The following is a 144,179-nucleotide window of genomic DNA, read 5'->3' on the forward strand; positions in this document are numbered from 1 at the left end:
AAGGGTTAGACGTAAACGAAAAGCCAGAAATCAGCTGGCTTTGATACCATGTCAAATTTTCTATTATCGTATTTCTTTCATACTTTCTTTACAAAGATATTGTACAAATATATAAGGAGATTAGCAACCCTATTCTTGGCTATACATAGATATTGTACAATCAATCAATGAGTTGTACAATCACGAATATAATCTTTCTGACTTTCTCTTAATTGACAACTCATTGATTGATTTGATAACTCAAGCCAGCAACATCCATTCCATCAAACAATTGCCACAAGGAGTACTCGAGTTAAAAATCAGCCCGGTTCAAAACTCAGGTGAGCCACACCACATGGAATAGTGGGAATGGGAGGCATAGAAACTTTCCAGGTTTTTTATAGGTCATTTAACTCTTTCGACGAGTGATCCCCACAATGATAAAGGGACATATCGAAAATCAGCCTGATAAAAAACTCAGGTGGGCCACATGAAGTGAATTTATAAATTTTAGTCCTGATTTTACATCAGTCCTAAGCTGGGACTCACCTAAGATTTTGATCCATATGATTTTTTGTTATGTACGATGAAAATTAATGATGTGTATTAGTAGATGGACAGAGTAGAGATGTTAATTACAAATACTTCACTGTGGGTCCCATAGAGATTGGGTGTTCTTGATGCTCAGATATATTTTTAGATCGGACTGCTGGACATTTTATGTAACCACCTAGTTTTCTTGTATAAGTGTAATCTGCCTGGTCTAGTGGACCAATATTAGTTCTTGATGCAAGGAGTTTTTAACGGTGTGCACTAATCGATAAATGGCCTGGATCTTTTACATGGATGTCATTCAATTGGGTTCGCTGCTGACCTGATCATATAAAGAAAAAATGTCATAGCATCTGTTGATGATCATTTTACTCTGTGTCATGTACCAGAAAATAACTTATGGAACAACACATGATTTTTTGTCTTTAAAAATATTTATAAAAAAAAAAAAAAAAAAAACACTCAATAATGGCTGTTATTTACAGGATTTTAAAATATATATATATATATATATTTTAAATAACAACGGTCTGTTGTAGACTGTAATATCAGCTATTTCATAAAATGGTTGTGATTCCGTGTATTAGATGTTTTTTTTTTTTTTTTTTTAAATGAAATTTTAATTAATTAATTATTTTTATTTTAAGGGGGGCTTTAACTGCAAAATTCCTCAAGAATCAACATTTTAACGAATAATGCCTCCAGGGTAAAAATTGCAGGGATGTGCTTTTTGAGGAGGGAAATTACAAAAATTCCCTCCCCAAGTTTAGGATTATTTATTTATTTATTTTTTTTTTAAATAGTGGAAGTGGAGACTTGTGAGGCCCATGTGGCATGTGTATAATGTCCAAGCCATCCAACATATGCACCCCACCGTGATGATCATACGAACCAAAAATAGGCAAGTCAAATAATCACATGAGCTACAATTGAATTTAGATGTTTTGAATAGTGTTCATTATCTTTTATGTATTGGCTCACTTTATAATTGGATCTCCAATTTTTTTGTTCGCCTAATAACATGAGGTCCTGTGTTCGAGTCCATGCCTTGGTGGTAGACTCTGAAGAGTTTCAACATGATGTCTTGGGTTTGAGTTCGAGTTCCCATTGGTGGCGAACGGTGCCTGGGTGTGTAATATACTTTCCAAGCATCGTAAATATTTTTATTAACACAAGGCAAATTCATTTATGAGCCTTGAGACCATGTTGATTGAGAAAGATTACGTAAATGTGGGTAATGGGTCTTTAATCATGCATCAGCGGTAGACTCACAAGAGTTTCAACACGAGATCATATGTTCAAGTACCTGTTGTGGTCGATAACTACTATAGTGTGAGTGCATGAGTGCGTGTAGGGTGTGAGTGCCTGTGTAAAAAACAAAAAATAGAAGTGGGTAATTTCTAAATGAGAATGATATAGTTATTTTAGAAAGATAAACTATGGTTGTGTTAGAAGTACTTGTACATCGATTATTTTTGTTCCAAGACATGTAGAATTTCAATCCATGCAAAGAGTAGCCAAACCATTTCATGGTCACCTATATGAAAATCAGGCCAGGAGGCTCATTTGGTGGGCCATACTAATATACCAAGTCATGACATTGGCTATTTACTGTTTTTAATACTGTGTTGACTAATTGCCCTGATGGATTGCATTTGCATTTGGATGCAGATGATGCAGCGCCAGCCACCGATGAGGCATCACTTCTCATCTCTATCATCCATGACTAACATTAGGGGTTGGAGAGACATCTATGCTTGTGGTCAGACATGAAAGTCGCATGGATGTCCTTTTCTTTTCCTGTGTATTTGATTTTCTTGGATTTTCGCTCAGTTTGTAATGGATAGAATACTAATTACTTGCCATGCTAATGATGAATAGGGTGCGAGATTAGCCTTCAATTGCAAGATGTAGGGAGGAAAATATTTGATTTTTCTTGAACTTTTACCATGTTAGTGATTGAGGGAATATCCTCACATCGGCAACTTTAGATGCATATATAGAATATTGTTGCGTTGATCTTGTGGATGTAAGAATTCTATAAGGTGTGCCTTATTGATCAATGGTTTGGATTGCCCTAAGGGTTGGATAGTGTGATTAGGGGTGCCAGTGGACCCCACTTAGTTGTTATTCATCTAAAATGGTGTAAGGTGTGGTGCACTACAACCATGTCACACACACGGTGTTCTAGTTAGAATAGGATTACCAAATTCATGTTGAGCCTTAGGGAGAGGAGTTTCGATGGGTTCCATACTCCTCAACCCTCTAAGCTATATAAACGGAGTTGGGTCCCCAAGCCTATATACGACAGAAGCTTTTATATTCCCATCCCAGTTCTTTCCAAGAGTGTAAGGTACGGAAGACTACGGCATCAAGCTTACAATGATGATGTCCTAATCAGGTACGCTATGTATCTAGCTTATTTGATCTCGATACTCGATGCATAGCATGATCCTTTGCAATTCCGCATATAGTTTATAGTAGAATACTCAAAAGTAATTATTTTATTAACATATGGGCTCATGTGCCAATGTTATATGCTCATGTGAACCATAGTTCAAAAACACAAAATCCCTACTTGACTCAATATCTAACTAGGTTGGGTTGACTTGAAGACTCCAATCAACTCAAGATTTAATAAGCTAAGAAGTATTCAAAGTAATTAATGGATGCGTCTCTCTTGTCTTCCATTTATATAAGTTGCTAAGGAACCACTTCTTTTTATAACCGTTCATTGCTTCACTCTCATTTTATTTGAACAATAGTCTCTCTCACTTCCTCTCTACCAGTGTAGCAAATATAGTTGGGATTGTGAAAATCTCATGACAATATACATCAAGAAATACACTAAATAATATTATTGTGATATTTTGAAAATCTAGAGAGATTTTAAAACACTAGATTTTCAAAATATCACAGTTTTATCGTGATATTATTCTGAAATTATCACGACTCAGAAAACTTTAAAAAAAAAAAAAAAAGAAAAAAAAAAACACTCGAAATTTTGGTATCTAATTATTTATTTAAGTTTTAAATTTATTTATTAATTGAGTATAAATATTTTTAAATATTTTTATTTTTGACAAGATATTTCCGACACCATCCCTGGAACGAGATTTATTTCTGTGTTCTCTACACACCTTAGGTCCCACGACTCAGGGTGGAATAGGCCCGTTTTGGGCCGAGCTAGAGTAGGTCCGGCCTGAGCCACATTATAGTAGGTCCTGATCCGAATCCGATCAGATCCGGCACCGAGTATAGGCCATCGGAGTCGAACCGATCAGATGCATGGTTGGTCTGACCCGAACCGCCGAACCGAGTCAATCTTGATCAAATTTTTTAACGGTGAAAATCATTATCCTCGTTGCTATTTTCGGTGTGGTTCATTTGAGCTTCAGATATGATTCATTTTTTTACCAAATGCCCTAAAATGATTATGAAAAATAGATAAATGGTATAGATATAATAAATACATTATTGTGAGCCCATCTTAAACTCATTTGAGTCGTTCGCACAACTCATAGCTCGGGTGAGGCTTTTAAAAGCTACAGCTGTAAAACAGCTGTGATTGTGAACGGCGTTAGTGGCGAGCACGTTTTAAGGTGGGTTTGATCACGATGCATGTGTTATATCATGGTGCATGTGTTATATCAAAACTGTCCATCCATTTGGCGAGCATGTTTTAAGGCTTGGGACGAAAAATAAAATAGATCTAACTATTAGGTGGGCCACACTGAAAAAAGAAGTGAAGAATGAACGTTTATCATTGAAACCCTTTTTGGGGTCACGGTCTGACGGAAGTTCTGAATGATTTCAAATTTATTTTTCCTCTTAATTGAGGTCTTTGTGATCTCATGAACAGATTGGATGGAAAATAAACGTTATGATGGGCCCTACAAATTGTTTAGAGGTGAAAATCATTCTCAGTCGCTATTTGTGGTGTGGTCCAGGTGATCTTTGGATATGATCCATTTTTTTGGATAATGCTGTAAATTGATATGTAAATATGTATGAACGGTGTAGATATAATAAATACATCACCATGGGCCATATAACTTTGATCTCCTTTGAACCGTTTGTGCAACTCGCAGCTCGAGGAGCATCCTCTTAGCACGACACGTGCCTATGCTAGTGCGTAAGGCAGCTACATAGCTACTGTGTGTGTGGTACACCCGCAAATCCTTTTACTAATGTACACAGTAACTCTATTGGGGCCCACCTTGAATGCATTTGATTTATCCACGCCGTTCATTCATTTTTGTAGATCATTTTAATGGTTGAACCCAAAATTGATGTGAATGGATCAGTTTTCGGGTCGGGTCGGGTCGAATCAGGGTCAATCCGAACTATTTTTAAATATTTTTATTTTTGACAAGATATTTCCGACGCCATCCCTGGAACGAGATTTATTTCTGTGTTCTCTACACACCTTAGGTCCCACGACTCAGGGTGGAATAGGCCTGTTTTGGGCCGAGCTAGAGCAGGTCCGGCCTCACCCACATTATAGTAGGTCCAAGGTCTGACCAGCATTATAAGAGGCCCAAGGTGACATGGCATGGGCTTCACATAAGGCCTAAAACAAAGCCTGATTTTATTTTGTTTTCATGACATGGGCTGCACATAGAAGGCCTAATACCAAGCCTGGTATTTTGTTATTTTATTTTATTTTATATTGGACCTAATCTTGAGGGGGGACTGCGCATAAAATAAAAGTCATATAAATCGTCATTCGTCGCACATCATCACACTTCCTTCTTTCAAGTATGTCTCTCTAATTTCTTCTTCTTCTTCCCACCCCCACCCCCCTTTTGTTTAACCCTTTCCATTTTCATTTGATCTAACAGGTCCAAACCTAAGACCTCTAATGAGGGCAAAGTCAAGCTCTGTAAATTTCATGATGGTGCCCTAAACATCAGAAGTCAAGTCACCAATATGCCTTTGCATTAAACAGTGCATTACTTGATAATGGGCCATCCACCCAGCCATTGGAAAATCCAATAGATGTCCAAAACAACTCTTCCTAAACATTTCTTTTCTAGTAGAATTGTTGTCAAAATCTTCTAACATGTATTCCTTCAAAAATTAAATGGAACACTTCAGATAGACTGCAACCTTCTCGTAATCCAAGTATGTGGTCCTTCTTTGTTGGTTTTGACATGTATTCCAATATGGGTTGAGATTATTATCCAATAAGGGTAGAGGTTGCCATCCAATAATAGTCGAGGTTGACAGTGGGACAATAAGGGTTGAGCTTATCATCCATTAAGGGTCGAGGTTGTCATCCACTGAAGGTTGAGGTTGACATCCACTTGGTTAAGGGTCGAGGTTGTCATCCACTGAGAGTTGAGGTTGTCATCCAGTAAGGTCGAGGCTGTCATCCACTGAGGGTTGAGGTTGTTGTTCACTAAGGGTCGAGGTCGAGGTTGACAGTGGACATTAAGGTTGTGGCTATCATCCAATAAGGGTCGGGATTGTCACACCGATAGAGGTGTACATGAGTCGAACTGAGTCGAGGTTGGCATAACTCGACTCAGCTTGGCCACTTGCTGACCCCAGCTCGAACTCGGCTCTGCTCAATCCTCGAGCCTGACTGGCTAGCTCGGCTTGGTTCGTTCAGTAGCTCGGGCCAGTTCGATCCGAGTTCGCCTATGCAGCATTTTCACAAACACATAGGCTGCACTTTCAAAATCTCACTGCATGTAAAACAAAGTAGTGGTTTTACAGGTATTTCATTAAACACCTTGTAACGAACATAAAAATCAAGAAAAAAAGGGGTATTTGTTTCATATACTTACCTTCCTTGCCACCAGCCACACTTCAATGAGTCATTTCATCAAACACTTAGAGAGCAACAACAATATTAAAGTAACCGAGTCATTGAACCGGTCCAATCCGAGTTCGATTCGAGTTGGGTTCGATCCGATCCGAGTCGAGTTGAGTTGAATCAAGCTTTTTCGAGTCAAGTTGAATTGAGCTTTTTCGAGTTGAGTCAAGAAAGCTAACCGAGCTAACTCTGCTCGTGTACAGCCCTACACACTAATAATCGACCATTACTAGATGCTAACCTTGACCATTATTGTATACCAACTTCGGTCGTGACAAATATTGATAACATGACCATTATTGTATGTCAACATCGACTGTGCCAAATATCGTCAACCTCGACCATATTAAATATTGACAACTTCGATCGTGTCAAATATTGACAACCTCGACTATTGATAACCTCAACCGTGCTAAATATCGACAACTTCAACTGTTATTGTATGCCAACCTCGATCTGAAGAAAATGTTGACAACCTTGAACGTTGTTATATGTCAACATCGATCGTGCCAACTATTGATAATCCACAATAGAAAAAAAAAGGATCAAATATTGTCCACATACCTTCATTTGTCATTTCAACAATTTTTTGATTGCAAAAGAAGGCGTTTTATGGAAAGTAGAAGAAGCCGAAGCTGGAAAGATAATGACAGAGATAATCATGGTGAAATAATAGAGCCAAAAGGGGCAGAGGTGGTTCCCAGAGAATAAACTTCGAAAGGGAGTAGTAGGGTTGAGGTTGGGATTCGAAATGGGGCTCTGCGGTCATTTTTAGTGTTGTGAACTCTTTTCCGTACAACGTCTTTGTCCCATCATCGGCTTTTGGTCAAATTCGCTCTGTTCATTCTCTTCGAAAATTTGAAGAAGGTAAATGTCCAAAGAATAACCAAATCTTTAGATCTGATGACCCACAACACAACAAGATAGTAGGTATTGTTCCAGCAAACCGTTAATCTCTTCTTTTTTTTCTCACTATACGCCACTAATAGCTCGAAATAGTGTGAAGTTCACACATTTTTATGAAAATCATAAGCCATGAATATTATCAATGGATTAGATCTACCTTTTGATAGACCCCATGATCAAACGGATTGGATCAACCTTTTTTTATGGGCATCGGGAATTGTAATAGTCGAAGTTTCTCACTCATGCAAGTTTTTGTTGTACCTATATGTGGAATGGTACAAAGTCAGCTCTGTGGGGCCCACAGTAATGTTTATATGTCATCTAACCTATTCATAATATCATAGATACATGAATGAAGGGAAATCACAAATATCATATTTATTGAAAAGATCTATGGCCCACATAGTAGTTTTCAATGGTTGCGTGCAACTCATACTATTTATTATGGTGTAATCCACTTCATCTACAAGTAAACTTTAATTTTTAGGTTATATATTATGATGAACTCGTACAACTGATGAACTGTGTAGATTGAAAACTTATATCACAATAGGCCCACAACCAAGTACATTACCACGAGCACAAGATTTACAATCGCCATCCTCTCTTCATTCATCATTATCTTTTCTAGCGTGCAATGGCAACTTGGTCTGAAAAACTTTTCAAGGCCTGTCAAAACTTCCCTTCAATTTCGAAAATTCAACCATACCACAATGCTAGTACAGTCAAAATCCCTTTGAGAAGTCACATACCTTGCATACAATTCATTTAAACTAAACCGTCCAAATTATAGGTATCAATTTAGATGTGTCATGTCCCAAATTTTTTTTAATTTGGTTATCTAACAATTAGATCACTGGACATTAATTTGACTTTTTAAAATGAAAGATATCTAATGTCTTCATTTCAGAAAAAAAGGTGTCCACGGTCTTCCTATCTGTTTTGTAGTACTAACTTAGCAATAGTGGGTTCTGCCGTGTACTCGGTTTTATTTGAGTTAATGCATGCTAATCTTACAATTTCTAAGTACCTGCATCTCAAGTGTCATAGCCAGCTAGAGTATCAAGTAACTCCCCTACTCAATATCCTCGGTTGAGAAATATCCCTTTTTATCATTTTATAAGCAACTCGTTTTTTTTTTTTTTTTTTTTACCATTAAAAAAAAAAAAAAAGAATTTCGTAAAAGAGGGAGCCACACGGGAGATGTGGTCCATACTGGCACGTGTGAACCAAGAAAGTGTCAAGACAATTGCAAGGATCAAGATTAAAGGGGCAAGTCATGAGACGTGCAAATGCAAGCATAACAGTAAGATCCGGGCCGTTCATCCATGTGATGGTGCCCGTGGGTTTACCATATGTTCTTATCACCATCTCAGCAAGATATCAGAAGGAAGTAAATTTAAATTTTAAAGAAAATATTTAATACTTTGGCAGAGAATGATGATTGATACTACAGCTAGTACGAAACTGTGTACATGTAGCATAGATGTAAAGAACAAATCAAACATTCCACTGATCATAAACCAAAACTTGTATTGATTTGATTAACAACGTAGGCCATTAATGGGCATTTAGTGGATGGTCAAAATGAAAGAAGGAAATATCTGTAGTCCTAAAGTTCAGCAAATGTCCATCAACAAGGTTGTAGCGCTCTCAGCGGCCTCTACCTTGAAGATGCAAATAACCAAGTATAAGCCAGTCGCAGATGGGAAAATCATCAGACTTTACACTCAATTGAAGAAAATTGGTAAAAAGATCAAAAGATACATAACCATGTAACCACTGATATAACAAACAACAAATTCCGGGGAAGGATATGAATTTTCAATATATCAGAATATAAATGATTAGATTCTTAGCACTCATTGTGAGTTTTGGCTCAAAAGTTGTGAATAATCAATGGTATCCCGATGAGGAAATCATTATGCTAGTCTCCAATCAAAGAAACAATCATGAAAACATTGCATCTTTTTTGTTTTTTGAAGACATAGGGTGTCCCCACCCCTTTGAGGCGGGACTATTCCCTACAGATACACGCAATCACCCACAACCATGTGTTTCGGGTAATGTTGAGGAGGGGAGTTGAACCCAATCCTGTAGGGAGAAACCCTCCCTGTGAAAACATTGCATCTTTACAACAGAATCAAAGAAACTAAACCTATAATGACAGATATACCAACTCAATTCATCAAATTCCGGTCAAGAAAATGAATTTTCCATTGAGCAGAAGATACAAGGATTAGATTTTTAGTGATCATGGTGACTTCAGGCTGGAAAATATGAATAACCAACAGTGTTCATACTGGAAAAATCATGAAAGATTGCAACTCTACGACAGAATCATAGAACATAACCTTTATGAGAAACATAACAAACCAAACCACAATACCACAATGAAGAAATTGAATTTCCATCGATGCATCATAACAGACGGAACACACATGTATTCCATATGAGCATGCCATCCAACTTCAATGGACCCCCCACAAAAAAATAAAAATAATAAAAAAATAATAATAATAATAAAATGAAATCGAAGTAATTGCTATTATTTACAACCTAGTCATGCATGTGTTCTACATTTTGTTTACACGAAAGCTTTTGAGAGCACTTCTTAGATGCACATGCTTTTGGAAACAACACATACCCAACAATAAAAAGCCAACGAGGAATGCTAATTACAGACACCCAACTTCGTATGCCTACAACATGTGCAACATACGGTCCCAACTTAGCACACATGTGGAATATCTAGGACATTCATAAGGTGGAGCCTACAATGACTTTTCCCAATCCCAGAACTCCGTCTGGTAAATTTATCAGGTGGACCACACATGCACAAAGAAATAGGTTGTTGGAAAAATAATAACACAACTTTCTTCATTTAACATGCAGTATTGATCACCTAATCAAGCAAAGTGTCCAGTGTTGTGGATCTTTAGATGATCCAAACCATACATGTGATGTGCAGTCTTGCATGGAAGATAACTCAAAAATCTCCCCCATTTGAGGGCGCCGTCCATCCGATTTGACCCTTGTTAAATCTGGGCCATTGACTATAATTGCCCGTTTGGAAGCAACAAATTGGATGGCTAGGATTATGAGTTGGTACATATTGTCAAAAGATCCCATCTTCGATACCAAAAGGTGGGCCCAACTGTAACATGGACAGTCTGTTTTCACTCACATGGATGTTACAATACTATTTACAATTTTCTTTTTGAAAATCCAATCTTGTGTTCAGCAATAGTCTATTTATGATCTTCCATGAGTGTACAAGTTACTAAAATACAATAGTCTTAATAAAAGACACCTTTTTACGGAAATTTCGAATTTTCACACGAACGTGATTAAAAGGAGGAAAACAATGGGGAAGCAAGCAACTAAAATGACTTAAAAGCTCTCTACATGTTTATTCTAGAAGTGCATTTATGAATTTTCACAGGGGTTGGAGAAAATAGAAAACTACAAACAAGAAGCAATATGAAGAGAGGCAATGGACTTTTAAGGCGTACAGATTTCAGCATCCTCTATATCTAAATAACAAGTTTATGCTAATACCAGCTAAAGCCTAGAAAGCATTTCCAGTTTTCACAAGCACTTAAGTTAGATTGTATAGGAATTTCAATACAGCCCACAGTACTCTTATCATTTGCCCTTTTCTTTTCCAAAAAAAAAAAAGGTATGAAACCATAGAGTTGTGGACACCACATCATCTAAGCAGGATGCCATTTTAACCAAAATGATGACTGCCACATGTCAAAATGATATGCTGAGATATCTGCAGACTTAGTTTTCCATGTATCACCTGGTTTCCAGTATTTACTTTCATAGAGAAATAAGACAATATAAAACAAATAGCGTATGGCGCACTCTGGTGATGGCATGGGCAACATGTGAATCCCATGTACGTTAGCATACATGTCGAGAATAATTATGATATCTCCTACACCGATCAATACATCTTAACGCCATGCGGCTGCAAAACAGAAGAACAAAGATCCCAAGCAGGAGAGGTTGGATCAGCACTAACAGCAACAAGTTCTCAGAAGACCCTGTTAGAATTGCAGATGTCTGAATTATCAGTTACAACCTATTTATTTTTGGGATTTTTTACAAATAAATAATTACGATATATTATTGAAATAGTACATTTTATCATTTTAAGTACTTGTATGGAACTGTAGGCAAATCTGACTCCCAACTCTCAAAACCCATTTTGTCCAGCAACATACTTGTTTACATCCAAGTTACATAGATCCGTAGCACATGAATAAAAGGACCCATCTCACAAATTATAAATTATATAGGCCATGGTTCTAAATCTTGGTGAGTCGACTGGAAACTCAGCTGAGTCGACTTGACTTGACAATATTTCGAGTTGTCTTGGAAACTCGCTGACGGGCGTGACTGGATCAGGACTTGACAAGACTTATTGAGTGGACTTGAAAAATCAGTCGACTTGATAAAACTTGGCGTGGCTTGGACAAAAACACTTGTCCTTATTCAAAATAAACAAGGGCAACAAGATTCAAACAGGGGACCTCAGCAGTGAAAGCAAGAACCTGCTAGTGCTACCAGTGTGCCATAACTGCAGTAAGTGTTTTGTTTTTTAATTTATTTTACCAACTTCCAACAATTTTAACTTTTCACCTCAGCATCAAATACTTTATATTTGATTATTAAAATATGTGTCAAGTATAGACTCAGTCGAGTCTTCGAGGTGACCTGCCTGGCTAGACATCAATTTGAGTCGAGTTTTTGATATATAATATAGACATGAACAGAATGCTTTAAAAATAAAAAAGGAAGATGGCATGTTCAACACAACTATGAAGAGAAACATCTTAATTTCGCTTTTATTCTTATATATTAGTAATATTAATTTAGTTACCATGTATTGTAGTTATGAAGATAAATCATTTTATTCGCCATGTATTTATAAACTAGCAAATAACAAGTTTCGAAATCTACTTGCGGAAAGACAAGAGTACAGCTTTAGGCTAGTAAATATCAAGTGTCAATAGTGAGTGTAGATAACAACAATGATGACGACGACGACATTAATTGCCCTTAAAAAAATATATAATAATAATATTATCATTCTCATTGTCATTACCATTACTCCTACTACTATTAGGGCCTGTTTGATTTTCCATGATACAGGTAAATCTTGGTAAATAAGTAATTATTACATTTTTACCTGGTTTGAAAATGTGAGAGTAATTCCACCTCGAAAATCGATACAAAAGTGTTGACTTAAATCTGTGGACCCCATCGTAATGTATATGATATATCCACACCGTCCATCTATTTTATTAGAATATTTTGGCGCATGAGCCGAAAAATGAGGCAGATCCAACACTCAAATGGCCCACATAAAAGGAAACGGTGACCTTAATTTGTCCACCGTTGAAATTTGTTTCCTTCAATGGGCCCACGTTGAGGTTTTTTCATCATCTAACCCGTTCATAGGGTCACACAGACATGGATAAGGGGAAAACACAAATATCAGCTTGATTCTAAACTTTTAATGGTCCCAAGAAGTTTTTAATGGTAGGCGTCTGATTCCTGTTGTTTCCTGTGGTGTGGTCCACTTGAACTTTGGATCTGCCTCATTTTTGTGTTCATGCTCCAAAATCAGCTGGCATAACAAATGAGTGGTGCGGATAAGTCATATACATCATGATGGGCCCCACATTGATTTTGTAAATTTCTCGATTTAAGTGTTAAAAAAACAAGTTGTCACATCTACATTGGAAAAGATGTGGTAATTACATAGGTAAATAATTATTACCCATTTACATGGTAATTACAGTTGAGCCGAAAAATCAAACAGGCCCTTATTTTCAATGTATATATGTACGTCTGTCTACCAAATACCAACAACAGCTTCCTTGATATGCACGATCCCCATGTCTAATACCCCCGTACATGTACATGTACAAATTATTTACATGGATTGTAGCTTATCTCAGTCTTTGCTTAAATAGTTGCTTACAAAACCTAGAAGAGATGAGAAGGCTGCTTGCTGGTGTATGATTCTGAGTTCTACTCTCACAACATTTGCAATGTCGCGAGTGTGCAAGATCTTGGCTATTTATCAGGGGTTCCCCACTGTGCATGTACCATCGCCCAAAAGCAATGCCAGTCCACTCATCAGTGGACGGTTAAAGGGAATTGACCAGAGTCCAATTTTGACATGTATATGTTGCTCATCTGATGGCAACATGACCTGGGTTTAGGGTCATAGATGAAACACGGGCTGCATGATGAACAGCTTAAATCTCATATGAATGTGTCACAATGGCACTTTTGGTCAACCCTAAATGGCAACCCAAAAACGTCCAAAAAAGCTAGGAAGAAACCAAAGAAATCAACACACCCAAAGTAAAGAACAAATTCAAAGACATTGACAGCATGAAAAATCTGAATTGGGTTATTGAGAAAGCAATCTGGAAAGATCCAAAGATCAAACTACACAGTTTAGAATCATTGTATGGCATGCTTGATGAATGATATGTATTTTAACTGATACTGTACTGTGTTTGCTTCCCATTTCAGACACTAGGCCAACCCACAAGAAGCAGCCCACTTCTGTTAGCTATGATCTTTGATATTTATCTGTGGTATTTGCTGATGGTGTTTTTACCTTTCCTAACAACAAGAATGTACGATTGATTTCCTTCTTTCGAGAAAATGGAATGAATTACACTGATTATTTCTGTGCAGATTATAGTTCCGTTTCATGTGGCAGAAAGTGATTCATCATCCTTCTTTGAGAACAGCCAACGGAAGAACTCAGACAACTTACAGGCAACAGAACGGGGATTTGGTGATTCTGACTTGGGTGGTTCAGTCTTCGAGTTGCAGAGCAACTTGTAGTCTTGCTCCAAATGAGGATTAACGATTTTTTCCTATAGCAGATGAAAAGACAGGATAAGCAATGTCTGTCACTCACAAGGAATCAACATCATCATCTAAGTCTTAACCAATTAATTGGGGTCAGCAACATGAATCCTGTTCTTCCATTCCACTCTATCAAGGGCTCGAGGAATCATATGATCCTCAGCTAATGGTATGTACAATCTCCTCAGACTGAAGGTCCGTACAAGTGGGTCCAAGTTTCCAGACTGTCAACCAGGGATGAGAGAATGCACTGAAAATTCTCATATTGGAATACCCTAGCTGTATATTTGCAGGACACATGAATTTGTGGGCCACCATTTGAAAGGTAATGATTGTGCAATCTTGGATCTTTTTGGGGAATCCCCCTATCGACAGTGGGCCGATGATCATGGCCTGGATCACAAACTCATGGGCCACTTGCACATAATCCCAGCCGAAGGACCCTGCATTTCCATGAGCTGAGGATCATACAATTCCTCCTACATAAAAAGTCATTAACCAGTAACAGGAATCGTACCTTGAAAACGTCAAATGGGCAGAAGTCGGTATTACCGCAACCCTGGCCACAGAATAGATTCACAACATCAAAATCTAAGCTGTGAATAGAAGTCTATAAATACGAAGTTCACAAAATTTGCATGAAAAGCAATTTCGCTAGTTGCTGTTCAACTAGCATATCCAGAGGAACCATAAGATCTTCAACCTGAAGTTTTGCACATTATACTAAGGTTCCAATTGAGACAAGTGGGGCCAAAGGTTTGGCAATCCACATGATTGGTATGCTGGGTGGATAATATGCGAAAAATCTCCCAGACTGGAAGATCCTTGCCACTAATAGTTGGACTTCTTTTAGTTGTCTATGGAAGATCGTTGTATTTCTCTTCTTCATTATCATTTACAGGCAAAAAATCAAAAGACTATGATTGTCCTATATGGCAACTTTTGGGGCATGGTACATCCACGGTAGGACACAACAGACCAACGGTGTTTGGATTACTTAACTACACCACTTTGTACAAAAAACCAACCTGAAAATATTGAGGATAGCGTTTGGTCAAAGTACCCATAATAACTCATCACAACCAAGTCTCACATGGGCATCTGTAGGGTGAAACAACCCATGCACTACAACACTATCGTCTTCTATATTGAGAACTTATTTTGTGTGTGTGTGTGTGTGTGTGTGTATGATAGAGAGAGAGTAATGCTCCCCTACGAACCGTTGCGTAGGGGAGCTATATGTGCACGGCAGGAAAAAGTGTTTAACTCCCAATCTGCACCCCAAGCAGTCCTTTCCAACTTGCCGCAGATTTCCTACCAAAGGTATTTGTGCGCAGGGAAGCTAAGTGGAGCCCGCCATGATGTTTGTGAGAAATCTACCCCATCCATCCATTTTTCAAGCTCATTTTACGACATGCGACCAAAAGTGAGGAGGACCCAAAACTTAAATAGGCCACACTTGAGGAAAGAGTGGGGAAAGAAATGCCTACCGTTGAAACCTTCCTGAGCTACACCTTGATGTTTATATGCCATCCAAACTGTTTATAAGGTCATTCCAACTGGATGAATTGAAAACACAAAAAACTTAGCCTGGTACAAAACTTTTGTGGCCATATGAATGTTTCAACAGAGGTCATTCAATCCCCATTGTTTCCTCTCATGTAGCCCACCTCAATTTTGGATCCACCTTAGTTTTGGCCACGTCCTAAAATGAGCTCGCAAAATGGGTAGACGGAGTGGATTTATCACAAATATCACTGTGGGATCCACCTAACTTCCCTTTGTAACGCAAGCCTTTTGTAGGAAATCTGGTTTAGATGGAAGCGGATTGCACAAATTGGGTACTACCCCAACCAAGACTAGCTAGAGACGGGCAGTCCTGTTTGGGGCTTTATGGCTCCCACCATGATATAAGTGTTTAATCCAATCCATCCATCCATCCATTTCGAAAGACCATTTTTGGGCTTGAACCCAAAAAAGAGATGGGTAGAAGGTTTGACTGGACCACAGCATAGGAAACAGTGGTGACAATGAACCCCCCACCGTTGAAACCTTCACAAGGTCCACTATGATGTTTATTTGACATCCAACCTGTTCAAAAGGTCACATGAAACTGGATGAAAGGAAAACACAAATATCAGCTTGATCCAAAACTTTTGTGGCCTCAAAGAGGTTTTCAGTGGTAGGCATTCAATCCCCACTGTTCCCGTGATGTGGTTCATTGGATCATTCAATTAGTCTTATCTTTTAGATCATGCCTAAAATGATGTCTCAAATGGATGGACGGTGTGGATAAAACCTATCATCATGGTGGGCCCCACGAAGCCCCTGAAGGGACCGTCCGTGTCTAGCTAGGTCCCAATAGGGATAATACCCAATACGCGCCGGATTGCATGGTGTGCCACACCACCGACTTCGGTGGTGTGTTGACGTCGTCAAGTTTTGTGGGCCCACCATGATGTGTGTTATATCCAAGCCATTCATCCATTTGGCGAGATCATTTTAGGGCATGAGCCCAAAAATTTGGTAGATCCAAAGCTCAAGTGGACCATACCACATAAAGTTGAGGGATAAAGATCATACCACATAAAGCACGGGGATAATGGTGATCACCATTGAAACCATCCTAGGGCCCTGTTTATTTGCAATCCAACTTATTCAAAAGGTCACAGGGACCTTGATTAAGGGGGAAAAAATATCACTTTGATCCAAAGCTTTCATGCCTCCAAGAAGATTTCAATCGTAGGCGTTCAATCCACACTGCCTTCTGTGGTGTTGTCCACTTGAGCTTTGGATTGGCCTCCTTTTTTGGCTCATGCCCTAAAATGATCTCTCCAAATGGACGGTTTGGATATAACACATACATCATGGTGGGACCCACGTAACTTGGTGACGTCAACCCACCAAAGGTGGGCATGTGCGTATGTACGTCCCCTACGCTACGATTCCTAGGGGAGCATTACTCTCTCTCTCTCTCTCTCTCTCTCTCTCTCTCTCTCTATATATATATATATATATATATATATATATATATATATATATATATATAAAACTAAAAACTAAAATCTAAAATTAAAAAAAAAACCTACCCTACCCAACCGTCTGTCCCTTTCTTACCCTTTCTCTCTCCCTTACCCAACCCACCATGCCCAAGCTCCTCTCTCTCTCTCTCTCTCTCTCTCTCTCAACACCCACAACAAGGTACCTATATGAGACTATCTAATATTATTATTATTATTATTATATATATTTTGAATATTTGATTTAGGGGTTGGGTCGGGTGCAGGTTTGGTCAATTGGGTCGGGTGGCTAGGTTAAGGTGGGAGCAGGCTCGACTCGACTCGAGGTAAGCTCACCTCAACTCGATCCACTAGCTCGCCTCGAAAGGTTTGGCAAACAAGCCAAGTTCTAATGTCAAGCTCGTGCTTGATGAGAGCATGGATGAGTCAAGCCAAGCTTGGCCCACCTCGACTTGACTAGATTCGATGTACCGCCCTATCAGCGGGCTTGTCTGGCATTGCCCATTCTAGGATAAACTGTTCATAAATTCTCCATAATTGGTAGCATGCAATCATTGTGCTAAGGTGCAATGTGGGGCTTAACGGTGTTGGTATTCAAGTCATGTTAGTAATCATATATCCATGGGTTCTATGCTATTTTCTATGTCCACTACTCGAGCATCACCTTTCATTTGTGGATGCTTCCATGCTTAGCAGTTTACCTGTTAACTACCCTTCCATGATCATATTTCACTTATTCACCCTTTGGGGCATGCATGTAATACTTGGGACAGGGGACAATATTGGATGGGGCCATGTTAGCATGGAAGTGGTGTGAAAGTGAGCCTATGTTGTGTCTGGTTCCAAGAGCCTAGGTAAAAGAAGAAGGTTGATGTCTGACGTGCAATTGATTGCAGAACTTTTGCCAATCTAGGAGTAAGGCTAAGATGACTATATATATATATATATATAATGGGAAATGGTACTATGAGGTTAAGCTGTGTGGGCCCCACCGTAATGTGTATCGAACATCCGCACCGTGCATTTGGTGGGTCCCCTCTAGGTTATGGCATATGCCAAAAATCAGATGTATCCAAAACTCAAGTGGGCCACATCATCTAAAATTGTGTGAAGTCATGCCTAAAGCCTCTAATAGCACTTGTTGGGAACCACCTGAGTTTTGGATATGGCTGAAACTTGGTGTGACTCCTCATCCAAGTGGGACACACACAATAGATGGTTTGGATGACTGAATCACATCTCAGTGCGCCCTATAAACGATCACGAGGTTTTCAATGGTTAGATATCCACTCTCAACTATTGTCTATGCTGAGGCCCACCTAAGTCATGGATTGGTCTGATTTTTATGCCTGTGGCCCACCATGGAAGAGTGCATTTGATTGATGGAGCGGATGTCTAACATAGATCACAGTGGGGTCCGCAGAGATTAACCTCATGGTAAGCTTTCCATGAGGTTGACCTCATGGTACCTTCCCACGAGATCGAGCTCTATGGGGCCCGTCGTGATCTATGTTGGACATCCACACAATACATTTGGTGGGTCCACACCACCTATATCCATGGGAAATCATGACCAAAACATCTAAAAACACCTGGTGGGGCCCACCTAAGTTTTGGAGTGGCCTGAAATTTGGTGTGACACACTCACTAGGCCCTCATCCAAGTGGGACACACTCAACGGATGGGTTGGATGTCTAAACCACATCTCACTAGGCCCTATATACAATTAGGAAGGTTTCAATGGGCAGGCATCCACTCAACTGTTGTTTGTGGTGTGGCCCACCTAACTCATGGATTGGCCTAATTTTTAGGCCCATGCCTCACCATGGAAGGGTGCATCTAATTAACGGGATGAATGTCCGTCACACATCACAGTGGGGCCCACAGAGCTCCTTTCACCTCATGAGGTCTACCTCATAGTACCTTTTATATATATATATATATATATATATATAGAGAGAGAGAGAGAGAGAGAGAGAGAGAGAGAGAGAGAGTAATGCATATACACAACTAGCTGGACGTCCAATTACTTGGTGTGTGGGGCCCACCATGGTGTTTAGCATGGTTGTCCCACCATGAAAATGGGATGCTCCAAAAATCAGGTCGTTCCATCTATTAGGTGGGGCACATCATAGAAAACTATGAACAACCACTCAAAAAATCTATATTCATGGGGGATACATCTAATGGTTGGATCGATCTAATGTTTAGGGCATCCTGTTTTCATGGTGGGACAACCATGCTAGACCGACAAGATGTTATACAAGCACCATGGTGGGCCCCACATGTCAACTAGTTGCGTGTGAGCAACTCACACACACAGTGTGTGTGTGTGTGTGTGTGTGTGTGTGTGTGTGTGTGTATAGAGAGAGAGAGAGAGAGAGAGAGATTGTACTAAAGAGTTATTGAGTAAAGACTAAGGCATGAGTCGAATGTATCAGAAAATCAGTTTGTTTTCATTCCAGAGAGGTCCACATCTAAGGTTATTTTCCTACTTAAATAGTTGATGGAGAAATATCGGGAGAGGAGGAAAGATCTCCACATGGTCTTTATTGACTTAGAGAAAGGTAGAAAGCTTACGATAGTGTCCCTAGAGAGTTAATTTGATGAGTGCTAGGAGAGAAATGAGTTGCAAGAGGATATATGGACATGATTAAGGATATGAATGAGGGAGTAGTAACAAATGTCCAGACCACTAGTGGAGAGACAAGTGAGTACCTAATTATTGTAGCCTTGCACTAGGGGGTCAACATTGAACCCAAACCTTTTCACATTAGTTATGGACGAGTTAACGAGGCATTTGCAAGAAGAGATCCCCAATGTATGTTGTCTGCAAATGATATAGTTTTGATTAACAGGACATGGGAGGGTGTAAACAGGAAACTAGATTTATGGAGAGGTGATTTAGAATTCATAGGATTTAAAATTAGTCAGACTAAAACAAAGTATATGGAGAGCTTTTAGTAACAATAGGAGTGGGAATGAAGAATTAGCAAAGATTTCTAACTAAGAAGTTTCCCAAAATTATCACTTTTAATAACTTGGGTTGATAATTCATGAGATAATTGTGACATTTAAAAAGTTTGGGGATGTTAGTGAAACCCCACATATGCACACTGACACACAAACAAAAAATCAATGAAACAGATTATAATTCCCAATGTATGACTTGAAATGTCCATCAAACCAATTGATAAGATAAAGTCAAGCGACTAATCATAAAACTTCTCTCAATTAAGGTATCCCGTATCGGCCGATACGTAACGGTAATGGCAATGGCTGTTACGCGATGCGGGGCTATAATGGGGCACCCCCCAATTTTGTAGCTGTAACGGCCGTTACGGGGCATAACGGCCGTTATTGCCCTGTAACGGTAAAAAAAACGGCCTTTTTTTTTTCTTTTTCTTTTTTTCTTTTTTAAAGTGAAAAAACGGTCTGTTTTTTCACTTTAAAAAAATAAAAAAAATTCTTTCTTCCAAACTCTTCCTAAATCATTTTATTGCTATTTTTGACCACTCTTAGCTTGATATTACAGATAAAAACAACTTATATTAAGGATTTTCTTGATTCGAAGCTCCATGGGCCATTTTCCAGATATTCCTCAAAAATAGGTATTTATATTTTTTATTTAATATTTTGTTGTTTGAATGGGAAAATATGATGTGTTAATCATAATAAAAGATATTAATATCCATTTTACAGATTGTTGTTGTTATTTTATATTTTTTTATAATTTTTTTCTATTTAAGCACTATTTTTTGCCCTTTTTTTTTTAAAAATTCGAAAAATCATTTTTTATTGAATGTTTTGTTGTTTTAATAGTAGAATATGATGTGTTAATCATAGTAGAACATGTTATGTCCATTTTACAAATTGTTGTTGTCATTTTATATTTTTTTCTATTTACGCACTATTTTTGGCCTTTTAAAAAAAAAAAATCAAAAAATCATTTTTTATTCAATGTTTTGTTGTTTTAATGGTAGAATATGATGTGTTAATCATAGTAGAACATGTTAATGTGCATTTTACAGATTTTTGTTTTCATTTTATATTTTTTTATAATTTTTTCTATTTACACACTATTTTTTGCCTTTTGTTTTTAATTCGAAAAATCATTTTTTATTGAATGTTTTGTTGTTTTAATGGTAGAATATGATGTGTTAATCATAGTAGAACATGTTAATGTCCATTTTACAAATTTTTGTTGTCATGTTATATTTTTTTATAATTTTTTTCTATTTACGCACTATTTTCGGCCCTTTTTTTTTCAAAATTCGAAAAATCATTTTTTATTCAATGTTTTGTTGTTATAATGGTAGAATATGATGTGTTAATCATAGTAGAATATATTAATGTGCATTTTATAGATTTTTGTTGTCATTTTATATTTTTTTATAATTTTTTCTATTTATGCACTATTTTTGGCCCTTTTAAAAAAAAAAATCGAAAATCATTTTTTATTCAATGTTTTGTTGTTTTAATGGTAGAATATGATGTGTTAATCATAATAGAAGATGTTAATGTCCATTTTACAGATTTTTGTTGTCATTCTATATTTTTTTTATAATTTTTTCTATTTGCGCACTATTTTCGGCCTCTTTTTTTTTTTTTTTTTTTAAAATTCGAAAAATCATTTTTTATTGAATGTTTTACTGTTTTAATTATAGAATATGATGTGTTAATCATAATAGAACATGTTAATGTCCATCTTACAGATTATTGTTGTCATTTTATATTTTTTTCTATTTATGCACTATTTTCGACCCTTTTTTTTAAAAAAAATTCGAAAAGTCATTTTTTATTGAATGTTTTGTTGTTTTAATAGTAGAATATGATGTGTTAATCATAGTATAAAATGTTAATGGCCACTTTACATATTGTTGTTGTAATTTTATATTTTTTATAATTTTTATTCTTATTGTGATTTTATATTTATGTTTATATTTTCTTATATTGGACAGCTTTTAGAGCTTCTTAGGATTTAGAACATAAAATCATCTCTATTGATTAGATTTTGAAAACTATATATAAATTTAGAAAAACGAGTAGACTCACAATCTCACATAAACATAGGTCATATCTAATCTATATCTAGTATCTATCTATGGAAATGTCGGGGTCTGGCCAACAAGTGAGGATATTGGATGGCAACATTGTCAGAGGGTTGGTGGTACTAGGCACCAAATGAAGTGCAACTATTGTGATAGACTAGTAACTGGTAGAATTACTCGTCTCAAACAATATTTGACACATCGAAAGGGTTAAGTTGCAGGATGTACTAGAGTACCGAAAGAGATAATGATTTTAATGCAAGTCAATCTGGATGAGTCGAATGGTAAACATGCTGCTAGACAAAAGAAGAAAGATGAGATTTTGGATGTAGCTCGACAGGTGTTTGGTCCTGAATATATGGGCGTTCGTGATGAAGATATTATTAATTCTAATGAAGATTCAGATCGGGAATTAACTATAGTTAGGAGAGAGAACTTATGTCTAGCTCGTGAAGAGGAAGAACGTCGCCGCATGGTTGGTGCGAGTGGGTCAATACGTGATACAAGGGGGGCAGTGGGAGTGGGAGTGGGAGTACAGCTGGGAGTGCAACTACTTCTACGGGGGGGAGGGGATAGGTTTAATGGATTACGACGTGTGTTTGAGAGCCGACGACAGACATCTTCACGTGATGCCCCTATACATTTGGATGAAGAAGTAAATGAGCCTAGGAGACCCTCTGTTGATCCAATCCTGTTTTGGAAAGAATCAACTAAACAAAAGAAGATAAAACAAATGTGGAGTAGAACTTCTGTTGAAAAGCTAGGTAGGGCAGTAGTAAAGTTATTTATACACGCCAACGTACCTTTTAACGTGGCCAATTCTCCACATTGGCAGGTGGTAATTGATGTAACAGCAGAAGCAGGTGAAGGAATTAAAGCTCCCACGGCTAAGGAGATTAGGGGGAAATGGACAGATGCACAATATGCGGATGTGAAAGAATACGTGGCTACCTTTAAACCTGTATGGCAAGCCCGAGGATGCATGATCATGTGTGATGGTTGGACTGGCCCAACTAGAAGCAGCATGATCAACTTCATAGTGTATTGCCACTTAAGAACTATATACCACAAGTCAATTGATGCCTCTGAGGTAACAAAATATTCTAATTATATTACTGGACTAATGGATAAAGTTGTGGAAGAGATTGGAGAGGAGAATGTAATGCAGATTATGACAGATAATGAAGCATCATATAAGCTTGTAGGACATAAGTTGATGAAAAAGAGACCACATCTTTTTTGGTCACCATGTGCTGCCCATTGTATTGATCTTATATTGGAAGATATTGGGAAGCAGAAAAATGTTAAGGAAATGGTCGAAAGGGCAAGAGAAGTGACGACGTTTATAAACAACCATAATCAAGTAGTCAACAATGAAGAAGTTCACGAAAGGACGAGAGTTGTTGACGCCTGCGGCGACTAGATTCGCAACAAACTTTATAGCATTAGAGAGTTTATACCAGCATAGGGGAGAGTTGAGTGAGATGTTCGCTTCCCGAGATTGGCTCAACACAAAACATGGGCAGAAGACATCAGGGACACCGGTTGAAGTTGCGAACACCATATGGGACAATAAATATTAGAAGAGGGTCAAGTCGATCCTAAAGGTGACAGAACCACTAATGAAGGTACTCCGTCTTGTTAAAACCGACGAAGGACCTCCCATAGGCTTCCTATACGATGCCATGAATAAAGCAAAGCTGGCAATTTAACGTGATTGTATAAGCTGAGATTCTTATTGGAGGATGATCGACAAGAGATGGACAAGACAACTCCATCACGATCTTCATGCAGCAGGTTACTACCTAAATCCTAGGTACAGATATGCCCAATCATTTGTTGTGGATGATGAAGTTCGTGTCGGGCTAAAGAATGTGATAAAGAGATTAGAGCCTGACTTAGATATGCAAATAAAGACGTTGAATGAATTAGATACATTTGGAAATCGTCTGGGTAGCTTTGAAGATGCTCTTGCACAGCATGCAGTATCTAGGTTGCAACTGGCCGAATGGTGGATTAATTTCGGAGAGAGTACGAAGGCTCTCCAAAAAATTACAGCAAAAGTTTTGAGCCAGACAACTTCTTTTAGCTACGAAAGGAATTCGAGTTGTTTTGCGCTTATTCATTCAAAGAATAGGAATAGATTGCAGACTAGGACATTGGATAGACTTGTCTCCATGCACTACAATATAAAGCTAAGAATGCGACGACATTATAGGAGCATTACAGCCGCCAATGACACAGACTACTGTCCAATAAACTTGGACAATATTTATGATGAGGATGACCCGCTTCTACCTTGGTTGGAAACAAGGAGAAAACACTGAAGAGGATAGTGAAGAATTAGAAATTGATGACCCAGTAAGAGGGGTAGCTTTTATGCCAAGTACGGCTCAAGATCAACAAAAGAGTACGAGCAGTGGTAGCGTGACCGTGTCGGATGATGGTGATGATGACCCCCCTGCCCCTGGTGCTGCCACTTCTGGTGTTGTTTAGCACACTATACAGCCGTTTACAGATCGTGATGCCGATGAACATCGATAAGGTAGTACACGAGGTCAGACTTATGAGTGTACGAAGTCATGATACAGCCAGTATGAGGAGGTAGGTCTAGTGGTGCACCGGGTCCGGGAGGTCCGGAACATCAGCAGGCTCATAGTCCTAGTCATTATGATGGATATTCTTATGACCAATTGGATTATGATTATAGTTATACTAATCCTGTTCCATCACATTCCTCCCGATCCATATCCATATGATTATAGATATCCAGATCCAAATCCAAGTTACTCGTCACAGCAGACGCACTCTCAATCTCAAGATTTTCAACAGCCTGAGTACGGGCACCAGTATGGCTATTCGACGGGCACTGGTGGATATCCTTACTCGGGTCGGAGTCGTTGCCTAGTTAGGATCAGTCATCCTCTGGTTTCGTTGATCTAGTATTTCCTTCTGGCACTGGATATTATGGATATGGAGCACCTTCACCTATTGGACAGCCTCAGCCTGATGATGACGATGACGATGACGATGATGTGGACGTCGAGCAACCACAAAAAAACATATTTTCATTTTGGTGGTGACTTGTGATTGTAAGTATATATTTGTATTAAGGTAAGTATTTGTAGCAAACAGCTCACAACAGTATTATTGCAAGTAGCCAAGCACACACTTGACACTTCCGCTGACAACCAATCAAGTAATCCTTAATCAAGTTACAGGGTAGTATATCAGACACTACTTTTTTTTTTTTTTTTTTTTTTTTTAATATTCTTTACTTGAGGATGACAGGTCACAGGACAGGAATCACACTATCACAGTCACGTGCACAGGTATGTTCGAGAAATTCCTCAAAAATAATTGCAAACAGCTACACATGAAAGATATTTTCATATTACATTCATTCTAATATATCTATCATTGATAGTGGATAGTTAGAAAATTATATATATGAGTTTTGCAGTCAAATCTAGGTTGTCTGATTCATAAATTCATCAGACAGTCCGATCCAACTTCTCACTAAAGAGTGGACATTTACACCACCATAAACATGTTCCAATTTATAAATGAATGCATATTCAGAATGCTTAGAATATTCTGGATTTAATCCATATTTTTTCATATTTTTTTGGCAAAAAAAAAAAGCACCGTTACGGGCCGTTATGCCCCCGTATCGCCGTTACACCCTTGTATCCGTATCGGTATCGGAGGGCACCGTTACACCAACTGATACCGATACGGGATACCTTGCTCCCAATCCACCACTTAAAAGACAGTCCCAAATTTTTTGAATGGTAAGATGATAACCCCACATATCTGAAACAGTACCAATGGGAATGAAGTGAGGCCTGTTAAGTAGGCAAGATGAATCAAGTGGAACTCTTGCCAAATAAATTCTTTTGGACCAGGTCAGAAGCTTAAAATCAAAACCAGTTTAGTAAATATGTCTGGCTTGAGTTTGAAATCTTGGCCCATCTTTTGAACAGGCTGGGTGTTCAAATATTTGTACTGTTTAGTAAACAGATTGAGCCCATGTGAACCCTGAACCATCTTAAACCCTACCCTTCACCAGCCCTATCCAAGAATTAGAGAGTTGGATTGGAGTTGCCGTAGGCCAAGATCCCAATACTTGGAGATTGTGCTGTATGGTTAGAGCAGTGTACTTGAAACATAGAAGAAATATTCAAAGGTAGCCCTATAATAAAGCGAGGCTAAGGACAAAGCTTACTGGAATGGGAACAGGAGCTTCATTGTGCAGAACTTGAACAAAATACTTGCTTCTATCAGCTCCTGATGAGACACTTTTAGAATTGTTGCCAGGACAGTTGTACAACACTAGCATGTTATTCCCAGCAAATGGTGCAAGTATGTTTCCCCTCCAGTTTCTTTCCTTAGGAGGCTTTGGAGGCAGCTCCAAGGGTTGGTCTCTTCGTATTTGTTCGAACTCTGAAACATTCGTTCAGTGGCACTTAAAGAGGATGAAAGAGTACAGAAAGTAATAACATGAAAGGGTTTTTTTCATCACGGAATTAGAAGATCAAAGATAAATGTACTGAAGACTTGTAATCAGACTCGTTCATTTGGACTCGCTCCATGTTGCCCACATGTGCCAACTAAACATGTGCAAAATTCAGGCTGTTCAACAGGCAGGCCAATAGCATGTCCATTGGCCCAAAAATGAGGCATGTTTGGTAGGCAGCACGTGTACAGAAAATGGACAGCAAAAAAAGAAAAGAAAAAAGAAAAAAGAAAAGAAAAGAAAATAGCCAATAGTTAGATGTGTAACATTGAAGTGTGATCAGCTTGATGGCTTTGATTTTTGGGCCACAGCTAACAGGAAGTGGGATGGCCTAATGAACAGATCCAGCACAAAATTGGCATGTGTTGGGGCAAGAACAAATGCAAATTCCATTCACACATCTCCATGTGAGTAATGATAACATGAGAGAAGAATATCGAACATAGAGAACTCACCGGATCTGTCGAGAAAGAGACCAAGCAGACAAGTGAATGGTACAACAGTCTCCGCATGTGCAAATCGAAGCCTCGCCTTTTCGGAAGTGCCAGGGTTATGTTGTTCTGAAAGGATACATGAAAAAATCAAGAGTGCGAACTTCACAGTAAAATTTGAGACGCCATTGACACGAGACTTCTTTTTTTATGAAAGGTGCCCTTGACACAATACATTGCTACACTTGTATAACCTTAATGATGAATATATATCCAACAAGTCATCTTGACTAATTTTTCTTAGGTCTTTTATTTTGTGTGCCACGAGTGACATTTGCAAGATGATGAAATATTGCTTCCCAAATGACTTGCTTGGTCTGTTCATTTCTAGAGTGGGTTGACTGTCTGTGAGCCATCTTGCCCAGATGAGCCTTGCGGAGAGGTGATTGTGCTTTATAAGCTTCAATGTAGCCTCATGATTTCCATATGCATCCCTGGACCCATTGCTTGGTGATTGCTCAACTGTTTAAATCACGTGGTCACCATCAGGCATGTTGCAGTAGTTCCATATCGACACCTAATCACAGCAGATGGTCACAATGCCACATCTAAAGACCATATATTTCAACCATTTAGGGAAGGGGAAAAAATCCATTGGGATTTATGGAATATCAATGTCTATCTTCAAGATGTGATTGTTCCCTATCCATTCAAGGAATTGCAACTTTATCAAAGCCCTTTCGCACACATAAATTCATCAATTTGAGGACAAGACAATTAATTAATTCTCTAGTAACTTCTATTGGATGACGAAAAGCATGACAATGTTCTTAATCATCAAACATCAAATTTGAAGTTTAAAAAGCAAAGGATGTGAGGCTAGAAGCAACGGGGCATGGGGTTGAGAATGAGACTTAATACAGTAGAGGTTTGCAAATCCCACACACGTGTAACCCAGTACAACTACACAGCAGTAGACATGCCCTGATGCCACATGTGCAAAATCCGAGCTGTCCATCAGGTGGCTCCCACCATGGAGATGCCCTGGGCCAAAAATCAGGATGGCACACTCATCATGTGGGCTACAGAGTATTTAACAGATAGAAATTTATAGCTTTTTTTTTTCAAATACAATGGGCAACTATAACCATAGAAACAAATGCACTGCTAAAAGAAACTTCATTTAGCCGTTCCTTTGTTTTATACACTGTGACTGACCTGATGAGTGGACCAGCCAAATTTTTGGGCCAGGGAATCTGCATGGTGAAGCCACTAGATGACAGATTAGATTTGGAACATGTGTGCCATCTTTGCACACATGGCTTGTGGATGTGCATGGGTATACACCTGTAGGATCAACAAACCTCGACAATGTAAACTGATAATTCATGTTACCTTCTTTAGCCACAATAGCCTGCTCCATGGACTGAACTACATCTTTGAGCAACGGTATTCCCATCAGATAATTTATTGATTTACCATATCCCTTTAATATGAACCCCTCCAAATCATCTGTCCACTCAAGCAACTCAACCTAAACGTGCAAACGCATTCAACAAGTTAAAAAATCATTTCAACATGCAAATAATAAATCATGATGACTTCTCTTCAATTCTGCATTAGTTACTGAACCAGCATTATTGTAAGAAGAAACACAAACTCAACCCAAAGTTAAATATTTAAAATGATGGATCCTATGCAGTGATTAGGAATACATGAATATTTAGGCCCTTTTTTTTTTGGAAAGGTTACACTAACAAGGATTGAACCCTGATCACTCACACACAACTACACTGTCTCTACCAGCTCATCTAATGAGCAGGAGACTATTTAGGCTGCATTTGGGTGTGCAAAGAATTGAATTGCAAATTTGCAATAGTTTGATGAAGCAGAAATGACTATAGCAACAAATCTTGTTCTCAGCTTGGAAATTTCTCGGTATATTTTTAAACTTTTGAGGTTTTTCCCAGGACATTATGGAAAATCTCGCCCAAAATAGAAATATTTAAAACATGTTTATTGTAAATTATTAAATAAGTTTAAATTTTTAAATATACGTTTATATAATAAATTCCTTAATGTTTTACTAGTTTTTCAGTTAATATTGAAATAATGTTGTGATAAAAATGTGAAATTTTAGAATCTGCTGAGATTTTGAAAATCTTGCTATAGTGTATTTCTCACGATATCATCACGAGATTTTCAAAATTTCAGCAATATTTGTCATGCTGGAAATGACCACACTACAGTTGTTTTCCTTACCATTCACGTTGAGGGGCTAGCTCCAAATTGCAATTGTATTACTTTCAAGAGGGACTTGAAAGAAATGCAACCGCAATTTGTGCGCTACGCATTCTGAAGCAAGGTAATTACAATTTGGCCATTTCCACTTTATTGAACTGATTATTGTAATTAAATTCAGTGGTGCATCCAAACACGGGCAAGTGTAAAGATACAAAGACAAACTCGGGTGTGGCTTCTTTTCCACCATGTGATGAATTTGGAAGGAATAGAATTTCACTAACATATCTTAGAAATTTATGATAGATATCAAAGATCTAATATCATGCATGTTAGTGGAACAATCACTAGGCAATTGTCGCAAATTTCCTTGGGGGTAGTTTTCATGGCAACAATAAAGGGAATGTGAGAGAAGCTAATGCAGGGGCATTTTCACACCAGGCTCGAGTGGGGTGGCCTGTGTACAGTGGGGGCACACTGGGGGTGGGCGGCCCATGTGAGGCAAGACCCATGAAGTGGGGCCCGCGAGAGGGGTTTGGCCAAGGACCTGACCAGGGCGTAAGATAAAGGGATTGATTTTCCATGCTCTATTAGTTTGAGCTTTTAGAGCAAGTGGTTAGTTGTCTTGCGTCAAAAGTGGTATTTGAGCGGGAGGTATCGTGTTCAAGACTCCTCGTCAGGGGTAATTAATGCGAGGGCATTTTCACACCCGGCTCAAGTGAGGTGGCCTATGTGAAGCGGGGGCACACTCGGGGTGGGCGGCTTGTGTGAGGCGGGTGGCCTGTGTGAGGTGAGACTCATGTGAAGTGGGCCCATGTGAATAGGGCCCACGAGGAGGGTTCGACCTAGGGTCTAACCAGGGCTTGAGATAAAGGAATTGATTCACCACACTCTATCGGTTTGAGCTTTTAGAGCAAGTGGTTAGTTGTCCTGCCTTAAAAGCAACTCTATTTTTTATTGTTCGTGTAAGGCATCTATACTGTCAAAATTGCAGAAGATGTCGGTAAAGGTGTAGGATATTTCATTAAGTTGGTATTGAAGGATTCCTCCTTCCCTCAATTGATGGTTGTATGTGGATGGACCAATCAAATCATCTAATTGGCTTCTCAATCATGAATTGAAATTTAAACCCTCATCAATTTTCAAGTGTTCAAGCCCAGTCAAAGAACCAAATCCAGTTAACTAATCAGTTGGCATAGAGTAGAGATAGACATGATGTGCGTATATAGTCACTCATATGGGAAAGGGACACACAAATCCCCCAAGATATGCATACGAAAAGGGGTATTTAAAATTTTAAGTGCTATTCAAATTTTTGTTTTATGGTTTTTCATGTTCTTCAAATGAATGGTTGTTAATATCATTGCATGGTTACTAATATCGTTGATATTATCAGTATCCCTAGGTCGGCAATATCGAAACTGCTGGAACTTGGAAGTATAAAAATTTCCAAACATATTTTGGAAGAATCCCTTATAAAAGTTCCCTGGTATCAGCAATACGAGTGATAATATCCTTGATACCAGTTAAACATCCATAAATAGGCAAAAATTGATAGAAAGTTGGGGAATTTTTCAAAAACCAAAAAAAAAAAAAAAATCTCCATTTTTTGCTTTTTTTAAAAAAGAATTTTATTCCTTAGATGATTTCGATCACTATTGGTTTTTATTGAATAAAATTTTTGATTTTTGGGAGAAATCTCAACTTGAAAGTTGAAACTAAGACAGGTTGGAACTCAAAGGTGACAAAAAAAGCCTATTGAAGCGTCATCTTTTTCAAATGCCAGCATGGATTTTAATGGAAAACCACGTCTATTGATTCTCATGCACTGACATTGATTTCTGCCAAAAAATAGCATTCAAGTAAAAAATGGGGGAAAATGAGAAAATCTAAAATCTTAATTTTTCCATTTTTATATTGGAAAATATATTCTTCACTATTAATTAATGTGAAATTTTTATAAATTCATGAGCGTTGGTCAATTAATTAAGTGGCTACAAATTTTGTATATTTATTTTATATTGATTTTTTCGACAACACATGTTTAGGCCTCTATAAAATGGGAACTTATTATGTATAGTTGGTTTTACAATATTTTGGTTCCTACATGTGTAAACTTGTGTCTTTTACATCCCCTGAAGTTCCAGTGAAAACAGAGAGAGAGAGAGAGAGAGAGAGAGAGAGAGAGAGAGAGAGAGAGAGAGAGCATCTTCAAATCAAGAACTATAAAATGTGCATACCTCAAAACGAGTGAAAAGGGCACAAGCTCTGTCGGTTATGTCCAGTAAAGACACTTCCTGTGGAATAAAAGAGCAAATGACTTGGAGCAAAAGACTGGTAAACACAGGGAAAACAAAAAGAGCATGAGTAACTTGGAAATAAAGAGTATCAAAAAAAGGCAGCTCGGGGTACAGAGTAAGTGATTCATTCACAAAGGAAATTTTCAGTTCCTGATATATCAGGACATGCAAAGGCTCTGATGTGCCCATCTCTTTCTAGTAGGCCCCTGGTTCAGTGATCAGGACTGTCGATCATGCGTGCACTGCTGTATGGGTGATACCACAAAAATCTCCCAAATTGAAAGATCCTAATTGCTCAGTCAGTAGTCTACAAATAGATTGTTAAGAAAAAAAATACAGAAATAGTTGGAAAAAGGCGAAAGAGTGGATAGCTTGAGTCCTCTAGTCTAAAACATGTTTTGGGGCACCCTCCCCATCTATGTGGGAAATACCAGATTAACAGTCTGCATCACCAGATCCTGGGCCTCACCTTTTAATTTTAATCTATTTTTATTTTTTATTTTTACTTTTATGTTTTTTGAAGGGTGAAAAATCATGCCCCCAATTGCAAGAATGGATGTGTCAATACTCTACTAACATCCTGTTGCACGGGACCCAAGAATTCCTTTTTGTAAACAAGCACGGAATATGAAGAGGAGAGGAATTATAGGGTGTTTCTCCTCAGCAAACATACATCTTTCTGATGCACAGGACACCCTAAATTTGGAACCCATGGCTAAGTGATCCAAAAAACTGTCGATCTGATCAATTTCAATGTGGATAAGGGATGCCCTGAGAATCCAACAAATTGGAAGATTACAAGCTTCACATAGGAGGCAGACAAATAGATAGTCAAAAGAAAAGGTACAGAAATGGTCCACACTCCATGGAAAAGATACCAAATACTGTAGAAGGCTTGGGATTGTCCAATCCAGTATATAGGGTACTTCCTAGGCATCCCTTATCCCCGATACAGGACATCACTGAATGAATGGTTTGGATTAGTGGACCATGGGCTCCACATGTAGGGAGTTCCGTGGTCAGCAGCAAACTATAGATTCACTGATGAGCAGGACCCTATAATTCCACAAGAATCAGGGTGGAGACTTACCTGCTTACATAGAAACCAAAGGGAAGCAACATCTTGTCTTGTGAAGTTCAGATGGTAGCGTGTGGCCAATGCAGAGGAAATCTCATCCAAAGTAGGTTCTTTAAGCTTGTCAACAGCAGGTTCCTGACTTTCCCTAAATTCCTGCAACAGGAGCAACAAGAATTAAATATAAAAATAAAAATAAATCCTCTGCAGAATTTGATCAGGACCAAGGCCTTAGCAAAACCAGAGTTCCATAACTACATACTCCATGAAATTGCAAGCTATGATGATATGTTATACGAGTAACAAGGTTGCCCTTTCAGGCTCTTTCTATCAGGGATTCAGGGTGAATACTGATCTTTCAATTATTATTTTTATCTGAAAGGACTTGTAATCCAAAAAAATAGATCATTTGGCTTCTCCAACACGTCCCAAGTGGGAACAGAGAGTCAGAGACAATGTTGAAAGGGCAACCATTTTCAATTATGATATGAATAGAGAAATCCTATCCGAATCAATATAAGCCATCCCAATCCAAATGGGCCCACAGTCAACATACTAAGATTATGGACATTTTAAGTATTTGTTCATGTAGTACATTTGTAAATATTTTTTAAATATTTGTTCGTGTAGGACATTTCTGGGTAGAGCATATTAGTGTATGGGATGTGAAACTTCCACGTTTCTTTTCTATCCTACCCAAATCCATGCAGGCAATTCTAGACACAGCTTTCATGCTAAATATCAATGTCTCAGATGTAGGTATGAACTGATTTTGAATTGTGCAGGGACTAACAGCACTCTGTTTCTATCAATGGGACTGAGAATGGACCAGACCACAGCATTTGGCTTCTATGCCTGGCTCATTATGGCCTGGGATCAGACCTATATTTTAGGCCTGAACCTCAGGCACGGCCTAAATCTTAGGCCCAAAAGATTAACATGCAGGAGCGGCCTAAATCTTAGGCCCAAAAGATTAATGGGTCGAGACTGAACCCAGGTTTGTAAACTTTTTTTTTTTTTTGAGGCCAGGCCCGAGCAAGCTCCATAATCATTTACACCCAGGCCTGGTCCAATGCCTGGGCATGGGCTTGAATATAAGGCTTCAATAAATAAACAAATCACCAAGCCTGAGTTTCAGGTCCTGATAAATAAAGGGGACATGCTATTGCATTTGAAACTGTATTTAGTGTATCAAAAGTGTTTATTAGAAAATTTATAGAATACTCGTGCAGGACACTGAATAATACAGCAAGTGCATGACATCAGACAGCCACCCTCAAATTCTGGCATAAATGCCAATCATGCCTAGCTTATCCAAGATACTATGCAACTTCTTGTTTCCAATTAGGAAACCTATGTATGCATAGATGTACATAACCACAAGGCTAAGCATCCCTTTTGTGCGGAATTTGGTTACCAAGAAAGGTAAGAAGTGAGATTTGTGGCAGGGCTGGGTAAATACGGTTACACCCGAATCCATCGATGCTCTTCTTCAAGCATGGGGTGGTAGCAAAGGCAAGGTGGTTTGGACACTAGTGTTGCTAGCATTTTTGTGGTCTTTGTGGGGGAGAGAGGAACAGTGGGATCTTTTGGGATATCCACGTGTTAGTGGTGGAGGTCTTTCAGATAGCCAAATTTCTTGTGAAAGAGTGGGTTGGTTGTATTTTCGCCTCTAGCGATAGGGAGTGGCTAGAAGATGCTGGGTTGTTGTAACTTTGTCACCTGTTGGTGTTCTCTTATAAAAGTTACATTATCTTTCAGGAAGGAAAAAGAAAAAAAAAAAAAGAGGGGGGAAAAAAAAAGGGGAAAAAAGGGAAAAAAGAAGGCTGCTCATGCAGACTGAAATAATCCAGGTATGCCAAAACAGTTACGTAATGGCAATTACGTAATGGTGACAGTGGTAACCATTAGGCTATACAAGGCCGAACGGCCATAACAGCCATTACAGAAAAAAGGCCTGTAACGGGTTGTAATGGGGCCGATACATAATTTTTCAGAAAAAAAAAAGGTCGTGATGACCGTTACGGCCCCTATCGTAACAATAACAGCGGTGCCAGTTACCTCCATCATTATACCTCACAAAAAATTTGATTCTGAACCTTCTTTACTGGATTTAGCATGGATGCTCAGCTTCCAATGGATATGTCTTGTGATAATGAATCAGTTATAGAAATATCCATGACTTTGGTTTTCAATAAGAGAACAAATGTTGAAACTAATTGTTGTTTTGCACTTTTAAAAAGTTTTAGGGCGAGATAAACCGCTTTTTTGAATTCGCAAGTTCTTGTTATCAAAGCAATATTTATCAATCACACGATATTATGAGGCTGACTTTCAAGAGATATAGATGATAGAAAATCCATAACAAGATTCATTCTAGGTGGAGAAGCCATATCTATACAATGGAGGCAGAATACATCAATTGTAGTATAGAGGCCACTAAAGCCATTTAGATCAGAGGTTTTCTAGCAGATTTGAAACTAGAGATAATCCCTGATCCCGCAATACATATTTTTTACAACAACGAAGCTGCAACAACTTGATGCATGACAACTAACAACTTGCTCTAAAAGCTCAAACTGATAGAGAATGGCAAATCAATCCCTTTATCTCATAACCCAGGCCCCACAGCCCATGGGTTAGGTCATCAGCCGAACCCCCCTCGTGGGCCCCACTTCACATGGGCCCACATCACATGGGTCTCACCTCACACGAGCCGCCCACCCCGAGTGTGTCCCTGCCTCACACAGGCCACCCCAATCGAGCCCGGTGTGAAAATGCTCCTGCATTAATCACTCATGTTAAGGAGTCTCGAACACGAGACCTCCTGCTTTGATACCATTTGACGCAGGACAACTAACCACTTGCTCTAAAAGCTCGAACTAATAGAGCGTGGCGAATCAATCCCTTTATCTCATAGCCCAGGCCCCACATCCCATGGGTTAGGTCCTCGACCGAACCCCCTCGTGAGCCTCACTTCACATGGGCTCACATCACATGGGTCTCGCCTCATACGGGCCTCCCACCCTAAGTGTGCCCCTACCTCACACAAGCCACCCCACTCGAGCTCGGTGTGAAAATGACCCTGCATTACAACTAGTATTAAGAATGGTATCGTAGGCTTAAATGAAAAACACATTGAGCTACACTACATTTATGTATGTGAGACTTTACAAACCCTTTAAATAAGGTAGCAATTATTGAAGATATTAGGAGACATGTATTCTCTATGGGTCTAAGAAATGTTTGACCATATATCGGGCTAATTGGCCAGGTAGGGAATGTTGGACATGATGGATCAATTAGGCAAATAGCTTGATCATCAAATCACAACCATGGGTGATGGGTAAAATAATATCATAACATAGGGTAAAAAGATATTAATGAAATGCAAATAATACAAGTAATCAATGATTGATATGCTACCATATCAGGCTGTATATGCCCTTTATTTGGGTGTATCAATATTTATGGATAAAGACAACCGTTTTTGAAGGATAATATGATAATTTTATTGAAAGGCTGCAAGACAAAAGGTCAAGCAGAAAAGAATACAAGGATAAACACAACCATTGTGATCTGTGAAATTCTAATTAGTTTAACCAAGTTAAGGGAGTTTTGAGTCATGGGTGAGACTTGGGTCCATTGTATTGAATTGCAATATATACAACTAATTAGTGGGATATGGGGCTGTGAATTTTCTGTTATTTGGTATTGCTTTCTTCTTCTTCTTCTTCTTTTGAAAGGTAACACTACCAGGGATTGAACCCTGGACACTACCAGGTATTTGGTATTGCCAACGAAGGGTTAAATAAGACACATCCAACAGAAAAAGTAACCTATGGTTGGACAACTCCATGAGAGCAAAAACCTAACTCTTTCCTCTTGCAAGACATTGTTGTCAGACGGGAAATCATTTTCAACACCGTTTATGGCTCCAGGTAGACAATGGTATCATTATATACCCATGGTTGCTGATGATGTTCAAGATGAATCCCGCATTCAGTAGCAATGTCCTACAATAGTAGCAACTAGGGGGAGTACAAAAGAGGCACGAATCAAGGGTATTGTTTTTCTTAGGATTTTCCAAGCATAGGGCTTTTTTCACAATTGGTTGAGGCTTATTTAAGCTTTGTTGGCACAGCCCATAACATTAATTGTGCCCCCCATATTCTCTAATCAGTTGCACAGTTTTACAATAACCAATATGATAGGACCATGTGTCACCCATAACTCATCCTCCCTCAGCTTGATCAAATGAGAGCAGCTAATTAGGATTCTGGTTACTACATGGCTGTTTACTCCATAGTTCTATGTGTGCCCAAATCAAGGGATCCATTCACTCTGATTAGTAGCATCTCAATCCTCGGTTCATTGTTTCATGTGCAGCCCATTAATATGCTTTTATCCTATGGTTTGATGTTATTTAACCATTACCCATGGTTGTGATTTGATGGTCAAGGGCTACTTGACCACTCGATCCTTCATGTCCAACAATTACGTCAGCCCACAACCAGCCCTTTAACTAAACTTGGCATTACCCAAAGAATCCCAAAGCGGTTAAGCGTCACAGCAAGACCTTCCATGCGAACTTGCAGTGCATCAAAAGATGGGGAACTATTTGTTATTGCTTGTAGCATAGGACACAGGTTAGGGAGAGTTACGTCTCTGTTCTTTAAATGATTGAAAGAGAGAATCTTGTGGAGTGTTGTCTTCCAGCAAAAGGCATTGACTTTTAGGACCTGTTTGGATTGTAGGAAAAGAAAAGAAAACTGTAATGATTATCTAATGATGATTTCCAAAGTTTTCCCATGAGCATGGATTCCCATGAATGCCATTTTATAAGTCTTTGTTTGGATAACAAGCGAAAATCCAAATAAAGCTCTCACAAAAGCCACCTCGTATTTCGTGCATGAGATTTTGACTATAATGTTTGGGTAATGAATTCATTTTCCCAGCCAGTTTCCTTTGCTATCTAAACATGACGAATGTCCTATCAAGAGAAAAGCCATCCATTTCATTTTCTTTTCTTTTCTCACCATCCGAACAAGCACGAGCAAAACAAACTCTAGAGACATCAGAGAAGATTTGATCAGAGGATCTCCAAACATGGTAAAATGTCCCATCATAAGAAAAGTCATCCATTTTCTTTTTTGTTTTCTTTTCTCATCATTCAAACAGGCCCTTAGTGGAACATGAGCAAACCAAACTCTAGAGGCTGGAGAGGATTTTACTTAAGGATCTCCCCCAATCACCTCAAAGAATGACCAAACCAAAATGACGCCATTTGAAGTGGCTTCCTGAACCCTTTTGTCTTCTTCGGAAATTATTATTGCTGCAGCTGCTGTTGTTGTTTTGAATGGTTCATAGCATTCCCTTTATGCTTCTGTAATAAATAAAAATATGGAATCTAGGGTTATAAAGTTTAGAGAAGAAACAATAACCATCAAGATTATTGGATAGAACCTTCAAAAAAAATTACTGGAGAGATTCAAAGAAGCAGGATGGCACACCAGAACTAGGGGTCGCAATGGGTCAGGTATGGGTCAGTGCAAGACCAACCCTGACCTATTTACTAAACAGGACCAGAATCCAGACCCTAGCCCAAAAATGACCCTAAATGAGATAGCCAGGCCTGACCCATGACCAGACTCTTAAGCCCAAGCAAGCATGCAGTTACTCTACACTAGTTCATAAATTGTCTATTAGGGCGGGTTAGGTTGGTGTAAGGTCGACCCAAGCCTGACCCATTTATTTAAATCGGCTACCTTTTCTGATCCAAGGCTGAATTAAAACTTGAAAAGCTCAGTCTGAGCATGGTTTTTAAGAGGATTGGATTCGTTGGCCTGCATGTCAGTGTGAGTCATTGCCAGCCCTAAGGAACCATGCCAGTTAAGGAGTAGAGCAGAAGCTAAGCATAGCCTCATTTTGTAGAGATTTACAGTCAAGGTCCAAATCCTCCCAAATGACTGAACACTGTAGTGATCCAAGTAAAATGAATCAAAAGTCAGCTTTCTAACCATCTACAATTGTTTTCAACCTTTTCGGTGTCATTTGGATGAAAGTGAGTTCAATTGAGAAGGTTTATGAAGAGAAAATGACCAAAATCAATGATGTTTCGTAATGAAGCACCCTCAAATTGCAATGACATGTCTTTCAATTCCAACTTGAAAGTGACATAATAGCAAATTTGGACCCTGGACCCTTAATATGTTCAGGAAATTGCAATTGGCTATTTCCACTTTCTTAGACTGACAATTGCAGTTCAATCCACATCCAAACACACACTTAACTATCAACAGCTGAATGACATTTTATCATATGGTATGTGAATCTAAATATCTAATAAAATACCAACATATCAACTACAGACTGTCTACATCAGCTTTATGTATATAGTTCCAATTATCTACAAGACTTGTCATTTATCAGAAACAGAACTCGATGATGTTGGCATTCAAAGTATTACAAAACTCGAAGAGCATGTAATTTAAACAGTTGTGTCTCATTAAAATCATACAGGCAAAAAGCTGAGGACTGCATTCATACCTTGTACATAATGCAAGTGTCGTAAAATCTCAGATGTATATCACTTGCACGGCTCTCACTGGTCACAGCAAAAGCACGATGCTTCCCTGGTCCAAGACCTCCCTTACCAGAAAATAGGCCCATGCCAAATGCAATCGCACTGGCTGATGCTCGGGGAACCTGTAGAATACAGCACGTAAGATCTAAATACTAGAAGGAAAATAGGTTTTTTTTTTTCAGACAAGGCTGCATACATGGCAGCCTCCTCCACCCTTCTTACCATTTTTTTTTTCCTCAGATCTTCATTTAACCTTTAATGTAGAAAGACTATATTGAGTTACATTTTGCCTGGACGTGTGATCCAGTGGATTACTTAAGCAAAGGTAAAACACCATAGATGTGTGTGGCTAACCATGTTGTCAGCATGACATCCACGCCGCCCATTAGGTGAGCCCTCTCATGTTCACCTTATAGCACAAATATCAACCCAATCAAAAACTCATGAGAGCTACACCACAGGAATAACATGAAATCAGCACTAAAATCTCCGGGTTTTGAGCCAGCTTTGACCATTGGATCATGCAGACCTTTTGTGTGTGTGTGTGTGTGTGTGTGTGTGTTTATCTTGATAAATCTAACCAAATGAATGGGTTGGATGGAACATAAACACCATGTTGAGCACCACAAACAAACACATGGTCACCCTGTAGGTTTTGGGTCCCGACATAACCTCTCCTCTCTTTCCCATTCCTACAACGAGAAGATCCTGCGAAAGCCTTTTGCAGGAAGTTCCTATGCTAGGATGCTAGGTGGGGCCCACCGTGATGTTTGTGAGAAATACATACCGTCCATCCGTTTGAGAGCTCATTTTAGGACATTCGACCAAAAATAAGGTGGATCCAAAACTCAAGTGGGCTGCACGAGAGGAAGCAGTGGGGATTCAATGATCACCATTTGAAAATTTTGTATGGACATAAAACTTTCATATCAGGCTAAGTTTTTAGTGTTTTCACTTCATCCCAGTGGGAATGACCTTATAAACAGTTTGGATGTCATATAAACATCAAGGTAGATCCCAGGTTTCAATGGTAGGAAACTCTTTACCCAGTTTTCCCTCTGGTATGGCTGCCTTGAGTTTTGGATCTACCTGATTTTTTGTGTCGTGTCCTAAAATGAGCTCTCAAAATGGATGGACGGTGTGGATTTGTCAAAAACATCACGGTGGACCCCACCAAGCATCCCAGTGCAGGAACTTCCTGCGAAAGGCTTTTCACAGGAAATCCGCGTACGCTATGTGACCCACTTATCAGAATTATTCATGTTGTGAACTCTTATGCCATATGGGATACTTTAAGAATGTTATGTGAAACAGATGTTTATCACCATCACTAGCAAACAAGCAATCTAAGAAGAAGAAACGAAAAGAAAAGAAGATTCTCAATGGCTCACATTCAACTCTAAAAATCAACAGATGACATTCTATTACAAGATTTTATTTTATTTTTAAAGGATAGGTGCAGAGACTCAATGGAAGCTATTCTAACAAATGGAGTTGACTACAATGGTAGAGGAATCGAATCCTTCTATCAAAAAGTACTGAAAGGATGACCCTGTATACGTACATATACATACTGAAATATCAAACGATTAATCACGACTCCAATCCGTATTTTTGTATATGAAAATTTTCAGAATTCTGGTGAATCAATTCCAAGCTGAAGGAAGAATCGAATATTTAGTGATCAAATCATTTACTCCCGAGTCTGATAGATCTTTTGAACAACTGATTAATTGGACGAGAATAAAGATAAAAGAGTCCCATTCTACATGTCAATACAGACCACAATGAAATTTCTAGCAAGAGGAAAATCTGTCGACTTTAGAAATCGCGAGGGTTCAAGTCCCTCTATCCCCAATACATTTAGATAAAGAGTTGCAGTCTACATGTCAATACATTTATTCTCTTTTTTTTGTCAGTGGTTCAAAATTAATTATGTTTCTCATTCACTTTGCTCTTTCACAAATGGGTCTAACCAGAAATGTTTCTCTCTTATCACAAGTCCTCTGATAGATATGATATTCGTACAAATGCCCATATCATGGTAGTATGAATAATACAGACAGTTCAAAAATCATAAGACCATCTCAGCATGTGGTCCAGCAGCCAGCAAGAAACACAAAACAAACTCTTCATCAACCTATCTAATTCCCTCTCACCTACATAAGAAACCTCATCCTAAACCGTAGCATGATCCAGTAGGGATAGAGGGCATGACATGCACTGAACCCTCACATTCTGTGTGGGGCCCATCATTGTCTTCGTATGCCATCCAATCCATTGTTCTTACGTCACCCAATAAGATGAAGTGACGCTCAAATAATATGGCCATTTTGAAACCTAAGTGGGAGGTGGGCCATACTACATGAATTTAGATTTTTAGGTATGATTTTACAGTGTTCCCAATGATGTGGCCCACGTGGCTTTGACTTGACTGATTTTTGTGATATAGAGTTAAAATGAAGTGTAAAAAATGGACAGGGTGTATGTTATGCAGGAAAATCTAACGGATGGGGTGGTTGTTATGCAAGTTTCTCCCAAGCATCTTCTTTCACATACACATTACTCCAAAGTTTCTTCCCTATAAAATACATTAAATGAAGAGGCCTATTCCCAATGTTCGAAATATTAGTATCGAGCAATGTATTGCACCCTTGGGATACAGATACATATCAGTTATCGCAAGGGATGTATCGTTTGTATTGGGTAATTTATCACACTTTTGGGAAACATGGGGAAACATTAGGAAAGTGGTTGAATTTTTCAATGAAACTCCAGGGATTGTTAAAAAATACCTTAATACACACTTTTAAAACATAACATCTCAAAAAAAATGCACATAATAGGTTTCCTTTGTATAGAGTCCTAAGCTATGCGTTGTCTAACTAAACTAAGGCAACTATATTCAAATATAATGCATAACATTTATAAATGTATCAAGACATGTATGAAAATATAACTAATTCATTCAAAAGCGAAAGATATAGTAGAACTAAAAATTTAGAAACAAACCTATCAATGATGTGACTAGCGAGACATGGATTGCCAACGAACATTGTTAGTAGCCAGTATGTACTGGATGGTGCTCTATGGGACCCACCATAATGTATGTTTTTATCCACTCCATACATCCATTTTCCCAGATAATTTTAGAGCATAATCCTAAAAATTAGGCAAATTCAAATCTCATGTGGACCACACCACATTCAATAGTAGACCTTCAATTCACATTGTTTCCTATTGTGTGTTCCACTAGATCTTTGGATATGCTTCTTTTTTGGGCTCAAGCCCTAAAATTATCTGATAAAATAGATGGGTAGAGTGGATAAAATACATAAATCACAATGGTCCCCACAAAGGTTACTGTGGTTTGAATTACTCAATGCACAATCCGCTTCCTACAGACTTGGGGGCGACTTTAGTGGATCCTAGATCCATCAAGGTGGGTGGGATCCCTGACCGTGGGGGCCCATTGTGATTTATTTTAATTATATCCAAGCCAAAACTATTTTAGGGCATGGTCCCAAAACTAAAGCATATCCAAATCTAAGGTGGACCATAATACAAGAAACGGTGGTAATCGACCATTAAAAACTTTCATCAGCCACAAAACCTTTAGATCAAGCTAATATTTGTGTGGTCTCTTCATCTAGGTCTTTGTGACCTTACCAACAGGTTGGATGGCGAATAAACATTTCAGCGGACCCCATGAAGCTTTAATGGTGGGAATTCAATCACTATTGTTAACTGTGTTATGGTCCACTTGAGACTTGGATCTACTTCATTTTTTAGATCATGCCTGAAAATGAGCTTTCAAAATAGATGGATAGTGTGGATGTAAGGCATAAACATTACATTGGGCCCCACAATCAAGGATCCAGCAATCCACCAAAACCGCGCCCGAAGTGGACTCGAATATACTGTGAAATCCTTTCCTAGGGAGTTCATGCGCAGGGAAGCCAGATGGGGCACACTGTGATGTTTTTTATGAATCCACCCCATTCATACGTTTGGTATGACCATTTTAGGACATGCGACCAAACCTGAGCCGGATCTAAGAGCCAAGTGGGCCACATGAGAGGAAATAGTGGGGATTGAGCAACCACTGTTGAAACATTCGTATGGCCACAAAAGTTTTGTATCAGGCCAAGCTTTTAGTGTTTTTAGTTCATCCCAGTTGGAATGACCTTATAAACGGTTTGGATGTCATAAAAACATTAAGTTGGAGCCCAAAAAGGTTTCAACGGTAGGAATTTCTTTCCCCAGTTTCCCTCTCGTATGACCCACCTGACTCTTAGATCCGTATCAGTTTTGGCCACATGTCCTAAAATGATCATGCAAAATGGATGGACGGGGTGGATTCATCACAAAAATCACGATGGGCTCCACATAGGCTCCGTATAGGGCATGAGCCAAAGAATGAGGCCGATCCAAAGCTCAAGTGGACCCCACCACAGAAAACAACGGGGATAGTGACGACCACCGTTGAAACTTGAAACCTTCCTAGGCCCCATCATGATGTTTATTTGTGATCCAACATGTTCATAAGTGCAGGCAGATATGGACAAAGGGAAAACACAAATATCAATGTGATCAAAAACTCCTGTGGCCCTCAAGAAGTTTTTAATGGGAGGCATTCAATCCCCACCGTTTTCTGTGATGGGGTCCACTTGAGCTTTGGATCTGCCTCATTCTTTGTATCATGACCTAAATTGATATCTCCAAACGTATGGACAGAATGGATATAAAATATATACATCAGGGTGGGTCCCATAGTAAGGGTCGCACCATCTTAAATGCAACCGGAGTCACACCAAATACACTCCTTAAATTAAGTGAGAGAGTCGACAAAACACTAGGGACCTCGTCTTCTTCTCTGTTAAAGCCATAGGCTCCGCAAGTCCCTGCGATTTTGAATCCGTTTGAAAGCCCAAAAATCTCGCCCAAATTTCATCCTTTTTTTTTTTGCAAATCCCTACCCAAATCCCCAAAACCTCAGCGGAAATCTCGTTTTTTCAAAGCAATTCCCTCTGAAAGAAAAAACAAAGGGTGTTAAGCTTTTCTTACCTAATCCGACGCACTCGACGATTGGCCCACCAAATCCAGTCAAAGGCCACTTCCTCATGCAGGTCTTGAGGTAAGAGAGATTTTTTGATATATATATATATATAGGAATTTGTGGGGTGGTAGAGAGGATTTTTCCTCATGTCACTAAAAATGATGCCTGCTTTATCAATACCAAGGGCGACAGATATCGACGATGATGTGTATAAAATCAATAAAAAATCACGATAAATTGCGATATATTGGTGATATCGCACGATATTTTGCAATATCTTGTGATGTATCGCACGATACATAGAATTCCTTTTCTTTAGCAAGTTCTAAGGGGTTTCATATCCTTGGCCAACGATAACGATAATATCGGCTGATAGCATCGATATTACGAACACTGTCAGTTCCCCTAAAATGTTTATAGAATAGGCTTATTCTACAATTCATTGTGTGGGGCCTGCTGTGACGTAGGGCCCACATCCAATCTATCTATAAGCTATGACCCTTCAACTTTACCCCATGTCCAAAAGTTCCGGCCAATTAAAAAGACAAGTGCACCACACCACAACAAATAATGGGGATGAGGATGCCCACCATTAAAACCTTTCAACCCAAGCGTGGGACTGCAAGATTTTTTTATATGCCATTTAATCCATTCAGAAGATGCACCCCACCGGGATGAATGGGCACCCCAAAAATAAGGCCATTCCAAATCTCACATGGGCCACGCCATGTATTTTTAGAGGTTTTAGGCATCATTTTACGTGTTATGGCCCACCTAAGTTTTAGATCGGCCTAAACTTTGCCTTTAAGGAGAACATGAGCAAGCACACATGATGGATGGTTTGGATATTGTCCAAATGTTATGGTGGCCTGCACACCGCGTTTTCTTTTTCATTTTTTTCTATGTTTGTTATTTCCTCTCCCCCTCCCTCTCAAACGCACAAGCATTAAGAAGTTATATAACAACCCACTACCTCAACATCATGTGCCACCTCCCTCTTCTTCCACAATTACTGTAATTGGGTACCTATCTAAAAAAGTTGATATCTTAAATCTAAATAATCAAAGACCACAACCTAAATATAAGAATCTAGGGCAGCGATGAAGATGTTGAAGATGATAAGGGAATCCCTATGCCATTAGAATCCCTATGCCATTATATCTTCTTCTAAGTAGTTTTTTTTTTATTTTTTTTATTTTTTTTATTTTTAATTTCATAAAAAAAAAAATTAATATTATTTATTTATCTTAAATAGAATAAAATTAAGCATTCTTTGTTGTTTTTCAAGTTTCTAGTCACAACAAGTTATAATTTATAGACTATTTTTTAGCTCTCTTCTTTTGCTTGATGACCGATGTATAGGGAATTCCGATGATTAGTTGTTCATTAAATGCTTGAATATTTAATAAGTTAATCTTTGGACAATATGTATGGTAGGTTCGGATGACTAGCACCTCCCTCTCTCTCTCGGGCATTGACCTTGGGTCCCACTAGTTCACAAGGCTTATTATCAAAACAGCCATAAACAAAATTGAGAAATGTCAAGCATATTGTTATACATGTGTTTAGAAAGGGCCTTTTTGTAATATAGCATAGAATAAGGGATTTGTAATTTTCTGAAGTTCCTTTTATATAAATAGAAAAAGGGGCTGGAACGTAAGATGCTTTTTACCATTTCCTCCAAACATTCTCCTTTCTCTTGTTCTTCTTCTTTTCTTTCTACCTCTCTCAAAGCTTTACTCATCTTTTGTGCTTGGTTTCAAAGTATACGTCCCTCCATTGATTGGATGTTTCATTAGAGGGGCCCAATGCTGACATCATCATGTTGTACGGGTGATGTCAACATGTACTATTGGATGATCTCTTGAAGAAGTACGAAAACTAGAAGAGAATGATTTTAGAAGAATTGTGATGATTTTTAATGATTTTTGGATAAGGGTTTAGTAGGGATGTACACGAACCGAGTTAACTCGGTTAGCTCACTCAACTCGACTCGATTCGAAAAAGCTCGATTCAACTCGGTTCGAAACTGAGTTCGAGCCGAGTTGAGCTGATTTTTTGAGCTCGAAAAAATTTTGAACCGAGTTCGAGCTTGCCCAAGCATGAATCAACTCAAATTGAACCCAACTAGAATCGAACTCGGATTGAACCAGTTCGGTGACTCGGTTACTTTGATATTGACGTTGCTCACCAAGTGTTTGATGAAATGACTCAACGAAGTGTGGCTAGTGGCAAGGAAGGTATGTATATGAAACAAATACCCTTTTTTTCTTGATTTTTATGTTCCTTAGAAGGTGTTTGATGAAATACCCATAAAACCACTACTGTCGTTTTACATACAGTGTGAAATACCTGTAAAACCACTGTTGATGTTTTACATACAGTAAGATTTTGAAGGTGCAGTCCATGTGTTTGTGAAAATGCTGCATAGGCAAACTTGGCTCGAACTGGCTCGAGCTGCTGACCGAACCGAGCCGAGCTGAAATGGCCAGTCAAGCTCAAGGACCGAGCTGAGCCAAGTTCGAGCTGGGGTCAACAAGTGGCCGAGCCGAGTCGAGCTGTGCCCAGCTCGACTCGGTTCGACTCATGTACACCCGGGGTGTTCGGTGTCGGCCGTATCGGCCGATACGTAACGATAATGGCCGATACCGTTACGCGATACGGGGTTAAAATGGGCACCCCTCCGATTTTGTAGCCATAATGACCGTTACGGGGCATAACGGCCGTTACTGCCTAGTAACGGTCAGGGCATAATGGTCAAAAAACAGCAACTTTTTTTATTCTCTTTTCAAGCACCAATTTTTTTCACTTTTTTTTATACTTCTTTTTTCCAAACTCTTCCTAAATCATTCTATTGCAATTTTCGACCACCCTTGGCTTGAAATTAAGGATAAAAACAACTTATATTAAGGATTTTCTTAATTCGAAGCTCCGAGGGCCATTTTTTAGAAATTCCTCAAAAATAGGTATTTATACTTTTTATTCAATGTATTGTTGTTTTAATGGTAGAATATGATGTGTTAATCATAGTAGAACATATTAATGTCCATTTTATAGATTTTGGATGTGATTTTATATTTTTTTATAATTTTTTCTATTTACACACTATTTTCGGCCCTTCGTTTTAAATTCGAAAAATCATTTTTTATTTAATGTGTTGCTGTTTTAATGGTAGAATATGATGTGTTAATCATAATAGAACGTATTAATGTCCATTTTACAGATTCTTATTGTGATTTTCTATTTTTTTATAATTTTTTTCTATTTACGCAATATTTTCGGCCCTTTTTTAAAAAAAATCGAAAAATCATTTTTTATTTAATGTGTTGTTGTTTTAATGGTAGAATATGATGTGTTAATCATAATAGAACATATTAATGTCCATTTTACAGATTCTTATTCTGATTAGATATATATATATATATTTTTTTCTATTTACGCACTCTTTTCGGCCCTTTTTTGTTAAATTGGAAAAATCATTTTTTATTTAATGTGTTGCTGTTTTAATGGTAGAATATGATGTGTTAATCATAGTAGAACATATTAATGTCCATTTTACAGATTTTGGATGTGATTTTATATTTTTTTATAATTATTTTCTATTTACGCACTATTTTCGGCCCCTTTTTTTTTAATTCGAAAAATCATTTTTTATTTAATGTGTTGCTGTTTTAATAGTAGAATATGATGTTTTAATCATATTAGAACATATTAATGTCCATTTTACAGATTTTGGATGTGATTTTATATTTTTTTTATAATTATTTTCTATTTACGCACTATTTTCGGCCCTTTTTTTTAAATTCGAAAAATCATTTTTTATTTAATGTGTTGCTGTTTTAATGGTAGAATATGATGTGTTAATCATAATAGAACATATTAATGTCCATTTTACAGATTTTTATTGTGATTTTATATTTTTTTAATAATTTTTTTCTATTTACGCACTATTTTTAGCCCTTTTTTAAAAAAAATTCAAAAAAATCATTTTTTATTTAATATGTTGCTGTTTTAATGGTAGAATATGATGTGTTAATCATAATAAAACATATTAATGTCCATTTTACAGATTCTTATTGTGATTTTATATTTTTTTATAATTTTTTTCTATTTACGCAATATTTTCGGCCCTGCTTTTTTAATTCAAAAAATCATTTTTTATTTAATGTGTTGTTGTTTTAATGGTAGAATATGATGTGTTAATCATAGTAGAACATATTAATGTCCATTTTACAGATTTTGGATATGATTTTATATTTTTTTATAATTATTTTTTATTTACGCACTATTTTCGGCCTTTTTTTTAATTCGAAAAATCATTTTTTATTTAATGAGTTACTGTTTTAATGGTAGAATATGATGTGCTAATCATAGTAGAACATATTAATTTCCATTTTATAGATTTTGGATATGATTTTATTTTTATAATTTTTTTCTATTTATGCACTATTTTCGGTCCTTTTCTTTTTTAATTCGAAAAATCATTTTTTATTTAATGTGTTGTTGTTTTAATGATAGAATATGATGTATTAATGATAATAGAACATATTAATGTCCACTTTGCCGATTCTTATTGTGATTTTATGTTTTTTTATATTTTTTTTCTATTTATGCACTATTTTTTGCCCTTTTTTTAATTCGAAAAATCATTTTTTATTTAATGTGTTGTTGTTTTAATGATAGAATATGATGTGTTAATCATAATAGAACATATAAATGTCCATTTTACAGATTCTTATTGTGATTTTATATTTTTTTATAATTTTTTTCTATTTACGCACTATTTTTTGCCCTTTTTTAATTCGAAAAATCATTTTTTATTTAATCTGTTGTTGTTTTAATGGTAGAATATGATATGTTAATCATAATAGAACATATTAATGTCCATTTTAAGATTCTTATTGTGATTTTATATTTTCTTATATTGGACAGGTTTTGGAGCTTCTTAGGGTTTAGAACATAAAATCATCTTTATTGATTAGATTTTAAAAACTGTATATAAATTAAGAATAGCGAGTAGACTCACAATCTCACATAGACATAGGTCATATCTAATCTATATCTAATATCTACCTAAAATATCTGGGTCTAGCCAACAAGTGAGGATATTAGATGGTAATATCGTTAGAGGGTTGGTGGTACTAGGCACCAAATGAAATGCAACTATTGTGATAGACTAGTAACTGGTGGAATTACACGTTTCAAACGTGCTGTTGGACAAAAGAAGAAAGATGAGATTTTGAATGCGGCTCGACAGGAAGTGTTTGGTCCTAAATATATGGGCGTTCGTGATGAACATATTATTGATTCTGACGAAGATTCAGATCGGGAATTAACTATATGTAGGAGAGAGAGCTCGCGTCTAGCTCGTGAAGAGGAAGAACGTCGCCACATGTTTGGCGCGAGTAGGTCAATACGTGATACAAGGGGGCCAGTGAGAGTGGGAGTCGGACTAGGATTGGGAGTGCAACTTGGAGAGCGACCACTTCAGGTGGGGGTGGGAGGGTAAGTTTGGTGGGTTACGACTTATGTTTGGGAGCCGACGAGAGACATCTTCACGTGATGCCCCTATACATTTGGATGAAGAAGTAAATGAGCCTAAGAGACCCTCTATTGATCCAATCCTGTTTAGGAAAGAATCAACTAAACAAAAGAAGATAAAACAAAAGTAGAGTAGAACTTCCGTTGAGAAGCTAGGTAGGGTAGTAGCAAAGTTATTTATACATGCCAACATACCTCCTAACGCGGTCAATTCTCCATATTGGTAGGTGGTAATTGATGTAGCAGCAAAAGTAGGTGAATGAATTAAAGCTCCCACGGTTAGGAATATTAGGGGGAAATGGACAGATGCAGAGTATACGGATATGAAAGCATATGCGGCTACCTTTAAACCTGTATGGCAGGTCAGAGGATGCACAATCATGTGTGATGGTTGGACTGGCCCAACCAGACGCAGCATGATCAACTTCATGGTGTACTGCCACTTAGGAACTATATACCACAAGCTAATTGATGCCTCAGAAGTAACAAAAGATTCTAATTGTATTAATGGACTAATGGATAAAGTTGTGGATGAGATTAGAGAGGAGAATGTAGTGCAGATTGTAACAGATAATGAAGCATCATATAAGCTTGCAGGACATAAGTTGATGAAAAAGAGACCACATATTTTTTAGTTTGGAAGATATTGAGAAGAAGAAGAATGTTAAGGAAATGGTCGAAAGGGCAAGAGAAGTGACGATGTTTATTTACAATCATAATCAAGTAGTCGCAATAATAAGGAAGTTCACGAAAGGACGAGAGTTGTTAAGGCCTGCAGCGACTAGATTCGTAACAAACTTTATAGCATTAGAGAGTTTATATCAACATAGGGGAGAGTTGAGTGACATGTTCGCTTCCCGAGATTGGCTCAACACAAAACATGGGCAGAAGACATCAGGGACATCAGTTGAAGTTGCAAACACCATACGGGACAATAAATATTGGAAGAGAGTCAAGTCGATCCTAAAGGTGATGGAGCCACTAATGAGGGTACTCCGTCTTGTTGAAACCGACAAAGCACCTACCATGGGCTTCCTATACGATGTCATGGATAAGGTAAAGTTGGCAATTCAATGTAATTGTAGAAGCTGGGAGTCTTATTGGAAGATGATCGACAAGAGATAGACAAAACAACTCCATCACGATCTTCATGTAGCAGGTTACTACCTAAATCCTAGATACAGATATGCCCAATCATTTGTTGAGGATAATGAAGTTCGTGTCGGGCTAAAGAGATTAAAGCCTGATTTAGATATACAAATAAAAGCATTGAATGAATTAGATACATTTGGAAATCGTCAGGGTAGCTTTGGAGATGCTCTTGCACAGCATGCAGTATCTAGGTTGCAACCGGCCAAATGGTGGATGAATTTCGGAGAGAGTACGAAGGCTCTCCAAAAAATTGCAGTAAAATTTTGAGCCAGACAACATCTTCTAGCTGCGAAAGGAATTGGAGTTGTTTTGCTCTTATTCATTCAAAGAATAGGAACAGATTGCAAACTATGGCATTGGATAGACTTGTCTTCATGCAATAAAATATAAAGCTAAGAATGCGATGACATCATAGGAGTATTACAGTCACCGATGACACAGACTACTGTCCAATAAACTTGGACAATATTTATGATGAGGATGACCCGCTTCTACCTTGGCTGGAAACAAGGGAATAGCAAATTGAAGAGGATAGTGAAGAAATAGAAATTGATGACCCACTAATACGCATAACGCAACAAGCGAGTTGTGCAGATGTGTTGGACCCAGTAAGAGGGGTAGCTTTTATGCCAAGTACGGCTCAAGATCAACAAAAGAGTATCGGATGATGGTGATGATGACGCCCCTACCCCTGGTGCTGACACTTCTGGTGTTGCTCAGCACACCATATAGCCGTCTACAGATCGTAATGTCGATGAACATCGGCAAGGTAGTACACGAGATCGGACTTATGAGTGTACTGAGTCACGATACAACCAGCAAGAGGAGGATAGGTCTAGTGGTGCACCGGGTCCAGGAGGTCCGGAACATCAGCAGGCTCATGGTCCTGGTTATTATGATGAATATTCTTATAGCCAATTGGATTACCATTATAGTTATACTGAGCCTATTCCATCACATTCATGTTGGAGTAGTCCTCCCGATCCATATCCTGATCCAAATCCAAGCGTCACAGACACACTCTCAATCTCAAGATTCTCAACAGCTTGAGTACGGGCACCAGTATAGCTATTCGACTGGCACTGGTGGATATCCTTACTCGCGGTCGGAGTCGTTGCCTAGTCAGGATTAATCATCATCTGGTTTCGTTGATCTAGTATTTCCTTTTGGCACTGGATATTATGGATATGCAAGTGCAACACCTCCACCCATTGGACAACTTCAGCTTGATGATGACGATAACGATAATGTGGAGGTCGAGCAACTACAAAAAGGCAGATTTTCATTTTGGTGGTGACTTGTGATTGTAAGTATATATTTGTATTAAGGTAAGTATTTGCAGCAGACAGCTCACAGCAGTATTATTGCAAGCAGCCAAGCACACACTTGACACTGCCGAACTTGTATTTAAAATAGCTCTCCTAACAACCAATCAAATAATCCTTAATCAAGTTGCAGGGGAGTATATCAGACACTACTAATTTTATTTTATTTTAATATTCTTGACTTGAGGATGACAGGTCATAGGATAGGAATCACAGTCACAGCTACAGAGGTATGTTAAATTGTTAATAACTTGATATAGAATAAATTATGAAAAATAATTGCAAACACCTACACATGTAAGATATTTTCATATTACATTCATTCTAATATATCTATCATTGATAGTAGATAGTTAGAAAATTAAATATATGAGTTTTGTAGTCAAATCCAGGTTGTCTGGTTCATAAATTCATCAGACAGTCCGATACAACTTCTCACCAAAGAGTGGACCGTTACACCACCATAAACATGTTCTAATTTATAAATGAATGCATATTTGGAATACTTAGAATATTCCGGATTTAATCCATATTTTTTCATTTTTTTTGGCAAAAAAAAAAAAGTATCCGTATCGGTATCGGTGGGCACAGTTAACGCTAACCGATACCGACACCGATACAGAATACCTTGAGTACACCTCTATGGTTTAGTGGTTTTTTTCTTGAAATAAAGAAGTCTCGGAAGAGGGATCTAATTCGGTTTTTGTGCGTGCCATTTTTCTGAAGCTTTTTTATAGAACTTTTCCACGTTGATGCAATTGACCATTTGCCACCTCTAGATTTTATTTTTATTATTTATTTATTTTAAGCATCTTCTTTCGTAGAGTTTTATAATGAGATTTGTGAAGGGTGGTTCCATAATCTTTGTTTGAGCCCACCTTTTGTCTTCTTCTCTTTTTATCAATTTTTTGTTGAGCCTCTTTAAAATTCAAGACGATATTTTTTTCCTATTCTGATGTAGGACGTGGACTCATGGATGGTACTCTACGGAATTATCCTTTAACAGCGGCGGCTTTCGAGACCGCGCAGCAGCAGAATTAGCAAGTCATGCAAAGGTTTCAGACAGCTCTCCACCGCATGACGAAGGCCTTAGGGCAACTCTGTGTTCATGGCAATGATCTGCCTCCGGTAGCATTGGAATTCGCAATCATGTTTATTGCGGGACGATGTCGGCAGTGAATCACAGAATCACACCTGAGGATGTGAGATCCAACGACGAGGAGATCGATGACATGATCCTCTAACACCTCGGATAAGGTGGCGATCGGGTAGATCGGGCGGATTGAGAATTTAGGATAAAAGTTGATCTTCCTGGCTTCAACGGCCAACTTCACATCGAGGACTTCCTCGATTGGTTGCTTGAAGTCGAAAGCTTCTTTGACTACATGGACATCACTGAAGAGAAGAAAGTTATACTTGTGGCTTACAAGTTGAAGGGCGAAGCTTCAGCTTATGGGAACAGCTTCAGCTCGCACGAACGAGACAGATAAAGGCATCAATCCACATGTGGCAGCAAATGAAACAATTGATGCCTGTATGATTCCTCCCCAGCGATTACGATCAGATATTGTTCCAACAATACCAAAATTGTCAGCAGTGTAGTCAATCGGTGAGATATTACGGAGAAGAATTTTACCGTTTGGCGGCACGAAACGATTTAGTTGAGATTGAATCACAGCAAGTCGCCCGATTCAATTGTGGTTTGTGTGTTGTGATCCAGGATCGGGTTCAGATGCAACCCATTTAGACAATGAACAAAGCGATCAAGCGAGCCACCCAAGCGGAAGCACAGCTTGAACGATCTAACACATGGACCTATCCTTCTAATAGGGTAGCCACTATGGGTCCTTCGCAGGAAGTACCATATGCCAAGGGGAAAGAACCTGTAGGGGAACGTGCTCAACCTCTTACACCTCCGAACCAAGAATCAGGGAGTGGACAAGCGAGACCCCAAAGAGCAGCGACCACTGCTACCGGTCCAAGCAGGATCCCGAACCCCTACAGTCGGTGAAGGCCAAACCATTGTTATCAATGCGGATAACCGGGTCACCTATCAAATGCGTGTCCTCAGCAGCAAGTGGCTAACCTAGCTATTAATGATGGAAGCACTAAAAAAATAGAGGAAGATTCGGAGATTGATAAGGTAGAACACGTCGGGAATGATGAAGTAGATGAAACAGATTGGGTTCCGCAAGATCACGGTGAATCCCTAGTAGTGAGAAGGCTATTGAATACGCCAAAAAAGTACACCCACAGTGACATAACATCTTTCGAACAAGTCGTACAGTGAATTGGAAAGTCTGTGATGTAATCATAGACAGCGAGAGCAACGAGAATATCGTCTCCAAAGTCATGGTGGAGAAATTGCAGCTGAAAATGGAAAAACATCCGTCCCCATACACAATTAGCTGGATTAAGAAAGTCAATGAGACGAAGGTAATTAAACAATGCACTATCTCTTTCTCAATTGGTAAACATTATAAGGACTAAGTAGTATGTGATATAGTTGACATGGAAGCTTGTCATATATTACTCGGTCGGCTGTGGCAATCAAATCATGACACCATTCATAGAGGACAAGATAATGTATATATTTTCCTTAAGGATGGCCAAAAAACCATACTTGCCCTTATGGACCCAAATGAGCAACCCGAAGCTTATAAAGTGGAGGAGCATTCTCCCCTAGCCATATGGGACTTTGTGGAGGAGTCCAAGGAGACGAGAAAAGTATATGCATTGGTTGTGAAGAGTGAAGAGGTAAAGCTCACGATTATTCTCAAGAAATTGAAACCGTTGTTACGAGAATTTAAGGCAATTTGGCCCGATGAACTTCCCGATGGGTTGCCTCCCATGCAGGACATACAGCACCATATCAACCTTGTCCCCAGGGCTAGCTTACCCATTCGCCCTCATTATCGGATGAGTCCGAAAGAGTGCGATATTTTGCAAAGACAAGTGGAGTAATTGATCCGTAAGGGTCTAGTGCGAGAAAGTATGAGTCCATGTGTCGTTCAGCTCTATTAACATCTAAGAAGGATGGGAGTTGGCGCATGTGTATTGACAGATGAGCAATAAACAAAATAACTGGAATGTACATATTTCATATACCACAGTTGGACGATATGTTGGACATGCTAGAGGCGGGGAAAGTGGAGTAATTGATCCTTAAGGGTCTAGTGCGAGAAAGTATGAGTCCATGTGTCGTTCAGCTCTATTAACATCTAAGAAGGATGAATGGTTGGTCATCCCCTTCGGACTCTCGAATGTGCCTAGTACGTTTATGAGGGTGATGAACCAGGTTCTAAAACCATTCATTGGGCGATTCATGGTAATTTATTTTGATGATATCTTGATATATAGTCAGAGTGAGGCAAACCATGTGGGTTATCTCAAACAGGTGTTTCAAGTGCTCGCAGAGAACAAGTTGTACATTAATCTAAAAAACTGCAGCTTCTTGATGGAAAGCCACTTATTTTTGGGCTTTGTCATGATGTCCACGGGCATTTGTGTGGACGCAGAAAATGTGAAAGCCATTAGAGAATGGCCGGTTCCGACGAACATTCATGAGGTGTGAAGTTTTCATGGGTTGGTGACCTTTTATCGTCGGTTCGTGAGGAATTTCAGTACCATTTTGGCATTGATCACCGACTGCATGAAGAATGAACATTTGCAGTGGACTGACAAGGCCGACAGAAGTTTTGCTATAATTAAGCAGAGGTTTTCCACTACTCCGATCCTCGTACTTCCCAGCTTTGATAAATTGTTTAAAGTTGAATGTCATGCTTCGTATGTTAGCATTGGGGGTGTGTTGTGTAACAACCCGAACTTTTCAATACCCGAGTATTGAAAATTCTCGAGTGTTACCATGAAATTTAATTTAGTATATACATATGTATGTCAACAATTTAGCCTATCCTAACCTTACATCTATTCTCCAACATGAATCTGACCGTTGAGAATGATATTCATCCATAGATCAAGCCATCCGACCGTTGATTTTAAGACAAGATCATCATATGTCCAAGTATTCCCACTTATCCATCATAACCAACCATTTAGCCAACTATCCACCAATAGGTAAAGATATTTAACCGTCCACTTTGAGTTTGTACCACCCGATCATAGTAAACTAACTACTTGATATCTGCATCCGATCATACACATATCAAATTGACATTCTAAACCGTTCATCTTGTTCACCACCTATAAATATATTTAACCCACCATCAAAACTACAATCTGAGATAATGGTGCGATTTTATTTTATTTTTTGGTAAAAAATTTATGGAAAAATATCCATTAAATCCGGAATATTCTAAATATTCCAAATATGCATTCATTTATAATTTGGAACATGTTTATGGTTGTTTAACAGTCCACTCTTTGGTGAGAATGCTATATCGGGTTGTCTTATGGATTTATGAACCCAACAACCTGGAATTAATTACAAACCTTTTATATTTAGTTTTCTAACTATATAATATCTATATAAATTTACTATAATGAATGTAATACCAAAACATCTTATATTTTCAAGTTTTCCTTTTATTTATAGTGCTAGCGCATTGCATACTTCGTGACTCACATGCATTTTATTTCAATATATAGAGTTTAGGGACTTTTGCATCCTATTATGTAATTCATATACCTAATAATTTGATATCATTTTCCCCCATAAATCTTTAAAAAAATTAAAATTAAATTGAGGTAAATTGTGTTATCGATTCGAGGCTGGTTTGGTGACCATTTGATGCCCCATACTAGCCTCAAATTAATGCAATCTATTGGCACTTATTCCACTAATGGATTGGTGGACATTTATTGGACAGTGAAAAATGAAAAATATCAAATGGTCCTATTTCAAAAAACAAGTGTATGCAAACTAATGGTAAAAATTGTAGGAGTTATTTAATTTTGGGATTGTGACTTAGCAATAATGGTCCCAAATTTTAATTGGTTAATTTTGAGTTGATATATACATCATCTATAAATTTTTAGGGCCATGTACTGGGGTCCGCTCGATTATGTATTATATATCCATGTCATCCATCCGTTTTGGCAACTCATTTAAGGGCATTGGAAAAAAATAAGGTAAATTCAGATCTCAGGTGGACCACTAGTGGGCCAGGCGGGCCACCTCGATGTATTTGTATATCAATGCCATCAATATGTTTTGCCTACTTATTTTAAGGCATGGTCCAAAAATTCAGGTAAATCTAAATCTTTGTTAGACCACTAGTGAGTATCCCTTTAAAAATGGGGCCCACCTCAATGCATTTGTTGTCTATCCATGTGGTCCATCCTTTTTGCCAACTTATTTTAGGGCATGGTCCAAAAAATGAGGCTGATCCAAACTTAGGTGAACCACAAAATAAGGATTTAATTCCCACCATTAAAAATTTGTTAAGACATTTTTTATTTTTTTTGGATCAAGCTATTATTTGTGTTCTCCCTTCATCAAGGTCAATGTCTATGTGACCTTATGAACAGGTTCGATGGAAAATAAACATTATAGTGGACAGCATGGATATACTACACATAAATCAAGGTGGGGCCCACTTAACAAAACAATGCAAGTGCGGAGGCGGATTGCGTACTAAGTAACTCAGTACGCTAAGCGTAATGAGTAAACTCTGTGGGGTCCACTATAATTTATGTATTTTATCCAATCCGTCCATACATTTTACAAGATGATTTTAGGGCCCTATCTCAAAAACGAAGCATATAAAAAACTAAAATGGACCACACCACAAGAAACAGTGTGAATTGAATGTCTACCGTTGAAAATTTCTTAGGGGCCATAGAAGTTTTGGATCAAGCTTATATTTGTATTTTCCATTCATCCATGTTTGTATGATCTTATGAGAAGGTTGGATGACAAATAAACATCACTGTGGGGCCTAACAAGGTTTCAATGGTGGAAATCGTTATTTCCACTGTTTCATGTGGTATGGTCCACTTGAGCTTTGGATAAGCTTCAATTTTGGGCTCAACCCCTAGAATAAGCTGAAAAAGCCGATGGACGGTGTGGATAAACCACATGCATTCACTGTGGGCGCAATCTAATTTCTGCAAGTGCACTGTGCAGCGTGCACCGCAGGTCCGCCGGACATTTTTAAAATGAAATTTGAAGTGAAACAGCCACACAGTTCATTTGTTTTTCAAGAACGAAATGAAAAGAATAGAGAGAGGGAAACCGAAAAGAAAAGAGGGAAAGGAGAGAGAGAGAGAGAGAGAGAGAGAGAGAGAGAGAGAGAAGGTGGTACGGCCCCATAACGGCCATTACGGGCACAAAAAAAGGGGGGTGGCCTTTACAACCCCGTAACGCGTAACGGTCACGGCCATTACCATTACGTATCGAACGTTACTGCCGAAACGTAACCGTTTTTTAACACCTTGACTCATACACATATCGAATTGAGATTTTGATCCGTTCATCTTGTTCACCACCTATGAATATGCTTAACCCATCCTCAAAATTGCAATCTGAGAAACTACAATCTTCTGCCTCTTGATCACTTCAAAAACCCACTTGTGATAATCCGGTTACAAAACTGACCATACACCCACTTACGTACATGATCAGAGTACTAACCATCAAGTTTTTCTTTTTTTAACATGTCATTTGACCATCCATTATGTTGCTTGATATATGTACATTCCCTTAATTAATTTGGTGAATTATTCTTTATTCATAGTGATTTAGATATAAGTTCTTTTGTAAGAATTACTTAGAAACGTACCTATAACCATGTAACCGTTAGATTTCTCAAAACTCTCATATCAGCAATAATTACGAAAATGTTGTTAACCTAGATCCTTGAATTCTAGATCACATGGTTCCCACAATCTGTTTGATGTGAAATTTTATACCTTGCCTATGTATCATAAATTAACCATACATGTCAAATTTCAGCCCTTAAATCATTGTAAAAATGACCCAATTGACAAATCAGCCCCTTGACCATTGATTTTGGTGTCCATCAAGTGAGGAAACCTCATGGGTAGTCGTAGTAGGATATTTCCCTTCATATGAACGACTTGGATTGCCCATAATATGAACTGAAATATGAAGACTCCACTTTGATAGGCTTTTCCTTAGGCAAGAAGTTATCTCTTTTTTTTTCTTTCTTTTTTTTCTTTTTTTTTTTACACACTCACGCCGTAGTGGAGTTTCACCACCTATGGATACTCAAAACCTGGACCGGGTGTTGAAACTCCCAAGAGTCTACCACCGGAGCAAGAGTAAGGATACTTGAACACTTTCGAGGCTTACCAACTCCTTATAAATCTGGATCTTCTGATTTAACCACTTCCTGCCGTCCATCGCAACTCAAATTTAGATCACACTTTGGTCTCATATGACTACGAGGTTATACAAAATTTAGACCCCGATCTATGATCCTACACCGTTGAATGTTGAAGCCAGTTCCTTCCTTTTGGTACAAAAGGTGAAATTTTAGATTTAGGCTTTTTCTACCATTGATCAACCACAAAATTTTGTCCAACCGTTTGCCTATCCTAACTACACATTTCTCCCAAAATTGGGCCCTAATCATTAAGTGTGGACCGTCAATTGAGAACAACTTCGTTTTGGCACCCGTTAGGAGAATTTTCAAGAAATGCCAATCTAAATTTCGGATCGCAAAGAAAATCATATACCTCGGCTCTATTCAACGACCCCGACACACTGAACGAATTAGATTTAAAGAAAAATCGCTAGAAAATGTCAAATTGGAGAAACCCAATACAAGTGAGATGTGAAACACACCCCCTCTCACACGCCCACTCCATTATAAAAGGAGTGTGTCCCCTTCTCCTCTCACACACCCATGATCGCACGTCCAAGAAAGAGAGAGAAAGGAAAAGGGCAAGAGAAAGAGAAAGAGAAAGCCTAGTCGCCCATCATCCTCTTCCTCCACATGTGTGGTGTCTCCCTCTTGTTCAAGCGATGTCATGATTCATGTAGAAACTTTCCTACATCGAGATCTACCTAGGGTTTAGATCTAAGGCTAAGGTGAGGGATTCCTTTAAAGCTTACACTAATTTGAGTTGATATAATTTATCTTGTTTTTGCATACTTTCATATTACTGTGTTTTTCCATACAATTGATTATTTTATCCTTATCAATTATTTATCCTTTTGGGAATTATGGTTAAGGTATGATTTTAATTATGCATGATTTTTATGAATTTATGTGGGGAGAGCGACATGTGCTTCCACTCTATATTGAGTTGGCCTTCTGCTCATCTCCCCTTATTTTTGTTGAGTTAGCCTATTTGTTACTCTTCTCTTTTATTGAGATAGCTTAATGTTACTTTTCTCCTTTATTAGGTTAGCCTTGTGCTACCTCCCTTTATGGCTTGGGCATGTGACTTGGAATTTCAAAACCCTCATGGTTCGACTTCTTTCTCTATTGATGCAAGTGATGTGTTATAGGCCTCATATATAGTGGTTCATATATATTATCGTGGACGTATTGCATTTTGGGTAACGACCCTCTTGGTCGGCATGTAATCCCATGGGTTGGTGAGTGGTGCACAATCGATGTAAGTAAATCGTCATGCATGTTACATCACTTCTTGGGATTGGATGTCGCAAATAGTCACTCCATAAACACATTGTGTCACGTAAACCCCTCAATTGCATTGTTGTGTCGCCTTAAGATGTTCGCATAAATCCACGTTAACATTGGACACACCGACGAATCTCCGTAGTATGGGATGCGGGGCAAGACAAGTTTTCCATGAATTATATTTCACATTGCGATAATCACTACATACAATGGACCGCACACACTTTGCTAGGCATGCATTCATATACACACACACACATATAGATATATTGGTTGCGCACATTGATACCACTCGTAGTGGTAAAGTACGAGGCATATCAGAACTCTCACATTATTCCTATGAATCTCTTGAATTATTGTTAATTTTAAAGAATAACCATCACTATGAGTAGGGCATTAACCCTCTCCAACCATACAGATATTGCAGGTGAATTACAGGTTGATGATACGGCCGATAATCATTCTATGGAAGATTCTTTCGAAAAGAAAAGAAGAAAGATAACACCACTAATTGTTTTATTTATTTTCCACTGCAAACTTTGATAATTTAATAAGCTCCCATTGAGAGGGCATTAAAGAATTATTTGTACGTTTTTTATTCTAATGGAATAATAAATATAGTCGATTTTATTCTCATGAATGGTTACCTTCGTGAATGTAATTGGATGTAATTTATCTAACCAAAAAAGAAAAAGAAAAAAAACAAGGTGCGATTTTAAAGCATCTAATTTTTACATTATTAACACCTGGAATTCTCGGGCATCACGAAAATTCGGGATGTTATATGTTGTCTCAAAAGGGCAGGCCGATAACCTTCTACAGTGAGAAACTTAGTGATACTCATAAGAAATGGTTGACGTATAAGCTAAAATTGTAAGCAAAAGTTCAGGCTTTGCAGCATTGGAGACATTATTTGATTCAGTGGGAATTTATACTCTATACAGACCACCAAGCCCTCAAGTTTATTAACAACCAGGCTAATGTAACTATGTGCATGCTAGGTGGATTTCATTTTTGCAAGAATTCACATTCATGTTGAAGCATAAGGCCAAGCAGCAAAACAAGGTGGTTGATGAGTAGCCGACGTGCGACCTTGTTCGTCACCATGAGCAATGAGGTTGTTGGGTTCGAATACCTCAAGGACCTATATGTCAATGACGACTACTTCAAAGACGTGTGGATTAGATGCCAGAAGGGTCAGTCCAGTGACCTCCATATTCAGGACGGTTTCCTTTTTCAACAAAAATTGGTTGTGCATTCCATAGAGTTCGTTGCGAGAGTGTGTCATCCAAGAGCTACATGGAGGTGGCCCTGGTGGTCACCTAGGGCGAGACAAGACAATAGCTCTCTTGGAGGAGCGTTACTATTGGCCACAGCTGAAACAGGATGTTGGAAAAGCGATGCAGCGATGCCATACGTGTCAGGCCTCTAAGGGATGCTCACAAAACATGGGCCTATACACTCCATTGTCGGTACCTGACGGCCCTTGGGAGGATTTGTCCATGGACTTTGTGTTAAGTCTTCCATGGACCCAGCATCGAATGGACTCAGTGTTTGTTGTGGTCGACAGATTCTCTACGATGGCTCATTTCATACCAACGCTACACATGTCACAAGTTTATTCTTCCAAGAAGTTGTACGACTACATGGTGTCCCAAAATCTATCACCTCAAATCGTAACACTAAGTTCCTCAGTCACTTTTGGAGGACTTTGTGGAGGTGATTTGACACCAAGATACAGTTCAGTAGTGCATATCATCCGCGGACAGATGGGCAAACCAAAGTGGTGAATCGTACACTCGGGAAATTCAATACTTACTAGTCTAGCTAATGCACCTGATTCAGACCATCCAATTAATTAACCGCTTCTTGGATGGACCATAACCGAAACCCAAATTGAATAAATGATGTTAACAGTTGGATCAATGGACCTACTATCGACATCCAAATTCAAAAAATCCAGGGGAAGCAACATCCAAGGGGTTACATACCAATTGAACAGTCAGAAGTCGCACGCAAGATGATTCCTTTCAACGGTCCATTTGAAGGAACAAATCAGATGGTTAGGATTGTTGGATGTGTAATTTTTTGGCTATGACCTATCCAGGATGAGTGGTTAAACTACTCTACATAAGATGGCTACAAACACATGCTACATACAATAACCGTGGAAATTACATATACATGGCCCTTATTGTGGCATTTGTGTTACTATAGTTTATTAGCAGCATCTATTGTAGGTACCAAAACGTCCGTCTTCCTTCAGCAACTCAGATCGACAGCTGGCAAGTCCCCGTTTGAAGTTGTGTACGAACGAGTACTTCAGCATATCTTGATTTGGTTCCATTGCCCAAGCTTCAAAGCATGAGCGTTGCTGCAAAACATATGGCGGACCGAATCTTAAGTGTACACGCTGATGTTCAGGCCAACTTGCAAGCATCCAACGACAAATACAAGGAAATGGCTAACACACATCAGCACTTGAAGGTGTTTAACGTGGGCAACAACATCATGGTTCACCTGCGCATGGAGAGATTTCCAACTGGGATGTACAAGATGAAGAATAAGAAGATTGGGTCGGTACCTATACTCCGTAAGATCAATGACAACAACTATGTCATTGATCTTCCTGAAGACATGGAGATCTCACACACGTTCAATGTAGTGGACCTGTACGAGTATCGTGAACCGGAACCGGAGGATAACTCTGGGACGAGTTATTTTTCAAGTGGAGGGGATCTGATGCAGGACGTTGATCAAGCACGTTTCAAACAAAATTGGACCGGAAGAAGTCCAAAGGGAAATCAATAAAAATTCAGCATAGTTCGATCGATCGAGGTCGATCAAGCAAACTGATCGAGTCGATCAATTGATCGGAACAAATATGATTTTTTTAGTTGTAGTCCTTGGATGTTTTTGCGCCATTCCGATCGGTCGACTAACGATCCAATCGACGGATGGCAAAAACTTGCATGTTTTTCAAATTTTATTTCCTGTTTGTTTAGGTCTCTTCTAATTGCGTCTTAGAGATAGTTTAAGGTTATTTAAGGATGAAAACTCGTTTATTTTAGGGAGCTATCAATAAAAATTCTCAAAACTTTCTTATTTCTCTCATGGATTTGAGACGTCTCTTGTGGATTCAAGGTGTTTATTGTTCGAGGAAGACAATGATCGTCATCATCATGCCCTTCTTATGGCATATTCTTTAGAGAATATCAAGAATTGTTTATGTGCGAAGATGCCATCTACAAGTGGTTCAGAGGCTACTTTCGATGTTTCCGAGGCCTCAAGTTTCATACCAACCATTAGTGTTTATGGTGACAACCTAGTGTGCAAATCAAATTTGTGAAGTTGAACGACACTAATTTCCTTGAATGGTCTCAATCCATTAAATGTATGTTGGTAGGCAAGGAAAACTAGGGTATGTGAATGGTCAGGTAAAGGAACCAACTATTGATGATTCTCCATATGATAAGTAGGAGCAAGAGAACTTTATGGTGATGTCTTCACCACTCAACTCCATGCAACCTCATATCGGTAGAGGATTCTTGTTCCTACAGGCAACTAATGAAATCTGGGATAAAATTACCAAAACTTATTCCCAGAGGCAGAATATTTGCTTGTGTCTATCGGCTACACTGGGAGATTTTTATTCCTCATCCGAAGGAGAAGAGTTTGGTTACCTATTATTCCACACTTCAGGGCCTATGGGAAGAGCTGGATCATTATCATTTATTACAATGGGATACTAATGCCAGGGAGAGACATCGATTTCTTAGCTAGTTTGAACTCTGAGTATGAGTTGACTCCTGGGTAGATTTTAGCGAGAGATGAGCTTCCGACATTATACCAAGTTTATTGCCTAGTTGGGCATTATTATAGCATGAAGGAACCAACTGTTATGTAACTTTCTTTCTTACCCATTGTGTTTTCCAGGATTTGATGACAAAGAAAATGACTGAAAGTGGTCGTGAAGCGGATGATCTCTACCTTCTGGATATTGTTGGTTCCCCTTCAGCCTTGCAACTTAGTAGTTTTAGTAAGGATTATAATAATGCCCAAGTTAGACTGCGGCATAGTTGTTTAGGACATTTATCTTTTCAGTCATTGAAGTTGTTAGTTCCATACTTACTTAAGTCGGTTTTAGTCATAATTTATAGTGTGAAGTTTGAACGTTGCCCAAGCATTGTAGATAAACTTTTCCTCAGGTTTGAAGAAAAGTTTGTTTCAGTTTCATATTGTTCATTTTATGTGGGGGGACCTGCTCCCATTGTATCCATGGATGGCTATCGATATTTCTTGTGGATTATTTCTCTTGCTAGTTGCTACACCTAGTTGTATCTCATGAAAGACGCGTGATGAAGTACCACATTATTAAAATTAAAAAATAAAAAATAAAAAATTACAACATAGTTCTCACCCAGTTTGATGAGAAAATTAAAATATTTTGCTCATACAATGCTTGGGAATACTATGAAGGTGAATTATAGCATTATTTAAAACAGTACGAGATGATTCATCAAAGCTCTTGCATGTACTCCTCAACGGAATGGAGTGGCAAATTGTCATCTAGTTGAAGTTACTTGGAGTCTCTTGATAGGGATGCACATTCCAAAGCACTTTTGGGCTAATCCCCTTGAAGAGAGGCATCCATCGCCAGTTAATCCCCTTTCTATTCCTATTCCTTACAATCCATCAGTTGTTATCTCAGTAGATCCAAGGCAGCCTACTAATACTACTACTGATGCTGCCCAACACTCACACGATAAAGAACTACAGGCAAAAGGAATTGCAAGTATACAGAAGACACCAGAAATGTGGGTGATCACTGTGACATGCCCACTCACTAATTGTGAATTCTTAAAACTATGTAATCCCTCCTTTATTTGTTCCTTCTTCCTCTAAGGATAGTACTCCTATTGCCTAACGCAAAGGGAAGCATCAGTGCACTTTGCATCCTATGTCTAAGTTTGTCTCATATGCAGCCTTGTCTACTTCTTATTATTCTGTCTTCGGTTTCTTCTGTTTCTTTACCTTCCAGATTCCAATAGGCAATCTCCAATCCAAAGTGGTTTGAGGATATGATGGAAGAGATGAATGCATTAATAAAGAATGGAATGAGGGAATTGAGATTTACTGAAAGGAAAGAAACTAGTGGGTTGCAAATGGGTCTTTACAGTAAAACATAAGGCAGGTGGTTCTATTGAAAAGTATAAAACCAAGCTTATTGTCAAGGGGTACACTCAGACATATGAGATTAACCATAAGGAAACATTTGCATCAATAGCCAAGATAAACTCCATACAGGTTCTATTGTCGCTTGCAGGCAACTTTTCTTAGCCATTGCATCAGCTAGATGTGAAAAATGCATTTCTCTATGAAAACTTGAAGTAAGAAGCGTATTTCTTCACCTGATTTCAAGTTCCCAATAGTAAAGGAAAGGTTTACAGGTTGAAATCTATTTATGGGCTGAAACAATCTCCCTGGTCTTGGCTCGAGACGTTCAGTTAAGCAGTGAAGAGGATTAGTTATTCCCAGAGTCACGCTGACCATACTCTCTTTGTGAGGCAACGGGGACAGTTGATTACAGCTTTGATTGTTTATATGGATGATATTATAGTGTCAGGAAATGATTCCCGGGATATTCAAAACTTTAAGGAATTTTTAGTAAAAGAATTTGAATTTAAGGGTCTAGGAAATTTGAAATATTGTCTAGGTATAGAGGTTGCTCGATCAAAGAAATACATCTTTATTTCTCAGAGAAAGTATACCTTAGACCTTCCGAAGGAGAATGGTAAGCGAGGTTCCCGACCAGCAAACGCTCCTATTGATCCTAATCATATGCCGACTGCTAAATAAAGAGATGTATCAAAGATTGGTTGGCCGACTACTCTTCTCAGCTGACCTAACATAGAATTTGCAGTAAGTGTGTGTGGTGAGTCAGATTATGCAAGCTCCTCGAGTTTCTCACTTGGAGGCGGTTGAAAGAATCTTGAGATATTTGAAGACATCACCTGGGAAGGGCTTTTTGTTTGCAGATCATGGCCATTTGTGCATAGAAGCCTACACCGATGTAGATTGGGCTGGTAGTGTAAACAACATAAAGTCGATTACAAGATATTGTACTTTTGCGGGAGGAAATTTGATCATCTGATGAAGTAAAAATAAAAATAAAAAAATCTTATAGTGGAGGGGGTTGCTAAATAAAGAGATGTATCAAAGATTGGTTGGTCGACTACTCTCTCTCACCTGACCTGACATAGCATTTGCAGTAAGTGTAGTGAATTAGTTTATGCAAGTTCCTCAGGTTTCTCACTTGGACGATGTTGAAAGAATCATGATATATTTGAAGACATCACTTAGGAAGGGTTTTTTGTTTGCAGATCATGGCCATTTGGACATAAAGGCCTACACTGATGTAAATTGGGCTGGTAGTATAGATAACAGAAAATCAATTACAAGATATTGTACTTTTGTGGGAGGAAATTTGGTCATCTAAATAAGTATAAAAAAAAGAAAAGAAAAGAAAAACAAAACAAAACAAAATATAGTGGCTAACTCTAGTGCTGAAGCAGTGTACAAGTCTGGCACATGGTGTAGCGGAGTTACTGCAGCTGAAATTTTTACTACATGATTTGGGACTAAAGGTGAATGCTCCTATGAGGTTGTATTACAATAACAAGGTAGCCATTGGCATAACACAAAATCCAATTCAGCATGACAGTTCCAAGCACATTGAAGTTGACAGGCACTTCATTTGTGACCAAGTTATCTCTCAAGACCTTTGTTTGCCATTAGTAACAACTGAGATCAACTTGCTAACATTTTCACTAAGGAAGTGATTAAGTCAAAAATTAGAATCTCTTCTTAGTAAGCTGGGCATGATAAATATCTATGCGAAGCTTGAGGGGGAGTGTTGAGATGTGGGTTTTTTTTTTTTTTCCAAAGATAACAGGATTATATTAAAGGAAAAAAGGAAATACAACGAGAGATTGCTGAGATAGCAGCAAAGCTAGAAATCTAGAAACAAAAGGTCATAATCCTTGAGACAATTAACTAAGACAGCCCATTCAACAACCAGCCTTTTGGCCCTATACCAAACATGGTGTGCCGTAAAGGCCATTACGTAAAGGTAACGGTGGCAACCGTTACACGTTACGGGGTCGTAACAGCCGTAACAACCATGATGGAAAAAAATGAGTCGTAATTACTGTTAACGGCATGTTACGTCCCCCTATAAAGGCCATAACAGCCCCATAATTGTCTATTATGGGGCAAATACATGTTTTCCATATTTTTTAATCAACATTACGGGGCAAATACATGGTTTTCAGGATTTTTTTTTCAATAAAAAAATAATTAAAAAAAAAAGACCGTAACGGCCGTTACAGGGGCCGTAACAGCCGTTATGACCCATATCGTAAAGGTAACGATGGTGGCCGTTACGGCCACCGTTACCATTACAGAACACCTTGATCCCAAACAACTTGAACCAAGGAGAGCTTATCATTAAAACATCTGTTGTTTCTTTCCTCCCAAACTGACCACCAGATTGCAAGAGGCACCATTCTCCAAACCCGAGTTCTGTATTTACCCAACTTAAAACCGTGCCACGATGCCAACATATTGAGGGAGGAGTTCAGGAGACAGCCGCTGATGTTAAATCTTCTGAATAATTCCGCCCAAATCTGAGAGATGAACCGGCAATGAATCAGGAGGTGTTCAACGGATTCTTCATCTTGCATGCAGCAGAGGCAAATGTTCACTATTTGCATGCCTCTTTTCCTTAGATTATCAACTATGAGGATCCACTTTCTACTAACCAACCAGGCGAAACAAATGAATTTAGGGGGGGCTGGGTACTTCCAGATAAAAGGGGCCGTGGGGCCTGCTGTGACAGACAAAGGGGTAAGGAGAGAATAGAGAGATTTCACCGAAAACATACTAGTTTTGTCCTTGGCCCAGATCGGTCTGTTGGGAGCAGTGGGATCAGGGATCACCTGTGAGATTAGATCGAGCAGCCCCACAAATTCTTCCACTTCCCGGTCATGGAGATTCCTGATGCACTTCACAATCCAAACGAAACTAGAATTAGAGGATTCATAGCAGCTAGCAATCGGGATGTTCTTCTTTGGACTCAAATTGTAGATTTCGGAAATCTGTTTTTGAGGGGCTCCTCGCCCACCCAAATATCCTCCCAGAATCTTATATCAGCGCCGTTGCCAAGATCAAATCTGATGTTATCAATCACCACCTTCTTGGATCTCAAGATCCCTTTCCAAATGAATAAGACCCTATATGACGTGGAATCCTTGGTCCACCAACCACCGGGGGATGTACCGTACTTGCCTTTGATAATGGAATTCCAAAGGGCATTATTATCAATGGCCAGTCTCCATGTCCACTTACCAAGCAGGGCAAGATTCATGATCTTCAAATTTCTGATACTAGCACCCCCCTCCTGAAAATGTTTGCAAACTTCATGCCAGTCCAAAAGAAGTAATTTCTTCTGCGAGTCTTCTCCGCACCAAAGAAAGTCACGACGAAGCCTGTCTATCTAAAGCAGAACTGATGAAGGGCAAGAAAATAAGGACATGAAATAAACTGGCAGATTAGAGAGGGCCAACTTGATGAGCGTGAGGCGACCCCCCATAGATAAGTATTGACATTTCCACTTGGCTAAGTATTGCTGGAATTTGTTGACAATTCTTTCCCACATTTTCTTCGGCGGAGGACCAATGGAAAGGGGGAGGCCCACAAACGTGGAGGGGAAGAGGGCTGCTGAACACCCAAGGATATTGGCAAAGGAGGACAGCTTTGAATCTGGGAGGTTGACACCATAAATTTTTGATTTAGAGAGGTTAACTCTCAGCCCTGAGACAGCCTCAAAACAGATAAGGGTTGTGCGCAAGTTGTCGATGTAGGATGGGACCGCTTCAGAGAAGATGAGTGTGTCGTCTACAAACTGAATGTGGGAAAAAGGAGCTGGGACACCCCGCATAGAAATCCCTTTTAAGGATCCCAACCTCTTGACCCCGAGATAGCATCTGCGATAGGGCCTCACCCACCAAAAGAAAGAGGAGAGGGGATAATGGGTCGCCTTGTCGAATTCCTCTCGAGCTTTTAAAGAAACCATGCGGGGAGCCATTAATGAGAATAGAAAAGTGGGTTGATCCTATGCACGCCTTGATCCAGCCTCTCCATCTCTCTCCAAATCCCACACAACCCATCATGCACTGAAGGAAGGCCCACTCCACATGATCGTAAGCCTTTTCGATATCCAGCTTACAGAAAATGCTTTTCAAACCGGGTTTGTGGCATGAATGCAAGCACTCATTTGCGATCAGGGCGCAATTAATAATTTGTCTGCCCCTGATGAATGCATGCTGATACTTGGAGATAAGCTTTCCTATAACTTTCGAGAGTCTGATAGACAGAATTTTAGCCAGGATTTTGTAGGGGCCCCCGATCAAGCTGATAGGCCTAAAATCGGAAAAGGAGCTCGCGCCTGCTATCTTGGGGATCAACGCAATGAAGGATGCGCCTAGGCCTTTTGAAAGTCTGCCCCTGAGATAGAATTCGTGAAGGAAATCCATAACGTCCTGACGGATGAGGTCCCAGAAAGATTGGAAAAATGCCATAGGAAAACAGTTAGAGCCAAGGGACTTAACTCCCTCCATCGAACCAATGGCCATTTTGACTTCTTCAGAAAATTGGGCTTCGAGGAGTGACGCGTCTGAATCTTCAAGGGAGTTAAAAGCAAGGCCATCTAAAATGGGTCTGATCCAATCTTCCACAGAGAGGAGGGATTTGAAATGCCGAACCGCGTGCTCCGTAATCTCCTGTCTATCTTCAATATGGATTCCGTCCATAGAGATGGATAAAATGGCTTTGGCTCGGGACCGCATGTTAGCAATGGTATGAAAATACCTAGTATTTCTATCCCCTTCAGATATCCATCTGGTCCTAGACTTGAGTTTCCAGGAGATTTCATCCTCGCGGGCCCTGGCAGAGATGGATTGGATGATTTGAATACACCTAGACAGAACATCTACGGTCAAGGGACCACCTTCTGCCTCAGAGTCGATGCGCTACAACTCGACAAATAAGGCTTCCGTATCAACTTCCCGTTTGCGAAATTCGACTTCCTTCCAATCTTTGATCTTCTCCTTGAGCATTCTGAGCTTACATAGCAGTCTGTAGCTAGCAAAGCCTTCAGATCTAAGGAAGTCATCATTAGGGCCATAAACTGACACAATGAGACCGCAGAAATTAGAGGACTTATCATGGATGATGATAGACGCCGACAAGGCCCCTTTGGAAACTGTCTGGACTTCCCATTTGGAAGATTTTCCAAGAAAGTAAAATGCCTCCCGACGAACTAGAAGCATCCAAAGCCATCCACTTAGCGTCCTTAGCATTCCATAGAGTAGCCAGAAGGCCATCTTTGAAAGTGGGGACTTTCGTTTCCTGGAGACAAATAACATCCGAATCTTTTCTGCTGATAGATTCCTTAATCAGGCACCTTTTCTACCTCGAACCCACCCCTCTCACGTTCCAAGAAATGATTCTCATTGGGTCACCGAACTTCCCCGATTTCCCTTACGCCCTTGCCTCATGCTAGAGGCAGCTAGCAGACTCGGACTCGGTTGAAGGCTTTGAAGTTCTCTGTTACTGATGGATCTGTGGACTTGTTTACTGAGAGTTATGGGGGTTGAGAGAGGTCTACCTCTGTTTTGAATACATTGGAATAGGGCAGTGTAGTCTTTGTCTCTGTCTCCAAAACATAATCCGAGTGACCTTCCAGCATGTCCAACCGCGTCCCTGATCCATTTCTTGTTTTGGAGAGAATCAAATAATTTGTCTCTACTTATATCAACAGTGGGAGCAAGATCAATAGGATTATGCTGCTGTTGAGGGTAATCGACGCACAGTAGCTCCGCAACAATCACCTCGTCAGGAATGGCTTCCAGAAAAAGGGTAATGGGACCCAGATTAGCCCAATCTCGGGATTGGGGGAGGGATGTGACTGGAGAGGTGGGGAGAGATGAGAAAGGTTGGGATTCTGAGAAACGACTGTCTGATTCATCTTCTCTGGAGAAATCGCCACCCATGGCTGTAGGGGATTGAGGTCTAGGGAGGAGGGACTAGAACGGATTTGGACGGAAATCAAGCTTATAGATAAGGGCAATGGGAGGTGGGAGAGGTAGGGGGCAGGGAAGGTGACAGAGGAGGTAGTGAAAGAAGTATCGGGTTTGTACATGGGTGAAGGAAGAGATGTAGTTAAGGGAGCAACGAGGTCGGGTTAGGATCGGACCCGAGACCCTGGGCCCAATCTCAACAAGGGACAACAAACTCGGGTTAGACGTAGGAGCAGCCACGTGTCTGTGATCAGAATCCGGGTCGATGTCCATCGCCTCCACGTGTCTAAACCCCGACGATTCTTCTACAGCGATGTCCGGGCGTCTCGATGAGTGAGACGTTGAAGGGAGATGTGGCAACATCTGATCATCCCTTGCTTTAAAAGCGTTCAAACCGTCGCGTCGAAGGCCCATCTGTAGAGGCGCCATAAGTGCGACAGTGCCACCTGGCATATTCTCTAGCACCCACAGCGACTTATCTCTGGAAATTACGGTTGCTTCAGGAAGACGCGACGCAGGGCCCACAGAGCTCCTACCATGCGTCCCCCCTTCTCTTGGGATGCATGCCAGGTTAATGATCGTAGCAGAACTGACAGGGGTCACGCTCGGTGGTCCGCTGGAGCTTGCGGGACGAACTCCCTCGGAGACTGTCTTCTCCGGTACCGATTCCAACGGCTATGGAACAGGTTCCTTTGCTCTCCAAAAATCGCCCCATCTTGGGTATATGATTCCTGGCTCCTCCTTTTGCACTGGCAGTGACAGCGGTCTATTTCCTATCTTGACAGACAGGTGGGAAGGCAAGGGAGAATCCTTCTTCCTCCTCACCCGAGCTCATATAACCCCCAGTTCCACTCCTAACTTAGATTTGGAATCTACCTCTAGCAAGGATCCCAAGCTGAAGCAGCGGAAATGAGGAATTCATCGAACCAACATTCTAGAGGAACATCCCATATCAGGATCCAAACGTTCTCCATCCCGAACATGGAGAACTCATCCCACTCCATAACTTTAATAACTGGATCATAAGCATGAAGGTGCTCGTGATTAAGACCAGGACATACCTTCACCCATAGATCATTGTAACCCAGAGGTTTGATAACGTAATTGCCAGGGTGAAATATTGTGCAATCCCTGATCCATTCCTTCACTTGCGAGATCGAAGCTCCTTCTTTGGTTCTTATGACTACTATATTTGCGAGCTCTACCCTAGCTTAGTTAAAACATTCCTAGTTTACTGAAAGCATGCCCTCCTTCTGGCCCTCTATGGCCTCCTCACGAACAGGATAATTCGGCATAGTGACCTCCGGCTCAGCTTCAGGGGGGTATTTGGGTGGTTCTCTAGAGGTTGGGTTGCCGTGGAGGAGGACGTCTCCGAATGAGTGATCATCCGACTTCACGGTATCGGAGGTGGCGGGGATGTTAGCCTGCGCTTTAGGATGTTCATATGTAGAGGACTTTCAGATTTGATCTCTGTAGTTGGACCCAAATCTGGCTCGCTGGACTAACAATGGAACCCCCGCAAATTTCACGCCATGTAGCATCTCCACCACCCTAGCAAGCTCTGCTTCAGAGCTCATACGGACGAGGACAAAGCCTCTATATGAGCCGTACTCCCGGTCTCTTGGCATCACGACATCTATTACCGCCCCTTCGCGGCTGAAAATCCTAGAGATGTTGATCAGTAACCATCCGAGTGGGTAGCCTTTAACGAAAAGGGTAGGATAGGAGTTTCTCCTTCTCCCAGCTAGAGTCGAAGCCTTCTGATTGTGTTTCCTGCCTGAAACAACCTTCCACCCAGTGTTACCTGCTTCCTCCTCTAAATTCTCATTCCGGTCATCCGGGTCCTCAGCTGTTGTAGAACTATCTTTTCCTCTCGTGTTTTTTGTCGAATCTTCTCGCGACGATTCGCCTCTATTCGTCGTTTCTCCTCGTAGCATGGTCATCGTCGGCGGCGGCGGCGGCATCACGTCGTCATCGTCATCGTTCTAGCTCTTGTTTTCATCTCTATTTGTCGGTTTTTAGATGAAGGTCACTAGTAGTGTTGAGATGTGTTTTAAAAAGGCCTTTGTGTAATATGGGATAGAACAAGGGCCTATTTGTAATTTTTTGAAATTCCTTTTATATAAATAGAAAATGGGGCTGAAACGCAGGAAGCTTTTTTCTTTTCCTCCAAACAGAGTTATTCCTTTTTTTCTACTCATACCTATACAAAGTAAATGTCACATGATGGATGACTTTCTCACCAATCAAGCCATTTCATAAAATGAAAGATGCAAATCAAGATGCCATTATTAGCATCTCGTGATTAAGGCCAGGACATACCTTCACCCATAGATCATTGTAACCTAGAGGTTTGAGAACGTAATTGCCAGGGTGAAATCTTGTGCAATCCCTGATCCATTCCTTCACTTGCGAGATCGAAGCTCCTTCTTTGGTTCTTATGACTACTATATTTGCGAGCTCTACCCTAGCTTAGTTAAAACATTCCTAGTTTACTGAAAGCATGCCCTCCTTCTGGCCCTCTATGGCCTCCTCACGAACAGGATAATTCGGCATAGTGACCTCCGGCTCAGCTCCAGGGGGGTATTTGGGTGGTTCTCTAGAGGTTGGGTTGCCGTGGAGGAGGACATCTCTGAATGAGTGATCGCCCGACTTCACGGTATCGGAGGTGGCGGGGATGTTAGCCTGCGCTTTAGGATGTTCATATGTAGAGGACTTTCAGATTTGATCTCTGTAGTTGGGCCCAAATCTGGCTCGCTGGACTAACAATAGAACCCCCGCAAATTTCACGCCATGTAGCATCTCCACCGCCCTAGCAAGCTCTGCTTCAGAGCTCATATGGACAAGGACAAAGCCTCTATATGAGTCGTACTCCCGGTCTCTTGGCATCACGACATCTATTACTGCCCCTGCGCAGCCGAAAATCCTAGAGATGTTGATCAGTAACCATCGGGTGGGTAGCCTTTAACGAAAAGGGTAGGATAGGAGTTTCTCCTTCTCCCAGCTAGAGTCGAAGCCTTCTGATTGTGTTTCCTGCCTGAAACAACCTTCCACCCATTGTTACCTACTTCCTCCTCTAAATTCTCATTCCGGTCATCTGGGTCCTCAGCTATTGTAGAACTATCTTTTCCTCTCGCGTTTTTTGTCGAATCTTCTCGCGACGATTCGCCTCTATTCGTCGTTTCTCCTCGTAGCATGGTCATCGTCGGCGGCGGCGGCGGCGGCATCACGTCGTCATCGTCATCGTTCTAGCTCTTGTTTTCATCTATATTTGTCGGTTTTTAGATGAAGGTCACTAGTAGTGTTGAGATGTGTTTAAAAAAGGCCTTTGTGTAATATGGGATAGAACAAGGGCCTATTTGTAATTTTTTGAAATTCCTTTTATATAAATAGAAAATGGGGCTGAAACGCAGGAAGCTTTTTTCTTTTCCTCCAAACAGAGTTATTCCTTTTTTTCTACTCATACCTATACAAAGTAAATGTCACATGATGGATGACTTTCTCACCAATCAAGCCATTTCATAGAATGAAAGATGCAAATCAAGAGGAAAAGTTGTGTTGGCTTCTCCGATATAGTCTCGTTAGTGAAAGCACATCACAGAAGTTCTATTAAGGTCCCCCCAATGGTATGTATGGCAGACTATTGTTCTGATGGGCCACCACGTGGATAGGCTATATCCAAAAGCAACAGTCCACATTCAACCAGCAAGGTTCACAAAAGCATACATTTACAGGTGTGACTTTTCGAACTATAGCTGATCAACATAGTGGTTCACCAGATCAATAGTCCCAACCGCCATACAGGTGCCTTTTGGAGGTTATCTTCACAGAACTTTTACAATGCAAGCTGCATGCCACCATTCCTCCTGAAGTTTCAGAGTCTTTCAGACTCACTCGCATGATCCTGAGATCTCTGGGTAAAGGGATGTGACTCTATTGTAAGTCATATTTACCTATTATTAAATATTTAAAGATAAAAGCTAATATCCCCATCTTCATGGGACATTAACAACATCCCCAATCTTTTTGCATGACATACAGCATGTCCAATCACCAATCCAAACTGTCCATTCATTCATAACATTGATGGAAAGCCACGCTGAAAAAATCATGCTCATCAGATAACCCTAGCCTTTTGAATGTGGACCATATTTTTACCGCCTTCTTTTTTTTTCAAACTATAGATTAGAACGATAGAATCATCAGACCAAAGTGCATCTTTGGTATCATAAGTAATCATATTGAAGCCTTCTAAGAAGATGATTGGATCTATTTTGTTTCTCCACTTGATCTTGACTATCAACTTTTATGCTAGTGATCGAATGGTTAGGATAATCCAATTGGTGTGATTTTTTCACCATGTCTTGCCCCCATTGGTATGAATGAATGGATGGCCCAGATCAATGATTGGATGTGCCACACATGACTCTAAAAAAATCTGGGGATGTTGCTAACATCGTGAAGGTAGAAAATTACCGTTTTGGATATTTAACATATTTTTATTAATTTAATATATTTTCTATGTTTAACTATTTTAAATATAAAATGGTCGTGTCTGCGAGCCGAATCTAACTCGGGACACATACCTATACCATGTCATGACATATCCAACAGAGATATCTTAAGGAATTTGAAGGATCCAGGTACCACATTAAGAGGATATATTTATATGCAGATTTTCATCGTTTTATTAGTATCCAAGGACTGTCTAATTTAATTCTAAGAATTACAGTGAAATTAGCAAAAACAAGTTCCTAATGACCATATCATAAATGGATGCTGCCACAAATAACTAAAACCTATAAAATAAAGAATCTAAAAACAAAGTGTCTTTAGACGAAAGAAAATGAGGGATGCTCATATGGAGATCTTGCCTAGGAAGTTCTTTGCAGCTCCATTGTGGTAAAGATGGCAAACAACTGTAGTGGTAGGTCTATTGATCTGGTACGCACCATGTAGCTAGGCCATATACCAAAAGGAGAGGCATATGCCTGCGGTAGCTAGTTGACTAGTGGCCTGAAAAAGGAATGGTTAGAGGAACAATCAACATTCACCAAGCAAACTATCAACTGCGTGGTGAGAGTTGAACAATCACCATTGTTATGGGCCTACTGCCCATCCACACCGTGGCCCACCAGATCAACAGTCCCAATCACCTCATGCATTGGCCCCATGGACCATGAGGAGGTTGCTGCATATATGTGGGAGCGGATTAGGTGAGACCCTGGATCCACCGACATGGGTTGGATCCCTGACTGTGGGGCTCATGGTGATGTATGTGCCTTAAATCCACACTGTCCAACCGTTTTGAAAGCTCATTTTAGGGCATGATCCCAAAAATGAAGCAGATCCTAGTCTTATTTGGACCATACCACAGTAAACAATAGTGATTGAATCCCCCACATAAAAAACTTCATGGGGGCCACCAGAATGTTTATTTTCCATCCAACCTGTTGATAAGGTCACAAAGATCTGGATGAAGAGACCACACAAATATCAGCTTGATCCAAAACTTTTGTGGCCCATGAGAAGTTTTTAATGATCAATTACCACTGTTTCCTGTATTATGGTCCACCTGAGATCTGGATCTGTTTCATTTTTTGGATCATGCTCTAAAATGAGCTTTCAATATGGATGGACGGAGTGGATGTAGTCACATACATCACTGTGGGCCCCACAAACAGGGGTCCCAACCGCCTCGGTGGATCCAAGATCTCACTTAATCTGCTCCCCATATTAGCATTACTGAATAAAATAATCTATGAACTCAAAATGAAAAGAAAGAAAAAGAAGGAAAAAAAAAAAAAAGGCCATGATGGTATAGTGAGACAAGTGTAAACTATCATTTCACTATAAGTAGTGAGAATTTGTGGAAATTAAGATGGCGAAAGAGAAAACAAGAATATGATTCTACAGTTCTACTCTGTGCAATCGACTTCCAGAATGCAAATGAATATTCAACAAAGAACAAAATAAGAGAAAACTAACCTGGGTTGCTCTGATTGAGAAGATGTCTGGGTGATATTCCTCACTAAACAACTCTGGAAATCTCTCCCGGATTCTAATTCCAAGATGATACAGTTCCTCCTCTCCCTTGCTGACAAGTTCCCCGCCTATTTGTTTCCCTTTCCAAGGAGACTGCCATCCCCAAAACCAGTTGGGGATTTTCTGCAAAGAGATACCGTCTCCCTGTGCCTCATGTTTTGCATCACCAAGAAGAGTTTCCAAATGAATTGCCAATCTGTCTAATTCTTTGATGCGTTTCTTCGTAGGAGCACGAGTTCCATGCCTTGCCTGCAAGTCCCAAATTACAAGCCTTTAATAGCTACTTTTGTTCACCTATAGTACTAGAAATATCATTTCAATCTCACAACTAGCTTCTGATGTGATGTTGTAGAAGTCAACATGATTTTGCCAATGACCTCTGATGCCCCTCGAAAGTAAAAGGAATAAAATACAGAAGGCTTTCAATCACTGCATTTGGATAAAAGAAAAGGATCCTCTCCATAAACATGAACAAAATGCAGCAAATTGATTACATTTCGTGAAATACTAACACCAAAAAAAGGGGTTTTGGCTTCTGCAAAAAGTTGGATTTAGCTCATCTTTTCTAGAGTTAGAATAAAAAGAGTATGTAATTAAGAACTCCACTTGAACTGAACTATAATAGCCTGGTTGGATGTCACCCTCATCCATGAATCACTCCAAAGGTAAATAGTCCATATATGACAGGATGAGACTGTTTGGCCAGACATAAACATAGAGCAAACAGTCTGCTTAGTGGCTCTGCCAGCAATTTCTGCCAAATTCATAAATAGAATAATTTTAACAAGGAACTAAAATCATCCCATTATAAATTGCACTGGCACAGAGTACCTACTAATGCATCTGGGAGAATGTGCTGTCTAATCAGGCCCTAAGCTATCAAACAATTACAAAATGACAGGACACTGTTGCATTGGTTTTTTGCTTTCATGTATAACGAGACATCTTTTAGGTCATAAGGAAAGAAACGAAAAAGAACAAAACAATGAAACAAACAATACAATGAGGGGAAGGCATCCTCAACCCAAAGAGAAGAACACATTACCCAATCCACAGAACCACAATGTGGCATCATACAGAAGACTGGAGAACTGTATTTGCTTATATATTTGTCATGATCTAGTGAGTCAATTCCACAGAATTTTGTGGCCACAATCCTACATATGATGGATATCTAACTTCACTAACTTGTTGGGCACGCTTACTATCCAGTATTAGTATAACATGAATACAAAAGTCACATTTCAATTTTCTTCAGTGATGTTCCAAAAAATCATCTGATACTGACTCGTCAAACAAGTTAACTGGGATTCAGTGGAGAACAAAGTGAGTCTCTCCAAAACATGTATATTTGTTGAGTAAGAACCCAGGTTTTAAATAAGTGTATTGATCACCGTATCAGCTGGGCCCAAAATGATATGATACGGAGGATACGGAGCATATAGGACCGTAACAGGCCTGTATTGGATGATACAAGCCCGTAGGCATAAATTTTTTCTTTGACCAAAAAATTTTGACAAAGTATCACGAAATAGAAAAAAAAATATAATTTAATACACCGGAATCTATCATTTGTAATCAATGGTTATCGGACTATTCTTAGCTAATGATGATGATTATGATTAGAGTCCCTTATATTGAAATACAACAATAAGAAGATGAAAAATAATAGCTTTCCCACTCTTTTAGTTTTTCCCAAATAATTCATTACACTTCAAATCATCAAATATCAATCAAATCTTGTGTTTTGATCCCAAAATAAGCCTAAATCTGTACAAAATGAGTTTTTAAGCTTCCTCAATGGCTGAAATCAAGGTATTCAATAACGATAACAATGGCTATAACAGCCAGAATTATCTCTGTTACATATGGGCTGTAACACCTGTTACAGCCCCATAACAGTCAAAATTTATTTCAAAGGAAGAAAATGCACTGGCCCCATATCGGACCACTACCACCCCATTATGGGCACATAGCAGCACAAGGCAACAGGGCCCGTGTTATAGCCGTTTTTTAATACCATGGTTGAAATGAAGAAACAAGTCAGAAAAAAAAAAAAATATATATATATATATATATATATATATATGGAGAGAGAGAGAGAGAGAGAGAGAGAGAGAGAGAGAAAAGGTACTATATGCTCGACCTTACTGTAGCATCCCATAAGGTCGATCGCAGTCAAATTGTTGGCTTAAACAGACTAATTCACCACCTGTATTGGGTAATGGGGGTGGCCGATATGGTTACGATATGGCTGATCAGCCATATTATAACCGATTTACAAAACCAGGGTAGGCACAAGTGGTACCATTTGGTCAAAAACCAAGTTTGATTCATTGTGCTTTAGCCCATCGAGTTATTGGAGCTTTTATTGTTTGTTTTGGGGTCATAAGTTAATGGAAGAACATTTAGCCATTTAATGCATGTGTATGAAAGAAGCATATGTATCTCCATTTCAAAATTCCCATTTTCGCCATGCATGTTCGAAGGAAATGTATCTTGGTCAGACAACCGTCAATTTATTTTTACAGAGCATGTTCTGCAATAGGCAAGAAAAACATGATAATCAACAGACAGCAGCAATCAAAGAACAAGTGAAGAAAATATAGACCTCCAAGAAATTCCGTCACCAAGAACTAGAAGTAACATGCAGTTTATGTTGTATGATGTGAACAAATAAGGCTTTATGATGGGGACATCATGCACACGCCCCCTCTATACACGTATTCGAGGAGGAAGCGGGCCCCACTTTCGATTTGGATCAACGACGACATCTTTGGAGGACCCCATAATTAGGGGGCTGCATTATGGAGCATTGGAGTGGACCCGATCATTACATAAATCCTACCATCGGATCTCATGATCGTGGCCCACTACTTTAGATGATTTAGGATTTTGAGTTTTGATTATTTTTATTATTACAAACATCATGAACGGCTTTGATTGCTTAGATTAGTTATTTTATTTATTTTAGTTTTAGTATTAGTGCGCGCACATGGCGCAAGGGTAGTTTTGTCTTTTTGGATTTAGGGTTTTCTTATAAATAAAGCAATCCCATGTATGGACTCTCATGATATCACGAATAAAAAAAAAATCCTACGTTTATTCCTCTCTCTCACATTGAGTTAAAGGATCAAATTAGGTGGGAAGCCCTCCCTTCCTCGAAGGGTTAACTACCATGGTGCGAAGCCATACCAGCTCCGAATCATCACCATCTTCTTCCGCATCTCATCCATCATCCTCAACACCCCATCCACCATTAGATTCACCAATTTTCTCATCAAAATCCTCTCCTACAACGGTGCACAAGAAGGTTTTCAGATTCTAGCGCATCTACGGGGCTGAAACTTCGGCGGAGTACTACGTACAAACCACGTGCCAGATTGAAGTGATTTTTTATATGGAAACAACCCACCCCTAGCCGATCCTAGCCTATGAGTCCTTTCCCGATTTTGTGGGCCTCACACATACGAACGTCTAGTCACACGTGCATCCAGGCCAACTTGTTGTCCAGCGTGCGTGGCCCATCCCAGGTCCTCTTTTCCCCTCTATTTCTTTCCCTTTTTTTTGGCTTAAAACCTCCCCGTAGGATCCCCCATTAATACTCTATCTAAACCCCCTTAGATCCACCCCTAATATTCACTCCTAAACATTATCATGTGGTATAACGGAATTGTTAAATCTGAAAATTGCTAAATTAGTCCCTGTACCCTCAAATACCTTAACCGATCCCTAACCGTCATCTAGAAAACTGCATAATCCGAAATCCATAATCCAAAAGGGTCCCAAATCTCAATTTTCCCCAATTTTCAAACCCTAGATTTTCCCCCAAATTGAAACTTAGTGAATCTCTTGAGTCGAGAACAATCCTATGCAAGAATGGGTAATTCTTACACTCCTTTGGGATTGTTTGGCTTATAATTTTATTTGATCCAGCCTTAATGGTTGTGTAGGCTTGGACCCCCATAGATTGCCCTTCTTGAATGTTTAATAGTATGTAGGATGTTGGATTTTGTGACTGTTTAATATTGGCATAATCACAAACTTGATTTCTTGCACTCCATGGTTAATTTCATGTCCTACATCACTTCAAGACGGTGGGCTTTGTTGGTGACAAATCCTAGTGGAGAATACTTTTGAGTACTTGTGACTTGTGTTGTTGTCAAGTATATATTTCATCCCAAAGTGACTTTTTGTCACTGTTCCAGCAGAAACGTTCACCATAGTTTTTTTATGGGAGAAGTAATGAAGTCTCACATTGATTTGAACCTATAGCTCAATCGTACGTGTTCATTGCTTCAACATTCACGATTTGGATTCGATCCAGCTTACCAACCAAATATTACGAAGAAAAATCCCACTTCCAAGACCATTCAATTTACATTCTGAATGATTGGAAGGGTCACACGGCCTCACAACATGGCCCATTTATTAAAGGGAACTTAATCAATCTGCTTTATCCATTGCTTTAAAGTTTCCAGAAGTTAGACAAAATAAATGAACACAAATCATTAAGAAAATTAGAAATTTGGGAACTACAATCAACATTTGCATGTAAGGTCTTCATTAATGTTAGCCTATGCAAAACAGAACATATATAATTGCACATAAATTTAGTATTTAACAAAGGAGTGAAGGTATATTTGATAATGTGAAAAAACTGTATGTCAATACTAGGACCAATAAGGAGAGCATCCCAGAGTTCATATCGTTCTTGGATTATTTTGGACGCAATATTGAACTGCATCACAATAACTAGTAACTGGAGAATCACCAATAATTTCCTTCCATAGTATTCATAATGAGGAAGGACCCACCCTAAAATTGAAGCTTCAACTTGAAATTGACATAGTTACAAAGTGGAATCCTTAACCCTAGATATTAATACTAATAAACATAATTAAAGTTTAGCCATTTCCACTAAATTGGACTAATTATCAAAATCTAATTCAATTATGATGCAAGACATGAAAATTAAATATGATATGCGAGATTTCAAGCTTAAGATCACGTTAGTTCAGAGACAATTACACAAATTCCATATCCCACATGAAAGTCCAAACATTCAATTAAGGGGAATCTATGTGGGTCCAGGCCTACACATGATAGGGCTGGATCAATAAAAATTATGAACCAAACGATACTCAAAGATAAGAAATAATCATCCACACATACATAGTAATCAGTCCCTAATCCAAGGGATTCAGAAATTTCAATTCGGGGAACCCTAGGGTAAGAAAAGGGGCATAAAATTGGAGATTTGACTAATTTAGGGTTAGGTTTAGGGATTTTGGGTGAAAGCGGAGTGAAAGAGAGGAGAGAGATGAACCAGAGAAGTACCGCACGCGTGGACAACAACAATGGCCCAGACGCACATGCGTGTGATCCCGGCCGCACGTGTGTGGGGCCCACTATTCAGAAAAAGGCCACCTTGGCCCTGGTCGGCCAAGGATGGACTCCAAAACCCCCAAATCTCAGCTCGATCCGATATACGGTTTGTGCATGGTGCTTCGCCGAAGTTTCAGCCCTCCTGTAGGGCCAAATTCTGAAATTCTGTTGTTGGGAGGAGAATTACTGCAATAAATAATTGATTCGAAGTGTAGATGATGGGGTGAGATGAGAAGAAGGGATAATAGAAGATAGGTAGTAGAGATGGCAATGGATGGGGGCGAATCGGGATAGATGTGGCTTCGCACCATGGTAGTTAACCCTTCAGTGAAGGAAGGGCTTCACACCTAATTAGGCTTCACAACTCAGAGAGTAAGAAAACGCAGAATTTTTATTAATCTTCAATGAATCAAAAGAACTACAAGGGGTGCCTATTTATAGGGAAAACCCTATACCCCAAAACTCGCGCCATGTGCGCAACCTATTACTTGGCGATGAAGTAAACTAAAATAAAAACCAATCAAAGAAATCTAAAGCGTTCACGATATTCTAAATAACATAAATAAGCAAAACCTAAAATATGAAATCAATCCGACTAGTGGGCCACGATCATGAGATCCCATGATGGGCTTTTTTTGGCTATCAGGCCCACTCTCTTGAACCAAAACTCCGTCTTCTAACTAGGAGGCCCTCCCTGGACATGGTCATCGATCCAGATAGACGGTGGAGCCCTCCTTCTTCTGGCATACGTGCGTAGGGGGGGCAGCGTGAGTGCACGTGTGCGCGTGATGTCCCCATCAAATTATGCAATAACATACGACCCCGACATTTTAGGGGCTTATTGGATCCAATCAATCAAGTCATGCATGTGCAAGTATGAACTATGAAGTAACTCAGACTATGAAACTACCAGTGGCGCATTAAATTAGTTATAGCTTGTTCAATGATAATCATGTATTGGTTGGGTCCCTGCAATATTGAGAGAACTTGAACTTGGCTATTCAAGTGGGTGGGTGCTTTGTACTTCAGTCTGCCTAGCAACTACTGCTCCTTGACCCTACATTGCTTGCTCATCCTTTGGGGCATCATGTACTGGAATTGAAACGAGTTGGGACCACGTTGGCATTTGAGTGGTGTCACTGTGAGCCCTGCCATTGTTGGTTCTAGAAGCCCGGGTAAAAGGGGAAAGTTGATGTTTAGTAGCAGTCAATTGTAAAACTTTTTGTCAATTTACCACTCAAAAGCCAAACCTTAATTGTAGGGAGAAGACCAAAATGATCATGATCATGATGATTGTGTCCAATTGATAAGGGAAACTACCTAACAGTTCATGCCTATCCAAAACATACTACTTCTGACATTTTTTGGATTCAGAACTTTAGGTACAAAACATTGAAGATAAACGCAAGTTAGCATGCAATAATGACCAAAATCCTTCAATGATATTGTGGAGGAAAAATCAAATGGCTAAGCTGAACCACCATAGCCTGGTGAGAAGTTATAAATACAAATTACCACGAGATTTAAGTGGATTACACTACATCCATCTGGAATGTTAGAAGCCACATAGGCATTGTCGTTGACATCTCTCACAAAATCATATCTGCAGATAAATGGAGACAAGAATTGTTAAATAGAATAGTGCAGAAAGTATCAAGCTAGATACAGTGCTTTTATTTACTTCATTTTTATTTTACTTAGTTTATATAACCCCACCATTTAACTGAAGATATGGTATATGATGGAGTGGAATGGCAAAACAGGATTCATGTAGCTGACCTCAATTAGTTGGGATAAGGCTAGATGATGACTACGACGACAATGATAATGATGATTTTTTATCTCCACCTAGTAGCAACAGGCTAGCCAGTCCCAAGCCCGGCTAAGGAATGTCAATGTAAGGTGGGTAGCCAGTCACCAAACTTTTGCCAATCAATCATGAGAATTTCTATTTCAAATCTTGCAATTGGCACCTCAAGATTCAGAGAGCCGACGCCAAATAGCGAAATAGGGCTATGATGGTGACAATGATGATTTCTATTTAAATGTTTGTTTATTTATAGATGGAAAAGCACCATCAAATTGGCAAATTTAGACACTCAAACAGTGGAAGAAAAGGGAACAACTCAGTCCCCAAGAAGAGATCAATAAGGTTTCACAATCTAAGAAGAACAGCTCCTATCCAAATACTCCTAAAACATTCATACATAAAATGAATAGGATTGTGTATGGGGCCCACTGTTATGGGTGTAGAACATCCAATCCATTCATCATGTGCGCTTCTTGACACTCTCTTAGGGCCCTACAAAAATCAAGCCCTTTTTTATGTGATTCGAGGATTTTGGCAAGATCTTCCACTCCAAGCCTAAGTGATCTGAATACCCACTTCTGCATGGTAAACCACTTAAAAGCCAAACATGGCATAATGTAAGCAGTTTACCAACGAAACTCTTTTTAGGTGGGCCCATCTCCATGGCTCAATGGTAGACAGACTCTTTTCAACACTGAGATCATGAGATCGAGTGGCCATGCAGTGTGCGTTAAAAAAAAAAAAAAAAAAAAAAAATCTTTTTAGGTGTTAAGTATTTACAACTGAAATTTTAAAGACATCCAAACAACCCATAAGTTTGCATTATCTGAATGACTAATGCATCTCAACTCATTTTTTTCATATCCTTCATAGAAATTACTTCGAATTGCAATAATTCGATCAAATCCATTTGTGGATCTTGACAGATTGATGCAATTTCGTTAAATATGCTAGAAAATTATGCATGACCACGGAATTTGTTTTAATCTGAAAGTGCTCAATCTCCCAAAGCAAACATTTTCAAGTATTTACTCATATGGGTCGAATCCACGACAGATCAAATTCTCAGAAAATTTTCAAAACCCAAACGATAAATTATGGCAGAAATGTACGAAAAAGTGAAGAATAAGCACCATCTAGTGTGTAATTGCAGCATTTCATCGAACAGTTGCAACCCATCCACCAACACGTGATGCATGAAAGTCCATCCAAACCGTCAAACTCATGGTTCTGTAGGGAATGAAGTGTAGACCGAAACCCCACACTGACTAGACAATATTAACTGTCCGATTTTTTCCCCGTCGAATTTGGACGCCACCAATCGCAAGGTCAGGACCAGCAAATCAGTGTGAATTCAGGATACGCTCCCATCCACAAGAGGGACAACGATTGAACGGTCTGGATTGACGAAAATGCATGCCAGGTGTACGGTGGGAGAGAGAAGGAGAGTATACCTGGTAACGGTGGCAAGATGTTTGCGAACGTCGAAGGATTGAGCGTTAGAAGATAAGAAGGAGACGGCGAATAGCAGGAGTGGGAATAGAGAGAATATTTTTGCTGTCGCCATTTTCTTTGCTTTTTTGTTTCTTTGAAATGAGAGAGAGAGAGAGAGAGAGAGAGAGAGAGAGCGAGCTGAGCGTTAGAAGATAAGAAGGAAGAGGCCGTTTCCTCTACAAGTACGGGTGGCTAAGGGCGGCAGAAGAATTTTCTTGCGTAAGCTTCATCTTTCTGATTGTTTTGGAGGGAGAGAATCATAAAAAGTGTTATTGCACTATGACCTGTTAGACCTGTCACTGATACCAATGAGTCGTTTGGATGCCTGCAAAGTCCCTCTAAGTGGTGTTACATGCATGTATTTGCCTGTAAAGGCTTTACCGGCTGTAATCAGATTAACGCTCCCAAATATGATTACTGGTAAAGTATTTACAACTAGAAACATTATATATATATATATATATATATATATATATATATATATATATATATATATATATATATATATGGGAAAAGGGACTATGCGCTCGACCTCACGAGACCGTCCCATGAGGTCGAGTTGTGTGGGCCCCACCGTGATGTGTTTCGAAAATCTACCCCATCACTCATATGCACCATTCCATCGTGGGCCTAGGTCTCAAAAATCAAGTCAATCTGTGACTTGTGTGGGCCACACCACATACAGAAGTGGAGAGGGGCCGTGCACCATTAAAACATTCATAATCATTTTTTGGGCCCACCGAGATGTGGTTTGCAAATCCAGCCCATCCATTATGTGTGTCCCACTTGGATGAGGGTTTAGACCAAGTTTCAGCAGCATTCAAAACTCAGGTGGGCCCCACCAAGTGCTTTTATATGTTTTAACGGTGTCTTCACATGATTTTAGATGGTATGGCCCACCTGAGTTCCGTATACGGCTGATTTTTGGGATATCCCATAATTTAGAGGGGACCCATCAAATGCACGGTGTTGATGGTCGACACGCATCACGGTGGGGCCCACACAGCTCAACCTCACGGGAGCTTATCGTGAGGTCGAGCGCATAGTACCTTTTCCCATATATATATATATATATGTGTGTGTGTGTGTGTTAGAATACAATGCTTAATATACACTCATAATATATGGGCCCACTTTAATGTATATGGTACATCCAATCTATCTATTATATACCTCCCTTGATGCTCTCTAATGGCCCTAAAAAACAGCTTGTCCATTATCAAATGGACCATTTGTCACGTTCCAAATTCGGGGACGGACAACTTTCATGATACTCTGAATTCAGCACTCGACTTTCATACACCAAGTTCCGAGTTCATCACACCATAAGGAAGATTTTTAATAATACCTGAGTATGATGATCCGTAATCACAATACTAAGCAACAATCTCCGTTATAGATTTAGTCATAATACAAGTACAATGTTTTTCTAAATTGTACAAAATGAAGGCATCGCCAAAATATAGCTTAGACAAAATGTATCCAAAGAGTTAAATCCTCCAAGCTACTCCTGCCCTGAAAAAAAAAATAGAAAGCTTAGGCAAAAAGCCTAGTGAGTACACTCTATGTGCGTAGTGTACAAGTATGAATAGCAATCAAAATATCAGAGTACACAAATTGAAACATGGTGATATGTAATACTATATAAAGCCAAGTGAATAAGATGCAATGCAAGTGATAATATGCAAAGGTATGTTGTGTATATGTAGGCATGCAGGTCCTCCTCTAAAAAAAATCCACATCACAATATAGTTATCATCATTGGGAATCACCGAGGCCTGATATCTAGAACAAGTCCGAAACTTGTTGAATAGAGGCCTCGCATACCCTCTCTGTCAGTGGGGGGCCTATAGCCATGCTAATACTCACCCGGCACGCCGGTAGCAGTCCCATTTCGCGGGTTGGCCAAACCCAACCACATTCGCTCCAACTCTTCAGCTAGGCATGGTCGAACCTCTTCTCACCAGACCACGTCGACGGTAGTTAGGCCTACTATGGTTTTCAATACTAGGTGACCCATGGCATCCGCCCGGTCTTAACGATGAGGCTCGAGGGTACCACTTTAGGTTTAGGGAGTTTCACCCAAGGGTCTGGGACCCAGTGTAAAGAAACTCAAATTTTCAGTGCCCATATATATATCAACCATGATGCTGCTGTGGTGATCTCATCAATACAACCACGATGTTGCTGTGGTGTTCCATTTGTCACACAAGGATGCTATAATATATGCTATGATATACACAAGCATACCAGACACTTATGCATTCACGTCATGTATGCACCCAAGGTAGCTCTAAGGTCAATCGGGCTCTTCTCCCATCCACATCCAGCCTCGGTCCACGGTCATCTTGGACCGGATATATGTGCAATATCCGCACAAGATGTACCATCATCATCCTGTGATCTCATTATGCACATGCATCTATGCATGATCACACCGCATACAATGTGCACCTCAAGTCCATGATGCATATATATGCATGCGTGTACATAAATCCAACATGTGCAACACGCTTGGCTAGCCGAAAACTACCACAATGTCAACTAAGTATAACAATCGTCTCGTGTGCACTCCCTACACAGGGTCAAGAAGATTATGCACGTGTTTATATCTTCTGCATCATAAGGGTGTACAGATCCACCCCATTTTATAGCTAATCATCAAGCCATCACTTATCATAACACAAAACAAGAATCATATATGGTTTATCAAAATGGTCGCGCCACCGACACATTCATTAGCATGTAAGGATTAAGTGGTCCATCTCAATGGGTTCATAATGGGTTTATGTACAGGTATCACGCACCAATCAACACTTAGCACACTTTTAGTAATTCTAGGCGGTTCATGATGTCACACCCCGAACTCGGGAACCGGGCTCACAAAATTCCCGATCGCCTAATCCGGCGCCGACAGCCTCCGCAGAACCCCATTCTCAGCTCCCGGCACCCATTTACCAGGTTCCGATCCTGGGATCCTATAAGGAGTATTTCTAATATCAATTTAATTCATAACGAGCATAACCACAAGCATAACCCACGAACAATAACCACAAGAACACCATCACAAAATCCACTATGATAAAAAACTTTTGAGTACAATGTATAAAAGGAAAATACATAAATTGAAAGTCAAGCTCCAGAAGGCCGCTGCACGCTCTAAGCTCAACACTGCTGCAACCTATCATCATCTGCACGCATCTATCGTGCATAAACTTATAGAAAGCTTAGAGGGTGGTGTAAGTGTGTGCACAAGGTAAGTGTCAAGTATTCAATACAATGTCATCATCATACAATACTGAAAATACTAGTAATCCATAAATCGTACATTATCGGAATAAGCAGAAAGATTGACAAGATCATGAATCATAAGATAATAGAGTAAGCAATATAAAACAACTATGCAAATAAAGAGTCATAAAAAGCTAAAAAAATCAGATGTCGAGGATGCAATGTAATATACAATTCCTGATGAGTTCACGAATAGAGTCAGCCATATTTAGACCATATAAATGCAGAAACGCAGTAAACTAAAATGATGTATGCCGCGAATGTCATGCAATATGCGGTGCGAATGGAATGACCATACTGGAGTGTGAAGTCGGGATGATAGCATGTAGTATCGCAGGCTATGGGGTCCATCACAAGGGACTTCTATCCAAACCAGTCCCATACCTAAATTTGGATAATCAGACTCAATGTGGTAAACTCCTGATCTAAGGTTAGTCGTGCACCCCAACCGAAATCCTGGTCATTGCAATGGCACACGTAACAAATAAGTGCGCACCACCAACCCGAGTGGATAGTGAATGAATGAATGTATGAATGAGTATACAAATCCTACTCACTAAATCCACATATCAGTACAGTTCATCTCTGGGATCATCACCGGGGTTTAGTACACTCCAAATGGCCTGCCGCTCTCCCAGCAGCATAGTCCAAGTGAGTATAAGAAACCTCACTATCCGCCTGACTAATAGTCTGCCAATACCTATCCGACACGTCGATAGCGGACCCATTCACGAGCTGGTCAAACTCAGCCTAGCAATACCCCCTACCATCGGGCGGGTAAGGCCAGACCCCCTCCCAACCGACCACGACACAGTGGGAGACACGGCCTCCTGGTATTCGGCACTCCGGCACTCATGTATCCATTCGGTCTCGACATTGGGGCGTCTCCTGGCCACGAAGGTTTAGAGATTTTCACCCAGGGACATTTATGGCGCCCGTATGCCAGAACCAAACATTTTCAGTGTCTCATTTGGCCATCCATGATATGCCTGTGGAGGCTATGGCCCTGATGTCGCTAAGGCGTACAGTAATCATAATGCGAGACGCATGAACCATACGAACCAGCCATGCATCAATCCCACATATACCGTGCGCTCATGTGAGATAACCTCCGCCTATCAGGGAGTCTCATAATAACATGCTCAATGACATATACAATGATCGACCACATCTCATAACAAATATGCAGATGATGCGTATGGGCATGTATTATGATGCTATGCTGCCACATACTCATAATCGGTATCAATGACCGGCATCGACAATCGACCTCGACAATGTGGACATTTAACCAACATTACCCCCAAGGAATGACCTTCATGGATCCTAACATATAGTGGACCCAGGACCTCATACAAGGGTCGAATATACAACACCATGGGCCTCATTCAAGAGTTTAATATACATCACGATGAGCCTTTCACATGGGCCTAACATACATTACAATGGGCTCCATCGCCTCATCTCACAGGCCTCGATACTCGGCCTCGACAATCGGAATCGGCCTCGAAACTTGGCCTCGATAATCAGAATCAATCGATAATCGAAATCAGCAAATCGGTCACGACAATCCGGATCGATCGATAATCAGAGTCGACAAATCGGTCACGACAATCGGATCGATCGATAATCAGAATCGGTAAATCGGTCACAATAATCGAATCGATCGATAATCAGAATCGGCAAATCGGTCACGTCAATCGGAATCGGCAATCGGCCACGACAATCGGGATCGATCGATAATCAGAATCGGCAAATAGGTCATGTCAATCGGGATCAATCGATAATCAGAATCGACAAATCGATCATGACAATCGGATGGATTGATAATTAGAATTGGCAAATCGGTCACGACAATCGGATCGATCGATAATCAGAATCTGTAAATCGGTTACGACAATCGAATCGATCGATAATCAGAATCAACAAATCGGTCACGACAATCGAATCGATCGATAATCATAATCAGCAAATCAGTCATGACAATCGGGATCAATCGATAATCAAAATCGACAAACCGGTCACGACAATCGGGATCGATCGATAATCAGAATCGGCAAATTGGTCACGACAATTGGAATCGGCCAAAAATCGACCTCGACAAATCAGAATCAGCCTCGACAATCAGCTGAACAAGACTTAAGGAAAGGTCACAATGTGGACATTCAACCACCATTGCCCATCATTGTGGACATTTAACCATCATTGCCCCAAGGGGTGGCCCACATAGAACTAAACGTATAGTGGGCTCGTGGCCTCACATAAGGGCCATATACACATCAAGTGGGCCACTTCGCATGGGCCTCATACAAGGGCTACATACACATTACTATGGGCCGCATCTCATGGTCCTAATACACGTCATGATGGGTTGCATCACATGGGCCTGAAACGCATCATGATGGGCCGCAACCCATAGACCTCAAATACAACAAGCGGGCCACATCAATGGGCCGCACCAATGGACCTCATATACAACAAATGGACCACATCCATTGGCCTCATATAGAACAAATGGACCGCATCAATGGGCCGCACTAATGGGTCTTCTACACATCAAGTGTGTTGCATCAATGGGCCGCACTAATGGGCCGAATCAAATGGGTCGAGTCAAATGGGCCCAAACCAACCACACTATTCATTTATAGCTAGAGATCATCTTAGAGCATTATTACGAAATGAATCATATCCCAAGGATCATACGGACCATACCACAAATGGCAGTGGATGATAATGATTTACACTGTTAAAATTTAAAGGAGGCCTCCTATAGCGATTATCTATCATCTAGTACTATGCATAAGGCCACAAAGACCTGTAGATGGAGGAAAAACAAATATTATATTGATTCAAAATTTTTGTAACCCAAAGGGGTCTCAAAGGTAAACATACAACGCCACTGTTTTCTGTAGTGTGGTCCACATGATATTAGATTTGTCTTGTTGTCAGTCTCAAGCCTTGAGACAAGTTGGCCAGATGAATGGACGGTTATGATGTATGGTGGGTCCCATCTACATGGACAGCCGGAGTGGGTGCCAAACCACTCAGCAGGAGGTCCCACAGACCCTGCAGACATCAATACAGCAGCTATATAGCTGCTGTATGACCCTCAAACGGCACAGGTGGGTCCCACGTGGAGCCCACCACAAACTACATGAAATAAAATATTATAAATATTATTGCTATTTATATCTTAACATTATATATTATAATAATATGACCACTTAGCATCTAGCCGTCAATTGCTGGACGCTGGATGCATTACGGTGGAGTCATCACGTGGGTGTGGCCCACCTAAATGCATCAAATATAAAATAACATAATATAATAATGTAATAAAATACTATAATATAATATTATTTTACATCAGGAAGAACCCAGCGTCCAGACCCTCTGGACGCTGGACTAAGTTATGGATCAAGGTGGGTCCTATCCCACACGTGTGGGTGGGTGCATCCAGCACCGTCATTTGCTGGACAGTGCAGGTGAAACAGATACAACATGGTGGGCCTCAAGGATTTACTGACGTCAATACCTCAGTTTGGTGTAGGGTCCACACGTGTGGACGGTGTAGATAAAGCACCTCCATCAAGGTACGTCCCACGTGTGGATGGCACGTACATCACAGTAATCCCCTTCACAACAATTGATCTATATAGTAAACATGTCTTCACGTGATTTAAGATGGTGTGGGCCACCTGAGTTCTATGTACGGCTGATTTTTGAGACGACCCAATATCTAGATGGGACCCATCAAATGCATGGTGTGGATGGTCCACATACATCGTCATGGGGCCTGAGGTGGGGCCATTCTCCCTGGCGGTTACAAGCAGTGGGACGCTGCTTGCTACAACGTCCTCTGGACGTCAGCAGCAACAGCGTCCAGAGCCGCCCTTCCTCATTTCTTTTATTTATTTATTTTTTATTTTATTTTTTGGAGGATTTTCATAGGTGGGGCACACAGCAGGAGGATCCACCCAGCCAGTTGGGTTCCTGGGCTCATGACAGGCATAACAAGTCCAATATTTGATACAAATGGTATGTAGAAACATCACGGCGGGCACTGATAGTTTACATCGCCCAAACCACTATTCTCTACAGTATGGCCTGCCAGAGATTCGGTTCAGCTTCATTTTTCGGCTCAACCCCTGAAATGATCTAGGAAATTGGATGGTTGGTGTGGATCAGATACATTCATCAAGTGGGGTCCACGTCCAGTGGAGTGGACCTGCTAGGATAAAACACACACGTCACGGTGGTCCCACAAACTGGATAGAGCACGGTGTGCTCCACCTGAGGCTTGCATTTGCCTATTCCCAGGCCATGCGTGGATGGACTACCTGAAAAATACATCAAGGTGGGTCCATGACAGTGTGGCCCACCACTGGATCAAATTGATACTTGTGTTTCCTCTTCATCTGGACAGACCAGCGGTCCTGCCGCTGGATGGTCCAGCAAGGTGGGCCCCATATGGATGGCATAGATATAATACATACTTAGTGGTGGGGGTGCATCAGGGTGGGCCACACATATCAAAAGAGAGTGAAAGAAGAGAGAAGGAAAGAGAGGGAGATCGGGTAGCGGAGGGACCCCGCCACTATGGGCCCCTCCATACAATGCATACATCGAGATGAGTCCCACCACAAGTGGGCCCTCAAATTGGCAAAATCAATCAAATCAAACCTTCAAAAAAACACCCACAAACAATGAAAATTCACCCACCTTTGATCTTCTCGGACTCGTCCTTCCACTGATGCAATCTAGAGCTCCAAGGTTAGATTTTAACGGTTGAGATGGACTTTGGAGGGTGGGGATGAGAGATAGGAAGGTGGGCCATACCAAGGTTCTCCATGGAAGCCGTGGACGTTGGAGTTGCTTGTCGTTGGAGAATGACAGAGAAAATGAGAAAGAGATGGGTGCCGGGAGCCGAGAATGGGGTTCTACGGAGGCTGTCGGCGCCGGATTCGGCGATTGAAAATTTTGTGAGCCCGGTTCCTGAGTTCGGGGTGTGACACATGAGGTGGCCCCACTTAGTTCTTAGGCTCACATAGGCATAGGTTTACACATGTATTACTGTACTATCCAACCTCCTTATATCATCATCATATACACTCTCATTATACATGTCCCACCATCACAAGCATATAATCACAACCAACACATGAATAATGTTTGTTTGTTATCACAAGCAACTACCTACTAGAATGGATCAATTAATGGGTTGCCATAACCTACTTGTATGGCTTGTTGGGTGGTCATGTGTAACACCCTGGGTTTTTAAGGGTCGTGTAAGAACTCGGCTCTTGAATTCTCAGGTGTCATGGGTGCCCTAATGGCTTCAAATTTTAATTATATTTAGATGATCTCATAAACAATGGAGAGTTTAGCAAGACATGCAGCGTAAGTAATTCATAAAGCAGTATCGAGTGCCACTAAATATAAAAATATCTAAACCACAAATCTCAAGTCATCTAAATAGGGAACTAGTCTCACCCATACATGACCCAAAGCGACTAGAGCCCTGACCCATACCCCGCGGTAGCCCGAACTCAAACTAAAAGGATTCGCCGAAAGTCTGGAAGTAGGGAAGCTCCTCAACCTCATCCATGCTCACCTTCCTCGGCTCGTCGAGCTCCGCTTCACTTGCATCTAGTAAAGGGTCTGGTTGGTGTTTTAAAACACCGTCCCAGAGTGGGAGTGAGTGATCAACTCAGTGGGTGCTATTAATCTTAAGTTACATCAGACATCAATCATATTATGCATTTAATGAAAGACAGACATTCATAAATCCTTAACTAATCTTGTTAATGCATATGCATGATAAATGATATGATGCATGACCTCGCCACAACACTCTCTCGAGTGACTCCGTCTAACGATTGCACATCACCAACACTCCCTCATTGCGACCTCAACTACCGAGTCGCCAAATCCTAGCTAATACAATGCATGAATAATGTTAACCAAGTATTTAATTAATTCCGTTCATCCATCAGATTGGGGAATCTGGTACACCCACGATATTAATGCCCCTAACTAGTTACGAGGTTAAGGCCCTCAATGAGCGAGGCCAAGACCCTGCGATCCTTGATCCTATGGGGTTTCTCATCATCGATTTCAAGCATATGGGGAGTGCTGGGAAAGGGATCGCTCGCGGTCACTACGAGGAGGTTCGTCACCCCAACGTAGGCCGACAACTCTGAGATAGTGTCTCATTCCACCATGCCCGGCTCTCGAGACAGTGGATCAGTTTTCAACGGTTATCAATGAACTTCAGTGGGCGAAGGGTATCCCAGGTTCCATTCAGGCGTGAGCAGACATGGTTAACAAACATGGTTGGTCAGTAAGTAGACTAGACTGCACGAGTTCAAGCGAGTACGTGACAGACGACATCGGGTACAAGCGACCCATGTAGTCTAACTACTGTTGCCCATACGCACCTACACAAATTCACAGGTTTATCCTCAGGATAGTCCTACCAACGGGACCACCATCTCTCTCCTCAGATTCCTGACCAACCCAATGGTTTTAATGGTAATCCATAACACTTCAACAATCAGGGTTATCAACTAACATAAGAAATATCATGCATTCATATTTCCCAACATAAAATTGAGATTTTTCTACGACGTAAATGCTAACATTTTTGTGAAATAAAGGTGCATATGTGATGTGTGGGTTAGCGAGGAAACCAAACATTTCATATATTTCCTAATACCAAAAATATACACAAGGGTTAGTACATCAAACATGTTATAGGGATCATCATATAAGAATTGAGCAAGGATTATACAAGCAATCATCAATTTCATACCCAATCATGTTGAGAAACATCAAACATTCCATCATTATTCCATATTGATTTGGGGGAGGATTTAAAGTGTAATGGCTTGTCTAAGTTTTTCTAGATTTTTCAAATACATCACCCAACAAGCAAAAGCATTAGATTCATATTAAAATTGGTGCTAGGCCACCTAAGAATAATAGTCAGCACCTTAAGAGGAGATTTTCATTCTTTGAGATCTTATGGTTTGGAGATTTGGGTAAAACCGCCAATTCCTAAATCAAAATCAAGAAAGACAACATTAATGCCTATAAATAGTTTTAACGGTTAAAATGTATATACTCATGATAATACATTCAAACAAAAGTGAACCATCATATATGGGTCATCAATTCTTATCAAGTATGATCAAATAGTTTTAATGGTTAAAATAAAAACTTCAACAGTTACAGATATTTGAAAAACTTGTTTAAAACATTTCAAATGTTGATCTCAGTGGAAAACTACTTGATGAGTATATGATATACTCGAATCAAAGCCATAAATATGTTTATCAGCATACTAGTGGATTCCTTATTGGCCCATATAAGAATCAATTGCTCCTAATGAAAGTAACCAACTACCTCCATTTTATTGGCCCCTGCATAGACGTCTCAGGAAGTGCCAAAGTCGACTACTCAAGATGTGACTTTTACATATCCTCAAGTCTAATGATTAAATCATCTTTCATGCATCATTATTAAATCTGAACCCCATGATCACATGCCAAGTTAATGGGCCCCTAGATTGTTAACTTGATCTCTATACATCAACGTGAGTGACCAAAGGTCTGAACCTAAATAATTTGTTTATGGCACACCCAAACTCTTGTATGGGGTACGGGCAAGGCATAAACCAATACCAAATCAGCTCCCGATAGTAGAGACTATCCATCCTGACTCAAGTTAGTCCTCTTACATAAAATGATCATCCATCTCATGAACTGATGTTCACAGGTGTGTCCCACGTACCTGTGATAGCCATAGTTTAACAGGATACTGAGATCCATGGACCACGACTCTCCCAGGTCAATGACCATGCTATTCAATCTTAAGTTCCCAGGGATCACTAGAAGAATCACTCATCAACAAACCTAATGAACATAAGATGATGGTAGCAATAAATCAATCTAAGGCATATCACATATCCAATCTAGGACCCATCTTTCACCATGATCAATGGCTAAGATCCACCCAATTGCATCCACATGACTAGTGGATTAGGGCATGGATGGTTTCCTGGACACCGACTGTAACACTCGACTCTTCATATTGGGAAAGATCAGAGAGAGATCTCTTAGGTTGAAAGATCAACATCGACTTCAAAACATTCTACGTCATCGATTATTCTTCACAATTATGATTTAAACCATTGTTGTTTAGATTCTCTTATGAAATATGATATGACAATCAATGAGAGGTTTTAGATGAAGGTTTTGTTAAGTAAAAGTGGAGAAAAAGTTTATTCCGTTATAATCTCCATGAGAACCCAATAGGAATATCTAATGCTTCTTTTTTTTTTTTTTGCATTCTTTATGATAGCATTTTGTATAAGAAGCGGTTAAGATTTTTCGAGATGAACATTGGTCTGGTGCTCCACTATCCAATGGACTCTGGTGTACTTTCTGTGAAGAAAGTGCATTAAACTATATTCTACATGCATATATTCATGATTCAATCCCTTCATTGTCATGACCATCTATCATAGATATGAACCCTATGCTAATCAAGTGGTGGACCATCAGATTTAGGCCACGAAGTCAGTATTAAGGGTGATCAAAATAATTTTAACAGTTAAAATAAAATTGTAATGGTTAAAAATCTTTGATGAGTCTTGGTAAATTAAAAACCACTTAATGATTCCCTAATTTAATTAGATCTAGCTATACAACATGTTCATTGGAAAGCGCAATGAATCCCATGTAGGCTCGAGAAAGAATAATGATCTCTGATAAATGTACCTAGCACCACCCACTATCAGTTGCATTTAAGAAACCTCATATAATGACTTAAAGCAGTGCAGTCAAGATTTATGACTCTTATATGTCTTTAGCTCCAAGGATTAATCACCTTTCATGCACTGTCAAGTCCTTGATGTCATATTCAAAATCTTGACTAATGGGCCTCCAAACTATTAACTTGAATTTTGGCTATTTAATGCAAGTGTCCAAAAGTCTAATATTAAGATCCTATACCTATGACACACTCACACTCTCATCTAGGGTAAGGGCAAAGGCACAACTAGTATAACTGACACCAAGTTGGTTTCCAATAGTAGAGACTTTCTATTATAACATAAGTAAGTGCTCTCACATAGAATAACCATATACCTCAAAATACAATATTTATATATGTGTCATAAGAATTTGTATTGGTCATGACTCAATAGGGTACTACGATCAATAGAGCACAATGCTCCTCGATCAATGACCACTACATTTAATCTCAAGTTCCCAAGGACCAGAGAATTCTCTCATCACATAACTCACATTATATAACTTTAAGGCAATACTAGATATTACACAAGATATACTGCATTGTCCTAAAAGACCCATGGTCATTAAGATCAATAACTAAGATTGATCCTATCATATCCATATAGCTAATGGATCATGACGCACATTGATTTTCTAGGGCATAACTCCAACATTATCAAGTGCGATTAAAATAGTTTTAATAGATAAAATAAAACTTTAAAGTTAAAAATCTTTATAAAACTAATTAAAATATTTTAAGTGATTGACCCAATAATAAACAATTCCTTAAGTAAAACCCAATGGATCCCATATTGGCCTAAGAAAGAATCAATGAACATTGATGAACGTATCCAACATTACGTACTTTCAATGGACTGTAGACAACACTTTTAATAGCCTCTAGACAGGTTCGTAAAGTGATTCACAGTCACCCAATCAAGATCATTAACCCGTACATGTCCTCAAGTGTAAGGAATGATAATTTTTCATGCAATATCAAGTCTTTGATCACTTATATTATAATCTAAGTTAATTGATCACAAACCATTAACTTGAACTTGATTCTCTAATGCAAGTGCCCAAAAGCTCAATACTAGGATCACATGTCTCTGACATACTCACATTTTCATTTTATGTAGGGGAAAAGGTATAACAGGCACCAAGTTAGCTCCCGATGGTGGAAACCTTCCATTTTGATTCAAGTCACTCACCTCACATAAGATGAATGTATATCTCATAGTATGTTATCCATAAATGTGTCTTAAGTATATGATCATGATACATTAAGGTAATTAGATTCATGGACTACAAGTCTCCCCAATCAATGAGTAATGTGTCCATTCTCAATGTCCCACAAACTATAGAGGAATCACTCCTGACATAACCCATATTAATATAAGTCTAAGGTGACACTAGTTATCAACGAAAGCATCAAAATTATCCCAAAGGAGCCATGGTCATCAAGATCAATGGCTGAAATCAACTCTATCAGATCCGCATAGCCCGTGGAATAGGGCACACATTGATTTTCCAAGGCACAAACTGCAACAATCTCTCACTTGCTCTAAAAACATTTTTTTTTTCTCAAATCCATCAAACACGTGTCAAATAGGACTACTTAGCTTTGAGGATTAGTGAGTCAGGCTGATCCTCTCATAATCTATCTTTTATTTCTCTAATGGTAACTCTTACTATCTAGCACATTCAACCGCGTGCTAATCATTTTTCCAATTGTCATGTGAATATAACCCGATCACTAACAATTATAGTTCACTTGAGAACTCTTTAAACAAATGAAAGAGTAAACTTTTCTGCATATCTCACACTATGATTATCTTAGAATAACTTAGCATATCATATATAACCCGATTGCTAACAAACATAATTCACTTGAGAACTCTTAAAACTAATAATATAGTAAACTTTTCCACATACCATACAATAGGATCATCTTAGAACAACTTATAATATCATATGTTAAACCAAGCATGTTATGCATTTGATACATCACCATGGCCTAGTTCAGGCTTGGGCATAGGTTGGGGAAGCCTTGGACAAATCTTGAATGTTGATGCCCAATGTATAACTCATTGTCTATTTGACTGGTTGGGATTGTTGTGCAATAAATGAATCATCACCATTTTGGAAATGGTGGTGAGTTACTGGAGCCTAGTGACTAGCCTAGCGATACACAAAAGCATGAAAAGGCAGGTCGTAGTCCATGGAGTATTGAAGTAGGGAGTGTTGAGTCAAGGTTGATTGATCTGTTGATCTAATGGACATCCAATGGCTAAAATATGTTGATATATTCTTTGGAGCGATAAAGAATGGTGACCACGAATGGTGGAAGATTTAGATGGTTAATGTACATATATTAGAAAGGTAAACATGCCTTTACTGTAAGGTACATGGAAGCCTGTGAAGTCATGGAACAATATATTATATATGGTGCACCTTCCAAAACCCTAAATCTTTACATCTTATATAGTGTACCTTCCAAAACCTTAACTCCTTGTATATAAATCATATCTCATGAAGATGGGAACACATGAGAAAGCCTTGGACATCTTGGATGTCCAACTCTAGAGAGAGCCAAGAGAATGGAAAGAGAGTAAGAAAAAGGGGGATGTCCCTACCTTTCATCTCCCACACCCATGGCGTAGGTGAGGTCCATCTCTTAGACAATCTGGTCAGCCTTTAGCTCTTACTAGAGAATCTAACATGGTTTTCCAACCTCTTACACTCGAGATGGACTGGGAAAAGACTCCCTATTTTGAGAGGTCAGCAATAACAATAATATGATGGTTTTTCTGTGTATAAGTATGCCTTAGATAAATAGTATTTTATATTTTTTTCAAAGAATTGCATAATAATGGATGGAGATGCATTCAGAATGATTACTTATGTACTTTTCATGATTAATTTTCAATGTATTTTCCATAAAAATTCAACAGGGAGGTTGTTTCAATATCTGGACAATTCATTTGATGGGTCCCTAGCACCTATAGGTAACTTTGTGTTATTTAATGTCTTAAATCTGTTTGTAATAGAGTATGTTAATGTCATTAACAGACCACTCAATTCCATCGAGCAAATATTGATGCCATCAACAGATGCTCAATCCCATCGAGAAAATTCAGAAAAATCCTTATTGTTTGTTGGACAATTTTGGAAGTTACCATGACTTGATGGCATCGAAGTATCTTCGATGTCATCAACTAGTCCTCGATGGTTGTCGATGCCATTGAAGGACCCATCGAAGGCACGCACATAATTGTGTAAGCACATAATTTTTTTTCCTATTTCAGTTGGATAGTATATATATCGGGTGTAATTGGGACTAGGGAAAGGATTAGGGTTCTCCAAATGTGCTTAAGGGTTTGAGAGAGATTTTGAAGGGAAAAGGCTTGGGCTTTTCTTTTTGGGGTTTTGATCAGTAATGTTTTCATCTCTTGTAACTTCATTTTCACAGTGCATTATCGCTTTGTGCCTTGGTTTTTTTCCGAAAGGATTTTTCCACATAAATTCAGATTGCCTTCTTGTTGGATTTGTTTGTGCGATTGTGATTATCTTGTTTAATTCTTCTCTGTGTGCTTTCACGAGTCCTAACAAGTGGTATCAGAGCTAACGTTGGGAAGCAGATTGAATTTGAATACAAGGTATCTATGGGATCCAACATGAAGTTTGATGTAGAGAAGTATTTCAAGAAAAAACAACTTTGAATTATGAAAGGTGAAAATGAAATGCATTCTAGTTCAGCAGGGATTGGAAGATGCACTCCTTAGAAAGAGACTGGAAACTATGAAAGAATAAGAGTGGGCAAAGTTAGAGAACATCTATACAAAGAAGTATCTTGAAAATCATTTGTATCTGAACATATAATTGTTTAATCTGAAGATGACTGAGAGGGCTAACGTTGAGGCTTACATTAGTATTTAATAGGCTTGTTTGCAAAGTATTAGATATGGATGAGATGATGAAAGATGAAGATCAAGCATGTATTCTGTTAAATTCTCTTCCAGAATCATATGAGTCATTCAAAGACTCTTTTCTCACTAGTAGGACACCCATTAGCATTGAGACTGTTATCTCAGTCTTTCAGTAGAAGGCAATGAGAAAGAAAAGTGATGTCATGGGTGTTTCTACAAATGCATTCATTATGAGGGAGAGGAATTTTGAGCTAGATAGTAAATCGTCACGATCGAGATCCAAATCTAAGAGGGCAAACATAAGTTGAAGTATTGGAATTGTGGTAAGTCAAGACACATGAAGAAGGATGTCAGAATCCTAAGTCTAGGAAGGAGAAATCAAGGAATTCTTCCAAAGAGGCCAACATTATGGAATCCAGTGAGGAGGCGAGTGGTAGTGACGTGTTGACTACATCAAAATCTGGGTATTTTAGGGATGAATAGATTTTGGATACAGGGGATATCTCTGGGTGCACTCGAGACAATTGGGTGCAAATTCACTAGGTTCGATCGTATCCTTAAAGTTTTAAAGGGAGTACTCGTAGTAATGAAAGCACAGATGAATGATAACATTTACAGATTGATCGGAAACACTTAATTGGGTGGAGCTTCAACAGTTATTGCGGATTCCACGTCTACACGTATGTGGCATGCACGCCTAAGTCACATGAGCGAGCGAGGCATGGAGGTACATTCTGACCATTGTTTGATTACAGTTTTTTAAAAGCATTAATTTTAATATATGCGAGCATTGTATATTTGGTAAACCGTCAATGTTGTCTTTTAAGTATGGAAAACATGTATGTAAGGGGGTTCTAGATTATGTGTATTCTGATGTATGTGTCATCACTCATAGTTTCTTGTGGAAGGTTGTCATGGTTTGTTACGTTCATTGACGACTATTCCAAAAAGGTGTGGATTTATTTTATGAAAAATAAATCTAAGATTTTCACCAACTTTAAATAGTGAAAGGTGATAGTGAAAAAACAAACATGACAAAAGGTGAAAGTGTTGAGAATATATAACGATGAGGAATTCACTTTTAGGAAATTCAATTGGTTTTGCAAAAATGAAGGGATCGTGAGGCACAACATACTGCGCTACACACTAGAGCAGAAGGGTGTCTGAGCGGATGAATTGAACTCTTTTGGAGAGGGCCTGATGCATGATTAATAATGTTAGGTTGGGTAAGAAAATGTAGACTGAGGTCGTTAACACGACTTGTTACTTAGTGAATCGGTCCCCTTCTACTCCCATAAATTGTAAAATTCCAGAGGAAGTATGAAGTGGTCAACAGATAGACTACTCGGAGTTATGAGTATTTGATTACGATGCTTACTCTCATGTACCGTCAGTTAAGAGATATAGGCTGAACTAAAGGGCTAAAAGGTATGTTTTTGTCAGTTATGGTGGTGGTGTGAAGGGGTACATGTTATATGACCGGGTCACATAAAAAATCATCCTTAGTCGTGACGTCAAATTCGATAAAGGATCATTTTTTCATAAGGATGAGCACAAGGAAGTGAAAAAGTCGGTTGTGGACATTTGGATAGACATAGATGAGATACAGACTAATACTAATACACAGATAGATGTACAAGAGCAGGTGGAGCAAACACTTGTGAGAAGGAATCCGCCAAGGGATCGTAAGTTACCGACGAGATACAAGGATGACTCAAATGTTGCATTTGCCTCCATCATGGATGAGGAGAATTAGTCTACTTTTTAGGAGGCTCTTGCTGGAAGAAGAATAGAAGAAAAAATAAAAAAGGAGGAATAGAGAGAATGGGAGTCGTTTCCTCATGCCGCACCCATCGTGCTGTCAAGTTTGCTAGAGCGAATCACTCTGAGTCACGGACCGAGTCGAGCATGGTTCTGTTTCAGCTGGATGAGTTGGGCTTGGGTCTGGTCTTATCCAGCCACGATTGCTGGTTGAGTAGAGAAGATGAAAAAGAAAATGTAATAAGAAGAAGAGGTAAAAGAAGAGAATAAGAAGAGAAGGAAAGGAAAGATTGAGTCGAGTGGTTGCTGCTAAGTTGACTCAACTAAAACTCACCGAGTCATGGGTTGAGTCCAGACCTTATGAGTCGTGACAAGAGAGAGAGAGAGAGAGAGAGAGAGAGAGAGAGTCGGCCATGAGAACGAGTTATTAACTCGGTTCTGTGTTTGGGGCATTGCTGGCTGTGTTTTGGTTGCTATGCTTTGAAGGAAGAAAGGAAGGAAGATAAACGAAGAAAGGGGAAAGAAATGAGAAGAAAAAGGAAAAGAGAGAGAGAGAGAGAGAGGGAGATTGGGACGCGAGTCACCATTGAGTTGACTCGGCTGATCGTACCGAGCCCTGTGTCACTGGAGATCTGATTTTGACCTCCTTAGTCTAGCAACAACAACTAGTTCAAGGGATTTAAGTTGGTGTTTGAATCAGCCACTCGGTTGCGGATATGAGAATTGAGAGATCGTCAAATTGAGTCAATCGAGTTTGAGTCGAGTCGATTCGGATTTGAGGTTAAGTTGAGCTGACTTAACAATTGGGTAAGTTGACTTATCTATTACCTTTCCATTATAGATTAGTGAAAACACATTATATGTATAGGAAATTTCTAAATGCCTTAATTGAAATAGACTCGAATTTTCGAGCACACCTTTAGATCCACCTCAATTTGGGTTTAAGACCATTTGAGTCTATTTAGTTGTGATGAATTAATTTTTTCAAGATTTTTAATCACCATTGAATTGAAAGAATAAATATAAGAATCATTAAATTAAACCCTAACATGAATATAGGAATTGGATTGCCCCAAAACCCTCACTTAAGTTACATTTAAGATAAAGAGATCAAATTCGAAAAGGCAAGGATCACCCTTCAAGCTTTTCTCGATCATGATAGTTATCTTAGTTCATTTATTTTATCGATTTCCTAATTTAATATTTAGTGAAGATGATGATAAATGTTAGTTTCATTTTTATGATTCTTCATAAATGATTGATAGTTGGATTTAAATTCAAGTATCCGTACATGTGATGTATCTCAAATATCCTTATTCTGGTTTTAAAATGAATATTCTATATGTGTAAGTGTTGTTGATATTGTACGTGGCATGTTTTATTACTTGTGATCACTTGATGGTATTATTTAGAAGTCTTCGAACTAGTGGTCATTTTGTGTATTGAATTAAATGGAATTCTATCGTGAATTTATCATCTTGTGAATCATTTGTGCCGATGTGGCTTTGGGTATAATCCATTTCTATTGCATCATTGAATTGAATATTTACGCCTTGCGGCTTTGATGGAATAATTGCCTTATGTAGCTTTGATAGATTATTTTCATATAACCTTGCGATGGTAAGTTCCACTTGATGAACTATGATTGACCACTAATTGAGGATGTTATCATTTAACATTCTAGTATTAGAGTCTCATGAGCTGGGGATGGTGATATGGAACACTATGCCCGAGCTATCAGCCTGTGCTGGGTGACGAGCTCCCCATAGTGACCTTCTAGTTTTCCTAAAATGGCTGTTTGCAATTGGAATAATAATGGTTGGGCTAATCACGCATTTCATGGGATATGGACTTTACTAGGTGGTCAATATAAGATGCGAAATTTTCTTGGATCACTATGGGCTGTACCGTAAAGTACTTTACCAAGTGATTCTAAGTTATCATCGCATGCATTCAACTAGTATGGGTTGTCCTTTTTCACACAGATTTTTTCGGGTGCCTAGTTCTCCCTAGGCATATCGTAGAATATTCTTCCAGGAGGCTAGTTCGCCTTGGGTGTCCTCGTTATATGATCTTTTCCGGATAGCTAGTTCTCTTTATACGTACCTTTGAGTACTCCTTCCGGTGGCCAATTCTCATCGGGCGACCTTTTGCCAGCTGGATGAGCATCCACGAGTTTGTAAGCATATGCATCCATTCATACATTTAAAGAAGAATAACATTGTGAACTTTATTTAACGTTTGTGTATCTAATGAACTCTGTTTTATTACTATGAAGGTCATTGTAAAATATTCATTTTAGACTGTTCCTGACAACTATGCTTAATTGTCATGGTGTTTGATAAATCTTGGGGGTTATACCTCACTGTGATAGCCATTAACGCTATCAAACCATATTCAATGTGTAGGAGACGTAACTGATGTGCATGTTGGTGTTCATGCAGAGTATGATGAGCTAGATGATCTTGCGGTTCTAGTTTATGGATTTGTTCATATTTAATTTGTATTTAATATATTCGTAAGGACTTAGGGTATTGGTTTGTATAAGCCTTCGAGCAGCCACTTGAATAATTGGATATGTGTATTTAGACTTCCTTTCAAGCTTGATTTGTTCATCTTCTGTTAAACCGCTTACTCTGAAAAAGAAAGAAAAAAATATACGAAAAATGTGGGCTATATTTAAAGGTTAACACTTGGGTTTTCAGAAAATGAATAGTATACTTGGGTTATAGGATCTGGAGTGTTACACTGAATAATGAGAAATTCATTATCTTAGTATTATATGTTGATGACATGCTCATTGCCAGTGATAACATGTTTGAGATCGACATATTAAAGGCTCAGCTATCAGGGACATTCAATATGAAAGATCTGGGGGTTGCAAAGAGGGTAATTGGCATTAACATACATAGAGAGAGGAAGAAGAGCAAGCTATGGTTATATCAGGCCAAATATCTTAAGAAGGTATTGTTAAAGTATGGGATAGACAAGGCAAAGCCTATTAGCGTTATACACACGACTCATTTTAGGCTTTCTTCTAAGCAGTGTCATGCAACAAGTGGAGAAAAACAGGTTTTGTCTCGTGTGCCTTATTCAAGTATAATTGACAGCTTGATATATGCTATGGTATATACAACACTAGATATTTCACATGCGGTGGGTGTTGTCAGCAGGTGAAGCGATCAGTTGAATGTCAAAGCTTTAATTTGTGGTGGCTCTTTCTGCAATTGAAGCTAAGTATATGATGGTGACAAAAGCATTCAAAGAAGGTTTTTGGTTGAGGGGAATGATAAATCAGTTGGGGGTTCAGCAGAAGGTCGTGCCTATTAATTGTGATAGCGAAAGCATGATCAATTTGGCAAAGAACTTTATTTATCACTCACGTACTAAACAAATTGGTGTTCGTCATAATTTTATCTAACATGTGCTTAAGGAATGAGGCATGACTCTAGAAAAGATCCACATAAGCAAGATTCGGCTGACATTCTTATAAAGATTGTTCGTGTGGAAAAGTTTAAGTTCTGTGCGATTTCTCTAAGTCTGGCAAAGATAGAGTGGAGATGGAGTGTGCATGAGAAGTGATAAATGTGGAGATGAAGTAGAGATGAATGATCAAGTATGACAGGAGAGCAATGGAGTGTGAAGATCGAAGATATAGTGGAGATTGTTTTCTAATGTCTTAAATCTATCTATAACAAAGTCTGTTAATGTCATCGATAGACCACTTAATTCCATTGAGCAGATGTCAATGCCATCGATAGATGCTCGATCCCATCGAGAAAATTCAGAAAAATCCTTCTTGGTTGCTAGACAGTTTGAAAGTTGCTACTCGATGGCATTGAATGATCTTTGATGTCATTGACTGGTCCTTGATTGCTGTCGATGCCATCAAAGGACCCATTAAAAGCGCATGCAGAATTACGTAAATGTGCAATTTGTCTCTTATTCCGGTTAGGTAGTATATATATCAGGCGTAATCAGGATTAAGACAAGGATTATGTTTCTCCAAATGTGCTTAAATATTTAAGAGGTATTTTAAAGGGAAAAAGCTTGAACTTTTCTTTTTAAGACTTAATTGGTAAGATTTTTATCTCTTGTAACTTCATTTTTATCATGTATTATCGCTTTGTATCGTGGGTTTGTTTTTTTTTTTTCCTCCTCGAAAGAATTTTTTAACAAAAATTGGAATTGCTTTTTTGTTGAATTTATTGATGCCATTGCAGTTATCTTGTTTGAATCTTCATGTGGGCTTCTGCGAGTCCCAACACTTTGTAGTGAAACATCTCCACTGGTCCATCCCCTCCCTCCCATTGTTGGCCAGCAAATGGATGGCTAAACTAGCAGGCTTGAAAAGGTTGCATAATACAACTATGACTGCATGTTCCAACATATTGCACATTTGCAAGATCAGATCCATTAATCAGACAAGCCCTACCTGTATGCGACCTGATCCTGAAACTAGGCAGAACCACTCATTAAGCGGGTCATACAAGATCCGAAATAATGGATGGTCAGAAAAAAAGGGTCAAAATTCGACTTACACATGGAATGGGCAGTCTGCCTATGTTTTTGGGGGCAGATACCTGATGCTTCTCACTGATTAATGGTTGTGATCTTGCACAAGCATGCCACACATCGGTATTTTTTAGTACCCACGTTGTCTGCCATTCTTATTTAACCATGTAGATGACGCCAGCATGATCCAGACCGTTCAATCAAATGAGCCTCACCAAGAATTGCTTATAGGTCAATCTGAACAGAAAACCTCTGCCCTCTGAATTTTAACCGTTGGTTTTAGGCTGTTTTCAGCTGCCAACTTCCATTACATTACTCACTTGTTTTCGAATTACGAAAAGAGACTGGCATCGAACAACGGTAGAGATCCTGCTGATGAAATTTGGGTGGGCCCAATTAAAAGGGTACTGACTGAAGATTACATCTGAATGCCAACCACAAGAGCTAATGGGCAGTTAAAAAAACCATGGTTTTAAGATACTAAATGAGTCTGATATGACTTGCCCGACTTGGTAGCACCCGATCCAGTTCGATACCATGAGTCACTCCTGACTTGGGTGAGGTGGCCTGATTCAACCCCGACAAGGTTAAGTCTCGACTCGATTACTCTTGTAAGAATGAAATGCGAATCGCGCCGAGTCTTTTTAACCATAGAAAAAATTGGAAAGAAACACTGCCAAATTTCAATGCGAAACATTTGCACCGATTAGACAGCTAGGATTGACTTGGTTTCATTTTGCATGAGCTGTTTAGCTTAGTAGAACCGACTCTTGATTGAGATCCTTGGAAGAAAGCCTTGACTAAAATAAAGAAGTGTATGCAACTGTTTGGATCATGGTTAGCAAAATGCCACACGGCAAAGCAAACGACACGGCATGCATTTGTATTTAATTACGTCGCGATCATGAAAAAGATAGCCAAAAATTCAATTAAAGAAACTATGAAAAAGAATGTAAAAATAATACAATTAAAATTATTAGAATTTCTATATAGTGAGCAATAATGTATAAGTAATTGAATAGTGGATTAATATCTTTCTTGGATTCTTTGATGTAGGACGAGCGCACGAATTTAAGCTAGAGGGGCCTTGATTAGGTAAAATGGCTTTATAAGTGGTTATCTATTTCGTGTGTTTGATATATTGTTGGAAAGTTATCGATAAGATCTCTGTCCTAGCCAATAACTAAAGTTCGTTGGGCTCTTTGAAGAATTTTGCAAAATTCAATTATTTTATGAGTTAAATATGCATCCAAAGTTAAATTTTGCTATTTTTAATAATTTGATTGTAGTCTAAAATATTTGTTTGAAGTGTCTAAAAGTTGTCAAATTAGACAACTTCTACTATTCTTACAAAGCTTACCATTTTGAGTAACTTCAGTATTTCAAGAAGTTTTTTAATTTTAGTGGGAGGGGTGTAGGGCATTTTATATAAGCACATCTATATCATCACCAGCACTTTCATTCAATAATATTATTTTTATTTTTTGTTTTTTGAGATGTATTTCTTTGTGGATTTAAGAATTATTGTAGGGAAAAAGATGATAATCTCCTCTCTCTATGTACGATAAAAAAAACAAAAAGACAATGATTTCTCCTCTCTCTTACTTTCTTAGAATCCTTCTTTTCCAAGCAATCCCTATATAAATCAATCCATCTTTACTAAAATTTCCACCTCATGTTGAGCTTCATTGATGGAGGGCAATTACCAATCTTTGTTTTTTAATCTTTCCTCTAAAAGGGTTTTTTTTTTTTTTTTAAATGCTTTTTTAACAAAATAATAATAATAATAATAATAATAATAATTTTTTGTCTATCTTCATAAAACACCGAGTTCTGAAGATTGAAGTAATATGGTTTTCTTTCGGAAGTACATAGAGTCTCAGAGTTTCAAGATGCTGCATGTTGGTTGAAGTAGTTAAATGAGTTTTTTTTTTTTTTCATAGTAAGAGTTTAGCAATGGTTTTGGAGACGAGCGAGATGCCACACGTTGCTTTACAGCAGAATTAGCAACTAGTTGGATGTGTAGCAAATTAGAGAGCGAGTAGGCTATGGACCATGACAGCGAAACAACACAACCAAGATCCAATATTAATGCATTTTGGATTTTTGTTTGAACTGCGGATTATCACCGGTATGAGAAAATCAGAGGGCGTTCAAAGCTTTGGGAGAGATTAGGGCCTCTTTAGATGCACCCTTCAAAAGGGTGTTTAAGGCCTAAACGCTGTTTTGATCCAAACACCAGTTGAAGTTGTGTGTTTGGATGCCCTTTGCAAAACCCCAACTCATATCCAGCTTGACAAAATAACAGCTAAAATGCAGACTCGGCAAAAACGAAGACTGAAAAAGCAAGCTTCAACCCCATTTTCCCAGAAATTCCCTTTTGTGGAAGAGTGTACAAACAGGAAGAAAAGTCAGGTTGCGTCTAAGGCAATCAAGCTGAGAACAGCACAGCGGACGACCATGACTGTTCTAATAATACTATATCAGAACAATGCAAAGCAATTCACATTAGGATAAGATCCAATTGACAATTTGCAGCTCCTGTGACGACCATACCAGATCATAGAAATCCACACGAGAGAGAGAGAGAGAGAGAGAGAGAGAGAGAGAGAGAGAGAAGGCGACCAATCCTACGGTTTCTGTTTCTGTGGCCAACTTGAGTTTTAGATGATCTCATTTTGGGGCTGATGTCTTATGAAGATATGGCACTACAGATGAACGAAGTAGAATTCACATGGTCATTATGGTGGGCCCCACATGGCATTAATGATAGCTCACTCTGTGCAGCTACATGCAATATGGAGAGTTTCTGCGAGCTACTTGCGTGATGGAAAAGGTTTCAGGTAAAACTCTTTTATCCTTCTTTCTATAAAACCCCTTTTCATATCTTGCAGCCTAAACTACTTCTAATGCTAATTGGAAGAGTAAAATCACCCTCAGCTATCGCTTCATGCAATAAAATCTAAGTCATTGACTTTTTGCGAGCAAAATCTTGGATGAAATCTCAACCATTCAACAGATACCAGCCCCATTTTTATGTTCCTAAAATACATCTAACTTCATCTAAAATGTCCCCTAATGTCCTTTTAATATTTGAAGTTCTCTAATATTGAGAAACTAACTGCGAGAGTGGAAATGTCCAAATGCTACTCGCATTATACACAGCATAGATGAAAACATAAACAAAAAGGAGGGATAGTAGTACTGATAATAATTTCCAGAAGCTGGATGTGGATGCTTGGCAAGGAAAATATGAATTTGGTCATTTCCACCAAATTACCAAACTCACAATTGCAACCCAAATTGAATACTGCATCCAAACACACCTTTAAGCAAAAGCTGCTGAAAAGCTATCAAAGTAGTTTTGAGTTTAAAGCCTATACTGAAACACCATGTAAGCAAAGAAAATCCAAACATAGAAAAGCCATAGAAATGCAGAGATTTTCATATCACACCATATAGAGCAACAGTAACATAGCAGTCTTTTCATCACACTTCTACTTAAAATCTTCCCATATGTTTTAACATCTATGAAGGTTTCTAAATCAGTAGATAAACACCCAAAACCTCCACTAGAAACAACACAAGAAAACTATTTCCTAAAACTAGAAAAACCATTGTATTATTCCTTTCTTGAGCATATCCTCATGCGATAGCATTGCCTTCATTCAGAAGCATCTGATCAAAATGCCAAACTCCTGCAAAACCAACCAAAACATTGCATCAGAAAAACCACCTAATTGGAAAAGTATGCTGTCTGGTGCACTCAGAATCAGATTGGGCCCTGGCCATGGCTCAGCTCAAGAGAATTAGGATCTCCAATTGGAATCTGCCACATACATGAGGGGGGATCCAGGGTTATCAACGGGTGGGTCCCCTCCCATAGGGATGTGCCATGGGCCTATGGCCCAAGAATCAGGTAGGCGAGCCACATGTGAATCATCAAAGATGGAACATCAGTCGATTTCTCAAGTGGATTCAACAGTCCATCTTTTTATGTTTGAGGCCCATCTGATGAAAGATCAGTCTGCCTGATGAATGGCTTGGATCCATCACCATATGACCAGTGATGTCACGGTGAAAAAGGAATTCTCTCAAAGTTGAGTCTTACCATGTCCTTTGCCCACCCTTCTCAACTGAGCAACGTATTCTGATATCTTCTTTATGGCTTCCACCTAAAAAGAAAACCCACATTAAAACCTAACAACAATGGAGGAAAAAAAAAAAATTCAATTCCAAGCAAAGCAAATAGGGAAAAGCGAACTTCACCTGCTCAGCCAAGAACTCGCTTTCGACAAAGTCTGTCATCTGGGGATCATTGCACCGGACCGCTACCTGTTTTTATTGGACAATAATCACCATATTCAGAACTCAAACAGCTAAATCAAAATAAATAATAAGGAAAAGAGGTTTGCTCAAATACATCCCGACACATGCATTTCAGAACGCTGGGATTCTAGCCCTTGAATCTGGGTCATGTTCCAATGATCCAAGTCATTTATACCCCAAGTCTCACTCTCTGTGGTGGAAAGATAAAAAAATAAAAGCTCTCAATTGGAATAACTTTGGGTGGTGGACAGACAACAAATAAAAGTTCTCAATTGGAATATTTCAACCCTTGAAGATAATTTGGCTCTTTTCCTTTGAACATGGAATTTGCCGCAACCTTTGTATAATCATTCAATCAGAGTCTTTTCGGGTATGCTCCATTCAACAAGAGCCCTATCAAATAAACAGTTTTGAGTCATTGAAAAACCCAAATCCAACAGCTATAGTCCCAACGTCTCCTATTGCAATACCTTATTGGAATATGTCAAGATGTATTCGAGCAAACATCCAAGGGGAAAAAACAAGAAGGAAAGAATGAAACGGAGGTGAAAGTAAACAGCAAAGCAAGAAAATTAGGCCAAGAAATTTAAGAGAGGATCTTACGCCGTGCAAGTTCAGAAGCTTCTCATTAGTAAGCTTCTCCAAAGCCAGCGCAAGCTCCATCGCTGAATCAAGAAACCATACAGCAAATTAATACATCAGAAGAAAGATACGATGTCCAGAAGTGCACCATAACAGACCAAGCACACAAAAAAGATGAAAGAGGAGCAACCTACTCAGACACGAGCACTCATCGCATGAGTCAGAACTCACACCCACATAGAGCTGTACACGAGTCGAGTTAAGCTTGTTAGCTGCTCGGATCAACTTGGAAAAGCTCGACTCGACTCGGATCAAAACTATGTTTGAACCAAGTCGAGCCATTTTTTATGAGCTCGGAACATTTCGAGTTGAGTCCGAGCTGGACCTAGCTCGACTCGGTATTGAGCTTGACTCAACTCGACTCGGCTTGGGTCGGACTCGGATCGAGTTTTGAGTCATATATATAAAACTAAAAAAAAAAAAAAAAAAAACCCTTACTTCACCCGACCCTAACCCGTTCGCCCAACCCTAACCTAGCAACCAACGCCCAAATTATCCGACTCTCCCCCTTTCGCCCAAATCGGCCAGCAACCCTAACCTGTTCGCCCAAATAGTATCGTTCGTTCGCCCAAATCCAAGAATCCCGCCCAAATCCATTGTCGTTCTCCACCACCCGGCGAATACTCTCCTTCCAGCGTTTGTCCGTACGACTGGTATCTGAAAGTGAGTCCTCTCCTCCCCCATCTCTCTCTCTCTCTCTCTCTCTCTCTCTCCATTTTTACGGCGACTAGCATCCGTCTATGTAGCAGAACCCATCCGACTAGTGACGACTAGCCGGGTGGCTCTGGTACAGTCGGACGCCAGTGGCCCAATGGCTCTGGTATAGTCGGACGCCACTGGCCCAATGGATCTGGTACAGTCGGACACCACTGGCCCGATGGCTGTGGGCTGTAGACTCGAAAACTCGAACTCAAAATTGGCTCGAAGACTCGAACTTGAACTTGACTCGAAAACTCAGCTCGAACTAGACCGAGCTCCTGGCCGAGCCGAGCCGAGCTGTTGTTCCAAGCTCGAAGGCCGAGCCGAGCACGAGCTGAGGACTCAAGTTGGCTGAGTCGAGCCGAGCTGGGCAAAGCTCGGCTCGACTCGTGTACACCTCTACACCCACACATCATGAGAGCACACATCGTATGAGTCACAACTTGCACCACCCATCATAAGAGCACACATTGCATTAGTCATGACTCACATCCAACCACCATGGGTGACTGTGTGAAGCCAACATCGGCTACTTTGGATAGGCTATGGTCATGAAATCATGTCAACTGACGATCTTGACCATGCAAAGAGTGTCCTTCAACTGGATGGTTGAAAGTGAAACAGTTGACACTTCACATTCATTCAGCTCGAAGATTTCTTGGACCAGTATGTCCAAAATTGTCATGATTTTCAGAACACACCCCATCCATGAGGTGTGATCCTCCAAACATGCAGTTGTCTTCCACAAGAAAGGCTCCACAAGTAATATGATTGGTGGAACTACGGTCTTTACAGAAAGAATCAATTCACAGCCTACTCCCATAGCAGATTCAATAACCCAGACTGATAAAAAAGAAGAAGAAGAAGAAGAAGAAGAACATAGATTTGAACCACTGAACAAACTCTAAGGAGTCATTTGGATGCCAGGCTAAACTCAGTTTTCACCCACCCACTCCACATATCAGCATGGGGTGACTTCATATGGAATGATTATTGGCCTAAAGACAGCAGATGGCTCAGATTCAGCAATGCTCATGGCCTAAATAGTGTAGCAGCCTGAGTTTAAGGCTATGAAGTCGTAATAATATGACGACCTGATGAATGGTTTGGATCATCACACACGTGTTCCATGTTGCACTTGTGTACTGAACAAAAGAACCGTCAAAATTGGGAAATTGACTACCTCAGATGGAAATTCTGCAAATTGGGCTTCTTCAGTCCATTCTTTGCATTTCAGGCAAACAATTCTTGTAGGTTACATCATTTCATGCAACCTACGGAAAGGGTTGGTAAAAGATGAACTTGGCTGAGCATTCGAATGGCCCCTAAAGATAAGTTAAGCTTTCAGCTAAACCATGTTTACATTGTACTTCACTTTCATACATCATCATCAATATCATCTAAGCCTTATCCCAACTAATCAGGAAAATTTTCCATTGCATACAAGCATAAAAAAGTAGAAACATATATACATACAAAGGCAACTAGGTATTCATGTAGATTTATTGCTAATGTATATGTATTAGTACCAAATATGCAAACATATGCATAAATTCAAGAACATAGATCGAATAATAAATACATCAAGTATGTTAATGTTTTTCTTTTCTGATTTTTAGAAGTAACAGATGCCATTTAACCCGACTATGTTAGCATATGAGCACTCATATTGACTCAACGAGTTTGTTTTTAGTACTCTCAAGTTACACCTAGCATATGAGCACTCGTACAAACATGCATGGATTATATTTTCAATAGAAAATAAAGCAGGCAAATGAATCTTCCCATACAAATTCATTATCATGAATCTAAGCCTTATCCCAATTAACTGGGGAAAAAAATTTCTGTTGCATACATACACAAATAAAACATATACATACATACATAAAAAGACAACTGGGTATTCACGTAGATTCATTCCTACTTACATGTATTAGTACAAACTATATAAACATATGCATGAATGCAAGGACATATACACAGATAAATAAATACATCAAGGCACATGTTTGTTTACATTTTGTCCTAATTTTACAAGAAAAGGATACTATTTTAACCCAACCATGCACTTGCTCGAGTTAAGTCGAGTACTCTCAGGTTGCGCGCTTGTATATTAATATGGATTACATACATATGTGGACAGGATTTCAATAAATAATTTTTTTTTAAAAATACAATAAAAAAGAAAGCGCTGGCAAATGAATCTTACCAAACAAGGCATCTCCTTTCTCGGGGTCATCAAACTCAGTGAGAGGCATTATTATAGACAGCAGCTTCACTCTCCCTCCACGCTTGTTCTTCGAAGATTAGACAGAGAGTATTAAAAATTGAAAAAAAAAAAGAAGAAAAAAACCATCACCAAAATTCTACATCAAAGACAGGAGTATCGAAAACAACAAAAGACTGATAAGAACCTGGTATTCCATTAGTTTCTCAGCATGCTCACGTTCCTCCTCGCTCGCCTCTTTGAAGAACCTGAAATTTATAGTGCTCGAATGTCAGCTTAACGAGCAGTGCAGCAAGAAAGGATATAAGGAACGGGTTTTGGATTTTCTGATGCTTACTTTGCAAGGCCTCTGAGTGCGACATTATCTCTGTCGAAGTAGGCAAACATGGCATGATAGACATACGAAACGTTGTATTCAACACTGCAATTATAGTAGAATTAGATAAAAGAAGTATTAAAGGTTTTACAGACATCACAGAAAAAAAAAAAAAAAAAAGAGGCAAAGATAAAGATTTCTCCATGCAAAAAACAGAGGTAAGATGAGAAATGGGTTTTCAATGAAAGAAAGAAAAAATTCAGACAAAAATTAAAATAGAAAAAATAGAAATCAAAAGACCCAGAAAACCATCCAATCAAAGCAACAAGTACAAGACAGGATTATCCACAAGAGTTTGAGGAAAAATAATCAAGCAGAGAGAAAAAGAAATAGAGGTGAAAACAGAGTCTGAATAATAAAGATAACCGATACAAAATAAAATAAAATAAAAAATCTAGAAAAACAGAAAGTAACCATTAAAATTTCAACCTGGACTTTGAATCCAAGTTGTGTTTGGCACCCTGGATTTTGGTGAATTTTCAATCCTGCCATCCAAGTTCTTCTCTCAAAGATGGGTTACAAAATCCAAGGATTTTCAATCCTCTCCAACTATCATAATCCCTCTCCTCCTCTCTATGAAATGGCCTTTTTGAAAATCCAGGTTACTAAACACAATTTCAAGATTCCACAGGATTGAAAAGCCAAAGCCACCAAAATCTTGGATTTGAATTCTTAACTTAAAATCAAAATCCAAGTGGCCAAAACAAAAGCATTCAAAAGAACAAGAATAAAACAGAGTCCCTACATTAAAAAAAGAAAGAAAGAAAGAAAGAAAGAAAAAGAGAGATAAAAAACCAAAAAAAAACCCAATAAATTTCTTGAAAAAAATAGACAGAATGAACTTCAAAAAAAAAAAAAAAACCCACTTGATCTGTTCATTGATAGCAGCCTCGGAGTCATTGGAATACTTCTGTCGAGCGAGCGAATCGTGGGGGACCGATGGCACCAGCTTCAGCTCTTTCTTGACCTCTTCGAAGGGCTCGAATATTACACCTGTCAGAGGGCGGCTGCTCGCCTCCTTTGATGCCATCGATACAATCCCATCCCCCATCTTTCGCCGCGAAAAGCTCAAAACAGGGGAAACAGAGGAAGGAGATGGAGACGAAGAAGGAGATAGAAAATGAAGGTGGGTTTCTCCATTTGGAGAGAGAGAGAAGGTAGAGGAAGCAGCTCTTAGAAACATAGCTTCTATGAAGAGAGGGAGAGAGAGAGAGATGATTCTTGAGGAAGAAGGGTGTGGTGGGAAGATGATAGATATAGAGGACGAAGAGGGTGGCATGAGTGGCTTAGGTTTTACAGATGGGCCATCGATTTCTTGACACGTGGACGGTCAGCATTGCTTGGCTGGAGGGTGCGCGTGGCGGCCTCGTGCTCTCTGTCAAGATGCCCTGCCTACCTGTAAATCCTGAGAAATATCTTGACCAAATTTTTGTAAGAAGTTTCTCGCGAGTGGAGACTGAATAGGACTATCCTCGCAACTCCCGTTCTTAAACACTGATCTGGTACGTTCATCGTATTAGTCCCATATTTTGGATTCTATAAAATTAATAACAATTTTTTTCAACCGTCTGGATTATCATAATCCTACTATTAAAATTTTTCAGTTGATTTTCATTTGTAACCTTCAATAAATAATTTATATATTTAATGATTACTTAAATTGATAAATTTATTTACAAAGTTTTTATTATGGGCCCACTTTTGGATGGTTCTGATCTTGCGAACACATGCTATATCACTAAGTGTTTGAAAAACAGCCTTCTAAATCTATACTCGCGCAAATCGCCTTTGTACTTTGCGCTGGATATGGTCACCAGAAAGAACGCATAAAAAGTAAGGGTTTTTTGGCTTTTTGCTTGTACGTTATCATCATGACACGGAAACCGCCTACTTGTCATGGGATTCGTAGAGAAATCCATTTGGATGCAAGCATATACACTGAATCTGTGTATAATTACCTATGTTATGGGGTTGTATGGTTCAGATCATTGATCTGGACCGTCCAGTTTGTGGGCCACCTAGCGGATGTTATGTAACCTGAAATTGGTATCTAATGGACTAATCTTCAATAATATTTCACTTACCCAAAGGAGGTCTTCAATGAAGCTATTAGAGAGGAGGATATACACCACTTGGGCCATGGATCTATGCGCGTTGGGCCTGTCTTGGAGTGATCAATGGAAGTGGCTTCTGTGGATCTCTGACTGTGAGGATATATGTGCCTTACATCCACACCGTCCATCCTTTCTGACCGCTCATTTTATGGTATGATCCAAAAAATGAAGCAAATTCAAAATTCAAGTGGACCACACCAAAGAAAAAAGTGGTGAATCAATAATCATAGTTAAAAATTCCTTGTCGGCCATCAGAATTTTTCCTTGCCATTCAACATATTTGACAAGGTCACGAAGGCCTGGATGAATGAACCACGCAAATATCAGCTTAGTCCGACACTTTTGTTGCCATAAGTTTTTAATGGTCAGTCACCATTGTTTCCTGTGGTGTGGTCTACTGATATTTGGATCTGCTTCATTTTTCGCATCACGTTATAAAATGAGCTTTCAAAACGGATGGATGGCACGGATGTAAGTCACATACATCAAGATGGCCCCACAATCAGAGATCCACCGAAGCAGTGTAGGTGATTGATAATTCTGCAACAAAAGCCCCATTTGACAATCGTAACCACTTGATTTGGTACACCCTCATAAAAGAAAGAAAGAAAAAATAAAAATTAAGTGGTGAGATGGATCCGATGAATCACACATTCGTAGAGTGGGCCACCTAATGAACGACCTAGATTTTAAAAGATGGGACCGAAAATGACTCAAATGCTAACCCAAATGAAAATGCTGGATGAGAGAACACATGCAAAGGATCAGCTCATCAGGTGTTCCACACGTCTACTTCGGCTCAATTTTAGCCGTCCATTGTTTTTCCAGCCTGACCCAAATGATGAATGGATCATCTGATCATCATGGTGCGGACCATCTTTTGGATGGTTTGGATGCGTTATTGCATTGGCCATTATGGATCCTAAAGGAGGTTATACACTGAGTTTCGGTGTATAATCGGACACAAATATTCCCAGGATGAAAAAAAATAAATAAATAAAACAAAATAAAATCAAGCGGTGTGGTTTTTCTTCGTTGGAATTATTGGATCTGGACTCAAACCACAAAAAATGAGATGGTGGACTAAAATCTAAATCGAAAAAAAATCGGTGTGATTTTCTAATTTTTCTAGAATATAAAACTAGTGTTCTTCGTGGAATGAACATACTGAAGTTGACCCAAAAGGATTGTTGCTGGGCCTCTTTTTGGTATTTGATGTTAAAATTGAGAGGGAAAATTACTTTGATACTCTGATAGGGTGTGATTGATGATACTCATGCTCTTAAAATTTGCATATGTGATACATGATCCAATCAAATTAAACTTTCTAAATTATGGGTCCCAGTTTAATTATGCCCGTTCGGTTATCTGACTATCCTTGTCAATGGTTAAAATGAAATATATCCAATGGTCCTATCTCAATGATCAAATGTTCACAAATCAAAGGTTGTGATTGCTCAACCAATCAGGTTTTTGGGCTGTGGATTAAGAGCCAATGGGTTCTGCAATTTAACCAGATTGGTTTGAGTTAATGTATGTGATATATGTATAATTTTCGAGTCCATGCGTATCAAGTTTCATATTCTACCGGAGTATCGGATGACTCAAAAAAGCCGAGGAGCCTGTACGTTACTCCAAATTGTAGTCCGAGAGGCTGGCTTCATGTCATAAACGCCCTCAGATGGGACAATTAGCGAACCATCATGGCTTTAAAAAGAGGGTGGTTAAAACTAAAATGGCCACAATTTTCAACCGGCCATTTGTTTTTAAGACCCAGGCCCTGTCAGTTTCACATAGCCATCTGGTCTATAGGGGTGGTTTGAGGGGATTTCAAATCCCCTAGTGGGTTTGACACCACAAAATAACGGGGGTTTCAAATCCAAGGTGAAAACTTGAATTACATCTAAATAATCCTTTCAAAAGTTGCATGTGTAACACTTATTAGACTGTTAATTTACTAGGCATATAGCCCATTGATGATATCCCCAAAACAATTAGATTATCAAATGCATCACTATAATTACTTTAATATGATGATATGCATCATCCAAATATTATCTATGTGAATCAATGGTTAAGAATCATTGGTTAGTCACTTACATATAATCCTATGCTTGTAGCCCATTTGAGACTTATAATTTCTTTATTTTCAAGCAAAGTATATATTTCAATAAGCTTATTATAACTATTGAATCAAACATTACATACATATACTAAGTAGAGATATTAAAATTGATTTAATAATTAAATTCAAATTCTTGTAAATATATTATGCATAACTATTTTTTGATTATAAGGGATTCTAAATCCAGGTTACCAAACACAAAATGAGGATTTCAAATCCAATGTGTTCCAAATCCACGCTCCCAAACAAACCCTTCCACCTAGATTTCAAGGTAAGTTTTATTTGAGTGCAGGTGGGTACAAGCTCGTAGGTCAATGGTAGAGAAGACCAAGCACGTTTTAACATGGTGGTCTCCGATTCAATGCACTCGATGAATGAATTAGATTACACAAGCATCACTTGTAAAAGGGACTTCGGCCAACCCAATTTTAATTTAAAAGTGTCTAAGTTGGTGGACCGGACCCAAAGCTATCTTGACCTGATTTTTAACTGGTCCGAAAGGTGAGACTTGAACCTAACTTAAATTCTTAAAATGGGTTCAGGTCCATCAGCTCGATTGCTGGCTTAAGTTGATGTGGTCTTAGAAACCATAGTTTCGGGTGATCCTATGGACTACAAAGTAGTCATTATCTCATTTAAGAGAAATAGTTTTAATGGTTTTTGTCCGTTGTACAGAAAAAAAGTCGAAAGCATCTTTTGTTTGGCACGTGATTGTCGTCTCGAGAAGAATCTTCCTTTTCACACTAGCCAAACAGCCATACTTCTATCAAGAAATGCAATGTGTGGGTCCCATCCGATTTAGATGAGTTTGATATATAGCCCATGGGTTGATATGGGCCTGAATGACGCCCATTGATTAATTAGGGTTGCATGCCTTTTTTTTTTTTTTTTTTACGCACGCACACACCTAATTAGGGTTGCATGCCTAATTACTCGACAGGTAAGCCAAGCTCAAGATGATCTATTTAATATTAATGGGCCGGGCATTTACCCGGCTTTAGTGGCTAGGTTGGCAATGGGTTGTATTAGCCGTCGGTTAACTGGCTTGACGCACTTATGCAGTAGGAGGTTCGAGCCGAGCTAAATGGGTAGTGGGCTAGCTGGCTAGGCTAAGTAAATGGGTTGGGCTCGGTTCAATCCTACCCACGGTGGCGCACTTACATGGCTTATTGTTGGCTCGGCCATATGATATGACCCGGCATGGCCACCATCCAAAATAATAAAATAATAATAATAATAATAAATAACAGGCCGCAAACATAGACCCATACACATGTATGTTTGTATGTATTCATTTATTGGCGAGGGATGGACATACATTTATTCCCATATTATATTTTTTCACCCCCACATGGGGGCACGCAAAAATAAAAAATAAAAATAAAAAAAGAATAGAAAGGGAAAAGACAAATCCTAAAGTGATTGGGAGTGGTTAGCAAGTACCATTGAACCAGAAGTCCTGCGTTCACCTGGATGATAATCCGTCTAGGTAAGGCTTCGTGGGCCCCCCCATGATGCGTGAGTTTTATCCACTTAGTCCATCCATTTTCCATATCGTTTTAAGGATATGAGCCCAAAAATGAAGCAAATCCAAGGCTCAAATGGACATACCCCTAAATGATCTACTTCATTTTTAAGTTCATCTGCTAAAATGATATAGAAGAATGGATTGAAGGTGTATTTAAGGGCCCATTTGGGAGTATGAATTCCGAACCCCTGTATTTGAAATTCTCCTATTGTGTTTGACACTTTGAATTGGGAATCAACTTTAATCCAAAAGTAACTATGCATAGTATATTTATAAGAGTTTAAATTTAATTACTTAATCAACTTTAATATCTCTAATTAATGAATGTATGTAATGTTTGACACAACGGTTGTAATAAGCTCACTGAAATATATACTTTGCCCGAAAATGATGAAATTCCAAGTTTTGGATGGGCCACAAGCACAAGATCATGTCCAGTAACTAACCAATGATTTTTAACCGTTGATTTAAATGAATAGTGTTTGGACGGCACTGATCACCATATTAAAGTAATTATAGTGATGTAATTGGTAATCTAATTGTTTTGGGATATTATTAGTAGGCCATGTGCCTAATAGTTTAATAGTCTACTGACAGATATTACACATGTCCAAGCCCTCATCTACAGGGCAGGGCTACACCTCTGCCTGGAACAAGATCCAAGCCATCCATCAGATGGATCTACCCACATAAATGATCTGGACCAGAAGCCAGGGTGTTCCATGCTTTGGTCGAACCACAATATTTGAAAAATGATGATCATCCACCAAGTTTTTGTCAGGCAGCCATTTGTTCCATAAATTATCATGGACCTGATGAGTGGAATGGCTTGATTTCTTGGTCAAGGCATGGATCTTATAACCGTACGCCATGCATGTATATGGGCTACCTTGCACATCCATATACTATGGATGATGGGCCTGTAATAAAGATTAGCTGGTGAAAAAATTACATCGGGAGCACTCATCAAGCAGGTCATGCTTGTAGGCAGAATTCAATCATCGGCAGATCTGATGCAAATCGTCCATAGTCTTTGTTTGGTGTGGCCCACATGATGTGACTGGCCCGTCGCAGTGATTTTGATGGTGGGGTCCACCTTTTCAATCGCTTCGATGTAACGTGCAAGTTGACACTTGTGCTGATAGGGGTGAGTATGTCAACCACGGGCTCATGGTTGAAATCCCACCACCCATAAGGCCATCCTAGCCGTTGGTGTCCAAAGCCACTCTTCTCGCTTTTGTGGATGTGGTTTACATGGATGAGATATATGGACGTGGAATCATGTGGTGTTGTGAACACCCTCGCCCAACGCAATTACTTGGGCTGAATGTGATGCAGAGGAAGACTGTTTTTCACCGTACGGTGTTTTCATTATTGTGTGCGGTTGACCTTTTAGGATGATAACGGCCTCATGTTTATAATTTGTTTGGATGTCCTAGCTTATGCTGCATTTAAAAATTAGAGTCGCCACTGACTGATTAGGTTGCCGTGTGCCCGTGGCTGGTTAGAGCCCATAGACTTGCATTGGGCTGAGGAGTCGTGAAAATCTTCGGCCTAAATGACTCATGATGCTTGGCATGCAACCTGGATAAGGGTCTCAGTTATGAGATAAGAAGATGGTATGCACCTTCTCTGCACCTTCTCTCGTCCACACTATCATGCAGACTCTACTTTAAGGGATATGCAATTTTTAAGGAAATCATGTATGTGCACATGCGCACAAGAAAGGTTAGTTGTGCCACCATGTTTCATATAACCATATAAGAGGGTTGGATAGGCAAGAAAGAATGCAAAAGAGCCATAGACTTGCTTGGCAAAGTTGAAAAACACTGAATAGGCAATCAAAATAAGATATGCATGCAATAAAGAGGATAAAGTTCCTACCCTTGCTTCACAAAGTCGAAAGACAATGGGCAGGCAATCAAAGTAAAATAAACATGCAACAGAGAAGACAAATGGTCATAACTTTGCTTCGCAGAGCAGAGACCCTGGGTAGGCTGGCATAATAAGATATAAATAATAGCTAATCTAGTAAAACAAAAATATTTGAAAAGAAGAGAACGTGTGGAATGGACCGCGTTCTGAGATTGATTGAGATGTGAGAATGCAATGGTACGAATTTTTTGATACTCAAGTATTAAATATACTCGGGTAATATTAGAAACTTTTCCAATTTAATAGGCAAAAATATTTACACACGTCTAAATTAAGATTCAAAGACTTTAGGAATTAGTATATGAAATTTTGATTCTATAATCCCGAAGCCATTAGAACTGTGTAGAATCATTAGATACACAAATCTAACCGTACAAATTTAATTTGATACCCTTAGAAAGCCATTGATTTCACATGATCACCATGATCTTATATTAAATCTTATGATTTATAAATTATAGGTCACGATTTAAGGAAACCATCGCTAATCGAACCAAGTAACTGAATCAGAATAGAGATCCACCAAAGAACCTACTTAACTAGCGGCTTAGATCTTGATTTCCCTAAGTTTATAAGCCAAATTGACTAAATTACCCTTGTAACATAAGAACCGTGCGATCTCAATTAAACACACTTAGACCATAAATCCATGAATAAATGTAACTCATAAGTTACATCTTATATCTGATAATGCACGCTATAAACCTATTACCTAAATCTATGAAATATTATTCCCTAAATCACCTTAAAACTGACTGAAATGCCTAAAAGAGATTTAGACCGTTCATTGGTGGGCCAATGATCACAAAACTATATGAATACGTTCGTCTCATTGGGCTTGACCTTCCAAATTAATCTGATGTCTGAGATTGTACCTTGAATCACATAATTTAGATCAGAACCCAAGAGTGAGTTTTGGGAGTTGTCTCAATTTTTCAAGAAAACCTATATATATATATATATATATATATATATATATATATATGAAATTTATTTGAGAATTTTGGTTAGAATTATAATTTTTAGGGTTTTTTTAAAGGTTTTGCTGGAAACCATCTATTCTGTTGTTGTTTCTTCAATCCAATCATAGTTTCTTAGTAATCAAATGTGAGTTTACTTCGTACACTCGATTTAAGGAACTGAAAATGTGTCTTTCTTGTTCTAATTAAATTTTGTTTGAAATTCATATGGGGTTTTAGGGGTTTCCTCAAATTTTATACTCTAAACATCGTTAGTATGTGGAATCGTATTTGTCGGTAAAGATTATTCTTCTAAGTTAGCTTTTATCAGCCCCTGGTGGTTTAAATTGGTGAATTTTATGTGTTGATTGAAATTATATGTATATGAATGTTAGAATTATTATATGGTTGTGATTCTTATACTATATGTGTTGAATTAATAATATGTTTATTAGATTGTATGAAATCAGTATTCATCTTGGCTTGATTTTGTAGAAATAATAAATTGTTCATTCGGTATGCTAAGTGTTTGGTTAAATGCCCAAGTGAAAATTTTGATGAAATATGATTAATTTATGCCTATGAACCTGATTAGGATATTATTGACTTACTTGGTTTGAGATTAGTCTTTAAAAAACTGCTAGAATTATGGATCACGTACTTTAGGCTTGGCTGCCGCAAACTGGTTCAATCGATGGAGTCTGGACAAGGCTTACTAACTCTAAATTGGGCTATTCATGGGCTACTTTGCACCCAAGGTCAGTCTAGTATATATTCCATTGATCCACTGAATTAGTCTAATCTAGGGATAATCATTATTCTGTGAACATTGACACACATCTGATCAAATCTAGTATACCATGATTATCATTGATATATGGTCACCATTCATAGCCAATTGTAACTATGATTCGATGAACTACTCGTTACAACTCATGGGCCAGGAACGGTGGATTATGATACTATGTTTGTGCTGTCTCTGACTTACGGAGGCGAGAGAGCCTGACAGTAAGTCTTGAGCACCAATGGAGGTGATTAGCTTACCATCATTGATTGGGTGAGGATCCGAAAATAGTATTGATTTGAAAATTAGGTGTTCGCGATAGTGGCACTCTTGGTCGACGTGTAAAATTATGGATTTTCTAATCCATGAGTTATGCTATATGGAGTTGTTCTCTCAAATCTTTGGCAACTTTATTTTCATTTATGATGATATTGAACATTGGGTGACGATCCATCACTTTATTGTTTTATGTCATGGCCAATTTGCCAATACTTATAAAGTTGATGATTTGGATGGTATTATAATTATGGCAACTTGGCTTCACTAATATTGTTGTTTAAATATATATTAATAAAGGCTAAGTAATCTTATATTCATGTGAATGAGTTCTTACGGGTGTATCAAGTGTGGGTTGTTCAATGAGAACCCCAGTGGTTAACTCGACCCCTAACATTGTGTGTGGTAGGCGAGAGGGCTCCATTGCATAGTAGGCGAGAGAGCCCATTTTCGTTGTAGGCAAGAGAGCCCCACATTAAAATTGTCCGGACCATCTATCCATGTATTTGCACACATGCATTAAATAAGTAGATTAGTAAAGTTTTTGTGATGTTATGCTCTATTACCTGAACTTAATTGTGTCGATATTATGTGTAACTTAGGGAATGGTAGCATTAAGTTGAATACTCACTCCCACCTGAGATAGTATTTAAAAATACCAAGCAAAAATCATGTATGTAGGTATTACCAAGGTCATTGTGATCGATGACTAAGAATAACTTGGCAGGCCTCTACTTCAGACTTATTGTTGGAGTCATATACAAAAATATTAAGCTATGGAGTTACTTTTAGACATTAATTTTGAGATTCCCATTAATTGAAGTTATTAGTTGTATATAAATGATGATATGGACACTAGTTTAATTATATTTTACCATTCAAATTTGAGTTATTATGCATTGTTTCATTTAGATTTCAATAAGTGAGTTGATGCCAATTAATTTAATCATCAAACTATATTTTTATATGTATCATTGATACCTTAGAATTCGAAGATCATGGATGTACTCGACCCCTTGGATTTTGGGGCATTACAGAGAAAGAGAAAAGGAAAGTCAAATACCCTTTTCTTGAATCAGAAAAAGGATAATTGGACATCCCTAATCCTAATTCTACTCTTAACTCTACTCCCAACTCTACTCCTGAGTTGATAGTTTTTTTTGTTGTTGTTGTTGTTGTTGTTGTTGTTGTTGTTGTTGGATTGTTGCGATTGGCTAAAGCAGGACCTAGGCATGAGTGTAGGAGTTATAGAACACCCCAGGTGGCAGACTTCCTCGTCATTTGGGAAGCATGTGCTAAGGAACTGACATAAATCTCTCTAAACTTTAGAAGATTATCCCTGCCACTTTTCTTCCTCCTCTGGACAAGGGGCTGGTGCTATTTATATAAGCTTGGAAATGGTCTGCTAATGGACGACCGACGGATACTAGGCGATTTTTAACATGTAAGATATGTTAGAAATCTATCAAAAATCCTGAGGGAAGATTTGTGGCACCAAGTATCTGTCACTTAGTGAACAACCGACGGTCTACTTCTTTCGGGTTGGGGTGTCTACAGGTTTGGTCCTCTTGAGCTTTGTATATGCTTTGATTTTGGCCTCATGTCCTAAAATGAGCTGGAAAAATGGATGGATGGCATGGATAAAACACATACGTCATGGTGAGCCTTAATGAATCCTGCCACCATAGAGGTCCACAGTGGAAGTTCACCATACAATTGGTATTAGAGGTGGAAAGGTGCGGATTGGGTACTACCCCTTATAGGACCTAGCAGGAGATGGACGGTCCCAACAGGGGCTCTATGGTGCCCACCTGGATGTCTGTGGTTTATCCATGTCGTCCATCTATTTTGACAAATTATTTTAGGGCATGAGCCGAAAAAGGAGGTAGATAAAAGGCTTGAGTGGACCACATCACAGTAGATAAAACACATACATCATGGTGGGTCTTACAGAGCTCGAGCCACGTCTTGCTCTAGGATATTGTAAAAAAACTGCACTACAAATTACCACCTCGTAACCTACAAATGATCTGCCTTGGTTTTACCTATAAGGGAGATGATACAATGGATCCTTAGGAACTGGAATATGGTAGACCCATCTTGTAGATTACATGTGGAAGGGTGATTTGCAAATTAGGTTCGCTCATATGCAGTGCCTTAGGATGGATGGTTTATATCTAAAAAATCATACTTATTAGATAATCTTTTTCATATGATCTTCAAAAATTTATTACTGTTGAAAAATAAAAAATAAAAAACTATCGAATGTAGAGTTAGCAATGTGTAAATGGTAGAAACGATAAACCATAAAAAATGTAATGGATAGGATTATCTCTTGAGACATATTTTTAAACTTAACCCGTCCATTTTGATATCACATATTAGACCAATTGATATGTCACCCTGCCATATGTCTTGGGAAGAGATGGCTCTAATGCATTCTACTTCTCTTGGGCTTATGATATACCATTTCTTGTATATTAAGTAAAAAATATTATTGTTAATTTTTTTATTTTATTTTATACCCACCTACCACACACCACATGGATACTCCAACCCACAACCTCATTATTGAAACTCATAGAGTTTACCATTGAACCATGAGTACTCAAACCCATGACCTCGGTGTTGAAACCCACAAGTCTACTACTAACCATGAGTAGGGACCATTTTTAATTGAATATACTATATTGGCTTCATAGATATATCTTGAAATGCATATGTATACAATAATATCAACTAGAAAATTACAAATTTTAAAAGAGACCACATACTCTGAGCCATTGAATGAACCAACGATGCATGAAACTCATCTATGTGAATGTAGTTCATACTAAATGGCTCTGATCATTACACGTCCTTGTACGTATTGACGCCATTGGCTCATCTTCCCCCTAATTCTTCCATAAGTGTGTGCAATAGATGTATCCCTACAAATATTGAGCTTGGATGGAGATGGCAAAAAGTTTCTCTCATTTATAGGCCTGGATCCCTATGAAAGAAGCCGAGTTCTACATGGACTCATTCCTTGCACATATTAACTTGGCTATAATGCAAAGTTTTTATTTATTTATTTATTTTTATTTTTTTAATAAATGATTAGGCTTTGAAATTTAAAGCTTAAGTTTTTCAAAACATAAAGCAAAAGTGGTCGTATGTATGTGCATGTGTATACATGTGGGATACTGTACGAAGGCATATTAACATACTTTCACTTAATCCACATGCCAACTACCTTAAAAAAAAAAAAACTAAACAACTTTCATATGCCCTATGTTGAAAACACAACAATGGAAATGAAAAATATTCGACTATAATAAAACAAAATAAAGGAACTCCACACCTACACTAGAGATCTGCAATGTTAACACCAACACAATCGTCAATGATCTGAAATAGCAGCCTTGCTATATTCGAGATAGTTTGCACCCATTGGTGTATTGAGCCGGTGCGGAAGGTCACCGATGCGGCTATCTTCGAGGATACAACACCCAACAAATGGTTCTTCACAGTTTGCACTGGTTGTAAGAATCCTAACACCAACAACAACACCATGCACCAACTTTTTAATGCCCAAAAAGTAATAATAGATTTTGATTATAAAAGTAGGAAAATAGGATTTTTTATTTTTTTATTTTTTTGAAATAAATGAAACCCTAACTTTAACCTCCATTATAAAAACCCGATTACAATGTTTTGAAAATAACTCATTAAGAGAAAATCGTTACGACATTTTGATATGCCCGATTAAGGATGCATGTTTCGCATAATGGAAATGGCCTTATCAAGCAGGCCACATCCAATGGTCACAATAAAAAAAGAGAATAAAAAAAATAATTTGTAAATTTAGGCAAAACCAAGCCCATCAAGATTCAACTCAATGAGGCATATTTAAGCTAATCGTGGTTCGATTCCCCCCTTGTGCGTGCGTATACGAGGGTATGCACATGCGCATACACTCGGTTAAAGGTTTTCGGGCAAGATTCTCACACCGGACTAGGCTTGCACATGCATACGAACTCGGGCATAGATTAACATATTTCATAAGAGTCTATGAAAGGTAAATGCTCATATACTAATCTACAATTCCCATTTTATCTGATATGGGACTAAAGAATTTTTAAGTGTACACATTCGTGGGCTAGGATGAATGTCGTACTTGAATATTCTATCCATGACTCATGTTCTAGGATGCTGTATTTTCTTTATTTAAGATTAAGTGAATGTACACATGGGTGCTTTGCCCTGGTAAAGTCCAAAAAGGATTAAGATAAGTTATTTTATTTCGTTACTCGAAGTGATACGTTGATGTTAATTTATTACTCTTTTATATTCAAGATTGTAAATGCGTAAATACATTCTAGGTGCACACATTTGTGGGCCACGGTCCCTGATAGGTATGAGACTATTCAAGATCAAGAGTTTATCATCCTATAATCGCTTTGTACATTAGGTATGAGACTAACATGAGTTGTAACCTTGGTGCGAGGCTCTTAACAGCCTATGATACTACGCACTATGACTCTACCATTCAGTGTAGAATTTTTAATTTTAAGAATGATGTGACCCTACGAGTTGTCACGCTCACATGCTTAAATTGTCTTGCAGGGTTTGTGTATGAAGAATAAATTGGGCAAGATTGATGACTTTCCTTTTTGTTTATTTAACGACTAGTTAAATTTCATTGTATTTGTTATTAATTATTTTCTAATATCAATATAATGAAATATTTAAGGATTGATTAGTGAGAATTTATTTAATGACAATGATTATTTTCCTTTTAGTTGTTATGATTGACTTGAAAATACATGGAAACGATGTGGGTTGTGATGTGTGTTTTGTTTAAATACAATTCATTGTCTTGGAATTCAGGTTTGGGTATGGCCAACTCGGGTATCGAATTTTGGGGCGTGATAACTCTCCCTTGGAATATGATCATATAAGGAGGGATTAGAATTTCATAAGTGCATTTAGTATGATACTTCACATGTTATATGCTTCAGTGTAACCTACTGTGAAAGAAGTTTGTCAATCTGCCTCATCTATGCATGTACTCATGATCTAATCTTTTCACTGTCATGACTATTGACCAAATATCTATATTCTGTATTGAAAACACAGTGGACCATTAAATCATTATTAAGTGCGATTAAAATGGTTTTAACAATTAAAATAAAACTTCAACAGTTAAAAATATTTAAGAAGCTGACTAAACATCTTAGTATTGTGTCTAGCAGAAAAATCACTTGGTGAGTCTTTGATCTAATAAGACTTGGTCATATACAAGTCATTAAGTAAAAGTCACTAGATCCCTTGTTGGCTTGTGCAATAATCAACGGCTCTTTATGGAAATACCTAGCCACATCAACTTTTACTACCCATGCTGTAGTCTCCCGTTCGAATTTTCAAACCGGGTGTAAATACCCTGTAAATGAATAATTATTACCGTTTCACCCGTTTGAAAATTCATCTGAATTTTTGCATGGGAAACCAGCTCAAAAGAACTAGTTTAATTTTTTAGACCCAATAGTGAGGTATATAATATAATCCTTTCCGTCCATCTGTTTTATCACAATATTTTGAAGCATGAGACAAAAAAATGAAGAAGATCCAACACTCAAGTTGTCCACACCAAAAGAAACATTGGCCCTAAGAAGTTTTCAATGATAAGTGTTTGATTCCCTTTTTCGTATGGCGTAGTCCACTTGAGTTTTGGATATGCCTCATTTTTTAGCTCATGTTATAAATTCATCTGACATAATGGATGAACGGCGTGGATAAGCAATGTTTCACAATGGGACTCACAGATATTTTGCAATGTTTTTAGTTTCCTATCCAAAAGGTAGGTAGTCAAATCAAGTACAGGTGAAAATGTTGTAAATGCATAAGGAAATAATTATTGCCCCTTTTACTTAGTAATTACCAATGTACTAGAAAATCAAACAAGCCCTAAAGTGAATTAGTTAAGATTGTGACCCCCACGTCCTTAGATTTAAGGATTAATCATCTTTCAAGCAACATTAAGTCTTAGTCACGTGATTATTTAATTAGGCTAATGGGCCTAAGATCAATGACTTAATCTCAATCCAACTAATGTAAGTTTCCACAGGTCATAGTTTGAATCCTATATCCGTAGTACACTCATACTCTTATGTGGGTATCGACACTAAGTTGGCTCCCAATGGTGGAGACTGTTCATCCTAACCTAAACTAGTTCCCTAACACAGGATGATCGTACGTCTTATAAAATATCCATAGGTACGTCTTATGTACCTTAACGGTTATGATCCAAACAGGGTTCAAAAATCCATTGACCACAACTCTCCTTAATCAATGACTATCATGTTCAATCTTATAAGTTTTCAAAGATTAGTAGATGAGTCACTCTTCAACTAACGCATTTCCATATGAGTTCAAGGTGACACTAAACACTCAAGCACATGGAGCCACATGAGACCCATGGTTATCATGATTTATGACTGAGATCAACCCCATCCCATCCACATGGCTAGTGGATTAATGCTCATGTTGATTTTCCAAAGCAGATACTCCAATAGGAAGATCATAAATGATCGCCCAATGGTAATAATGCACATGAGATTTATCTAAGGTGTCTGATCGAATGAACGATCAAATTTTATCATGAACTATTTTCTAAAAATGTTTATATATTATTATAGTTAATATTTTCAATGAACTTTAATTAATTCAGTTTTTTAAGGGCTTGTTTAATTTTCCATGATACAGGTAAATCCTGGTAAATAAGTAATTATTACTTTTTTTACTTTGTTTGAAAATGTGAGTAATTTCACCTCTAAAATTGATACAAAAGTGTTGACTTTAATCTGTGGACCCTACCCTAATGTATATAGTATATCTGCACCGTCCATCTATTTTATTAGAGCATTTTGGGGCATGAGCCGAAAAATGAGGCAGATTCAACACTCAAATGGCCCACACAAAAGGAAACAGTGGCCTTAATTCATCCACCGTTGAAAGTTGTTTCCTTCACTGGGCCCACATTGAGTTTTTTCCATCATTTAATTCATTCATAGGGTCACACGGACAGGGATAAGAGGAAAACACAAATATCAGCTTGATTCTAAACTTTTAAGGGTCCCAAGAAGTCTTCAATGGTAGGCATTTAATTCCCATCGTTTCCTGTGGTGTGGTCCACTTGAGCTTTGGATCTGTGTCATTTTTTTGCTCATGCCCTAAATTCAGTTGGCTTAACAAATGAGTGGTGTGGATAAGTCACATACATCACAATGGGCCCCACATTGATTTTGTAAATTTCTCGATATAAGTGTTAAAAAAGTAAGTTGTGACATATGCTTTGGGAAAGATGTGGCAATTACCTAGGTAAATAATTACTACCCATTTACATGGTAGGTAACTATGGTAGAGCTAAAAAATCAAATAAGCCCTAAGAAAAAATCATTTCAACCTCAAAAATAGATAATTATGGATCACGATCGGAATAATATCAAATATGCTCAATTAAGTATGATACAGTTAATGGTCTACGACTAGCGGTTAGAAATTAGGATGAATTGATTTTTGTTCAGTTGTAGATTTGGTTCGATTTCAGTTCTTTAGAGAAGATTATATTTACTTCGGACGGTGGATGCCCGTTGCGTGTAGCGCCCACAGCTCATCCATTGTTGTTGGAGATGATCATGCCGTCCAGTTTCATGGCCAGCATCATCGCAGAAAGACAATGAGCTTAGCCCATTTGAGGTTGATACAAGGGGCCGGAGCATGCTTGTTGTTGTGAATGAGCACTGGACGATTGGTCCCATTCTCTGGCAAAGATGTACGACCTTGATCGCCCCATCTATACCCAATCAGTGATTTTTCATACGTATGCTGCCTATTGTAGAGGCAACAAACTAAAAGTGAATATAGTGGGCCCCACTCTAACCTCAGTACGTTGGATGGTGTATATAGGCCCCACCCACGAGCAAAAATCACTACTCTCAAAATCACCCCATGATGAGCCCACAAATGATTAGGCATGAATAACAACACTTTATATGGTCATGATGTGTAGTGGTCCATAATGGCTGCATGGTATAAGATCATGATCAGTGGACCCCACAAAACTATCTCCTTAGCCCATGTGATGTGGCATCCCATGAAACCTCAAGGGACAAATTTTCACCGTGATCTAAAAATCTGGTGGGCCATAACAAAGAGAGATGAAAATCAAGGGAGGAAAATGTTTTCTTTTTTCATGGCCCACCAAAGTTTTGGATCGAAGTAAAAGTTGGGCCACAGGGGTTTCATGGGGTGATGCATCACGTGGACTGTTCAAATTTTGGACTCGTGATGAGTTCTCAAAAAATTCTCACGAGTTCCGTACGAACTGCATAAGTGTGGACCCCAATCTTCACCAAGCGTGAGGATTGTGTCACGATGATCTCATTAAGAGCCCATCTCGTTGGACCTCTAATAGGCCATCTTGAGAAATATCAAGCACTAAAAGAGATCAATGGTCAGATCGATGGTCCAATGGTTGGAATAATTGAGAATGAGATGTAGAGCCTTTTTCTAAGAATTTACAATTATGGATCTGGTCGAATGCTCACAGGTTGCTAACAACAGTCATGTGTTATTGAAAGCAATCTTGATTTCTTTTTGTGTGTACACAGTACAAATCCTCTACATTATCATGGATTTGTGAAGATGACTTTAAAACATATAAGCGATGATTTTTAGAAAATAGAAATTAAATATTATAAATTTTGACACATGGAAGAGCAAGACAAGATTCTTACTCTTTGAGCATGTCATCAGTCATAGTCTTTTAACTTGCATGGTAGAAAAAACAACTGAAGGCACAAACGATGAGGCTATGCGTACTATAACTACTTATGACAAGTGGACATGGGAAATACTTTCGTTAGGTACACCATTCCAATAGGACTATTTGAGAAGATGGGATTTGAGTAAAACTCTGCCATCTTATGGCTGCTTTGGCATGTATGTGGGGAGACAAAGAAAGAGCTTGCATTGGTAAATCATATGCTCAAACATAGAGGGAGATGGACTCAGTGGCGGATGGCCTTGCTCATGTGAGGAGTGGGAATTGAGGTAACAACAGGATGATGATTTTAAGGGGTTGCTAGTATATGAAACATGTAAGGGATTGATTATCTGATGATTTTTAAAGTCTCTTGATATACATTGATAGAATATCCTCTAATGTCTTGAGCTTTTAGAGCAAGTAGTTGTGAGAAACCGTTTATGGTGTGAGTTACGTCCAGGGAAGTGTTAAAGTCTCTCAATATACATTGATACACCATCCTCTACCTGAGCCACAAGATTTTACCTTATAGTCAGACCCAACCACTTAAACTTCATTGAGCCTAAAGCCTAAACCAACCCAACCCAACCCATGTAATCGTAATTGAATCGGGCTAGACTGACTCACGATGGTCCAACTCAATTTTTCATAACAGAATTATGAGGCTAAAAGCATCCCCATTAGTGTAATTACATGGATATTTTTTTGGGTAAATAAATGCATATACTCTACATACGTACATATTAGCGAATACATACATACATCATGTGTGTACCTATACTTTTCTTCTATTATTTTGTCTCGGGTTCTCACTCAAGCCAGGCTGGATGATCTAGCATTAACCCATTACTAACCAATATGGGTGGGTTAGGTTCAACCTGTCCATTGCTTAAAAAGGCCACATTTCCCTGTGCAAGGCGACTCACTACTTGTAGAAACTATCTACCTGAGACCGTCCTTTGGAATGTAAGTCCTTACACAAGGTTAGAATTCTAACTCTTCTAGAGTGATATCTCATTGATGGCTCGGGCCCCTTTCGAAGGAGGCCTTCTTCGCCCTTCACCTAAGCTGCGCTGGAAAGGCCCAAAGCCAATCCCAGCGAATAGTAAAGCTTCACAGGATCTTTCTGTCCAAGTGCAGGTAATCGGCATCTTCACAGACATGTCTATTTGACCGAGCCTCTCTCCAAGACAATGCCCAGAGCCCAAAACCCAATTGAGAAATGCACTACGTCAATTGACCCATGGGCCGACCTGACCCATTGCCACCCCTAGTGGTCCAAGTCCTAAAGGGATCTTGTTGTGCATGCATCTTGTGGACCCACCCATTAGAAGTCTCACAAGTGGGCCTAATGGCTACACAAGGCCCACTCTTGAGTATTCTTTCCTTCTTCTTCTTCTTCTTCTTTATTTATTTATTTATTTATTTATTTTAAATTTAAAATTTAGTCTATCAATCAAACACTGGATATTTATAAACATTAATATTTATGGCTTTCAATCTATGATATCAATCAAACAAAATATTTATGAATTTCAAGAATTGCCTACTTACAATTGACTGCTCTACCGTTTGTAACTTCGTTGCACCGAAAAGGCCCGTTAAAGTGCTACTTATCCACTGTTTGCTATCATATCAATTTACATGTATTTCTTCTTCTTCGAAAGATGGTAAGCTGATATTGACTTTGATTCATGGCCTCATGTATATCATTGAGAAATTCGTTCCTTGGACACACTAAAAGTCTCCAAGCGACACGTGACCGGCGTAGCATTGTCAACGGGCCAGGCCCGGGTTAGCTTCGACCTAGATTTTGAACGGTTGACACTAGGCCTATTCAAAATTTCAATTTTGCCTGGCCTGAGTTTGAACCATTGACAGCCGTAGAACTAAGGTTGGCTGGTCCAAGCTTGATATGCCCAAGCAATTATGCATACTTCCACATTTGCCAATGAGGTATTTTGTGCACCAAATCACCTGAAACTTCCCTTATCATTTCTGCATGAAATATGGTATGCATGTAAGTCAGATGGGGTTCATTTATGGGCCATTCCTTAATGACTTTAAGCAAGATCTCGCCCGTCGAAACCTTTCAATAGATGGGACACGTCTTTGATTGGCTATAGCGTCTCACCAAGTCCAAGATCCGAACCATCCCATGAATTGCTCGCATTTTGGCTGTGATTAACGGTTAACAATAACTTTCTAGAGATATGGCCGTGTGGCACATCAAAATATATGTTTGGAATGGGCCCACCCATGAGGTAGGACATCTATTTGATGGTCACAGATCATCAAATGCGTGGATCGTTAGGTAGGATGGGGTACATATATGATCCGATTGTCCCTCGGAAGTGTATATGCATGTCGAATATGGACCATCCTATTCAACACCAGCCTGTCCACATCTTGAATGGACCATGACCCAAAAGACAAAACGTTTGGATTATCTTAACTGTTCAATTAATCGCCCTAGCTTTTGTACATTCAACATATGGACTTGGATTGTATGGGGTAGAACACCGCACAAACGTTTTAAGGCATGATTTTGCCAGATGATCATTTTAGGGCATGAGCTCAAAAATGAAGTAGACCACACCACAAAGCAGCACAAACGTTTTAGGGCATGATTTTGCCGGATCATTTTAGGGCATGAGCTCAAAAATGGAGTAGACCACACCACAAAGCAGCAGGGACAATGATGCTGAAACCTTCCTATGACCCACCATGATGTTTACTTGTCATCCAACCTGTTATAAGGGACGAGGTTTTGGCTGGTGATCCAAACATCAACAAGCTAGCTGGTGTCAAATCTTTGTGGGCCCACCATGATATCCGTTTTATATCCTGACGCAGGGATGAACGTGATGAGGATAACTACTCCGAATCCACGGTGCTTCTCTGGACTCCTCATAAAGACTTCTCGAATCCACAAGGAAAGAAAGCAGAAAATAGAAATAAATTTTAAGAAATTCGAAATTGATTAATTCATGAATAAAAATGAGTTCACAACCCTTTAAATAGAGGTACCAAGCAATGGGAAAGAAATTAAAATCAAACTACAACTCAAACTCCTAGAATCCGCGACTTACTATAAATAGTAAACTTACTATTTATAGACGGTTGTGATGTCTACTAGTGCGCAAGGTTTTCAGCCAAAAATAGTAAGTGTCCTATTTGGCTTCACCAAACCGTTCTCCTAATTATTCTAAGCTCTTTTCACGTTGGGCGCAACTCCTAAAGCCTGACGGATGAAGAGTTATAATCAAACTAAAACTTACTATTTATAGTAAAAACGAAATTAAAACAGGAAAACGACCGTCGATCCAGGGGTTTTTCGCAATTCCGGGCTGCGTAACCCGACGTAGTGGGATTGGTTGGCTTCAGTAGCTCGTTCTACCCCAAAATCATATATTTTACGTCAGATAACTCATTCCGGATTGCAAGATACGCCCGATTTAAGGTTCGATGGTTTGGATCACTTCTGTCGTTGACCGGGCCTTTTCTGATCCATCTTGGCCATGTAACTGTCCGCGACCCGCTCTACATCAGTCTCCTCCACTTCAAAAGAACTCGTCCTCGAGTTCTTGTCATGCTCTGGTTCATGATACTCGGTTAGGTCCGTGACATTGAAAGTCCGTGAGATTGCCATGTCATTTGGGAGATCAACAACATAAGTGTTGTCATTGATCTTTCGGATGATTGGTACCGGTCTAATCTTCTTATTTTTCAACTTGTTGTATGTCCCAGTTGGAAATCTCTGTTTGCGCAGATGGACCATAACGCAGTCGCCCACCTCGAACACTTTTTGTCGTCGATGCTTGTCCGCTTGTTCCTTATACTTCTCATTCAAGGCATGTAGCTTGGTCTGCACTTCTGCATGGATGCCCATGATCTTGTCTGCCATGTGTTCTGCTGCAATGCTCGTGCCTGGGTGCTTGGGCAGAGAGACCAAGTTAAGTGTGTGGTGAGGCACTCGTCCGTAGATAATTTGGAATGGTGATCTCTCTGTCGAGCGGTTCACCATATTGTTGAATACAAACTCTGCTTGAGACAAGGCCAAATCCCACTGCTTCGGTTTTTCTCCTGAAATACAGCGAAGGAGGTTTTCCAACGTGCGATTCATAACTTCGGTCTGCCCATCAGTCTGTGAGTGGTAAGCACTGCTGAATTGAAGTGGTGTATCGAATCGATTCCATAAAGTCTGCCAAAAGTGGCTAATGAACTTCGTGTCACGATCGGAAGTAATGGTCTTGGGGACCTTGTGTAGCCGTACGACCTCCCTGAAAAATAGATTCGCCACATGTGTTGCATCGAGGGTCTTCTTGTATAGGATAAAGTGCGCCATCTTGGAGAAATGATTTACCACTACGAACACCGAATCCATGCCGCGTTGTGTTCGTGGGAGACTAAGCACGAAGTCCATTGATAAATCCTCCTAAGGACCGTTAGACACAGGTAACGGGGTGTAGAGGTCCATATTCTGAGATTGTCTCTTGGAGGTCTGACAAATATGGTAACGTTGTATAGCTTTTCCGACATCACGTACTAATTACGGCCAGTAATACTGCTCTTCCACAAGAGCTCGCGTCTTGTCTCGCCCCAGGTGTCCTCCGAGGCCACCTCCATGTAGCTCCTGAATAATCTACTCCCTCAGAGAACTTTGGAGGATACACAATCGATTCCCTTTGAAGAGAAAATCGTCTTGTATATGAAGGTTACTGGGGTGACCTTCTTGGTACTTCATCCAAGAATCTTTGAAGTCCCCATCCTCGGCATACAGCTCCTTGAGACAGTCGAAGCTGACCACCTCGTTACTCATCGTAACAAGTAGTGATGCACGATGGCTAAGTGCATCAACCACCTTGTTCTGCTGACCTGACTTGTGCTTTAGAACGAACGTGAATTCCTGTAAAAATATAACCCATTTAGCATGCACACGATTCACGTTAGTCTGACTATTAATAAACTTTAATGCTTGATGGTCAGTGTACAAAACAAACTCTCTTTGAATCAAGCCGTAACACATGAAACAACAGCAACATGAATGGAGTTATTTTAACATTTTTTGTTAATTTATTAAAACTTGAAAATGATGTAATGGGTACTCTTTTATTATTTTTATGTTATGTTGATGGATGTTATACGTGCAATGCATTAATGGTTTTTTTTTTCTATTCATAAATTGCTTTGATTTTATGTTGTATTTCTTTATTGCTAAAATACTAATTTTTCCATCACAATATGTAGATATGTCTTTAAGTGAATCATTGACCAACGTTTGAGACTATGATTCCTTAGTCCATTCTCCAAAGTCTGAAAAGTTGAAGATTTTGTATTATTTATGTGGAGCCAAGTTTGTTAACAAAACTAATCAGCTTAGGTTACATTTATCTTGTCGGGGTGAAGATGCAAAATTGTGTCATAAAGCCCCAAAAGAAGTCCAACTTCTTTTCCAAGCACTTATTGATTTGAATAAAAAACCTTCCACTCTCGTATCCAAACTTTCTAAGGCAGAGGAGGAAGTTAAATTATTAGTATTGGAAGAAGAATAATTCTAACTTGCCGTAAAACGTAGTATGGAAGAGGCTTTTACACATCAACGATGTCCTCTAAGACAATATAATGTCAAAGTAGGTTCAAGTTGCACAACTAAAAAGAAGAAGAGTAAGAATTCATCTAAGTTTCTCTTCAGTCTTCGGTGCGTTTTACAGGGCGTTAGAAACTTACATATAAATTTACTCACAAAGAAAGTTTGAAAAATCTAATTCAAACTATATAAGAAGACGATAAAAAGCTATCTCCACTTTTTGATTTGGGAGAGGTGAATGAGTACGTATATGAAGAATATGATAGCAGCTCGAGCTCGGCAGACGAATCTCCTCTACAGTAATAATTAGTCTTTAGTTTGTATTTGATGTTTTATTTTATGTTTTATTGTGTTATTAAATGTATGCAGTAAAATTATAATTTTAACTCGATACTTCCGAGTTCCGACGTCGTATACTTGATCTCATCTTGAAAACTAAACTCGAACTTAAATTCGAAAACTCGAAAACTAAACTTGAACTCAAACTTGAAAACTTGAAAACTATAACTCGAACTCGGCTCGAAAGTCAGAGCTCGAACTCGGCTCGAACTGGTCTAATTGCTGATTAAGCAGAGTCAAGCTGGAGACGTTGGCTCGATCACCAAGCTGAGATGAGTTCAAGTTGGGTGTGCCTGGTGACCAAGTCGAGGTTAGCTCAACTCGGTTCGACTCGATGTACACCCTTACTCAAGCTTGAGCTTTCAATCCATCTCATTTTTAGGCTCATGCACTAAAATGACCTAGCGAGGATGGACAATGTGCGTATAACTAATACATCATGGTGGGCCCAAGGAGCTTTGCCACATCAACATGATATAATGACTATGGCGTTGCGTTCCACACTAGGCAATCCAAGTCTAATAAACATGGGCCAGAGAAAAGTCAATTCATGACAAGTCTTAGCGGTGGAAAATTTAGACTAAATCCATCTATAAGACATTCAAAACATTGGACCATCGTTTTAAGACTTGTCCCATATAAATCGTCCGAATCGACTCAGACTCAGTAGAACCTGATCCGGTTTGACACCACAAGTCACCTCAACTTGTCTAAGTTGGGTGGGTTCACCCCAACTCAAGACCAGATGAGTTGGCCCGAGTCGGCAAGTCTTTCAACCATGCATTGGACGGTGTGGATGGTCAATAACAAAGTCCACCCCATATATTAGACCTGACCAAAACAATCACCACCGATTGGAAATTTTAATCCACCGTCTAAGTCGGAAGAAAAACCAAGCAACCGAATCGAATCTTCCCACAGCCAGCAATGAATGCATGCACTGGAAGCTCTCATGTTTTTCTTGTGAGATTGCAAAAGATGTCTGTTTTTCCTCCTTTCTTTATTCAACTCTCCTTGTGCTTAGGGCTCTACCTACGCGTTTTTGAGGTTTAAAACACTACCATAGAAATTCAACTCTAAGACCTTCTTCCTTATTATTTATTTTTTTAGAGAAATCAGTTGATTCTTTCGTACGGTTGCCAGTCAGTGCACATGCACGTAGCCAATACAGTATTTGGTATGCATTTAAGTCAATCCGAACCGTTCAAGTACTTGGCCCGTTGGAGATGGACAGAACCCAGAAAGCGTTTTGAATGGGGTGGTCCCATGGTTTTTTTGACTCAGCTACTCAGATTGACTGGTTCGGTCTCCAGTCGAGTCATGACTCGCCAAAGTCGGTTGGGTGTGACTTGGGAGAGTGACTCATGTATCTAACTGGATCCAGCGGTACAGAATCCGAGTCATAAAACCATGGGTGATCCTGACCATCCACTTCGTAGCAATTAAATCAATGGTTAAAATGAAACATACCCAGCAGATGGTTGGCGCTGCTGGCTTCAACATTGAGATCTTGGGTCCGAGTCAGTCTTACCTACCTACCCAAACAAATAAGAAATCTACAGTCAAAATTCAACGTATAAATGTCCATTGCTTATAGGTTTAGCATCATCCAATAAATGTGAATTTCTGGCTATTCATCATCAAGACTGGGGCCCATCACTTGGACACTTTTGATTGAAATTCTCATAAGCTATGTATACAAAGGCTGTATGCATGTGTATAGATTGTCATACTCTTTCAGAGTATCAACTTATTCCATTACCATTTTTTTTTTTTCTTTTTAAATAATGGGATGAAATAGAATACAGTTCGGCAAGCTCATGACAACTAGGATTTGAGTGCTGTTTTTCTTGGAATAGAAGATTAGATTAGAGAGCCATGTGAAGGGCATTTAATGCAAGAGAGTGGGAACAGGACTTGAGTAATACAACTATAGCAACACCATTTATTTTTCCTCTCCCTATAGATGGCTTGCTTTTTTAATAATCTTTTAGACCTTAGTTTTATGTCAGATATCATTAAGTTATTTACACTATTTTTTATGGTTTTATTAGACTCTAGATAGACTTGTGATGCATTTTTTTCTTTTTTTCTTTTTTAAAAGAGGAATCATACCATTGTATGAGAGAGTATGGATGATCATATTCACGCACAAGTCCACCCCACCGTACATGTGGCTTATGGAGGTTAATCATGGCGGTCCAAATTGTTGGCCACACAAGGATGTGG

The 144,179-nt window shown here is 39.1% G+C and overlaps 3 protein-coding genes and 1 long non-coding RNA gene across 5 annotated transcripts in view; 1 reads left to right on the plus strand and 3 right to left on the minus strand.

Annotated features, from left to right (window-relative positions):
- Positions 1 to 2,550, plus strand: part of LOC131253422 (uncharacterized) — a 10,487-nt gene extending 7,937 nt beyond the window's left edge. The window contains exon 2 of the mRNA XM_058254410.1: positions 2,203 to 2,550. Coding sequence (XP_058110393.1) covers positions 2,203 to 2,261 — 59 coding nt within the window. The 3' untranslated portion in view covers positions 2,262 to 2,550. The remainder of the gene's footprint in view (positions 1 to 2,202) is intronic.
- An 8,195-nt stretch (positions 2,551 to 10,745) lies between these two features.
- On the minus strand, positions 10,746 to 87,236 carry LOC131253423 (uncharacterized). 2 transcript variants are annotated; one of them, XM_058254412.1, is made up of 12 exons: positions 86,885 to 87,236; positions 85,136 to 85,223; positions 78,176 to 78,481; positions 39,357 to 39,515; positions 32,823 to 32,963; positions 31,673 to 31,729; positions 28,587 to 28,725; positions 27,216 to 27,320; positions 26,470 to 26,687; positions 14,688 to 14,729; positions 14,076 to 14,178; positions 10,746 to 11,240 (listed from the first exon to the last, which is right to left on the minus strand). In XM_058254412.1, the coding sequence occupies exons 1-12, from the start codon at positions 86,995 to 86,997 to the stop codon at positions 11,227 to 11,229; spliced, it is 1,485 nt and encodes a 494-aa protein (XP_058110395.1). In that variant the 5' UTR covers positions 86,998 to 87,236; the 3' UTR covers positions 10,746 to 11,226. The 2 variants fall into 2 exon arrangements, with proteins under 2 accessions (XP_058110395.1, XP_058110394.1); XM_058254411.1 differs by having other exon boundaries at positions 10,746 to 11,316.
- LOC131253424 (uncharacterized) lies at positions 47,570 to 48,833 on the minus strand. The gene is made up of 2 exons (XR_009175161.1): positions 48,233 to 48,833; positions 47,570 to 48,051 (listed from the first exon to the last, which is right to left on the minus strand). It is a non-coding gene; the product is annotated as an uncharacterized LOC131253424 (long non-coding RNA).
- Positions 87,237 to 112,634: 25,398 nt separating the features above from the next.
- LOC131253426 (ferritin-3, chloroplastic-like) lies at positions 112,635 to 118,722 on the minus strand. The gene is made up of 8 exons (XM_058254413.1): positions 118,358 to 118,722; positions 117,453 to 117,536; positions 117,303 to 117,363; positions 117,098 to 117,185; positions 114,151 to 114,212; positions 113,488 to 113,553; positions 113,330 to 113,393; positions 112,635 to 112,916 (listed from the first exon to the last, which is right to left on the minus strand). The coding sequence occupies exons 1-8, from the start codon at positions 118,672 to 118,674 to the stop codon at positions 112,864 to 112,866; spliced, it is 795 nt and encodes a 264-aa protein (XP_058110396.1). The 5' UTR covers positions 118,675 to 118,722; the 3' UTR covers positions 112,635 to 112,863.
- Between the last annotated feature and the right edge of the window lie 25,457 nt (positions 118,723 to 144,179).

This window comes from Magnolia sinica, chromosome 8, assembly GCF_029962835.1.
Source record: "Magnolia sinica isolate HGM2019 chromosome 8, MsV1, whole genome shotgun sequence".
NCBI lineage: Eukaryota > Viridiplantae > Streptophyta > Magnoliopsida > Magnoliales > Magnoliaceae > Magnolia > Magnolia sinica.

Bases quoted from the DNA above. Each gene is read 5' to 3' on its own strand.
- LOC131253423 (XM_058254411.1), bottom strand. From the start codon at position 86,997: ATGGCGACAGCAAAAATATTCTCTCTATTCCCACTCCTGCTATTCGCC. The intron at 39,516-78,175 runs GTTAGTTTTCTC...TGTATTCTACAG, and splicing joins TCTCAATCAGAGCAACCCAG to GTTCCCCGAGCATCAGCCAG. The intron at 28,726-31,672 runs GTATGCACATTT...TTGCACGTTTAG, and splicing joins CCCTTTTCACTCGTTTTGAG to GTTGAGTTGCTTGAGTGGAC.
- LOC131253426 (XM_058254413.1), bottom strand. From the start codon at position 118,674: ATGTTTCTAAGAGCTGCTTCCTCTACCTTCTCTCTCTCTCCAAATGGA. The intron at 117,537-118,357 runs GTGGGTTTTTTT...CTATAATTGCAG, and splicing joins GCTATCAATGAACAGATCAA to TGTTGAATACAACGTTTCGT. The intron at 117,186-117,302 runs GTTCTTATCAGT...TAATCTTCGAAG, and splicing joins AGAAACTAATGGAATACCAG to AACAAGCGTGGAGGGAGAGT.